Raw genomic sequence first — 144,179 nt, forward strand, 5'->3', positions numbered from 1 at the left:
TTCATTTTAATTAATTTTATGTATTTAATTAGGGAGCTTATTATTATTTATATTCTCTAATATCAATTAATTAATTTTATTTTATGGTATTTTTTATTTTATTTTATTTAATTTTGTTTTATTTAATTAATTTTTATTATATTATATTTTGTATTATATTTTATGTTATTTTAGTTTCTTCTATTTTATTTTATTTTATTTTACTTTATTTTATTTTATTTGATTTTCGTGTTTTATTTTTATATAAATCATCCCAATATTGTTACAACTAGGTCTGAGACTATCCGCATATTCGAATATCCGGATATCCATATGGATATCCGCTGACACGGATAAAATCCGGACGGCATGGATATCCGGTTAATATTCGTTTGTGAGACTATCCGGATATCCGGATTTATGAAGAATAACCGTATTTTTGGATATCCAGTGAAAGCAACAAATTGAAGTACCATATATGTTTATTTAATATTAATAACAATAATTTCGTGGGGCATTTAAATCTATTAACATTGAATACTAAAATGGCTCGTATTGAGAAATATGTAATATGATATTAAACTATTTTCTTAATAATAATTTAATAATCTACAAACATATTTTGTGAATAATTTTTCGATGTTTGTATCGTTCAATTCTGATATGCAGATCCGGACATACGGATACCCGGATTTTCTATTTACGAATCCGGACATCCCGATAGCCGGAATTTTTGCTTAGTTATCCGGTTATTCGAATATCCGGTTTATCCGGATAGTTGAAAAATCCGGATGCAGTTCACAGCCCTAGTTACAACCAACTTAAAACCTACCAATAATCTCAACATAAACAAGAATACTTATCATCATCATATGCTTTGTTTTTTGTAAAAACTTTGTGTATCGCTACGCATTTGCTTATGCTTGCAATCTTCGGCTCCATTGGCTCCATATTTCCAACAAAAAAGCAGAATGTATACATCTCTTGATGGTCTTGCATGTATAAATATTGTAACGAATTTTGGGAAATTCCGCTTATTTGAAACTTTCTGCTAACGTTCGAATCGCTGAACTGTCGAATAAATAACTCCAATATTCTCTATTGCAAAATGGTCTTTATTAGGCTACTTTGGGATTAGTACAATTATACTGAACTTCGCACCTAATAGTGTGTTTAAATCAAACTGATTAGTTATTACTCAGATTACGCTGCTTTTATACTCTCCGTTGCTTCGTTCGCATATTTCTCCTAAGGTCTAGACGTTTCATCTTCTAGAACTTTTGTATCTCCTGCTTGGTTACCATCTATTTACATGTATACTAGAAGACCAGGCAGACGTTGTCCTGCCCTAAATTTGGCCTATCTGGATACATTTTAATAAGCTTTGTCCGTCTGAAGATGCCCTCAGTCCCAGTCCTAGTCCCTAATCCCAGTCCCAGTCCGTCTCTGGATAATATATTACTCTGTACTAAAGCACTCATCAACAGCTTTGATTTGTTATCCATAATCTATAAACACAGTCTATTGTTCCTCGCTTCCGCGTTTCGGCCTATATCTCACTTCACTATAATATTAAAAGAAATGCAGAATTTCGTTGCTTATGAAATTCGGCTCAAAATTTGCACATGGAACAACTAAAGACTCTCCTGAATTAAAAAAAATGTCATAGTACCTATAAATCGCGGGCCCCCTCAGAAACCCCCCACCCTCTCGGCGGACCTGGCGATGTGCTCTACTTGATATCATTCGCTATAATATTTTTTATTGATAAGCAGGTGGTTTAATTAAACACCAAGCAATTACACGGAAGTATATTCGCACCACCTGAAAATATGAGTGACACTGCGTATACGTAACATTTTATTATTACGTATAAACAAATAAAAACAAGTAAGGAAGGTTAAGTTCGGGTGTAACCGAACATTACATACTCAGTTGAGAGCTATGGTGACAACATAAGGGAAAATAACCATGTAGGAAAATGAACCGAGGGAAACCCTGGAAACTGTTTTTATGACATGTGTATCAAATGAAAAGCATTAAAGAGTATTTTATGAAGGAGTGGGCCATAGTTCTATAGGTGGACGCCATTTAGGGATATAGCCATAAAGGTGGATCAGGGTTGACTCTAGAATACGTTTGTATGATATGGGTATCAAATTAAAGGTATTAATGAGGGTTTTAAAAGGGAGTGGTGGTTGTTGTATAGGTGGCCGCCTTTTCGAGATATCGCCATAAAGGTGGACCAGGGGTGATTCTAGAATGCGTCTGTACGATATGGGTATCAAATGAAAGGTGTTCATGAGTATTCTAAAAGGGAGTAATCATTAGTTCCATAGGTGGACGCCGTTTCGAGATATCGCCATAAAGGTGGACCAGGGGTGACCCTAGAATTTGTTTGTATAATATGGGTATCGAAAGAAAGGTGTTAATGAGTATTCTAAAAGGGAGTAATCCTTAGTTCCATAGGTGGACGCTGTTTCGAGATATCGCCATAAAGGTGGGCCAGGGGTGACTCTAGAATTCGCTTGTGCAATATGGGTATCAAACGAAAGGAGTTAATGAGTATTTTAAAAGGGAGTGGGCCTTAGTTCTATAGGTGGACACCTTTTCGAGATATCGCAATAAAGGTGGACCAGGGGTGACTCTAGACTTTGTTTGTACGATATGGGTATCAAATGAAAGGTGTTAATGAGTATTCTAAAAGGGAGTAATCATTAGTTCCATAGGTGGACGCTGTTTCGAGATATCGCCATAAAGGTGGACCAGGGGTAACTTTAGAATATGTTTGTACGATATGGGTATCAAATGAAAGGTGTTAATGAGTATTTTAAAAAGGCGTGGGGCTTAGTTCTATAGGTGGACGCCTTTTCGAGATATCGCCATAATGGTGGACCAGGGGTGACTCTAAAATGAGTTTGTACGATATGGGTATCAAATTAAAGGTATTAATGAGAGTTTTAAAAGGGAGTGGTGGTAGTTGTATATGTGAAGGCGTTTTCCAGATATCGACCAAAATGTGGACCAGGGTGACCCAGAACATAATCTGTTGGATACCGCTAATTTATTTATATATGTAATATCTGCCAAGATTTTAAGGGTTTTTTATTTCGCCCTGCAGAACTTTTTCGTTTTCTTCTACTTAATATGTAGGTGCTACAACCATTTTATAAAGTTTTTTCTAAAGTTATATTTCGCGTCAATAAAACAATCCAATTACCTTACCATGTTTCATACCTTTTTTCGTATTTGGTATAGAATTATGGCATTTTTTTCATTTTTCGTAATTTTCGATATCGATATCATACCAAGATAAAGTGAGTTCAAGTAAGCACGTGAACTAAGTTCATTAAAGATATGTCGATTTTTGCTCAAGTTATCATGTTAACGGCCATGCGGAAGGACAGACGAACGACTGTGTATAAAAACTGGGCGTGGCATCAACCGATTTCGCCCATTTTCACAGAAAACAGTTAACGTCATAAAATCTATGCCCCCACCAAATTTCAAAGGATTGGTTAATTTTTGTTCGACTTATGGTGTTAAAAGTATCCTAGACAAATTAAATGAAAAAGGGCGGAGCCACGCACATTTTGAAATTTTCTTTTATTTTTGTATTTTGTTGCACCATATCATAACTGGAGTTGAATGTTGACATAATTTACTTATATACTGTAAAGATATTAAATTTTTTGTTAAAATTTTACTTTAAAAAATTTTTGTTTAAAAGTGGGCGTGGTCCTTCTCTGATTTTGCTAATTTTTATTAAGCGTACATATAGTAATAGGAGTAACGTTCCTGCCAAATTTCATCATGATATCTTCAACTGCTGCCAAATTACAGCTTGCAAAATTTTAAATTACCTTCTTTTAAAAGTGGGCGGTGCCACGCCCACTGTCCAAAATTTTACTAGTTTTCTATTGTGCGTGATAAGTTCAACCCATCTACCAAGTTTCGTCGCTTTATCTGTCTTTTGTAATGAATTATGGCACTTTTTCGGTTTTTCGAAATTTTCGATATCGAAAAAGTGGGCGTGGTTATAGTCCGATATCGTTCATTTTAGATAGCGATCTGAGATGCGTGCTCAGGAACCTACGTACAAAATTTCATCACGATACCTCAAAATTTACTCAAGTTATCGTGTTAACGGACGGACGGACGGACATGGCTCAATCAAATTCTTTTTTTTTTATCATGATTATTTTGATATATGGAAGTCTATATCTATCTCGATTCCTTTATATATGTGCAACCAACCGTTATCCAATCAAACTTAATACACTCTGTGAGCTCTGCTCAACTGAGTATAAAAATTGCAATAAAATAATATTGCGACTATAGACTGAGATATAACCTATCCTATCTCTCAAGTTAGATCAAACGGGGTGCAAAACAAATTCAAAATCGGTTTAGTAGTTTTGGAGTCCATCGCACCCAAAAAAGTTGTGATTTGCAGTTTATGTTTATCTTATAGCCATATGCGGGTATATGTGCGAGTAACTACTTCGGCTGATGATTACATGTGTTTGTGAGATATCTCTTCGTTGCCTTGTATGTATTTGTGTAAATGATGAATGATTTGTTCATGTACAAAGAGTGGCAGATTGCTTTATTGTTGTTGTGCCTTTATTTACTAACAACATTGTGATGCTAAAATTCGCCACAATATGCATCATGTGCTTAGGAATTTAAAGTTATAGGGAGGGTGTTTGTGTTTACCACTCATCTCTGACTGTTAACTGCTTAGTTCGTTCACCATGCGACTTCGAATAGGATAGAACACCAAACAATCGTCCTGGCATTTTCCTAGTCCGTTGTCTGCTGCTGCTACTTTTGTGGATTTTGGTAAAATTTCTACAGTAAAATTTTCGCTATAATCCCCATATATATGCACAACGACAGGTTATCAATATTTTAATTGTCGGCCGCCGTGGTGTTGTGGTAGCGTGATGCGCCTATTACACCGAAGATCCTGGGTTGAAGTCTCGGGCAAAGCAACATAAAATGTTTAGGAAAAGTTTTTTTAAATTAGAAATAAAAATTGTTAAAGCGGTGTCGCCCCAGTTCAAGTGAACTTCAGCTTCTTAGTGAAATATCTTTGATTTGTACCGCCGTTCGGAGTCGGCATTAAACATCAGCTTTTAAGAAAAATTAAAAAGAAGCACGACGCAGATTGGAAGAGAAGGGCTTAGGCTCATATCTCGTCAGAGGTAAATCGCGTAAAGTATTTGTTATTATTTTTTTTTACCCAGATACCGTGCTGCAGGCCAAATCACCTTTCTTATATCTGCAGTGGCAACTTTTATATAAAAGAACTTTTAAGTCACAGTTATATAAGCTACTGTTAGATTTTATATGCACCGCCTTAATAATTTTTCTTTCCTTCAGTATACCGGAAATGTTTCCATCAACATAAAACAAGAAAATGACAAAATTCGGTGCCCTAAAAGCAAAGAAACTTCAAAAAATTAAAAAAAGAACTTCATGTAAACCTGCACGAAAAAAATTCAAAACGAAACGTAAGAGTCAAGTTTGGTAAAAGGTCAAGACAAATTTTCGGCAAATGTGAAGAGGTACCCACAATCCTCGTACAAACATATGAGGTGAGGCGGTAAGTCTACAAAGGAAGAACAAGGCGAAGACTTATGCTGTGCAACAATGTAAAATTTGAAGTGCGGGGTTGACAATTGTGGTGAAATATTGTGAATGCTGCTGCCGCTGGCTGAATGGCTGGCTCGTGCCACGGAAATGTCACTAAACATTTGAGGAAAACAAAACTAACGGTAATGGAGTGGACTTTATTTTTAAATTTTGCCACAAATTGTTGTTGGTTACATATGAATTGTACGAGTAGTACAAGGCCAACAAGGAAATAAAAAGTATGAGCTTTTCAAGATCTTTTTGTGTTTAGATGTCTTAAACAGCCTTTTTTTCAAGCAAAGATGTAAGTCCTTTGCACACACTCACACAAAGGTGAGTTGTGTAGAATGTATTCATGAAAAATTTTGCGCATTTACTTACTTATTTTATGTTCTTTTATGGTTTTTTGCTCAGCAGTCACACACACACACACTTACACATGTCGAATAAGTTATACATAAAACGGTGGTCCATACACCTTAACGACAACAATTGCTCACTCTTCTACCGGAAGGACATACTTTTAACGACGTGTGCGACGTTTATATTCATTTTTACAGTAACTTATTGGTATTCGATGCACATTCGTCGGACTATGGAAATGCGCTGGCTCACGACTTGAAATTTCTTTAAGGAAAAAGACTTTTGACAATTGCACATTATTCACTCCTTTTGTGGGGGTAAGAATTGAAAAAAAAAGGACATTAGTTACGTTTGTTTTGTCTATCTGTGTTTTGATGACCTGCTGAGTTTGGGGGTATATGTTGATTTCTTTGGCTGGTCTTTGCACGTGATACGAATATGATAGTTTCAGAGTTATTTTTTAAGAAATTTTTTTTAAACATTAGAAAGTAAAACCGGCACCCTTTCTCACAACTTCAAATTATCAAACAGTTATAGGCTTGATATCTCTTATGCAATTCTTGTCTTCTATTAATATCTCCTAAGCGTACTAGGACGTCTACCGGGTCCTGTGCCCTACTTTGCCAACTCATCGAACTTTTGTTACCTTCTATCCTTCTATGACCGACAGCCAAGCATAGATTTATGGTTTGGTCTGAGCAAAATCTATGCAATGCTGCTTTGCATTTCAGTACACTTATTGATGAAGTACTGTCTGATATTATTGTCTTCATGGCCGTCTGACTATCAATATATATATTGACTCGACTGCAGCTCAAGCACGTTTGCTCTAGAATTTCTGCTGCTTTCTCCACGGCTCCAATTACCACCTGAAAGATATTGCAGTGATCTTACAGCCTGTAGAATCTACTTATTTCTGGATCGACAAAGGAAACAGCAGACCGAACCCCTTTCGTTGTAGGGAGAGAAACCCAAAACGTAGGCACGCTGTTGGTTTTGTGGTTAGAAAAACACTTGAACGCCAAAAATGGTGTTGTTGTTGTAGATTTTGTTATAACCATTAAAATACTACTCAAGAGTTGACAAGGTTAATTCAGATGTGGGCAGTTCTTTGCCAAAAATCAATCCAGTACTCTCTGGAATTAACACGTTCTGGTTCCAGCCCAACTTCCCCGGAAACGATTTTTTTACCACTCGAACCTTCGGTTCTGGGGAGTTTACTCTCTTTTTACGACAGACATGGATACCGCCGAATTTTTCTGAGCGCTTTAACCCGTAGTTGTAGGTCTTTCACGGCCGTCGTGGATAACGACTATCTCAATGAGAAACTAGCAAAGACATACGATGCGCGTTTCTCCATGACATCAAAATCAAGAGGTATTTCGTTCCACAGTCGCAAACTTCAGTCTCCACGATATAACATTTACCAACAAATTAAGATTGGTGGATCTCGCCGCTTCCTATATCTGCTCACGAGCCCACTTGGCAGTGTCCTGACCTAAGATCATGAAACCAACATGTCTCTGTGCAGCGAAAAAAGTGCGTGCACAAAAAAAAAAAAAAATTGCTGAATCCACTGGTGCGATGAGAAATGTCGCTCAGTCTAGGCAAAACAATAAACATTGCGAACGAGCCCAGTAACTCACCATAGAGAAACATCTGCCAAGATAAATATAATTTTAGGCTGGATTACGTGTGTATGAAATACCTCAAATGCCAACAAATATCCGCAAATTTCTTCAGAAATGATAATGGCGGTAAACCAAGGTGCCTAAGCTATGAAAGGAACTTTTTCGTCGCTTGTTTCCGGCAAGATAATATGTTCGTGGCACGCCATCAGCTTGGAAATTAAGTATACTCTACCCAATTTAACAGAAGAGTGATCTTGCAAGCCGCAAATATTACTACGGAATCAGTTTATTTAATAGCGGACATAAAGTGCCACCTAGCGTAATATACTGAATGTCAGAGTCGAAGATCTGAGTGGAGTAAACTTTCGACCAAATTTCAACGATACACACGTGTGTGCAGTTGATTTTTATATGATCGGTCGAGTGGTGAATGAGTACAAAATGTTGTGCTTGCTGTTATTTGCTTTAATTAAAGAATAGGTGTAATTGTGCTTTGGCAGCCAACAGTGACACGTTGAGGGTAAAATTTCGACACGGACTTCATATATTTGGGAGCCAGCATTTATTGTGAAAATAATGTCTGCCTAGTAACCGAATGGAGAATTGGGTAGGAAATTGAAAGGTGACGTCTTCTCTCGACGAGTAAAAAACACGCTCTACAAGAATTCCATTATGCTGTATAGCTCAAAATCACGAACGGTGTCGAGGGAATGCCTTTTTCAGTGTTGGAGAGAAAAGTTCTGCTTGAGATTTATGGCCCTGTGCTTGACATAGAAGGTATATGATGATGAGCTGTGTGAGCTTTACGTGGATATGATGATAATGCAATGAATAAATGTTTAGAGAATTTGCTAACGAGTTGATGTTATGCGTTTGCATAGAATCAGGCCAAGGGGAGACCTTTTGTGGGTTAAGAGATGCCGGTGAAACTAGACTTGATCTTACGTGGTACGTCAGTTACCACTACACCGGAATAGCTGACGTGATTTGTAACGTAACGGCCATTACCGCCTATACGTTAATGATGTTGATGATGATGACTTGCCTTTGAAGTACGAGACAAATTGTACTTATTTGGTAATAGTGCAAGTTAACACCCAATACTTTACAGGTCGGGATTTCAGGATAATCCATCGGAAATCAGGGAAATTGAAATATTTGTGAAATAATACAGCGTACAGTCAACTACTTACTAAATTGGCGCTTAACCATTTAAACGGCTATAGCCTTCCAACAAGGCGTAACAATCGCTTCTTCTCTCTGCTAACCGGCGCCAATTGGTCACACCAAGGGAGTTTAAATCGTTTTCCACATGGTCCTTCCAGCGGAGTGGGGGCCGCCCTCTATCCCTGCTTCCATATACGGGTTCCGATAGAAACACTTTCTTGGCCGGAGCGTCATCTATCATTCTCACAACATGGCCTAGCCAGCGCAGCCGCTGCGTTTTAATGCGCTGGACTATGTTGAATTCTGCGTAGACCCCGTACAGTTCATCCTTAAATCTTCTTCGGACTCGCCATCGCCAACGCGTAAAGGTCCATAAATTTTCCGCAGAACTTTTCTCTCGAACACTCACAGAACCGCTTTATCTTATGTTGTCATGATATATGCTTCTGCACCATATAGCAGGACGGGTACGATAAGTGACTTGTAGAGTATGATTTTTGTTTGCCGAAAGAGGACTTTACTTTTCAATTGCCTACCTAGTCCAAAGTAGCATTTATAGGCAAAATTTATTCTCCGCTGGATTTCAGAGCTGATGTTGTTGTTACTGTTGATGCTGGTTTCCAAATAAACGAAGTCTTTTGCTATTTCGAAATTATGGCTGCCAACATTAGCGTGGTTGCCAAAGCGCATATACGCTGACGCTTTGCTCGATGACAGCAGGTACTTCGTTTTGTCCTCATTCACCATCATAACCATTTTTACCGCTTCTTTTTCCCGTTTGGACTAAGCAGAACCAACGCGCGGGTGTTTAGGCCGATGATATCAATGTCATCAGTATATGCCAGTAATTACACGCTTTTATAGGAGATTGTTCCAGAGCGGTTAAGTTCTCCAGCTAGTATAATTTTCTCCAGCATCAAATTAAAGAAATCGCACTATAGGGGATCAGCCTCTCTGAAACCTCGTTTAGTTTCGAATTGCTCGCAGAGGCCCTTCCTAATTCCGACTGAGCTGATGGTGTTGCCCAACGTCATTTAGCACAGCCGTATGAGTTTTGCGGTGAAACCAAATTCAGACATAGCGGCATATACGCAGCTCATTTTCGTGCTCTCGAAGGCGGCTTGAAAATCGGCGAAGAGGTGATGTGTGTCGACTCTTCTTTCGCGTGTTTTTTCCAAGATTTGGCGCATTGTGAAAATCTGGTCGATGGTAGATTTACCAGCTCAGAAGCTGCATAGGTAAGGTCCAAGCAGCCAATTCACGGTGTCCTTCAATCTTTCGCACAATACACTCGCATATAAGGTGATATTAGGAAGGCTGATTCTGCGATAGTTGGCTCAGTTTGAAGTATCCCCTTTGTGGTGGACAGGGCAAATAACACTTAGCCTCCAATCGTTGGGCATGCACTCGTCCAACGATATTTTGCGAAGAAGTTGATGAATGCGCCTTACCAACTCCTCGCTGCCGTATTTGAAAGCTCCGCAGGCAATCCGTCAGCGCCCGCGGCCTTGTTGTTTTTCAGTCTGGTTATTGCTATTCTGATTTCGTCATAATCGGCTGGGGAACATTTATTACATCATCATCGATGGCGGGATCGGGTTCATCATCCCTGTGTGGTAAATCGCTGTATCCGTTTATGAGAGCAGAGAAGTGTTCCGTGTACAGTCAACTACTGTTAATACTTTTCGACCTCAAAAGTATATACGCACACCGATGGACCCTTACATATAAAATCGTTGACTAAATACTTCATTCGGAATTTTAAAGTCTCGCTTTTAATTTAAAATTTAATAAAAGTGATGTAATCTCAGCCGCATACTCCAATCAAATAAATTCAATTATGAAAAGTAAACAAACAACAAAAATGGCAGCAGTAAAAGTTTTGCAACAATTAATGCATAAATTAACCTTCTTAAGAAATATCGTTCAACACGGCTGATGATTAATTCTTAAACCACAGACAACGCGCATTAGAGCAAAATCTTCAAGAATTTGCTGAGCTTGTGCCTGTGAGGCCACAGTAAGTACCTAAATTAAAAACAAAACCAAAAGTTTAAATAAGAATGACTAGAAGTGAAGGTACCTCATGTACAAAAACAAAATGTTTAAAGCATCAAAGTGTAAGTACAAGGCAATTAGACACTCAATAAGACAACCATACAGAAACGAGAAGAAGGCTTACTGACACCCATACAAAATAAACAAACAAACGAAAAGATTGAACTAAAATAAAGAGCATCGGTAATGCCGATAGATACTGGGGATGTACGCAAAGGAAGAGATACTGAATTCCAAATGTGAGTTGCAAGTTTAAAACCACCAAAATAATGTTGATGAAGTTCTTAAGTTAATTATAAATTTGTTGGCAACCGCAAACAGCGAGCAAATGTTTTTATTTTCACAAACGCACGCAATTCCATACGCACTCATATGGATTTTATATGAATGTATGTAAGAATTGTGGAATAGGGGTGAGGCAGTGAAGCACCAAAGCACGGGCCTTGGTCTGGTGCATTAGACAGAGCAGTGAAAAAAGTGAAGGGCTGAAGTATGTCTGTGTGTGTGTACGTGCAACACCGCTACTCCATTCGCATGCATTTGCCGGAATTAAAAGTTTACCCGGCTTTTCGTTAATACCCTTTATTTTATTTTTTCTTCTGCAAAGCCTTGACTTCTGCTGCTGCTAAATTTTTTCGTTTGCACAAATTCTTCTACTTTTTTTTCTTAAGATGGAAATTGAATTAACGTCTTTAGCTAGCGAAACCGGATGTCATTTGCTTCTCATCGCGCAGAGTGTAATGCTAAGTAGTAGCAGGAGTAATTGTGGTTGACAAGCGTACCCATATACAGTCCCTCTCTGTAAAAAAGGAACATCGCAATTTTTTTCTTTTTAGTAACGACAACAGTTTTCGTAATGATGTAGGTGTTACTTCGATGGTTATCGATGTATATCCATTTTTTATCGATAGCAACCGTTATCCGCTTCGGGTTGCTTAAAATCGACAATTTTCGGCGTGTCTTCATTTTGTTGTCGATTTGCTGTCGATTTGATTAAAAAAATTATCAATTTTTTATGGATAAGTTATCGATTTTTTGAAAAACCGATAATTAGTCGATTACCGTTGATATTTAAAATATATCTATATTTCATCGATAACACTCCAAAAAGGAGTCATACTCCCATAATAATACGAGAGCGAATCAATCTTCGATAACTATTTGATAATCAATTCTTCGATAACAATTTGATAACCAGCCGATTAGATAACTACTCGATAACGTTTTTTTCGACAGCCACCTCCATAAAAATCCGATATCACACTGACAACTCGTCAATATCAGCTAGCAACGTTAACAATTTTGTGAAGCTCATTTCGTAATGACATAGATATTTCTTCTCTTGCTAACTAAGTGTTATCTGCCTGTTTTCGTTAGCAACCATTATCTGCTTGTTATCGGTGTATTATTGATCTATATCGACGATTTTTCGTTGAGTTATTGATTTATTATCGGTATGACCATTGATAAACCATAAACTAGTTGATAACAAACCGACAAATCTAGGATAACATGCCGATTAAAAATGAATGAACCGATAATCAACCGATAACAAGCCGACGGTTTCTCAATAACAACTGTTTTTGATAACAAACGGACTGCACTTCTATAAAAAGCAGATAATAAACCGATAATTCGTCAATATCCGTTGCTAGTGGTAACAAGTTTGTGATACTCCTCTAAAAAATTCACGAATTTATATCGAAATGGCCTAAAATCATTCTAACGTGGTTCGGAAAAAGTACAAAATTAGGCCTGATATGACCTTGCAGCTATTCTAACTGGTCCCAATATAGTACCTATATATATTATAAGTAAGAAGTCTAGAGTTAGTTACAGAATGGTATCGAAATTATACCAAAAATATGCCATTTATTATAAGAAGTTGTTTTATGAGCCCCAAAGAAATCAATCTCTAGTCATACTAATTAGGCACACTATTAGGCTAATTCTGACAAGTCTCGAGGTGATGGGAAAAAAGTCGACCTTGTGAAGGCACTGAGCTCATTCAGACCATAAGGTACCGATTGGGTGTAATTAGACCAATCATACATTTGTTATTGCATCGAAACTGACACCCAAGGCTTGCACACCCAGACCATAAGGTTGAGAAAAGATAAATTGTTCATACAGTCTACATAGCTAATTTATGCCAATGTATTACCATCAACAGAATAAGTTTTTGACAATGTGTTAATCTGTGGGGAATACGTGTAGCATGTATTTCTCTTTTAAAAATTAGTAGTCTAACCTGAACGAGGTATGATCTTTGCTTGGAAAAAAGTCGAAACTCTGAAATAGGCCAGGAACATCTTAAGCAGTTTCGACCTGAACCGAGCTACGAATGTCTCACTGTCTCATGTGTGGATGGTATGGAAAAACTACAAAGCTAAACCGCTAAATTTGTCTGGACTGGTTTATATAGAAGAAAATGAAAGCCCTGACCACATGGGATCTTTTAGACTATCCCTTCCCCCATCCCTAGTTCAACGGATCTTGGGGTAGCAAAAGCCTCTGCTGTTAAAAAACATTATTCGCCACGGGTAGGTGATACTGAGAATTGAGTTCGATAAGGTATTAATTGCGCTAGAAACCCATTGAAAAAGTTGCACTTCTCAACCACTTGAATCATTTGGGTATTTTAGTCACCTCATGTTAGCATACCTGCCACGGGTATATTCCTAGCCGCCTTGTTTCATTTTTTTCCTTATATTTTTTACAACATACCTTTTATGGATATCAAAAAAAAAAAAAAAGATTACCAAGTGAATAAGATTTTCAAAAACTAATATCAAAGAAAAATTAAACACAAAATACACCGATGAATTATTTACTTTAAAAAGATTCACTTTTTGTATAATAAAAGGCCTTAAGAACTTTTAGGACCACACTGTTTCATTGCACATGTCAGCCACTGTACAAACTCTAACGAAGACACCAACCCACCTCTATACATATTTAAGCAAACACACTCCCAACTCTGCAAGCAGCATACCTTCAGGTCTCATTAACCATCAACGAGTACTCCACAGTACAGCACATCCTTTCACTCTTTGATTTACTTTTCAATTCTTTTATTTTCAACTTTTGTCGCTTTTATTTACCTTTGCAAATTAAAAATGCAAAAATGTCTTGAGTTATTCTGTTTTTGCATAGATAAGCGGTTTTCCTCAGTTAAGATTCATTCGTGGTTTATGGCATCTTAACAAGGACAAATAAGGTTACGTGGAGACATACAAACTCACGTAGGGATCCTTCGCTAGTAAGTCTTTGGCTATAGTCACCAACTGAAAGTGCTTATTAAATAAATATCGGCTAAGAAGAAGTTAATTAAGAATCAGCAAAGTGACTTTATCTTTTAATTATAGATGCATTTGGTATGACATTTTGCAACAACTATAAATGTCTTTTATTTAAGTGGAGCTTAAGTTTTGGACTAATCCACCTGAATATGCACTGTTTGTCTACGGTTGAAAGGAAATTGTGTACACACTTCTAGAATGCAAGGCTTTCATTAAGTTGGCGTCATAAGATAAATTAGTACGGGGAACATATTTAAGGGAGAATAAAATAATATTTAACAGAAAATATCTATATTATTTCTAAACAGATGAATAAGAACATTATCTTAATGTGGTGAATGTTTCTGTTATTGTTGTTGTATCAACATTCGCCTCGAGTAGATGAGGTTGACAACTGGGTTGCGAAAGCTATGAATTGCACTTATAAACCCCTTGAATCCCTGGTGCATATTCCTGGAATGTGCAAGAATTAGTTGCAAAGACAATAAAATAACATAGGCGTTTTCAGCCAACACACCTATGATAAACCGTTGAGTGAGGGTCTTCTGAAAGCTACGTTGAGTATCTACTCAATAGTTGGGATTTTATCTCAAATTTCTGAACATAAAATTTTTTCGCTGCATTCGCTCAACGTGTTTATTCGGCTTAAGTGGCAGTTCTTTGATACTTCAAGGTGCTGGTTACTATTACAATTTTCCTTATTGATATTATAGCCAGGTTTAAAGGCTTGGTTTCGAAAAAGTGTGCCGCTTTATTACGGGTTGGGCTGGTATCTTAATGGTGCTTTGTTACCGGAACGTACCGGATGTATATCCGGAAAAGGACCGTCGACATCGATAACACTCCCCAGTGCCTTCGCGCTTATCGTTAATCGTTAATACAATAACAACAACAAAATTTCGACTCACTGTCATTACCAGAACCACTTTTTTGTAAAGTTTGAAGAAGCTGGAACCCTATTTCATTAATGACATTTCTACTTATTTACTTCTTTTCCCTCGCGTTTATGTTTTTATTTTTTAATAGATTTTTAAATATAAATTTGAAGTCTGAATTTTTGTTTATTTTTCAGATATTTGACAAAGTGTCCACTGCAATGAAAAAAACGTTGATGAACGAGTCTCTACCGTCATGACGGCCATAATATTTATTGCACTGCCGTTATATAACGTTACCGTGAACTTCATCGTCTTCTTAGTTTCCACATAATTACTTTTACATTGCAATGTCTTTGAAATACTCTACCGCTATGTAACGGCCGGTATAGCGGCACCGCTTTCGAGGAAATCAAGCGTTAAATAAAAATTTAAGAAGTCCTTTTCCATACAATTTACAAATAATTACTATATTTTGCACAACTTGCAGTTCATAGAACAAATTTGCCTGACGGAAACATATTTGCAATGTATCAACATAAATTGAAACGGAGTTTATATCAAGGATTCTAGACGTGGAAATAAAAGAAACAAACATAAGAATAAAAATGTTACTCAAAATTATTGGTCACATCTGCGAATACCTACCGAAAAAGAGAAAGCAACTCCAAAATTCAAACACATATAGATATAAGCTTTGAGAAATTTGGGTTACGTTCGGATGAGGATTGGTTCTTTAACCAAATGAACATTGATATACCAAAGGAGTGCGCCTGGCTATTAACACTGTAGATCAAGTTTGCGTTACCAGTATCAAAGAAATATTTCTTGCCAATAAATTTGACTGCCGATATCGAACAAGGCGTACAAATGATTGAGGATGAAAAGGAAAAAGATACGATTAGGTGCAAAGTTGCAAGTAGAATAAGCAGTTACAAAAACAAAATAAAATGCGGACCTTAAGATAAATTAATTTTGAAAGTTTTTGAAGAAACAAGAAAGATAGTTAACAAGCACATACAATCAATAATTACCACAAATGCAGATAAAAGTAATAAAAGAGTCATAATGTACAAAACCGAATACAATAATAAAACAAATGATATTTTAAGTGACAAACAAACATATAAGACTATGAGAATTGACCCAAAGCAACAATTGTTAAGGAAGAATAATGCACTCGTACACGAAATGTACAGACAAAAAAGTATTGACGCAAAGCTCAAGCACCAACTGACATGCCATGCAGCTACAGCACCAAGACTACACGGACTCCCTAAAATACACAAACAAAATACCCCATCATCACTGAATGTCCCATGTTACAAACCAAATTTATAGGAACACAATTAAAAACCATCGTCTAGGAGGTATGCAACATCAAAAATTCATTACAATTAAAGGTGAAATTCAAGCACATCTCAATAGAAGAGAATGAAATATTAGTATCTTTTGAGGTGGTATCGCTTTTTACCAACATACCCATACACATAGCGATCCGAATTATAATGCAAAAATGGACAATTCTACAAAACCATACAGTCTATCTTCTAGTAAAAAGTGAAAATAATACTAACGTGACAGGATGTTAAAAGAATTGGAGTACCTTTTCTTGACTGAGGCAAGAGGATCATGATATCATTTAGTGATTAGCAAGAAAGAACATTTTCCTCTCCATAACTTAAGCAAGCTCTAAAAATCTGTTTCTAGATCATTGTGTCTTCAAGGAGTTTCTCTCGCCGGCAGTTTGAATTGTGGCCTTTTGTATTGGGCTCAGTTGGACGGACACAGGCACATATTGATAAATCTCTCGTAAGTAAAAATTTCATTTTCGACATATTTTCCGCTGCCGATATCAAATATTGCTAGGTTGTTAATTTGCAAAATTTGGTGCTTCCCATTATGAGGTAAAAATAATTATTTGACCACTGACTAACTTAGTTTCAAACAAATCATTCAAATGCGGGAATAAATGATCGCACGACGTAAATTCGAAGGAAGCGTGGCCTAAAATCTCTTCAGAGCTTTACAATTTTTTAATTTTAAAATACAAGTTTTTACAGAAATAACCCGTTGCTCGTTTTTTTACTCGTCATTCTGTTGGTAGCACTAAAGTATGGTTTTCAGCTTAAAAAATGGGACTTCTGTTCATCAATATATTAAACCGTTCTACCATGCCGCGTTAGTTTTCCGAAGGAAACGCCATATTTCTTATAATGGATATTACCTTTGCTTTGAGCCCGCTATAATCTAATAGTTAGTATCTTCAGTGGCGGTACGAATTAATTGAGATATGCTATGTCGAGTGACGAATTGGTCTGCTAACACGGACCGTGTTTGAAAAACCTAATTATTTTGTTCCGATATTAAAAAGCCAGCCTTAAAAAAGTATGTGAGATGAGTTAACTTAATAAAGAATCAAGCCGAAAAGGAAATAAAAATTTGTTAAATTTAAATAAAAATTTTGCCAAAATTTTACACAACTAGTTTGCTTTTCTACATTCTAATATTCTCATTGTTCCATTTACAAGTTCCTAATCTAACGAAAACTTTAGAATTCACATAATTGTAAATGTATGTATGTAACTGCATGCAATCGAAGTTGCATGTTAAAGTGGCAGACAATGACGTCTGACAATGGGGGCCACAGCGGCCAAGACTGTCAGCCAAGACACAATGTCGTTTAAGGTAACTTTTTTTGCGGCTGCTCGGCAGTCATTTGTTGATTTTTGTGCTTGAGCCGCAAGTGAAAATGTAAAAGTAGACTGTAGCGCCAGCAAAGAAATGTTGACAAAAAAGGCAAACAATCTAAAATTAAATTAAAATGCAAATTAGTTGGAGCAAGTGCAACAATCGATAGCGCGTAGTTAAGGAAGCAATATGCGACAGCTGCCTTTGTTGCAAGGTGGTTATAGGGAACGCATTTTACGTTAACAAAGAAGATGACACAAAGTTTTTACGCTGACAAGCAGCCAGCAGCAATGAAGTAATCTCACCGCAACTTGTTTTGTCCTGGCTTAGAAGGCAATGTTTCACTCTCTACTGCTCATGCAGGTAGGTACCTTAAGTACTTAAGTGCATAAGCACGCAAAAGAAGTGGCAAATTGTTATAAACAAAATGTTTACATTCGGCTTTAGCGACGCAAGTAATATTGAGTGAACCTACAATCACGAGGTGTGAAACATGCCACACCGACTTCTTGGATGTCTTGCAACATGTAGCTGCCAACATTTTCTTTAGTGTTTATCTATGCATACATCAAAGTTAGATTTTTCTGTTGTTATTTTTTTTTTATGCATATTTTACATGCCTTTTTCACATTTTTTTCTCGTTTTCCGACGCTTGGCTTTTGTGCTGCCAGATGGGAGTTTATACCAAGAGCTGAATTTATTAGTGTTCTTCCTCTTAGCGCTCCTCTTGTTGTTGCTATAAATTATGCAAAGAAATTACTTAATACCGTTGTAACCTTAATTTAATCTTGTAATCTGTTTTGTGGCAAGTGCAATAAATAATTCACAAGTACTTCTTCCTATTCAAATTGCTACTGCTCTATGTACTTTGGAAGCTATTCCTTGGCTGGCTGAGTAAGCTTCTCTAGCCTGTAAGCACCTTTTCGCGTGAATTTGATGAATCGCTTTGTTGAAGGCAATAATACATCAAGTTTAACACGCGAGTGTAGGATCTTATGCATATAAGGCAAATATGATTTTTTTTTAACGTATGCTGTATGAAAACCAAAGTTCTTGTAGAAATAAAAAATAAAAAATTTGGAGCAAATACTATTTGAATTCATTTGTTTAGAGCTTCCACTATTAAAATTATATGAGCAGTCCCATTATTTGTACCTGTATGTTTTGTACCTCAGTTTAACGGATATATTTATGACTTTTTCTTTTATTCACTCTTAAAACAAATTCATTTTATACTACCGGTTTTCATACTACTTGGTTTTGCAATTATTCAAAGAAGTTGGGTAAGGTTAGGAGTTAGCTTCTCTAGTAGGGGTCTTTTGTAATACCACATAAAATAAAATAACGGTGACGTAGTTATAGCTACTTAGAGAAGCGTTGCACAGCAACTATAGAGTTTAGAACGAGACCGATCAAAACCTTTGATTAATCCTCCGGAGATCCAAATGAGATGCGACCAAAATACTTTCGCCACGTTCTGGAAAAAGTGGCGCAATGAAGCATAAAGTGATTTCACCTCATCATCTTCCATACAGCTGCATTAGGACGGTGTCCCCAGCATATTGAAACCTTAGTAAGCCACAATTTCAGAGCCTTTTTTTAAATATAGATAGGCAAATATCTCCAAAAGGAGAACATTTTCCGTTTTAATATGAGAAATCTAACCTTAATTATGTATTATGTATACCGCTATCAGTCATATTTTCGTATATGAACCAGAATGCGTATCACAAAAGAGCAATCATTCACCTCTGTGAGTGACAGTAAACCTGATTGCCTTTGTGAAATTTTTGGTATTATACAGTAGTGAATGTGAATACCAATGACTACGGCGCAAATTACCACGGCGTCATACATAATCTGGCCCAAAATACGAGTGAAGGCCGAACATAGTTCGACTCCCAGATAAACAAATGACTACCTCTATTTTATAAAGTGAGATGGCATTGAAGTCACATCTTAATCACTTTTTTAACTCGAAAGTATTTAGAAAAAACAAATGCAAGACGCGATAACCATCGAAGGAATTTTAGGCCGAACTTCTTTCTCTTCCCAATTTTCCTTCAAAACTTTTTCTCTACCTCATTTTACCGCTGTCCATTTTTTAACACTTTTTCTCCCTTCCTTCGCCCTTTTCCATCCACTTTACACTTCTTTTCTCCCATATCCCTCATAACCCCTTTCTATCCAACTTAAATTTCTTATTATACGGCTTATTACCAAATCTTTGATTCCCCCCCTGAAAAGTAGCAGAGATATAGTGACCGACCCATAATTTCTAGGCACTGTACTAATTTATCAGTAATGATACTTAGTACTTTCCTTCCTCTATTCCCAATGATTGCTTTGCTTTTCCGCTCTTAAATCGGTTTTTTTTCTCCCTTTTTTCTTTTCCATACCCCTCTGTATTACAAAAACGAAGATGTTTCCTTCTACCTGCCTTCCAAATACTTATTTTTCTACCATCCTTACTTATATAAACTCGCACTCAATAATCTTAAGAGCTATTTACGTTGATCAAGTTTGTTCCTTTTGTAGTTATTACCGGTCTTAGTATTGTTGCTTATTAAAAACTTTTATTCGAGCTCTATGCCACACAAATATATATATCAAAATTTCAAAACCCGATTTTGATTTTGCATATACAATATTTATTGTTGTCGATATTTCGGCCTTAGTTTGAAATAATATTCAGGAACATATGATTGTTGCTTGTCGATAATCAACAAAAAGCATATTTTCCTTAAGATGACTTCAAACTGGGGCCGAAATATCGACAACAATAAATAAATGTATATGCAAAATCAAAATCAGTTTTTGAAATTTTGATATATATATTTGTGTGGCCTAGAGCTCAAATAAAAGTTTTTAATAAGCGAAAACAGTTTCTGTTAAGGGAGAAATTGCTTCCAAAAATTGTTTCAAAAATTTATTCAAAAGTTGTTTTTGTGTAAAATGTAAGCAATCAAATAGTTGACTGAAAAAAAATTGATCAACTAATATTTGATGCCTACTTACGTTGTTCCAAGTAATTGTGGAACGGCGCGTTTACATTATTCCATTTTCAAACCCAACCAGAAATTTATTTAAAAATTTAGCAATCCGGTGCTTTAAAAAATGAAATTCCAGATTAATAAAATGAAAATCAAGCCACCTGTCAACAGGCAAAAGCAACAAAAAGTCATGTACCTTATCCCAACAACAAATATAAACAAAAAATTCTACAGAAGGAATCAATAAAAAATGCATAAATCACTAAGCATAACCAGTCTTTGAACTTGAGGTGGTAGATAAGACATAAAAGCCCCAAAATCCCAACTCTGTTTTAATATTCAATTGAAAACGGGTAACAAATCGCATTTTACTACACCTTTCGCATGTCCTTGTCACAAATGCACATACATACAAATGAACACACACACAACTGGATTGCTTAAGGTGAGTGTCAGACATTTTCAAATTTGTAACAAGAACAATAACATCAATGGAGAGAAATAACATTGTAAAAGCAACAACAAATAAGCGGAAGCAATCTGCCACGACACGTTGCATATATCCGTTGTAACACAAAAGGTGCAGAGGTCTAGTAGCATATATTTATGTATATTAGAGTGTGTTTGGTTGTTGCATGCAACAACAATGTGTCTATTTTACTACCTTCCGCAGCGGATTCGCTTTCAAACTCAATTGAAAAGCGATAAAAATCGCTATAGCTTTTTCGTGCATGTTTGTGGATTGGTTATTTTATAGTGTATTTGTATGTGTGCAATAATGTATGAATGTGTGTATGTACATATGTATATGTGACTCTATTGCTTTGTATTCTATAGCACGTTTCGGTATCCGTTTGCAGCTTGTTAACGTTCAACGCCTAGCTTGGCTTCGCATACGAATTTTGTATTGTCTCAGTTGGACAGCTGCTGTCGCTTTTACTGCCGGTGCTTTGTTATGGTTTAGTTGCAAAAATTTTATGTTGTTTATTTTGTCATCCGTTTTCAGTTGAGCAGAGCTCACAGAGTATATTAAGTTTGATTGGATAACGGTTGGTTGTACATATATAAAGGAATCGAGATAGATATAGACTTCCATATATCAAAATAATAAGGATCGAAAAAAAAATTTGATTGAGCCATGTCCGTCCGTCCGTCCGTCCGTCCGTTAACACGATAACTTGAGTAAATTTTGAGGTATCATAATGAAATTTGGTACGTAGGTTCTTGAGCTGATTGCTATTTAAAATGAACGATATCGGACTATAACCACGCCCACTTTTTCGATATCGAAAATTTCGAAAAATTGAAAAATTGCGATAATTCATTACAAAAGAGAGAAAAGGGACGAAACTTGGTAGCTGAGTTGAACTTATGGCGCAGAATAGAAAATTAGTAAAATTTTGGACAATGGGCGTGGCACCGCCCACTTTTAAAAGAAGGTAATTTAAATTTTTGCAAGCAGTAATTTGGCAGTCGTTGAAGATATCATGATGAAATTTGGCAGGAACGTTACCCCTATTACTATATGTACGCTTAATAAAAATTAGCAAAATCGGAGAAGGACCACGCCCACTTTAAAAAAAAAAAATTTTAAAGTAAAATTTTAACAAAAAATTTAATATCTTTACAGTATATAAGTAAATTATGTCAAAATTCAACTCCAGTAATGATATAGTACCAGAAAATACAAAAATAAAAGAAAATTTCAAAATGGGCGTGGCTCCGCCCTTTTTCATTTAATTTGTCTAGGATACTTTTAACGCCATAAGTCGAACAAAAATTAACCAATCCTTTTGAAATTTGACAGGGGCATAGATTTTATGACGATAACTCTTTTCCGTGAAAATAGGCGAAATCGGTTGATGCCGCGCCCAGTTTTTATACACAGTCGTCCGTCTGTCCTTCCGCATGGCCGTTAACACGATAACTAGAGCAAAAATCGACATATCTTTACTGAACTTAGTTTACGTACTTATCTGAACGTACTTTATCTTGGTATAAAAAATGAACGAAATCCTACTATGACCACGCCCACTTTTTCGATATCGAAAATTACGAAAAATGAAAAAAATGCCATAATTCTATACCAAATACGAAAAAAGGGATGAAACATGGTAAGGTAATTGGATTGTTTTATTGAAGCGAATATAACTTTAGAAAAAACTTTATAAAATGGTTGTGACACCTACCATATTAAGTAGAAGAAACTGAAAAAGTTCTGCAGGGCGAAATAAAAAACCCTTAAAATCTTGGCAGGTATTACATATATAAATAAATTAGCGGTATCCAACATATGATGTTCTAGGTCACCCTGGTCCACATTTTGGTCGATATCTGGAAAACGCCTTCACATATACAACTACCACCACTCCCTGTTAAAACTCTCACTAATACCTTTAATTTGATACCCATATCGTACAAACAAATTCTAGAGTCACCCCTGGTCCACCTTTATGGCGATATTTCGAAACGGCATCCACCTATAGAACTAAGGCCCACTCCCTTTTAAAATACTCATTAACGCCTTTCATTTGATACCCATATCGTACACAAAAATTCTAGAGTCACCCCTGGCCCACCTTTATGGCGATATCTCGAAAAGGCGTCCACCTATAGAACTATGGCCCACTCCCTCATAAAATGCTCTTTAATGTCTTTCATTTGATAGACATGTCATACAAACACTTTCCAGGGTTTCCCTCGGTTCATTTTCCTACATGGTTATTTTCCCTTATGTTGTCACCATAGCTCTCAACTGAGTATGTAATGTTCGGTTACACCCGAACTTAACCTTCCTTACTTGTTAATATATATTTTTATGTTTTGCATAGTTTCTTTTTATTAAAACACAAAATCTCCGCCAGTTATTGTTTGCAGTTTTAATATATTATTTCTGGATAGGATATATACGATAAATTATTATTTTTTTTTTTTTGGTTGGGGCCACACTGTGAACACTTCTTTATTAATACATATGGGGAAATGGCTTCGTTTGCGAGTTCTTAAAATGATTTTATCAGGGCTTTTTCACAATTCTTGCAGGACTATTTTACGATCTTTGAAGGATTGCGTTCGGAACTTTCTTGGACCGCCTTTTTAGTTGTTTCAAAATAATATCGCATAAACAATCAGATAAATAGCCGATAGACTGGAAGAATCTACTGGCTATTTTTTGCTTTTTTGTTTTTGGAAAAGGCAGAGTACTACGCTCCCGGGAATAGTTTTTTTGGTCAAAACATTTTTTTGAGCGCTTTGTGACTCAATTAGGCTGAACCGCTTTACAGATTTACATGGTAAAATCTACGTTGCAAATTCAAATTAAGTGCTAAACTTTCTCAAAACCTTTCATTTCTTTCAGGGAGCTATACCGTTAGATTCTTTTAAATGTTATTAATTTTAGTTGTTCCCTTCTATCACTGGGAGTACGCTATTTCTTTCACTTCAGCGCTCTCTTTAATGACAAAAAACATCTTAGGTTAGTATATAAAGGCGTACAAAGCTAAGAACACACATACGTACTTATAAACTATGTATATATGCAAGCTAAAATTATTGTAAGGTATTATTATTTACGCGCTACACATGTTGCCACGATTGCCTACTGAACATACGTAGCTATGTATATCAATAATTTTGATAAGCTTTAAAGACATTCTGAAAGGTTGAAAGCCATATCGCCTGAAAATATGTCACTAAATTGCTATTAAACTTATCTTTATGACACGAAGCAACACTCCTTTCAAAAACTCTCCCATATTTGGTTTTAAATTTTCTGCAATCAGGTGAACGGTAATTTTCTTAGCGTTAAGCTCGTAAATTACTTCCGGATCATTACTGCGATTAATAAATGGATTTGAGGCATTGTGAATTTGAACGAAGAAATGTTGAATGTTAAGCAAAAACAAATCTTAATTGCTTAAGAGCAAAAGCTTACGCAGCTCTGAAGCCGTGGTTCTTCTTTTATCGACCTTCCCCCAAATTCCAGCTTTCGCTAACGCTAAAACTTCAGCGCCAAAAATATCTAAAAAAGTACCAAGTGCGCAGAAAAGCATGCAACATGTACAACAATATAGTCTCAAGCATTCTTTTACATAGGACTTAGGCGGTTATTCCTTGTGACCGTATGGTTCTAAATGTAGCACACTTTTCTGCGCACTTGATACTGTTTTAGATATTTTTGGCGATAGAGTTTGAGCGTTACCGAAGGTTGCAATTTGGGGGCTGGATCTAATATAATGTAACGAATTTACTGAAAATCCGCTTATTTGCAACTTTCTACTAACGTTCGAATCACTAAACTGTTGAATAAATAACTCCACTATTCAATAATGAAAATTGGCCTTTATTTAAGTAATTCATAATAACACTTCTACTGCTCGACAGAAAGCGTGCTTAAATCAAGCTGACTCGTCGTACCTCAGCTGCTGTTGTTTTTATACTTTTTGGTTTCCTCGTTGATATATTTCTAGGCGTTTCTATTTCTAGAATTTGCTACCAGCTATAAAATTACCATCTATAACATAACTACAGATGCACGTTATAGCTTCTCATATGCGCGTGTATATGTTGATACTTCCACATAATTGCCTACTTTTGGGAGCATCTCAGATAAGGTATATGCATTTGTTTGTGCGTCTCCCTCCGCTGCGTGTACGTATATATGTATGTGTAGACATAATGATTTATGTAGATACATGTGACTGCCTGCTTTATTGTTGTTGTGGCTTCATTTACTTAGCATCAGACTAGTGATGTGAGTATCACTTAGTGTCATTAGTATTCGTCACACTGCCCTCCACCTAAGTCTGATCGTCCCGATCAGACAAATCTCTCGATCTAACCGCTGCTAGCCTCTCCAAATGAACCACCCTTCTATTTCGTGGTTTCCCAATTGTTTGTATGCGGTAGATGAGATCACTGATCCTCTTCACAACTCTGCACGGGCCTTCCCAACTGCACCAAAATTTGGATGGAACACCTTTCCCCCGGTGAGAGTTGTATAGCAGTACCCAATCTCCCTATCGGAAACCTTCCGAATTATTGTTCTTGTCGTACCTGTGTTTCATCTTACTACTCATTACCCTGGGTCATTCCCTCACACTCTGTTCTTTGGCCAATGAAGAACTACTTCGCAGAGCTTGATCTTGACTAATTGACTTTGGATCATCAGTATCGTCTTGACGTTTCACAACAGTAGTGCGCGCTGGCTTGAAACCACCCTTGCATTCTTTCCGGAAAATTCTTTCGTTCGTTTTACTGCATCCATTAGGGTTTGTCAATGCCAGTGTCTTTCTCGCGGGTACCTTGGATTTTGATTTTTTGGCCCATTCATTCCATCAACCTTTGCTCGCTTTTGTTTTTACTTTTGTGGTCTCTATTGAATCTCCTCCACCATTACTAGCTTACTGATTAACCCTTTCTCGAAACTGAAGTTAATTGGTATATCCTGGTTCTTATAGCGCATAATCCTTCTCTTCATGTCGATTCTTATGTCATGGTCAACTAAGAAGTCCACTCCCAATATGACTTCATCAACAATCTCCGCCACAACGAATTTGTGTAGAACCATGACTTTCCCAATTAAGACTTCACAGATCACTTCTTCCCGGACTTGATATGCTCGCCAGTGACCGTACGCAACCTTGCTCTAGATAATGGCTTTACTCTCTTGTTGGCCAAATCAGATCGGATTAAGGAATGAGATGCGCCCGTATCTACAGTCAATACACGCTCCTTGCCATCCACATTTCCTTTGATCATAAGACTGCTCGAATTTCTCCCAATTTGCGAGATACATACCACAGGACATTCAATAGCTGGGGCTAGTTTTTGATATTTACATCTGACTTGCTCTTGCTTATCTCCTTCAGCTTTACGTTTACGACCAGCCAAGTTGGAACCACCAGGACCGGTGCTGCAATGACGTGCAATGTGCCCTGGCTTTCCACCCTTAAAACATTTGATTGCACCATTATTCTTCTGTTGCGTTCCTTTTAAAGCTTCCAAACTTGCGTCTACCCACTATGACCTCCCACTCTGACCTTTCTACTTTCACACGATGTGATACCGTTTCTGCGAATATAGATTTTGGGGTTACGTATGTCGCTCGCTTCGTTTCGACATCCCGCATTCCATTAATAAAGCTCTGAATTTTTACCTTTTCGGTGTATTCCACACGTGCATCCGCGTTCACTAAATGTGCCGGGTTTTCAAAACCCGACGCAAACTCTTGCAATGTTTCCCCAACCCTCTGGAAGCGGTTCAGTAACCCCGTTTGGTATATCTGTCTTTTATGCTCGGTTCCGTATCGTCTCTCTAGAGCGCCGATCATTGCTTCATAACAGTTCCGTTCGCACTCTGGCATGGTTTGTAGATCTCAGCTGTAGGCCCTTGCAATGCCATGAACAGTGCAGCAACTTTATCATCAGCATTCCAGTTGTTCACTGCTGCGGTCTTCTCGAACTGTAGCTTAAAGACCTGGAAAGGAACATAACCGTCTAAAGATGGAGTTTTTACCTTCGTATTACTCGCCGCGCGATTTAGTTGCAACTCCTGGATACGTCCTCTCAAAGCATCCACCTCGGTTTCGATTTTTTTCCTCAAACTGCGTTATTTTCTTGTCCATACGCGCTTCGAGTTTTGATGATATACGCGCCTCTTGCGCTTCAAGTTGTACTGTTATGCGTGCCTCTTGTTCTTTCGGTTGTGTTTCCATCTTTGATGTACTCTGTGTCGACATTTGTCTTTCCTGGGCTTAAATCTTGGATGTTATACGGTTCTTCTGGGACTCCAATTGTGACGACATTTGTGACGACATTTGGTTCAACACTGCTAGTATCGCGTTAGTCTCAACACTTGCCAATGGATTCGGAGTCTCTATTTTCTCCTCCATTTTAGTCGCTGGCTCTTCCACATCAGGATAAAAGACATACTCGTTTACATTAATTCCTTCCAACTCTAATACCTCTCGTAGCCGTGCTTGAAATTCGATCTTATTGCCGGTTGTATCCAATCCACGGTTCTCAAACTCCTTTTTCAGTTGCTGGATTCTTAATTCACTTAACTTCGTCATGTCCTTGTTGTGTCTGCAACTCTAGAATTTATTCAACAATTCCTCTTTTGACACCAATTGTAACGAACTTACTGAAATTCCTCTTATTTCCAACTTTCTACTAACTTTCGAATCACTAAACTGTTGTATAAATAACTCCACTGCCGCTGCTTTTATACTTTTCGGTTTCCTCGTTGACATATTTCTAGGCGTTTCTATTTCTATAATTTGCTACCAGCTATAATTTTACCATCTATACATAACTACAGATGCTCGTTATAGCTTCTCATATGCGCGTGTACATGTGAGTGATACTTCCACAGATAATTGCCTACTTTTGGGAGCATCTCATATAAGATATATGCATGTGTTTGTGCGTCTCTCTCTGCTGTGTGTACGTAAATACGTATGTGTAGATATGATGATTGATTCGTTTATGTAGATATAAGTGACTGTCTGCTTTATTATTATTTTGGCTTCATTTACTTAGCATCAGACTAGTGAGGTGAGTACCACTTAGTGTCACTAATATGCGTCAAAATAACATTTTCTGAGGAACGAATGGTTAAACGCTCCTCACAAAATGTTCCCGTATATGCTGTACATTCCCCATAAATTTAGGTTGCCTTAAAAGTTAAAAATTTTGCTTGAGAAACGAAAACAATATATCGTAACTAGTTTAATTGCAAATCCTCTTATTTGCCCTTCTGCTAAGTTCGAATCACTAAACTGTGGAATAAATAACTCCAATATTGCATAATGGAAAAATGGCCTTTATTAAAGTACTTCACAATAACACTTATACTTTGCAACTAGCTTGCTTAACAACCAAACTGACTTAAATTAAACTGATCTATTGCCCAACAGATACCGCGTTTAACTGAAATATGCTTGATAGCTAAAATCAAACTGAATTCCAGCGCCTCTACATTTGATGCCTTTTATACTCTCTGATCTCAACGTTCGCACCTTCTAGGCGCTTCCATTTCCAGAATGTACTAGGTGGCCATCAGCTCTCAAATTTCTCAGCTGTAACTACAATTGCACGATTTTATAGCTTCTCTCATTGCATACTTTCAAGAGTATCTCAGATATATGCAGGTGGTTGTGCCTTGCTTCTCAGCTGCGTGTACCTGCATATGTGTAGACATAATGATTGATTCGTTTATGTAGATACAAGTGACTGTCTGCTTATTGTTGTTGTGACTTCATTTACTTAGCATCAGACTATGGATGTGAGTATCACTTAGTGTCACTCATAATCGTCACAATATTTATCGGCTTATACTCTTACATATTCCGTTAAGCTGTCCTGTTGTACATTAACGACCATATCCGCTAAGCGAGTGCTTTCAATGCAACGAATGCCTAAATATATAAAACTCCTGTCAGCGTGTTGATGTTGGTGGGCGAGTGTAAAATTGTTCAGAAGCCAAACTATTAACACGGAAACAATGAGCCAATATTGGCTGGTGGAGCTAAAATGGATTATTACACAAACATAAATTATACCGTTAGTATGAAAGTGGAAGTCGAACACATATTGGTATAAATAAAACTCCAATAAATGTACAAACTTTAGAAAGCAACTGAATTTGTTAGTGCATATGCGAGTGAACTACGACAAACCTGCCCTGCAGGTAACTCAGTTACTAACTTTTGTTTCATAACATGGATTACAAACAAATGAAGTACTAGGTTTAAGTTTTAGTTTTTAAGGGAACTGGCCGTACGACGTTAACTACAAAGCTTAAATAGAAAAGATACTCTCCAACAAGGGTAAGGTAACGGTAAATTAAGAGTACGGTATGGGTAAAATTAAGGGTAAGGTAAGGGCAAGGTAAGGGTAAATAAGGGTAAGGTAAGGCTAAGGTAAGGGTAAGGTAAGGGTAATGTAACGGCAAGGTAAAGGTAAGTTAAAGGTTAGGTAAAGGTAAGGTAAGGGGAAGGTGCGGATAAGATAAGGGTAAGGTAGGTTAAGGGTAAGATAAGAAAAGGGTAAGTGTAAGCGTAATGTTTGGAAACGTTATGCTATATGTTAGGAATAATAAATGGAGTTCGGCATGGAAGAATACAGAATGTAAGTGTTAGCGTAGTCAATACACTGTGGCGTAATATGGGAAAAATGTACGTGGTAGAGTTGACGAAACAAAAATGAGACATTAAATCAGAGAATGGAAAATAACGATGGCAGAAAAGCAAATCGATGATATCTAAAAGAAAGAATTAACTAACAAAAGGAAAGGTCTAAACAAAAAATGTTAAACCACAAGAAGAGGTGCTAAAAAGGGGGAGGAAAATAAATTAAAGGAAGGGAAAGGAAAGGGAAAAGTAAGAAGAAAATAGGGAAGAGGAAAAGAAAAATGAGAAGTCAAAACCAAAGCTTAAACAAAAGCCGAAATGGAAACCGAACGGCGTGTTATCAATTTGTTTTCAAAGTGTCAACGATTTTCTATCGACGAACTTTCAGGTTGTTATCGAAGGGATGTGAACGTGTTGAACATTTCTTGTCGACAAGTTATCAGCTTGATACCGATTACATATATACGTTAAATTTATTTGTTTAGCGAAATGTTATAATCTTGCTATAGCAAGGTTTATCTATGATTTATCGTTTTTATTCTCTAAAAGTTATCGATTTAATACCGGAGGTTTTGCGATTTCAATCGGCGTGTTCTTGATTTGTTATCGAAAAATTATAGATCTGTTTAAAGGAAGTTGTCGATTATTTAATCGAAAATCGGGCCATATGCTTACAAAAACTTATCGATTGCTATGGTTGTTATTTGCTATCAAAACGAAAAAGCTCGAGCTATCCCGAAATTGTTGGTTTCAGGTAAAGTTGCTTCTGTTGTTGTAAAGCTTGCACCCTGGCCGAGCTGTGTTTAATTTAAAAACTTTAGGACTTTTTTATCATGTGTGTGAACTTTAAAATTTATCTGCCCTTCAAAAACAAATACTGTTTGCAAAAAAATGTGCCCTTATGCTGTTCGACGTACATTGTATTGTATTGTATTGTATTGTATTTTATTAAACATTTTCCAGATGCATACTTATTAACCTAAGATTACAATATTACATTAAATAATTTCAAATTACTATGCAGCATAGGAAAAGTATATGGCATTTTTTATATTAAAGTTTAACATAGTTCTAAATGCCAGTCCTAGCTTTGGTATATTGTTTTGTGTGGGGTGTACAAAAATAAAAATTTCATAAAGAGTTTAAGTTATACATTAAATTAAATCATCAAAGATATGAAAGAGAATCAATACTAAATATTTGCAGCTTCCTAAGGTATGTACGGTTTATAGGGTCATCCTCAGCATCGTTTCTAATTCATAGTGATTATAACCAAAAAGATACAGCTTAACTTCTTTTCTAAATAAGTTGACATTTCTTATTACCTGTACAGTGGGAGGAAGGGAGTTGAAAAATTTGCACGACGTGTATGTGTAAAAACTTCTAAAGTGCGACGTCCTAGTATGCGGAATTTGTACCATCGGAAGTAGATTTCTTCGTAAGTTGTAGACTTCCGAAGGAAAGCTTTCCAGGTAGCCACACCGTATAAAGAATGTTTTTAAAACTTTGTAAAGATAGAGATGTCGACACGGAAATATATCTAGTTTCCTAAAATATAGCATAGAGTGAGACCTATAGTTTGCATGTTAATACATCGAATCTCACGAGTATTCGATACTTACGCCCTTTATTCTTCTATCTTCCTTAGATTGTGTTCAACCGGATATGAAATTTTGGCCGCTCTCAGCATGGCTCGTCTTTTTTCTCTTTTTCGCTATGAGTGACTTCGGTTAAAAATCACCCAGTGACAGCATTTATTTTATAATGCAATAACATCTTGCTCCTACTTCTGCCTCCACTCTATGGTTTCTATAACTTGACTTAAAGCTAGCTTAGCCAATGAATTTAAATAGGCCAAACTAAGTTTATGCATTTGTAGAGCTTACAGAGCTCATCATGAAATCTAACACTCCAAAGCGGCCTTTAGCACAGCCGAAATTGTCGAAAGTTTTTGCGCTATATATCAGAATGAGACAATAAGCGACTTATGAGGCTGTAAATTGTTTCACAGAGAGAGAGCTTGACGTTTCAATTCACTTCTGAGTTCAAAGAAAGCTAAAATGAAATAATCGCTCTACAAATCGCTCCTCAAAGTGCCGACCAATGGTAAGATTTGCGGTTCGCCTTGCTTGCAGATCAGCCTATCGAGCCTACACATTCCTCTGTCGTTATCTGTACCTTTATGACTCAAGTTTGGCAAAACCCGCATCATCGTTGTAGAGCGTAACTTCCATAGTGATGTATTGGGTCTGATGTTACTTTACTATTTGGATATGAGAGCAAGTGGTCTCTCCAACTTCAACGTGTTCTGCACGTCGACAAGAATAGCTTTAGTTTGCTGTTGTTATTTATGAATATATATGTTTAAGAATTAAGACCTATACTTGCCAAATGTATCCAAATACCATTAAAAACAAACGTAGGATCGGCCGTAAGCCAGATCAGAGCTTCAGTATTTTAAATCAACTGGCAACAATAGGAAAATTTTCTTTGCAATCCCCGAGTGAAAAGGCCAAGGGAAAAATTTTAAACTAGTGACATTAGCCAATCATATAGTATCGTATAGTACAAGAGCAATCACTCACATTCACTAAGTGAAACTTAGGATCATATTATGTATAACGCAGCCAGTCCTATTTTCTCGCGTGAACCGAAGTTCGTATGATTTAAGAGCATTCTTTCACTTCAGTGAGTGACAGTGAACCTAAATGCCTTTAAGAAATTTGTACTATTATGCACTGATAGCTGTGAATGCGAGTGACTTACTTACTTAACTTAATTGGCGCTTAACCGTTTAAATGGTTATGGCCGCCCAACGAGGGGCGCCAGTCGCTTCTTCTCTCTGCGAACTGGAGCAAATCGGTCACACCAAGGAAGTTTAAATCGTTTTCCTCCTGGTCCTTTCAGTGGAGTGAGGGCCCACCCTCTTCCTCAGCTCCCATAGCCGAGTTCTGATAGAAACACTTTCTTGGGCGGAGCCCAGCGCAGCCACTGCACTTTAATTCGCTGGACTATGTTGATGTCTGCTTAAACAATGTGCACCTTGGTGTTAAATCTTCTTCTGTACTCGCATTCGCCAACTCGTAGAGGTCCATACATCTTTCGAAGAACTTTTCTCTCAAACACTCCCAGAGCCGCTTCATCTGATTTTGTCATGGCCCATGCTTCTGCACCAAATAGGGCGGGTACGATAAGTGCCTCGTAGAGTATGATTTTCCGAGAGAGGACTTTACTTTTCAATTGCCTACATAGTTCAAAGTAGCATTTTTTGGCAAGAGTGATTCTTCGCTGGATTTGAGAGCTGATGTTGTTGTTAGTGTTAATGCGAGTGACTGCGGCGCAAAATTTCTCCCCGACATACATAATCTGGCTCTAAATCTGATAGGCTTGTATTTTTGAATTGTTTGTATTTTTGCTATCGTCACTGATGCCGTAAAAGCTATTAACTGCATCCATTTAAATTTTACAGTAGAAGGTAAAATATATTAAATAGAAACATCATTAAACATTTTAAATTTCAAATTATATGAAAAATTATGAAGTTGGCTGCTTTTCATCATTTTGTTTAGCTATCAGATTTATTTTTAATACGCAGTTTTAATCGATTTTGAACACAAAATGCACACTTTTCATTTATCAACATGTTCGGGAATTGTCATCGTTTCCATCTTTAAAAACAAGTCCTTTTAAAGTAAAAATGGAGTTAGCAGCTATAACCGCGCGATGATATCGTCCTGTTTATTCGTTAAGCACGTAACTAAACTTTTGAGAAGTTGGGGTTTTTATGTGAAATAATTCATGAGACATCGATAAATGCAAAGTGATAGTTAGTATGTCAAAATAAATTACCTTCATGGTTTTAGACTCCCACATTTGCCACGTTTCCACATTCTTTGTCTGCAACATGCAAGTTTTTAAGTTCGTTTTATTCGCTTTATCGAAAATTTTAGATACCTTGTAAACGAATAAATGGAAGTGGAAACTGCAGAAAAAAATGGTTCAGCACGTTCCGTGTTCATGTCGTGCGCTCGCCAGTTCAAAGCTCCAGTTATTAGGGGCGGCAGAACTGCCAGATCCCGAGGCAGCAATTAAGGTAGGTCCTTGAAAACTTTTAATACTTGCCAAGAGGACAGAGTCATTCTATAACATAAGTCTTGGCACCTAATTGGGGTTCTTCGGTTTTACAAATTCCGTCAAACAAAATCTGGTAAAAGAGGGCAGGTTCGGTCTATGTGAAGTCTTTATTGACAATAAACTACAATTATGTTTGTAGTAGTGAATACGAGTTTTAGTGGATGCGATGAAAAATGTGACGGCGCCCAACATACGTAGTACATTAATATCGGAATATTTAGGTGAAGTTGTCATATTTGTCCTACAAGGTACGTAAAGTGACACACGGTATATAGATATCATTGTGCACATCTTTGTATACATGTATGAGTGTGTGAGGTTATGTGTGCATCGCCACAACGGAAGTTCACTCGATTATTTGTATGATCAACGAATTGACCATATCGGCGACCACGACAAGCGGTGAAAGCCGCACAAAAACACATCGATGTAAAGTATTTATATGTATGTATGTTTTCAAATACATAAACACTTTGTAAATATACGTAAATGTGCTGCAAATCGTTGGTCACATTTATTCTAAAGTAGTCAAGCATCGAATGCTCTAATGGCAGTTGCAGCAAATGACCAGTACAGTGCGAAAAAAGGCCTAAAATGAAGGCCATAAGTCTTCGGCATTCAAGTGCAGTCGCATGCACTTGAAACACTTCCGTTGTTGTTGCTGTGACCAACCCACTCACTCCTAAATAAATATCAGTATGTGTTTTTGCATTTATGCAGCATCACCGTTTGTAATGCAGTGTTTTTGTTGTGCTCCGTTGCCTTTTCACTTGACGTATACAACATTGTATTGTTGGTTTTTTAATCAAATAATAATAACAAAATGATATTTAAAAATGTTTTGCTTCAGTTTTCACTTTTTTGCAACACGTTTACACAAACACACATACAAAACTTTCATTGAGCCTTGATAATATACTTTTTGTTTCGTATTGTTTTATTGTCATTGCTTTTTATCTTGCCGTTTGTTTGGTTGTGGTCCACTGCATTCGTTCTTTTAATTTTTCACTTGCTGACTCTGGTGCTATAGAAGTATTTGTGATTGCGCACTTCTGAAAAGTGATTGCGGCTTAAAGCACTGTGCCTATGTTAAATCCCCAAACCCATGTATTCCTCGGCTGGGATGGTTCAACACTCTTTTACACTAGTAGGTTTTTATTATACTCAGCTGAGGATAGCTCACAGAGTATATTAACTTTGTTCGCATAAAGGTAATCGGTAACGGCATAAACTAATCAAGATAGATATATACTTCTATATATCAAAACGATGTGGGCGAAAAAAGAAATTCATTTAGCCATGTCCGTCCGTCCGTCCGTAAACACGATAACTTGAGTAAATTTTGAGGTCCTTGATAAAATTTGGTATGTAGGTTCATGGGCACTTTTTCGATATGGAAAATTTCGAAAAACCGAAAAATTGCGATAATTCATTACCAAAGGCGGCTAAAGCGATGAAACTTGTTAGGTGGGTTGACAATGTGACACAGAGTAGAAAGTTAGTAAAATTTTGGACAATAGGCGTGGCACCGCCCACTTTTAAAAGAAGGTAATTTTAAAGTTTTGCAAGCTGTAATTTGGCAGTCGTTGAAGATATCATAATGAAATTTGGCAGGAACGTTACCCCTATTACTATATGTGTTCTGAGGAAAAATTAGCAAAATTGGATTACGAACACGCCCACTTTTAAAAAAAAATTTTTTGAAAGGCAAATTTTAACAAAAAATTAAAAATCTTTACAGTATAAAAGTAAATTATGTCAACATTCAACGCCAGTAATGATATGGTGCAGCAAAATACAAAACTAAAAGAAAATTTCAAAATGGGCGTGACTCCGCCCTTTTTCATTTAATTCGTCTAGAATACTTTTAATGCCATAAATCGAACAAAAATTTACCAATCCTTTTGAAATTAGGTAGGGGTATAGGTTTTATAACGATAACTGTTTTCTGTGAAAAGGCGCGAAATCGGTTGAAGCCACGCCCAGTTTTTATACACAGTCATCCGTCTATCCTGCCGCTCGGCCGTTAACATGATAACTTGAGCAAAAATCGACATATCTTTACTAAACTTAGTTCACGTACTTATCTGAACTCACTTTATCTTGGTATAAAAACTAAACGAACTCCGACTATGACCACGCCCACTATTTCGATATCGAAAATTACGAAAAATTAAAAAAATGCCATAATTCTATACCAAATATTAAAAAAGAGATGAAACATGGTAATTGGATTGCTTTATAAAATGACAAAAGTTCTGCAGGGCGAAATCAAAAGCCCTTGGAATCTTTATAGGAATACTGTTCCTGGTATTACATATATAAATAAATTAGCGGTACCCGACAGATAATGTTCTGGGCCACCCTGGTCCACATTTTGGTCAATATCTCGAAAACGCCTTCACATATACAACTAAAGGCCACTCCCTTTTAAAACCCTCATTAATACCTTTAAAATGATACCCATATCGTACAAACAAATTCTAGAGTCACCCCTGGTTCACCTTTATGGCGATATCCTGAAATGGCGTCCACTCATAGAACTATGACCCACTCCCTTTTAAAATACTCTTTAATACCTTCCATTTGAAACCCATGTCATACAAACACATTCCAGGGTTACCCTAGGTTAATTTTGCTAAATGGTGATTTTCCCTTATTTTGTCGGCGAAGCTCTCAGCTGAGTATGTAATGTTCGGTTACACCCGAACTTAGCCTTCCTTACTTGTTTTTCTTTTGAGTATGGATAGTGTAAATGTGTATTTATGACTCCCAAATTGTTGTGGTTTTATAACCCAATAAACAAAATTTTAATTTTGCAAACTAGCTATCCAAAATGATGACCAACTTATAATAGAATTGGAAACATTATGGATGCCAGGAAGATAATGCCTTCTCTAAAAAAATTTTACAATATCGCCCCGTAGCAACAATAGATTTATTTCAGAAGGTCATATGCAGGTCATATTTTAGACGGAAGGCCCAGAACAGCAATACTACAAACGACAGAAGTATGTCCTTTGTTCACCATTTTCTAAACTATTATTCAAATTTATGTACTAAGGAAATTAAAACTCCGTTCATCTTTCCCAGTTCGGAAATATTCGATGGCTGTAAGGCAGTAATTGATCATTCGTTAGCCATGGGTTATGATTCGCTATTGGTAGAAAAGTTTCGGCTATCGTATATGCTCCCTAACTTGCCGACTGGCATTGAACTCTATTCAGAAAACTGAATTGGGTAAAAATCAGCCCTAACTATACTCTTACCACTCGCAAGAGAAGGACGAGTTGGTGGATTAACCTTAGCGCGCTCTCACAATGTTTTACAACATATCTAGCCTGTTAGAATCCAAAAGAAAAAAGCTCTTCGTAGAGATTTCATTATGCTGAGATCAAAAGTACGTAAGTTACATATCGAGTGTGTCATTATTAGGCTATGGCGTCCATACAATGAGGCACTCATGAAATACACCAAAGCAATAAGGGAAATACGGCTGGGTCGTGGCATGCTTTCTGCTCGTCGTATATAAAGAGCCAGGTGTCGTCGATACCTAAAAAATGTTACTTTCTCTTTCCGGATATACTTAAAAATCTATAATGCTCTGCTTAACAATGGCTTAGGTCATATTCTTATCTTGACGGCGGCAGTGGTGTGGTGGTAGCGTGCTTTGCATACCACAGCAAAGATGCTGGGTTCATTTTCTTACCTAAATAGGAAAAATTGTATAAAAATGTTAAAGACTACAGATCCATAGCCTTTCTTTATCAAGCTGCTGTCGTCAGCAGGCTTCCCGGTATAATCACACCCCTTGTTGGGTATTGACTAAAGATGCATATAGGAGAAAGGGACGGAGCCCCTCTTTCTAAACAAGGCAGTTTCGCTTCATACCGACGGTTTTCTATGAAATTTATATATTTGTGTGGCCTAGAGCTCGAATAAATCTTAAATAAGTAGAAACTGGGCGTAAGTACATCGGAATCGGATTGCTCACATCTACGAAAGAGACAAAAGTCAGCTTTATTCAGAACTATGTATGTATATCATTAAAATACAAAGATTCTCTGACTAGTTGAAGCTGAAGTCCCCGTTCTTTTATGTGATATAAAATCGAAACTTCTTTGTAGTGGCTTACTTAGCTACTTCTACCCAGATTAGCTACCTCGAAAGCTTTCCTAACTTTTATGTTATTTGGTTAGTTTCAATTTATTTTTATGGAACGCTAATACATTTATACATCCTCAATATACATATATTGAATGTTCTTGCATATTTGTAGGCGCAAAATCATTGAGTACGTAACACCCGTTTGTGCCTTTGTATGTCAGTCGGTGTTGTTGCGGCTGCGCTGCGGTGTGTTCAATGAAGTGTGAACTTTATTTTCAATTGACGTCAATGACACACAGAGCTATAACACCTCGCCCGGCATCATTGTGTGCACCATTTAAAAATACTTTTTCGCGCACTCTCTCTTATTTCGAAAAGCACTAAATAAAATAAAGCTTTGCGTATGTGTGTGTGAACCTGCGGTGCATGGAACTGTTCGATTCCACTCAATTCACCTGCATTGTTTATGATGACTTTATTATATTTTTCATTTCTGCTGCATTTTATTTTTCAATTGTTTCGAGTGTCAATATGCACACACACATACATGCGTATGTATACAAGATATTTTTTTTTCATTGCCATTATCATAAATATTTTTATTGAGCACTGCCATTGTCAATTGGTTGAAATTTTTCAACTTTTTTGATTTTTGTGTCCTTCATTGACAATGAGCGGAAATGAATTATGTTGCCGTGAATGCGGTGCAAAGTAATCACGCCATTGCCGGTGCATTTTCACAGTTTATTTTAGCAGCTATTCGTACTACATAAAATTGGTTACTGAAGGTGGTACTAGATGTGTTAGGGTAACAACGCAGTCAGTGAGTGAGAGACAACATCAGACATATAAATCAATGCGTGCGCGACTTTATTGTTTGTTAAAAAATTGTGGTATACTATTTTCTGATCAGCGGTGATAAATAATAAAGTTTGCGATTGGATAGATAAGTGACTGTGCAATATACAATTTGGCAAGCGCTTATAGTAAGCGTATATAAATATTTTTATGATGCATAATGAACAATGACATAAACACAAACATGCAAACTTTCTCATGCACAGAAATACGTAACATTATACACAAGTATACGGTAGCGAATACGAAAATAGCAGTGAGAATTTTTAGTAAATTTCGGAATTAAAACTCTCTTTTTTTATTTTCTATAATTTGAGAAAACCCTTTTGCGAATTTTGGGACTGAAGCAACGTATACTAAACTCAAAAACGTTTTCGATAAAAATCGAAATTTCGAAAAATTTTTGAAAAATTCCGAGCTTCTTAAATAGGATTTTCGGATTTTTTTTAGTGTGTAGTTTTGCAGTCCAAAAAATTTCAGTCCAGTAGAGCACAAATTTCGAAAAATTGGAAAATTCTAAAACATCGAAAATTTCTAGCTTTTTATATAGACTTTTCCAATTTTTATTTTTTAATATGTCTTTTTGTATCTCAGTCAATTTTAGTCAAATAAAGTACAAATTTTTAAAAAGTCAAAAATTCAACGTTTTCGAAAAATAATCGAAGTTTTGAAAAATTTTACGAAAATTTCGAACTTTTGATTTAGGGTTTACTGATCAAATCAATTGTAGTTGAACACAGTGCAAATTTCGAAAAACTTTACGAAAATTTCGAACTTTGTATTAAGACTTTTTTCATTTTTTTTAGTATGTATTTTTGTATTCCAATAAATTTTAGTCCAACAAAGTACAAATTTCGAAAAAGTCAAAAATTCAAAATGTTAACGAAGATTTCGAACTTTTAATTTAGAGTTTTCTGTTTTTTTTTAGTATTTATTTCGATAAAGTCGAAAATTCTCATCAAAATTTATTTAGAGTTTTCCAGTTTTTATTTTTTTTATTTTGTGTTCTTGTATCCAAATCAATTTTAGCCCAACAAAGTACAAGTTTTGAAAAAAGTCGAAAATTCAAAGAAACGTTTTCGAAAAATAATCGAAGTCTTAAAAACTTACGAAAATTTATAACTTTTGATTCAAGGTTTTCTGATTTTTTTTTTAGTATATAGTTTTGTATCCAAATCAATTTTAGTTCAACGCAGTGCAAATTTCGAAAAAATTTACGAAAATTTCGAACTTTGTTTCAAGAGTTTTCTTTTTTTAATATGCATTTTTTGTATCCCAATAAACTTTAGTCCAACAAATTTTAATCGAAAAAGTCCAAAATTCAAAAACTTAACGAAGATTTCGAACTTTTCATTTAGAGTTTTCTGTTTTTTTAGTATGTATTTTCTTATACCAATCAATTTCGATAAAGTCGAAAATTATTATTAGAGTATTTTGAGTTTTTTAGTATATCTTTTTGTATCCCAAACAATTTTAGTCCAACAGAATGCAAATTTTAAAAAAAGTCAAAAGTTCAAAGCATTGCAATGTTTTCGAAAAGAAGGGAAGTTTTGAAAAATTTCCGAAAATTTCGAACTTCTTATTTTGGATTTTCTGCATTTTGTTTTAGTGCGTAGTTTTGTAGCCAAATCAATTTTAGTTTTACATAGTAAAAATTTCACCTTAACGAAAAACTTTAACTTTTTATTTAAAGTTTTTTGACATTTTCTTTTCAGTATGCCTTTTTTCAGTCCAGTAACATACGAATTTGCAAAAAAAATTCGAAGATTCAAAAACTTCATGAAACAAAAACCTTCGAAATTTTTTTAGAGCTCTGACTTTTTTCAAGTTTGTATTTTCGTATCCCAATCAATTCCGAAAAAATCGAAAATTCTTATCAGATTTTATTTAGAGTTTTCTGATTTTTTGCAGCATTGTATCACAATAAGTTTCACCGCAACAAAGTACAAGTTTCGAAACAAATCGAAAATCTAAAAACTTTGCGAATATTTGGAACTCCTTAATAAGAGTTTCCATGTTTTTTGTACAGATTTTCGTATCCAAATCAATTTCAGTCCAATAAAATACAAATTTGGAAAAAAACGAAAATTCGAAAAATTTTACGAAGATTTCAAACTGTGTTTTGCAGTTTTCCGTATTTCAATGTGTATACAGTTTTGTAGCCGAATCAATGTAATTTCAGCAAACTGCATGTTTAGGTTTTTTTAAAGTCACATTGATTTGGCAACTTTTCGTTTTAAAAGAGCTGGACCCTTCCTATGAAATAAATAAAGGTAAGTTAAAGGTTAGGTAAAGGTAAGGTAAGGGGAAGGTGCGGATAAGATAAGGGTAAGGTAGGTTAAGGGTAAGATAAGAAAAGGGTAAGTGTAAGCGTAATGTTTGGAAACGTTATGCTATATGTTAGGAATAATAAATGGAGTTCGGCATGGAAGAATACAGAATGTAAGTGTTAGCGTAGTCAATACACTGTGGCGTAATATGGGAAAAATGTACGTGGTAGAGTTGACGAAACAAAAATGAGACATTAAATCAGAGAATGGAAAATAACGATGGCAGAAAAGCAAATCGATGATATCTAAAAGAAAGAATTAACTAACAAAAGGAAAGGTCTAAATAAAAAATGTTAAACCACAAGAAGAGGTGCTAAAAAGGGGGAGGAAAATAAATTAAAGGAAGGGAAAGGAAAGGGAAAAGTAAGAAGAAAATAGGGAAGAGGAAAAGAAAAATGAGAAGTCAAAACCAAAGCTTAAACAAAAGCCGAAATGGAAACCGAACGGCGTGTTATCAATTTGTTTTCAAAGTGTCAACGATTTTCTATCGACGAACTTTCAGGTTGTTATCGAAGGGATGTGAACTTGTTGAACATTTCTTGTCGACAAGTTATCAGCTTGATACCGATTACATATATACGTTAAATTTATTTGTTTAGCGAAATGTTATAATCTTACTATAGCAAGGTTTATCTATGAGTTATCGTTTTTATTCTCTAAAAGTTATCGATTTAATACCGGAGGTTTTGCGATTTCAATCGGCGTGTTCTTGATTTGTTATCGAAAAATTATAGATCTGTTTAAAGGAAGTTGTCGATTATTTAATCGAAAATCGGGCCATATGCTTACAAAAACTTATCGATTGCTATGGGAGCTATCCCAAAATTGTTGGTTTCAGGTAAAGTTGCTTCTGTTGTTGTAAAGCTTGCACCCTGGCCGAGCTGTGTTTAATTTAAAAACTTTAGGACTTTCTTCTCATGTGTGTGAACTTTAAAATTTATCTGCCCTTCAAAAACAAATTCTGTTTGCAAAAAAATGTGCCCTTAGGCTGTTCGACGTACATGTTAATACATCGAATCTCACGAGTATTCGATACTTTCGCCCTTTATTCTTCTATCTTCCTTAGATCGTGTTCAAACGGATATGAAATTTTGGCCGCTCTCAGCATGGCTCGTCTTTTTTCTCTTTTTCGCTATGAGTGACTTCGGTTAAAAATCACCCAGTGACAGCATTTATTTTATAATGCAATAACATCTTGCTCGTACTTCTGCCTCCACTCTATGGTTTCTATAACTTGACTTAAAGCTAGCTTAGCCAATGAATTTAAATAGGCCAAACTAAGTTTATGCATTTGTAGAGCTTACAGAGCTCATCATGAAATCTAACCCTCCAAAGCGGCCTTTAGCACAGCCGAAATTGTCGAAAGTTTTTGCGCTATATATCAGAATGAGACAATAAGCGACTTATGAGGCTGTAAATTGTTTCACAGAGAGAGAGCTTGACGTTTCAATTCACTTCTGAGTTCAAAGAAAGCTAAAATGAAATAATCGCTCTACAAATCGCTCCTCAAAGTGCCGACCAATGGTAAGATTTGCGGTTCGCCTTGCTTGCAGATCAGACGTGTATATATTCCTATCGAGCCTACACATTCCTCTGTCGTTATCTGTACCTTTATGACTCAAGTTTGGCAAAACCCGCATCATCGTTGTAGAGCGTAACTTCCATAGTGATGTATTGGGTCTGATGTTACTTTACTATTTGGATATGAGAGCAAATCGTCTCTCCAACTTCAACGTGTTCTGCACGTCGACAAGAATAGCTTTAGTTTGCTGTTGTTATTTATGAATATATATATTTAAGAATTAAGACCTATACTTGCCAAATGTATCCAAATACCATTAAAAACAAACGTAGGATCGGCCGTAAGCCAGATCAGAGCTTCAGTATTTTAAATCAACTGGCAACAATAGGAAAATTTTCTTTGCAATCCCCGAGTGAAAAGGCCAAGGGAAAATTTTTAAACTAGTGACATAGCCAATCATAAAGTATCGTATAGTACAAGAGCAATCACTCACATTCACTAAGTGAAACTTAGGAGCATATTATGTATAACGCAGCCAGTCCTATTTTCTCGCGTGAACCGAAGTTCGTATGATTTAAGAGCATTCTTTCACTTCAGTGAGTGACAGTGAACCTAAATGCCTTTAAGAAATTTGTACTATTATGCACTGATAGCTGTGAATGCGAGTGACTTACTTACTTAACTTAATTGGCGCTTAACCGTTTAAATGGTTATGGCCGCCCAACGAGGGGCGCCAGTCGCTTCTTCTCTCTGCGAACTGGAGCAAATCGGTCACACCAAGGAAGTTTAAATCGTGTTCCTCCTGGTCCTTTCAGTGGAGTGAGGGCCCACCCTCTTCCTCAGCTCCCATAGCCGAGTTCTGATAGAAACACTTTCTTGGGCGGAGCCAAGCGCAGCCACTGCACTTTAATTCGCTGGACTATGTTGATGTCTGCTTAAACAATGTGCACCTTGGTGTTAAATCTTCTTCTGTACTCGCATTCGCCAACTCGTAGAGGTCCATACATCTTTCGAAGAACTTTTCTCTCAAACACTCCCAGAGCCGCTTCATCTGATTTTGTCATGGTCCATGCTTCTGCACCAAATAGGTCGGGTACGATAAGTGCCTCGTAGAGTATGATTTTCCGAGAGAGGACTTTACTTTTCAATTGCCTACATGGTTATTTTCCCTTATGTTGTCACCATAGCTCTCAACTGAGTATGTAATGTTCGGTTACACCCGAACTTAACCTTCCTTACTTGTTAATATATATTTTTATGTTTTGCATAGTTTCTTTTTATTAAAACACAAAATCTCCGCCAGTTATTGTTTGCAGTTTTAATATATTATTTCTGGATAGGATATATACGATAAATTATTATTTTTTTTTTTTTTTGGTTGGGGCCACACTGTGAACACTTCTTTATTAATACATGTGGGGAAATGGCTTCGTTTGCGAGTTCTTAAAATGATTTTATCAGGGCTTTTTCACAATTCTTGCAGGACTATTTTACGATCTTTGAAGGATTGCGTTCGGAACTTTCTTGGACCGCCTTTTTAGTTGTTTCAAAATAATATCGCATAAACAATCAGATAAATAGCCGATAGACTGGAAGAATCTACTGGCTATTTTTTGCTTTTTTGTTTTTGGAAAAGGCAGAGTACTACGCTCCCGGGAATAGTTTTTTTGGTCAAAACATTTTTTTGAGCGCTTTGTGACTCAATTAGGCTGAACCGCTTTACAGATTTACATGGTAAAATCTACGTTGCAAATTCAAATTAAGTGCTAAGCTTTCTCAAAACCTTTCATTTCTTTCAGGGAGCTATACCGTTAGATTCTTTTAAATGTTATTAATTTTAGTTGTTCCCTTCTATCACTGGGAGTACGCTATTTCTTTCACTTCAGCGCTCTCTTTAATGACAAAAAACATCTTAGGTTAGTATATAAAGGCGTACAAGGCTAAGAACACACATACGTACTTATAAACTATGTATATATGCAAGCTAAAATTATTGTAAGGTATTATTATTTACGCGCTACACATGTTGCCACGATTGCCTACTGAACATACGTAGCTATGTATATCAATAATTTTGATAAGCTTTAAAGACATTCTGAAGGGTTGAAAGCCATATCGCCTGAAAATATGTCACTAAATTGCTATTAAACTTATCTTTATGACACGAAGCAACACTCCTTTCAAAAACTCTCCCATATTTGGTTTTAAATTTTCTGCAATCAGGTGAACGGTAATTTTCTTAGCGCTAAGCTCGTAAATTACTTCCGGATCATTACTGCGATTAATAAATGGATTTGAGGCATTGTGAATTTGAACGAAGAAATGTTGAATGTTAAGCAAAAACAAATCTTAATTGCTTAAGAGCAAAAGCTTACGCAGCTCTGAAGCCGTGGTTCTTCTTTTATCGACCTTCCCCCAAATTCCAGCTTTCGCTAACGCTAAAACTTCAGCGCCAAAAATATCTAAAAAAGTACCAAGTGCGCAGAAAAGCATGCAACATGTACAACAATATAGTCTCAAGCATTCTTTTACATAGGACTTAGGCGGTTATTCCTTGTGACCGTATGGTTCTAAATGTAGCACACTTTTCTGCGCACTTGATACTGTTTTAGATATTTTTGGCGATAGAGTTTGAGCGTTACCGAAGGTTGCAATTTGGGGGCTGGATCTAATATAATGTAACGAATTTACTGAAAATCCGCTTATTTGCAACTTTCTACTAACGTTCGAATCACTAAACTGTTGAATAAATAACTCCACTATTCAATAATGAAAATTGGCCTTTATTTACGTAATTCATAATAACACTTCTACTGCTCGACAGAAAGCGTGCTTAAATCAAGCTGACTCGTCGTACCTCAGCTGCTGTTGTTTTTATACTTTTTGGTTTCCTCGTTGATATATTTCTAGGCGTTTCTATTTCTAGAATTTGCTACCAGCTATAAAATTACCATCTATAACATAACTACAGATGCACGTTATAGCTTCTCATATGCGCGTGTATATGTTGATACTTCCACATAATTGCCTACTTTTGGGAGCATCTCAGATAAGGTATATGCATTTGTTTGTGCGTCTCCCTCCGCTGCGTGTACGTATATATGTATGTGTAGACATAATGATTTATGTAGATACATGTGACTGCCTGCTTTATTGTTGTTGTGGCTTCATTTACTTAGCATCAGACTAGTGATGTGAGTATCACTTAGTGTCATTAGTATTCGTCACACTGCCCTCCACCTAAGTCTGATCGTCCCGATCAGACAAATCTCTCGATCTAACCGCTGCTAGCCTCTCCAAATGAACCACCCTTCTATTTCGTGGTTTCCCAATTGTTTGTATGCGGTAGATGAGATCACTGATCCTCTTCACAACTCTGCACGGGCCTTCCCAACTGCACCAAAATTTGGATGGAACACCTTTCCCCCGGTGAGAGTTGTATAGCAGTACCCAATCTCCCTATCGGAAACCTTCCGAATTATTGTTCTTGTCGTACCTGTGTTTCATCTTACTACTCATTACCCTGGGTCATTCCCTCACACTCTGTTCTTTGGCCAATGAAGAACTACTTCGCAGAGCTTGATCTTGACTAATTGACTTTGGATCATCAGTATCGTCTTGACGTTTCACAACAGTAGTGCGCGCTGGCTTGAAACCACCCTTGCATTCTTTCCGGAAAATTCTTTCGTTCGTTTTACTGCATCCATTAGGGTTTGTCAATGCCAGTGTCTTTCTCGCGGGTACCTTGGATTTTGATTTTTTGGCCCATTCATTCCATCAACCTTTGCTCGCTTTTGTTTTTACTTTTGTGGTCTCTATTGAATCTCCTCCACCATTACTAGCTTACTGATTAACCCTTTCTCGAAACTGAAGTTAATTGGTATATCCTGGTTCTTATAGCGCATAATCCTTCTCTTCATGTCGATTCTTATGTCATGGTCAACTAAGAAGTCCACTCCCAATATAACTTCATCAACAATCTCCGCCACAACGAATTTGTGTAGAACCATGACTTTCCCAATTAAGACTTCACAGATCACTTCTTCCCGGACTTGATATGCTCGCCAGTGACCGTACGCAACCTTGCTCTAGATAATGGCTTTACTCTCTTGTTGGCCAAATCAGATCGGATTAAGGAATGAGATGCGCCCGTATCTACAGTCAATACACGCTCCTTGCCATCCACATTTCCTTTGATCATAAGACTGCTCGAATTTCTCCCAATTTGCGAGATACATACCACAGGACATTCAATAGCTGGGGCTAGTTTTTGATATTTACATCTGACTTGCTCTTGCTTATCTCCTTCAGCTTTACGTTTACGACCAGCCAAGTTGGAACCACCAGGACCGGTGCTGCAATGACGTGCAATGTGCCCTGGCTTTCCACCCTTAAAACATTTGATTGCACCATTATTCTTCTGTTGCGTTCCTTTTAAAGCTTCCAAACTTGCGTCTACCCACTATGACCTCCCACTCTGACCTTTCTACTTTCACACGATGTGATACCGTTTCTGCGAATATAGATTTTGGGGTTACGTATGTCGCTCGCTTCGTTTCGACATCCCGCATTCCATTAATAAAGCTCTGAATTTTTACCTTTTCGGTGTATTCCACACGTGCATCCGCGTTCACTAAATGTGCCGGGTTTTCAAAACCCGACGCAAACTCTTGCAATGTTTCCCCAACCCTCTGGAAGCGGTTCAGTAACCCCGTTTGGTATATCTGTCTTTTATGCTCGGTTCCGTATCGTCTCTCTAGAGCGCCGATCATTGCTTCATAACAGTTCCGTTCGCACTCTGGCATGGTTTGTAGATCTCAGCTGTAGGCCCTTGCAATGCCATGAACAGTGCAGCAACTTTATCATCAGCATTCCAGTTGTTCACTGCTGCGGTCTTCTCGAACTGTAGCTTAAAGACCTGGAAAGGAACATAACCGTCTAAAGATGGAGTTTTTACCTTCGTATTACTCGCCGCGCGATTTAGTTGCAACTCCTGGATACGTCCTCTCAAAGCATCCACCTCGGTTTCGATTTTTTTCCTCAAACTGCGTTATTTTCTTGTCCATACGCGCTTCGAGTTTTGATGATATACGCGCCTCTTGCGCTTCAAGTTGTACTGTTATGCGTGCCTCTTGTTCTTTCGGTTGTGTTTCCATCTTTGATGTACTCTGTGTCGACATTTGTCTTTCCTGGGCTTAAATCTTGGATGTTATACGGTTCTTCTGGGACTCCAATTGTGACGACATTTGTGACGACATTTGGTTCAACACTGCTAGTATCGCGTTAGTCTCAACACTTGCCAATGGATTCGGAGTCTCTATTTTCTCCTCCATTTTAGTCGCTGGCTCTTCCACATCAGGATAAAAGACATACTCGTTTACATTAATTCCTTCCAACTCTAATACCTCTCGTAGCCGTGCTTGAAATTCGATCTTATTGCCGGTTGTATCCAATCCACGGTTCTCAAACTCCTTTTTCAGTTGCTGGATCCTTAATTCACTTAACTTCGTCATGTCCTTGTTGTGTCTGCAACTCTAGAATTTATTCAACAATTCCTCTTTTGACACCAATTGTAACGAACTTACTGAAATTCCTCTTATTTCCAACTTTCTACTAACTTTCGAATCACTAAACTGTTGTATAAATAACTCCACTGCCGCTGCTTTTATACTTTTCGGTTTCCTCGTTGACATATTTCTAGGCGTTTCTATTTCTAGAATTTGCTACCAGCTATAATTTTACCATCTATACATAACTACAGATGCTCGTTATAGCTTCTCATATGCGCGTGTACATGTGAGTGATACTTCCACAGATAATTGCCTACTTTTGGGAGCATCTCATATAAGATATATGCATGTGTTTGTGCGTCTCTCTCTGCTGTGTGTACGTAAATACGTATGTGTAGATATAATGATTGATTCGTTTATGTAGATATAAGTGACTGTCTGCTTTATTATTATTTTGGCTTCATTTACTTAGCATCAGACTAGTGAGGTGAGTACCACTTAGTGTCACTAATATGCGTCAAAATAACATTTTCTGAGGAACGAATGGTTAAACGCTCCTCACAAAATGTTCCCGTATATGCTGTACATTCCCCATAAATTTAGGTTGCCTTAAAAGTTAAAAATTTTGCTTGAGAAACGAAAACAATATATCGTAACTAGTTTAATTGCAAATCCTCTTATTTGCCCTTCTGCTAAGTTCGAATCACTAAACTGTGGAATAAATAACTCCAATATTGAATAATGGAAAAATGGCCTTTATTAAAGTACTTCACAATAACACTTATACTTTGCAACTAGCTTGCTTAACAACCAAACTGACTTAAATTAAACTGATCTATTGCCCAACAGATACCGCGTTTAACTGAAATATGCTTGATAGCTAAAATCAAACTGAATTCCAGCGCCTCTACATTTGATGCCTTTTATACTCTCTGATCTCAACGTTCGCACCTTCTAGGCGCTTCCATTTCCAGAATGTACTAGGTGGCCATCAGCTCTCAAATTTTTCAGCTGTAACTACAATTGCACGATTTTATAGCTTCTCTCATTGCATACTTTCAAGAGTATCTCAGATATATGCAGGTGGTTGTGCCTTGCTTCTCAGCTGCGTGTACCTGCATATGTGTAGACATAATGATTGATTCGTTTATGTAGATACAAGTGACTGTCTGCTTATTGTTGTTGTGACTTCATTTACTTAGCATCAGACTATGGATGTGAGTATCACTTAGTGTCACTCATAATCGTCACAATATTTATCGGCTTATACTCTTACATATTCCGTTAAGCTGTCCTGTTGTACATTAACGACCATATCCGCTAAGCGAGTGCTTTCAATGCAACGAATGCCTAAATATATAAAACTCCTGTCAGCGTGTTGATGTTGGTGGGCGAGTGTAAAATTGTTCAGAAGCCAAACTATTAACACGGAAACAATGAGCCAATATTGGCTGGTGGAGCTAAAATGGATTATTACACAAACATAAATTATACCGTTAGTATGAAAGTGGAAGTCGAACACATATTGGTATAAATAAAACTCCAATAAATGTACAAACTTTAGAAAGCAACTGAATTTGTTAGTGCATATGCGAGTGAACTACGACAAACCTGCCCTGCAGGTAACTCAGTTACTAACTTTTGTTTCATAACATGGATTACAAACAAATGAAGTACTAGGTTTAAGTTTTAGTTTTTAAGGGAACTGGCCGTACGACGTTAACTACAAAGCTTAAATAGAAAAGATACTCTCCAACAAGGGTAAGGTAACGGTAAATTAAGAGTACGGTATGGGTAAAATTAAGGGTAAGGTAAGGGCAAGGTAAGGGTAAATAAGGGTAAGGTAAGGCTAAGGTAAGGGTAAGGTAAGGGTAATGTAACGGCAAGGTAAAGGTAAGTTAAAGGTTAGGTAAAGGTAAGGTAAGGGGAAGGTGCGGATAAGATAATGGTAAGGTAGGTTAAGGGTAAGATAAGAAAAGGGTAAGTGTAAGCGTAATGTTTGGAAACGTTATGCTATATGTTAGGAATAATAAATGGAGTTCGGCATGGAAGAATACAGAATGTAAGTGTTAGCGTAGTCAATACACTGTGGCGTAATATGGGAAAAATGTACGTGGTAGAGTTGACGAAACAAAAATGAGACATTAAATCAGAGAATGGAAAATAACGATGGCAGAAAAGCAAATCGATGATATCTAAAAGAAAGAATTAACTAACAAAAGGAAAGGTCTAAATAAAAAATGTTAAACCACAAGAAGAGGTGCTAAAAAGGGGGAGGAAAATAAATTAAAGGAAGGGAAAGGAAAGGGAAAAGTAAGAAGAAAATAGGGAAGAGGAAAAGAAAAATGAGAAGTCAAAACCAAAGCTTAAACAAAAGCCGAAATGGAAACCGAACGGCGTGTTATCAATTTGTTTTCAAAGTGTCAACGATTTTCTATCGACGAACTTTCAGGTTGTTATCGAAGGGATGTGAACGTGTTGAACATTTCTTGTCGACAAGTTATCAGCTTGATACCGATTACATATATACGTTAAATTTATTTGTTTAGCGAAATGTTATAATCTTGCTATAGCAAGGTTTATCTATGATTTATCGTTTTTATTCTCTAAAAGTTATCGATTTAATACCGGAGGTTTTGCGATTTCAATCGGCGTGTTCTTGATTTGTTATCGAAAAATTATAGATCTGTTTAAAGGAAGTTTTCGATTATTTAATCGAAAATCGGGCCATATGCTTACAAAAACTTATCGATTGCTATGGTTGTTATTTGCTATCAAAACGAAAAAGCTCGAGCTATCCCGAAATTGTTGGTTTCAGGTAAAGTTGCTTCTGTTGTTGTAAAGCTTGCACCCTGGCCGAGCTGTGTTTAATTTAAAAACTTTAGGACTTTTTTATCATGTGTGTGAACTTTAAAATTTATCTGCCCTTCAAAAACAAATACTGTTTGCAAAAAAATGTGCCCTTATGCTGTTCGACGTACATGTTAATACATCGAATCTCACGAGTATTCGATACTTACGCCCTTTATTCTTCTATCTTCCTTAGATTGTGTTCAACCGGATATGAAATTTTGGCCGCTCTCAGCATGGCTCGTCTTTTTTCTCTTTTTCGCTATGAGTGACTTCGGTTAAAAATCACCCAGTGACAGCATTTATTTTATAATGCAATAACATCTTGCTCCTACTTCTGCCTCCACTCTATGGTTTCTATAACTTGACTTAAAGCTAGCTTAGCCAATGAATTTAAATAGGCCAAACTAAGTTTATTCATTTGTAGAGCTTACAGAGCTCATCATGAAATCTAACACTCCAAAGCGGCCTTTAGCACAGCCGAAATTGTCGAAAGTTTTTGCGCTATATATCAGAATGAGACAATAAGCGACTTATGAGGCTGTAAATTGTTTCACAGAGAGAGAGCTTGACGTTTCAATTCACTTCTGAGTTCAAAGAAAGCTAAAATGAAATAATCGCTCTACAAATCGCTCCTAAAAGTGCCGACCAATGGTAAGATTTGCGGTTCGCCTTGCTTGCAGATCAGACGTGTATATATTCCTATCGAGCCTACACATTCCTCTGTCGTTATCTGTACCTTTATGACTCAAGTTTGGCAAAACCCGCATCATCGTTGTAGAGCGTAACTTCCATAGTGATGTATTGGGTCTGATGTTACTTTACTATTTGGATATGAGAGCAAGTGGTCTCTCCAACTTCAACGTGTTCTGCACGTCGACAAGAATAGCTTTAGTTTGCTGTTGTTATTTATGAATATATATGTTTAAGAATTAAGACCTATACTTGCCAAATGTATCCAAATACCATTAAAAACAAACGTAGGATCGGCCGTAAGCCAGATCAGAGCTTCAGTATTTTAAATCAACTGGCAACAATAGGAAAATTTTCTTTGCAATCCCCGAGTGAAAAGGCCAAGGGAAAAATTTTAAACTAGTGACTCGCTTCTTCTCTCTGCGAACTGGAGCAAATCGGTCACACCAAGGAAGTTTAAATCGTTTTCCTCCTGGTCCTTTCAGTGGAGTGAGGGCCCACCCTCTTCCTCAGCTCCCATAGCCGAGTTCTGATAGAAACACTTTCTTGGGCGGAGCCCAGCGCAGCCACTGCACTTTAATTCGCTGGACTATGTTGATGTCTGCTTAAACAATGTGCACCTTGGTGTTAAATCTTCTTCTGTACTCGCATTCGCCAACTCGTAGAGGTCCATACATCTTTCGAAGAACTTTTCTCTCAAACACTCCCAGAGCCGCTTCATCTGATTTTGTCATGGCCCATGCTTCTGCACCAAATAGGGCGGGTACGATAAGTGCCTCGTAGAGTATGATTTTCCGAGAGAGGACTTTACTTTTCAATTGCCTACATAGTTCAAAGTAGCATTTTTTGGCAAGAGTGATTCTTCGCTGGATTTGAGAGCTGATGTTGTTGTTAGTGTTAATGCGAGTGACTGCGGCGCAAAATTTCTCCCCGACATACATAATCTGGCTCTAAATCTGATAGGCTTGTATTTTTGAATTGTTTGTATTTTTGCTATCGTCACTGATGCCGTAAAAGCTATTAACTGCATCCATTTAAATTTTACAGTAGAAGGTAAAGTATATTAAATAAAAAAATCATTAAACATTTTAAATTTCAAATTATATGAAAAATTATGAAGTTGGCTGCTTTTCATCATTTTGTTTAGCTATCAGATTTATTTTTAATACGCAGTTTTAATCGATTTTGAACACAAAATGCACACTTTTCATTTATCAACATGTTCGGGAATTGTCATCGTTTCCATCTTTAAAAACAAGTCCTTTTAAAGTAAAAATAGAGTTAGCAGCTATAACCGCGCGATGATATCGTCCTGTTTATTCGTTAAGCACGTAACTAAACTTTTGAGAAGTTGGGGTTTTTATGTGAAATAATTCATGAGACATCGATAAATGCAAAGTGATAGTTAGTATGTCAAAATAAATTACCTTCATGGTTTTAGACTCCCACATTTGCCACGTTTCCACATTCTTTGTCTGCAACATGCAAGTTTTTAAGTTCGTTTTATTCGCTTTATCGAAAATTTTAGATACCTTGTAAACGAATAAATGGAAGTGGAAACTGCAGAAAAAAATGGTTCAGCACGTTCCGTGTTCATGTCGTGCGCTCGCCAGTTCAAAGATCCAGTTATTAGGGGCGGCAGAACTGCCAGATCCCGAGGCAGCAATTAAGGTAGGTCCTTGAAAACTTTTAATACTTGCCAAGAGGACAGAGTCATTCTATAACATAAGTCTTGGCACCTAATTGGGGTTCTTCGGTTTTACAAATTCCGTCAAACAAAATCTGGTAAAATAGGGCAGGTTCGGTCTATGTGAAGTATTTATTGACAATAAACTACAATTATGTTTGTAGTAGTGAATACGAGTTTTAGTGGATGCGATGAAAAATGTGACGGCGCCCAACATACGTAGTACATTAATATCGGAATATTTAGGTGAAGTTGTCATATTTGTCCTACAAGGTACGTAAAGTGACACACGGTATATAGATATCATTGTGCACATCTTTGTATACATGTATGAGTGTGTGAGGTTATGTGTGCATCGCCACAACGGAAGTTCACTCGATTATTTGTATGATCAACGAATTGACCATATCGGCGACCACGACAAGCGGTGAAAGCCGCACAAAAACACATCGATGTAAAGTATTTATATGTATGTATGTTTTCAAATACATAAACACTTTGTAAATATACGTAAATGTGCTGCAAATCGTTGGTCACATTTATTCTAAAGTAGTCAAGCATCGAATGCTCTAATGGCAGTTGCAGCAAATGACCAGTACAGTGCGAAAAAAGGCCTAAAATGAAGGCCATAAGTCTTCGGCATTCAAGTGCAGTCGCATGCACTTGAAACACTTCCGTTGTTGTTGCTGTGACCAACCCACTCACTCCTAAATAAATATCAGTATGTGTTTTTGCATTTATGCAGCATCACCGTTTGTAATGCAGTGTTTTTGTTGTGCTCCGTTGCCTTTTCACTTGACGTATACAACATTGTATTGTTGGTTTTTTAATCAAATAATAATAACAAAATGATATTTAAAAATGTTTTGCTTCAGTTTTCACTTTTTTGCAACACGTTTACACAAACACACATACAAAACTTTCATTGAGCCTTGATAATATACTTTTTGTTTCGTATTGTTTTATTGTCATTGCTTTTTATCTTGCCGTTTGTTTGGTTGTGGTCCACTGCATTCGTTCTTTTAATTTTTCACTTGCTGGCTCTGGTGCTATAGAAGTATTTGTGATTGCGCACTTCTGAAAAGTGATTGCGGCTTAAAGCACTGTGCCTATGTTAAATCCCCAAACCCATGTATTCCTCGGCTGGGATGGTTCAACACTCTTTTACACTAGTAGGTTTTTATTATACTCAGCTGAGGATAGCTCACAGAGTATATTAACTTTGTTCGCATAAAGGTAATCGGTAACGGCATAAACTAATCAAGATAGATATATACTTCTATATATCAAAACGATGTGGGCGAAAAAAGAAATTCATTTAGCCATGTCCGTCCGTCCGTCCGTAAACACGATAACTTGAGTAAATTTTGAGGTCCTTGATAAAATTTGGTATGTAGGTTCATGGGCACTTTTTCGATATGGAAAATTTCGAAAAACCGAAAAATTGCGATAATTCATTACCAAAGGCGGCTAAAGCGATGAAACTTGTTAGGTGGGTTGACAATGTGACACAGAGTAGAAAGTTAGTAAAATTTTGGACAATAGGCGTGGCACCGCCCACTTTTAAAAGAAGGTAATTTTAAAGTTTTGCAAGCTGTAATTTGGCAGTCGTTGAAGATATCATAATGAAATTTGGCAGGAACGTTACCCCTATTACTATATGTGTTCTGAGGAAAAATTAGCAAAATTGGATTACGAACACGCCCACTTTTAAAAAAAAAATTTTTGAAAGGCAAATTTTAACAAAAAATTAAAAATCTTTACAGTATAAAAGTAAATTATGTCAACATTCAACGCCAGTAATGATATGGTGCAGCAAAATACAAAACTAAAAGAAAATTTCAAAATGGGCGTGACTCCGCCCTTTTTCATTTAATTCGTCTAGAATACTTTTAATGCCATAAATCGAACAAAAATTTACCAATCCTTTTGAAATTAGGTAGGGGTATAGGTTTTATAACGATAACTGTTTTCTGTGAAAAGGCGCGAAATCGGTTGAAGCCACGCCCAGTTTTTATACACAGTCATCCGTCTATCCTGCCGCTCGGCCGTTAACATGATAACTTGAGCAAAAATCGACATATCTTTACTAAACTTAGTTCACGTACTTATCTGAACTCACTTTATCTTGGTATAAAAACTAAACGAACTCCGACTATGACCACGCCCACTATTTCGATATCGAAAATTACGAAAAATTAAAAAAATGCCATAATTCTATACCAAATATTAAAAAAGAGATGAAACATGGTAATTGGATTGCTTTATAAAATGACAAAAGTTCTGCAGGGCGAAATCAAAAGCCCTTGGAATCTTTATAGGAATACTGTTCCTGGTATTACATATATAAATAAATTAGCGGTACCCGACAGATAATGTTCTGGGCCACCCTGGTCCACATTTTGGTCAATATCTCGAAAACGCCTTCACATATACAACTAAAGGCCACTCCCTTTTAAAACCCTCATTAATACCTTTAAAATGATACCCATATCGTACAAACAAATTCTAGAGTCACCCCTGGTTCACCTTTATGGCGATATCCTGAAATGGCGTCCACTCATAGAACTATGACCCACTCCCTTTTAAAATACTCTTTAATACCTTCCATTTGAAACCCATGTCATACAAACACATGCCAGGGTTACCCTAGGTTAATTTTGCTAAATGGTGATTTTTCCTTATTTTGTCGGCGAAGCTCTCAGCTGAGTATGTAATGTTCGGTTACACCCGAACTTAGCCTTCCTTACTTGTTTTTCTTTTGAGTATGGATAGTGTAAATGTGTATTTATGACTCCCAAATTGTTGTGGTTTTATAACCCAATAAACAAAATTTTAATTTTGCAAACTAGCTATCCAAAATGATGACCAACTTATAATAGAATTGGAAACATTATGGATGCCAGGAAGATAATGCCTTCTCTAAAAAAATTTTACAATATCGCCCCGTAGCAACAATAGATTTATTTCAGAAGGTCATATGCAGGTCATATTCCGCATACGAATTTTAGACGGAAGGCCCAGAACAGCAATACTACAAACGACAGAAGTATGTCCTTTGTTCACCATTTTCTAAACTATTATTCAAATTTATGTACTAAGGAAATTAAAACTCCGTTCATCTTTCCCAGTTCGGAAATATTCGATGGCTGTAAGGCAGTAATTGATCATTCGTTAGCCATGGGTTATGATTCGCTATTGGTAGAAAAGTTTCGGCTATCGTATATGCTCCCTAACTTGCCGACTGGCATTGAACTCTATTCAGAAAACTGAATTGGGTAAAAATCAGCCCTAACTATACTCTTACCACTCGCAAGAGAAGGACGAGTTGGTGGATTAACCTTAGCGCGCTCTCACAATGTTTTACAACATATCTAGCCTGTTAGAATCCAAAAGAAAAAAGCTCTTCGTAGAGATTTCATTATGCTGAGATCAAAAGTACGTAAGTTACATATCGAGTGTGTCATTATTAGGCTATGGCGTCCATACAATGAGGCACTCATGAAATACACCAAAGCAATAAGGGAAATACGGCTGGGTCGTGGCATGCTTTCTGCTCGTCGTATATAAAGAGCCAGGTGTTGTCGATACCTAAAGAATGTTACTTTCTCTTTCCGGATATACTTAAAAATCTATAATGCTCTGCTTAACAATGGCTTAGGTCATATTCTTATCTTGACGGCGGCAGTGGTGTGGTGGTAGCGTGCTTTGCATACCACAGCAAAGATGCTGGGTTCATTTTCTTACCTAAATAGGAAAAATTGTATAAAAATGTTAAAGACTACAGATCCATAGCCTTTCTTTATCAAGCTGCTGTCGTCAGCAGCTTCCCGGTATAATCACACCCCTTGTTGGGTATTGACTAAAGATGCATATAGGAGAAAGGGACGGAGCCCCTCTTTCTAAACAAGGCAGTTTCGCTTCATACCGACGGTTTTCTATGAAATTTATATATTTGTGTGGCCTAGAGCGCGAATAAATCTTAAATAAGTAGAAACTGGGCGTAAGTACATCGGAATCGGATTGCTCACATCTACGAAAGAGACAAAAGTCAGCTTTATTCAGAACTATGTATGTATATCATTAAAATACAAAGATTCTCTGACTAGTTGAAGCTGAAGTCCCCGTTCTTTTATGTGATATAAAATCGAAACTTCTTTGTAGTGGCTTACTTAGCTACTTCTACCCAGATTAGCTACCTCGAAACCTTTCCTAACTTTTATGTTATTTGGTTAGTTTCAATTTATTTTTATGGAACGCTAATACATTTATACATCCTCAATATACATATATTGAATGTTCTTGCATATTTGTAGGCGCAAAATCATTGAGTACGTAACACCCGTTTGTGCCTTTGTATGTCAGTCGGTGTTGTTGCGGCTGCGCTGCGGTGTGTTCAATGAAGTGTGAACTTTATTTTCAATTGACGTCAATGACACACAGAGCTATAACACCTCGCCCGGCATCATTGTGTCCACCATTTAAAAATACTTTTTCGCTCACTCTCTCTTATTTCGAAAAGCACTAAATAAAATAAAGCTTTGCGTATGTGTGTGTGAACCTGCGGTGCATGGAACTGTTCGATTCCACTCAATTCACCTGCATTGTTTATGATGACTTTATTATATTTTTCATTTCTGCTGCATTTTATTTTTCAATTGTTTCGAGTGTCAATATGCACACACACATACATGCGTATGTATACAAGATATTTTTTTTTCATTGCCATTATCATAAATATTTTTATTGAGCACTGCCATTGTCAATTGGTTGAAATTTTTCAACTTTTTTGATTTTTGTGTCCTTCATTGACAATGAGCGGAAATGAATTATGTTGCCGTGAATGCGGTGCAAAGTAATCACGCCATTGCCGGTGCATTTTCACAGTTTATTTTAGCAGCTATTCGTACTACATAAAATTGGTTACTGAAGGTGGTACTAGATGTGTTAGGGTAACAACGCAGTCAGTGAGTGAGAGACAACATCAGACATATAAATCAATGCGTGCGCGACTTTATTGTTTGTTAAAAAATTGTGGTATACTATTTTCTGATCAGCGGTGATAAATAATAAAGTTTGCGATTGGATAGATAAGTGACTGTGCAATATACAATTTGGCAAGCGCTTATAGTAAGCGTATATAAATATTTTTATGATGCATAATGAACAATGACATAAACACAAACATGCAAACTTTCTCATGCACAGAAATACGTAACATTATACACAAGTATACGGTAGCGAATACGAAAATAGCAGTGAGAATTTTTAGTAAATTTCGGAATTAAAACTCTCTTTTTTTATTTTCTATAATTTGAGAAAACCCTTTTGCGAATTTTGGGACTGAAGCAACGTATACTAAACTCAAAAACGTTTTCGATAAAAATCGAAATTTCGAAAAATTTTTGAAAAATTCCGAGCTTCTTAAATAGGATTTTCGGATTTTTTTTAGTGTGTAGTTTTGCAGTCCAAAAAATTTCAGTCCAGTAGAGCACAAATTTCGAAAAATTGGAAAATTCTAAAACATCGAAAATTTCTAGCTTTTTATATAGACTTTTCCAATTTTTATTTTTTAATATGTCTTTTTGTATCTCAGTCAATTTTAGTCAAATAAAGTACAAATTTTTAAAAAGTCAAAAATTCAACGTTTTCGAAAAATAATCGAAGTTTTGAAAAATTTTACGAAAATTTCGAACTTTTGATTTAGGGTTTACTGATCAAATCAATTGTAGTTGAACACAGTGCAAATTTCGAAAAACTTTACGAAAATTTCGAACTTTGTATTAAGACTTTTTTCATTTTTTTTAGTATGTATTTTTGTATTCCAATAAATTTTAGTCCAACAAAGTACAAATTTCGAAAAAGTCAAAAATTCAAAATGTTAACGAAGATTTCGAACTTTTAATTTAGAGTTTTCTGTTTTTTTTTAGTATTTATTTCGATAAAGTCGAAAATTCTCATCAAAATTTATTTAGAGTTTTCCAGTTTTTATTTTTTTTATTTTGTGTTCTTGTATCCAAATCAATTTTAGCCCAACAAAGTACAAGTTTTGAAAAAAGTCGAAAATTCAAAGAAACGTTTTCGAAAAATAATCGAAGTCTTAAAAACTTACGAAAATTTATAACTTTTGATTCAAGGTTTTCTGATTTTTTTTTTAGTATATAGTTTTGTATCCAAATCAATTTTAGTTCAACGCAGTGCAAATTTCGAAAAAATTTACGAAAATTTCGAACTTTGTTTCAAGAGTTTTCTTTTTTTAATATGCATTTTTTGTATCCCAATAAACTTTAGTCCAACAAATTTTAATCGAAAAAGTCCAAAATTCAAAAACTTAACGAAGATTTCGAACTTTTCATTTAGAGTTTTCTGTTTTTTTAGTATGTATTTTCTTATACCAATCAATTTCGATAAAGTCGAAAATTATTATTAGAGTATTTTGAGTTTTTTAGTATATCTTTTTGTATCCCAAACAATTTTAGTCCAACAGAATGCAAATTTTAAAAAAAGTCAAAAGTTCAAAGCATTGCAATGTTTTCGAAAAGAAGGGAAGTTTTGAAAAATTTCCGAAAATTTCGAACTTCTTATTTTGGATTTTCTGCATTTTGTTTTAGTGCGTAGTTTTGTAGCCAAATCAATTTTAGTTTTACATAGTAAAAATTTCACCTTAACGAAAAACTTTAACTTTTTATTTAAAGTTTTTTGACATTTTCTTTTCAGTATGCCTTTTTTCAGTCCAGTAACATACGAATTTGCAAAAAAAATTCGAAGATTCAAAAACTTCATGAAACAAAAACCTTCGAAATTTTTTTAGAGCTCTGACTTTTTTCAAGTTTGTATTTTCGTATCCCAATCAATTCCGAAAAAATCGAAAATTCTTATCAGATTTTATTTAGAGTTTTCTGATTTTTTGCAGCATTGTATCACAATAAGTTTCACCGCAACAAAGTACAAGTTTCGAAACAAATCGAAAATCTAAAAACTTTGCGAATATTTGGAACTCCTTAATAAGAGTTTCCATGTTTTTTGTACAGATTTTCGTATCCAAATCAATTTCAGTCCAATAAAATACAAATTTGGAAAAAAACGAAAATTCGAAAAATTTTACGAAGATTTCAAACTGTGTTTTGCAGTTTTCCGTATTTCAATGTGTATACAGTTTTGTAGCCGAATCAATGTAATTTCAGCAAACTGCATGTTTAGGTTTTTTTAAAGTCACATTGATTTGGCAACTTTTCGTTTTAAAAGAGCTGGACCCTTCCTATGAAATAAATAAAGGTAAGTTAAAGGTTAGGTAAAGGTAAGGTAAGGGGAAGGTGCGGATAAGATAAGGGTAAGGTAGATTAAGGGTAAGATAAGAAAAGGGTAAGTGTAAGCGTAATGTTTGGAAACGTTATGCTATATTTTAGGAATAATAAATGGAGTTCGGCATGGAAGAATACAGAATGTAAGTGTTAGCGTAGTCAATACACTGTGGCGTAATATGGGAAAAATGTACGTGGTAGAGTTGACGAAACAAAAATGAGACATTAAATCAGAGAATGGAAAATAACGATGGCAGAAAAGCAAATCGATGATATCTAAAAGAAAGAATTAACTAACAAAAGGAAAGGTCTAAATAAAAAATGTTAAACCACAAGAAGAGGTGCTAAAAAGGGGGAGGAAAATAAATTAAAGGAAGGGAAAGGAAAGGGAAAAGTAAGAAGAAAATAGGGAAGAGGAAAAGAAAAATGAGAAGTCAAAACCAAAGCTTAAACAAAAGCCGAAATGGAAACCGAACGGCGTGTTATCAATTTGTTTTCAAAGTGTCAACGATTTTCTATCGACGAACTTTCAGGTTGTTATCGAAGGGATGTGAACGTGTTGAACATTTCTTGTCGACAAGTTATCAGCTTGATACCGATTACATATATACGTTAAATTTATTTGTTTAGCGAAATGTTATAATCTTACTATAGCAAGGTTTATCTATGAGTTATCGTTTTTATTCTCTAAAAGTTATCGATTTAATACCGGAGGTTTTGCGATTTCAATCGGCGTGTTCTTGATTTGTTATCGAAAAATTATAGATCTGTTTAAAGGAAGTTGTCGATTATTTAATCGAAAATCGGGCCATATGCTTACAAAAACTTATCGATTGCTATGGGAGCTATCCCAAAATTGTTGGTTTCAGGTAAAGTTGCTTCTGTTGTTGTAAAGCTTGCACCCTGGCCGAGCTGTGATTAATTTAAAAACTTTAGGACTTTCTTCTCATGTGTGTGAACTTTAAAATTTATCTGCCCTTCAAAAACAAATTCTGTTTGCAAAAAAATGTGCCCTTAGGCTGTTCGACGTACATGTTAATACATCGAATCTCACGAGTATTCGATACTTTCGCCCTTTATTCTTCTATCTTCCTTAGATCGTGTTCAACCGGATATGAAATTTTGGCCGCTCTCAGCATGGCTCGTCTTTTTTCTCTTTTTCGCTATGAGTGACTTCGGTTAAAAATCACCCAGTGACAGCATTTATTTTATAATGCAATAACATCTTGCTCCTACTTCTGCCTCCACTCTATGGTTTCTATAACTTGACTTAAAGCTAGCTTAGCCAATGAATTTAAATAGGCCAAACTAAGTTTATGCATTTGTAGAGCTTACAGAGCTCATCATGAAATCTAACACTCCAAAGCGGCCTTTAGCACAGCCGAAATTGTCGAAAGTTTTTGCGCTATATATCAGAATGAGACAATAAGCGACTTATGAGGCTGTAAATTGTTTCACAGAGAGAGAGCTTGACGTTTCAATTCACTTCTGAGTTCAAAGAAAGCTAAAATGAAATAATCGCTCTACAAATCGCTCCTCAAAGTGCCGACCAATGGTAAGATTTGCGGTTCGCCTTGCTTGCAGATCAGACGTGTATATATTCCTATCGAGCCTACACATTCCTCTGTCGTTATCTGTACCTTTATGACTCAAGTTTGGCAAAACCCGCATCATCGTTGTAGAGCGTAACTTCCATAGTGATGTATTGGGTCTGATGTTACTTTACTATTTGGATATGAGAGCAAATCGTCTCTCCAACTTCAACGTGTTCTGCACGTCGACAAGAATAGCTTTAGTTTGCTGTTGTTATTTATGAATATATATATTTAAGAATTAAGACCTATACTTGCCAAATGTATCCAAATACCATTAAAAACAAACGTAGGATCGGCCGTAAGCCAGATCAGAGCTTCAGTATTTTAAATCAACTGGCAACAATAGGAAAATTTTCTTTGCAATCCCCGAGTGAAAAGGCCAAGGGAAAATTTTTAAACTAGTGACATAGCCAATCATAAAGTATCGTATAGTACAAGAGCAATCACTCACATTCACTAAGTGAAACTTAGGAGCATATTATGTATAACGCAGCCAGTCCTATTTTCTCGCGTGAACCGAAGTTCGTATGATTTAAGAGCATTCTTTCACTTCAGTGAGTGACAGTGAACCTAAATGCCTTTAAGAAATTTGTACTATTATGCACTGATAGCTGTGAATGCGAGTGACTTACTTACTTAACTTAATTGGCGCTTAACCGTTTAAATGGTTATGGCCGCCCAACGAGGGGCGCCAGTCGCTTCTTCTCTCTGCGAACTGGAGCAAATCGGTCACACCAAGGAAGTTTAAATCGTTTTCCTCCTGGTCCTTTCAGTGGAGTGAGGGCCCACCCTCTTCCTCAGCTCCCATAGCCGAGTTCTGATAGAAACACTTTCTTGGGCGGAGCCCAGCGCAGCCACTGCACTTTAATTCGCTGGACTATGTTGATGTCTGCTTAAACAATGTGCACCTTGGTGTTAAATCTTCTTCTGTACACGCATTCGCCAACTCGTAGAGGTCCATACATCTTTCGAAGAACTTTTCTCTCAAACACTCCCAGAGCCGCTTCATCTGATTTTGTCATGGTCCATGCTTCTGCACCAAATAGGGCGGGTACGATAAGTGCCTCGTAGAGTATGATTTTCCGAGAGAGGACTTTACTTTTCAATTGCCTACATAGTTCAAAGTAGCATTTTTTGGCAAGTGTGATTCTTCGCTGGATTTGAGAGCTGATGTTGTTGTTAGTGTTAATGCGAGTGACTGCGGCGCAAAATTTCTCCCCGACATACATAATCTGGCTCTAAATCTGATAGGCTTGTATTTTTGAATTGTTTGTATTTTTGCTATAGTCACTGATGCCGTAAAAACTATTAACTCCATCCATTTAAATTTTACAGTAGAAGGTAAAGTATATTAAATAAAAAAATCATTAAACATTTTAAATTTCAAATTATATGAAAAATTATGAAGTTGGCTGCTTTTCATCATTTTGTTTAGCTATCAGATTTGTTTTTAATATGTAATTTTAATCGATTTTGAACACAAAGTACACACTTTTCATTTATTTCCATGTTCAGGAATTTGCATCGCTTCCATCTTAAAAACAAGTCCTTTTAAGGTAAAAGTGGAGTTAGCAGCTATAACCGCGTATCGTCCCGTTTATTCGTTAAGCACGTAACTAGACTTTTGAGAAGTTGGGGTTTTTATGTGAAATAATTCATGAGATATCGATAAAGGCAAAGTGATAGTCAGTTTGTCAAACTAAATTACCTTCATGGTTTTAGACTCCCACATTTGCCACGTTCCGACATTTTTTGTCTGCAACATGCAAGTTTTTAAATTCGTTTTATTCGCTTTATCGAAAATTTTAGATACCTTGTAAACGAATAAATGGAAGTGGAAACTGCAGAAAGAAATGGTTGAGCACGTTCCGTGTTCATGTCGTGCGCTCGCCAGGTCAAAGCTCCAGTTATTAGGGGCGGCAGAACTGCCAGATCCCGAGGCAGCAATTAAGGTAGGTCCTTGAAAACTTTTAATACTTGCCAAGAGGACAGAGTCATTCTATAACATAAGTCTTGGCACCTAATTGGGGTTCTTCGGTTTTACAAATTCCGTCAAACAAAATCTGGTAAAAAAGGGCAGGTTCGGTCTATGTGAAGTCTTTATTGACAATAAACTACAATTATGTTTGTAGTAGTGAATACGAGTTTTAGTGGATGCGAGGAAAAATGTGACGGCGCCCAACATACGTAGTACATTAATATCGGAATATTTAGGTGAAGTTGTCATATTTGTCCTACAAGGTACGTAAAGTGACACACGGTATATAGATATCATTGTGCACATCTTTGTATACATGTATGAGTGTGTGAGGTTATGTGTGCATCGCCACAACGGAAGTTCACTCGATTATTTGAATGATCAACGAATTGACCATATCGGCGACCACGACAAGCGGTGAAAGCCGCACAAAAACACATCGATGTAAAGTATTTATATGTATGTATGTTTTCAAATACATAAACACTTTGTAAATATACGTAAATGTGCTGCAAATCGTTGGTCACATTTATTCTAAAGTAGTCAAGCATCGAATGCTCTAATGGCAGTTGCAGCAAATGACCAGTACAGTGCGAAAAAAGGCCTAAAATGAAGGCCATAAGTCTTCGGCATTCAAGTGCAGTCGCATGCACTTGAAACACTTCCGTTGTTGTTGCTGTGACCAACCCACTCACTCCTAAATAAATATCAGTATGTGTTTTTGCATTTATGCAGCATCACCGTTTGTAATGCAGTGTTTTTGTTGTGCTTCGTTGCCTTTTCACTTGACGTATACAACATTGTATTGTTGGTTTTTTAATCAAATAATAATAACAAAATGATATTTAAAAATGTTTTGCTTCAGTTTTCACTTTTTTGCAACACGTTTACACAAACACACATACAAAACTTTCATTGAGCCTTGATAATATACTTTTTGTTTCGTATTGTTTTATTGTCATTGCTTTTTATCTTGCCGTTTGTTTGGTTGTGGTCCACTGCATTCGTTCTTTTAATTTTTCACTTGCTGGCTCTGGTGCTATAGAAGTATTTGTGATTGCGCACTTCTGAAAAGTGATTGCGGCTTAAAGCACTGTGCCTATGTTAAATCCCCAAACCCATGTATTCCTCGGCTGGGATGGTTCAACACTCTTTTACACTAGTAGGGTTTTATTATACTCAGCTGAGGATAGCTCACAGAGTATATTAACTTTGTTCGCATAAATGTAATCGGTGACGGCATAAACTAATCAAGATAGATATATACTTCTATATATCAAAATGATGTGGGCGAAAAAAGAAATTCATTTAGCCATGTCCGTCCGTCCGTCCGTAAACACGATAACTTGAGTAAATTTTGAGGTATCTTGATAAAATTTGGTATGTAGGTTCATGGGCACTTTTTCGATATGGAAAATTTCGAAAAACCGAAAAATTGCGATAATTCATTACCAAAGGCGGCTAAAGCGATGAAACTTGTTAGGTGGGTTGACAATGTGACACAGAATAGAAAGTTAGTAAAATTTTGGACAATAGGCGTGGCACCGCCCACTTTTAAAAGAAGGTAATTTTAAAGTTTTGCAAGCTGTAATTTGGCAGTCGTTGAATAAATCATGATGAAATTTGGCAGGCACGTTACCCCTATTACTATATGTGTGCTAAGGAAAAATTAGCAAAATTGGATTACGAACACGCCCACTTTAAAAAAAAATTTTTTTTAAAAGGCAAATTTTAACAAAAAATAAAATATCTTTACAGTATAAAAGTAAATTATGTCAACATTCAACGCCAGTAATGATATGGTGCAGCAAAATACAAAACTAAAAGAAAATTTCAAAATGGGCGCGACTCCGTCTTTTTCATTTAATTCGTCTAGAATAATTTTAATGCCATAAATCGAACAAAAATTTACCAATCCTTTTGAAATTAGGCAGGGGCATAGATTTTATAACGATAACTGTTTTTTGTGAAAATGCGCGAAATCGGTTGAAGCCACGCCCAGTTTTTATACACAGTCATCCGTCTGTCTTGCCGCTCGGCCGTTAACATGATAACTTGAGCATATCGACATATCTTATTAAACTTAGTTCACGTACTTATCTGAACTCACTTTATCTTGGTATAAAAACTGAACGAACTCCGACTATGATCACGCCCACTTTTTCGATATCGAAAATTACGAAAAATTAAAAAAAATGACATAATTCTATACCATATATTAAAAAAGAGATGAAACATGGTAATTGGATTGGTTTATAAAATGACAAAAGTTCTGCAGGGCGAAACCAAAAGCCCTTGGAATCTTGATAGGAATACTGGTATTACATCTAATCTAATATATATTATAAATGGGAAAGTTTGGATGTTAAGATGTTTGGATGTTTGGATGTTTGGATGTTTGGATGTTTGGATGTTTGGATGTTTGTCCAGACGTTTGTCTTTGTGACTCAATAACGCAAGAACGGCTGGACCGATTTGGATGAAATTTTGCACACATATAGCCAATAGTCTAGAAGGATCTACTAGCTATATATTTTTCAAAAGGGGCGTGGTCCCCGCCCCCTAGGAACAGTTATAATTTAATTATTATATTTTTTCGTCTTTGCGACTGAATCACGCCAGAATGGCTACACGGATTTTGATGAAATTTGGGACACAGACAGTAGTCTACTAGCGAAATTTTTTTCGAACATGGAAAGAGGGGTGGGGGTCCCATGACCCCTTCGAGAAATTATTTTTCATAATTTTTACACATTATAACTTTACGTATACTGGCCTTCACCAATATCACAGACTCAAGGGGTCAAATAAGTCGAGGGCTTACAAAGTAAGCAGTGACACCCTCCGCCCGCCCCCCTTTATCACCCCCCCTCTGGTGTAAAATCCATAAATTGTTATAACTAAATCTAAATTTTCTCCTAAATCAATAGTTTTTGGTATCTGGTACATACAGAACGAGATCTAGAAAATTTTGGAGGAACGATCAGTGGTCCTCTCCTCTACTCCCGCCATCCGCCCTCCATCAATTGTTTTTATTAGCACGCTTTTATTAGCTTTACCTGTATGTTTCTATCTAACTTTTTATTCGCTCCAATGCGCCTGTTGCCTTATTAACATGGTTTTATAATTAGCTTCACCTTATTTGCAATCCCGTAAGGGTCATATCCAGACCCTTCCGGGTTCATTTCTGGATGGTTTTCGGGATCGGTCCGGGATTACGCCGGGGTAATTTCGGGACTTTTTCGGGACTATTTCGGGATCATTTTGGGACCCTTCCGGGATCATTTCTGTATAGTTTACGGGATCCGTCCGGGATCCCGTCGGGGTTATTTTGGAACATTTTCGGGACTACTCCGGAATCATTTCGGGACTATTTCGCAATCATTTGGGGACCCTTCCGGCATCATTTCTGGATGGTTTTCGGGATCCGTGCGGGATCTCGTCGGGGTCATATGGGGACTTTTTCGGGATCATTTGGGGGCTCTTCCGGCATCATTTCTTGATGGTTTTCGGGATCCGTCCGGGATATCGTCGGGGTCATTTGGGGACTTTTTCGGGATCATTTGGGGGCTCTTCCGGCATCATTTCTGGATAGTTTTCGGGATCCGTCCGGGATCTCGTCGGGGTCATTTGGGGACTTTTTCGGGATCATTTTGGGGCTCATCCGGCATCATTTCTGGATGGTTTTCGGGATCCGTCCGGGATCCCGTCGGGGTCATTTCGGGATTTTTTCGCGACTAATACGGGATCATTTGGGAACCCTTTCGGCATCATTTCTGGATGGTTTTCGGGATCCGTCCGGGATCCCATTAGGGTAATTTCGGGACTATTAGGGGATCATTTGGGAACCTTTCCGGCATCATTTCTGGATAATTTTCGGGATCCGTCCGGGATGCCGACGAGGTCATTTCGGGACTATTTCGGGATCATTTGGGATACCTACCGGCATCATTTCTGGATGGTTTATGGGATTCGTCCGGGATCCCGTCGTGGTCCTTTCGGGACTTTTTTTCGACTAATACGGGATCATTTGCGGACCCTTTCATTTCTGGATAGTTGTCGGGATCCCGTCACAGTCATTTCGGGACTATTAGGGGATCATTTGAGGACCTTTCCGGCATCATTTCTGTATTGTTTTCGGAATCCTTTAGGGATCCCGTCAGGGTCATTTTGGGACTTTCGGGGCTAATACGGGATCATTTGGGGATCCTCTACGGGTCGTTTCGTGACTTTTTCTGTTTTATTTCGGGATCATTTGGGGACCCTTCCGGCATAATTTCTTGATGGTTTGCCGGATCCATCAGGGTCATTTCGGGACCATTTTGGGATCATTTGGGGACCCTTCCGAGATCATATCTGGATCCGTCCGGGATGCCGTAGGAGCCATTTCTGGATTTTTTGTTACTTTTCCGGGATAGTTTTTGGACCCTTCCGGGATCATTTCTGGATCTGTGCGGGATCCCATCTGGGTCATTTCCGGACTATTTCGGGATCATTTTGGGATCCTTCCGGAATCATTTCTGTATGGTTTTCGCGATCCGTCGTTGATTCCCTCGGAGCCATTTCGGAACCTTTTCTGGAGTATATCGGGGTCATTTGGGGACTTTTTCGGGATCATTTGGGGCTCTTCCGGCATCATTTCTGGATGGTTTTCGGGATCCGTGCGGGATCTCGTCGGGGTCATTTGGGGACTTTTTCGGGATCATTTGCGGGCTCTTCCGGCATCATTTCTGGATGGTTTTCGGGATCCGTCTGGGATATCGTCGGGGTTATTTGGGGACTTTTTCGGGATAATTTGGGGGCTCTTCCGGCATCATTTCTGGATGGTTTTCGGGATCCGTCCGGGATCCCATCAGGGTAATTTCGGGACTATTAGGGGATCATTTGTGGACCTTTCCGGCATCATTTCTGGATAATTTTCGGTATCCGTCCGGGATGCCGACGAGGTCATTTCGGGATTATTTCGGGATCATTTGGGATACCTACCGGCATCATTTGTGGATGTTTTTTGGGATTCGTCCGGGATCCCGTCGGGGTCATTTCGGGACTTTTTCTCGACTAATACGGGATCATTTGCGGACCCTTTCGGCATAATTTCTGGATAGTTGTCGGGATCCGTTCGGGATCCCGTCACGGTCATTTCGGAACTATTAGGTTATCATTTGAAGACCTTTCCGGCATCATTTCTGGATAGTTTTTGGAAACCTTTCGGGATCCCGTCAGGGTCATTTCGGGGCTTTTTCGGGATCATTTAAGGATGGCTTTCAGGATTCGTCCGGGAACCCGTCAGGGTAATTTCTGGACTTTTCCGAGACTATTTCGGGATCATTTTGGGACCTTCCCAAGATCATTTCTGGATGGATTTCGGGATTTGTCCGGGATGCCCTCAGGGTCATTTTGGGACCATTAGGTGAGCATTTGAGGACCGTTCCGGCATCACTTCTGGATGGTTTTCGGTATCCGTTCAGATTCCCGTCGGAATAATTGCGGGACTTTTTCGAGATCATTGGGGTCCCTTCCGACATCATTTCTGGATGGTTTTTGGGATTCGTCCGGCATCCCGTCGGGGTCATTTCGGGAATTTTTCTCGACTAATACGGGATCATTTGCGGGCCCTTTCGGTATCATTTCTGGATAGTTGTCGGGATTCGTTCAGGATCCCATCAGGGTCTTTTCGGAACTATTGGGAGATCATTTGAGGACCTTTCCGGCATCATTTCTGGTTAGTTTTCGGGATCCCTTCCGGGTCCCATCAGGGTCATTTCGGGACTTTTTCGGCATCATTTAAGATTGGTTTTCAGGATTCGTCCGGGTTCCGTCAGGGTAATTTCTGGACTTTTCCCAGACTATTTCGGGATAATTTTGGGACCCTCCCAAGATCATTTCTGTATGGATTTCGGGATCTGTCCGGGATGCCGTCAGGGTCATTTTGGGACTATTAGGTGATCATTTGAGGACCTTTTCGGCATCACTTCTGGATGGTTTTCGGTATCCGCTCAGGATCCCGTCGGAATTATTGCGGGACTTTTTCGGGATCATTTGGTGTCCCTTTCGGCATCATTTCTAGATAGTTCTCGGGATCCGTTCGGGATCCCGTCAGGGTCTTTTCGGAACTATTAGGTGATCATTTGAGGACATTTCCGGCATCATTTCTGGATAGTTTTCGGGATCCTTTCGGGGTCCAGTCAGGGTCATTTCGGGACTTTTTCGGGATCATTTAGAGATGGCTTTCAGGATTCGTCCGGGAACCCGATCATTTGAGGACCTTTTCGGCATCACTTCTGGATGGTTTTCGGTATCCGCTCAGGATCCCGTCGGAATTATTGCGGGACTTTGTCGGGATCATTTGGTGTCCCTTCCGGCATCATTTCTGGATGGTTTTTGGGATTCGTCCGGCATCCCGTCGGGTTCATTTCGGGACTTTTTCTCGACTGATACGGGATCCGTTTGGGATCCCGTCAGGGTCTTTTCGGAACTATTAGGTGATCATTTGAGGACATTTCCGGCATCATTTCTGGATAGTTTTCGGGATCCTTTCGGGGTCCAGTCAGGGTCATTCCGAGACTATTTCGGGATAATTTTGGGACCTTCCCAAGATCATTTCTGGATGGATTTTGGGATCAGTCCGGGATGCCGTCAGGGTCATTTTGCTATTAGGTGCTCATTTGAGGACCCTTCCGGCATCACTTCTGGATGGTTTTCGGTATCCGATCAGGATCCCCTCGGAATCATTGCGGGACTTTTTCGGGATCATTTGGGGTCCCTCCCAAGATCATTTCTGGATGGATTTCGGGATCCCGTCAGGGTCATTTAGGGGTGCGTTCGAGATCCCGTCAGGGTCATTTCGGCACTTCTTCGGGACTATATCGGGATCATTTCTGGATGGTTTATGGGATCCGTCCATGACCCTTAAGGTCATTTCGGGACTATTAGGTGATCATTTGAGGACCTTTCCGGCATCACTTCTGGATGATTTTCGGTATCCGTTCGGGATCCTGTCGGAATCAATGCGGGACTTTTACGGAATCATTTGGGATTCCTTCCGGCATCATTTCTGGATGGTTTTCGGGATTTGTCCGGGATCCCGTCGGGGTTATTTCGGGACCTTTTCGGGGCTAATACGGGATCATTTGGTTTCGTGACTTTTTCTGTATTATTTCGGGATCATTTTGGGACCCTTTCGGCATAATTTCTTGATGGTTTGCCGGATCCATCAGGGTCATTTCGGGACCATTTTGGGATCATTTGGGGACCCTTCCGAGATCATTTCTGGATCCGTCCGGGATGCCGTAGGAGCCATTTCGGGGTTTTTTGTTACTTTTCCGGGATAGTTTTTGCACCCTTCCGGGATCATTTCTGGATCTGTGCGGGATCCCATCTGGGTCAATTCCGGACTATTTCGGGATCATTTTGGAATCCTTCCGGAATCATTTCTGTATGGTTTTCGCGATCCATCGTGGATCCCCTCGGAGCCATTTCGGAACTTTTTCTGGAGTTAGTCGGGATAATTTAGGGACCCTTCCTGGATATTTTCTGGATGGTTTTTGAGATCCGCCCGGGAGCCCGTCAGGGTCATTTCGGAACCTTTTCGGGATCATTTTGGAACACCTTCAGGGATCATTTCTGTGTGGTTCTCTGGATACGTCTAGAATCGTGTCGCTGTCATTTCGGGTTTTTTTGGGACTATTCGGGGAACTTTTGGAGACCCTTTCGGGGCATTTCTGGATGGTTTTCGGGATCCGTCCGCGATAGCGTGGGGGTAATTTCATAGCTTTTTCTGGATAATTTCGGGATCATTTGGGATCCTATCAGGTTATCAGCTCATTTAGTCCTTTTTTTTACTCAATTACAAAAATAAAATGCATTAGACAGAAAACAAAATTTTAAACAGATAATAAGCAGGCTAACGCGAATAGCCCATATATTTAAAATTTTCCTTGCGGACGGGGCCGCGGGTAAAGGCTAGTATATATTATAAATGGCAAAGTTTGGGTGTGAAGATGTTTGGATGTTTGGATGTTTGGATGTTTGGATGTTTGGATGTTTGTCCAGACGTTTGTCTTTGTGACTCAATAACGCAAGAACGGCTGGACCGATTTGGATGAAATTTTGCACACATATAGCCAATAGTCTAGAAGGATCTACTAGCTATATATTTTTCAAATGGGGCGTGGTCCCCGCCCCCTAGGAACAGTTATAATTTAATTATTATATTTTTTCGTCTTTGCGACTGAATCACGCCAGAATGGCTACACGGATTTTGATGAAATTTGGGACACAGACAGTAGTCTACTACCGAAATTTTTTTCGAACATGGAAAGAGGGGTGGGGGTCCCACGACCCCTTCGAGAAATTATTTTTCATAATTTTTACACATTATAACTTTACGTATACTGGCCTTCACCAATATCACAGACTCAAGGGGTTAAATAAGTCGAGGGCTTACAAAGTAAGCAGTGACATCCTCCGCCCGCCCCCCTTTATCACCCCCTCTGGTGTAAAATCAATAAATTGTTATAACTCAATCTAAATTTTCTCCTAAATCAATAGTTTTTGGTATGTGGTACATACAGAACGAGATCTAGACAATTTTGGAGGAACGATCAGTGGTCCTCTCCTCTACTCCCGCCATCCGCCCTCCATCAATTGTTTTTATTAGCACGCTTTTATTAGCTTTACCTGTATGTTTCTATCTAACTTTTTATTCGCTCCAATGCGCCTGCTGCCTTATTAACATGGTTTTATAATTAGCTTCACCTTATTTGTAATCCCGTAAGGGTCATATCGAGACCCTTCCGGGATCATTTCTGGATGGTTTTCGGGATCGGTCCGGGATTACGCCGGGGTAATTTCGGGACTTTTTCGGGACTATTTCGGGATCATTTTGGGACCCTTCCGGGATCATTTCTGTATAGTTTACGGGATCCGTCCGGGATCCCGTCGGGGTTATTTTGGAACATTTTCGGGACTATTCCGGAATCATTTCGGGACTATTTCGCGATCATTTGGGGACCCTTCCGGCATCATTTCTGGATGGTTTTCGGGATCCGTGCGGGATCTCGTCGGGGTCATATGGGGACTTTTTCGGGATCATTTGGGGGCTCTTCAGGCATCATTTCTGGATGGTTTTCGGGATCCGTCCGGGATATCGTCGGGGTCATTTGGGGACTTTTTCGGGATCATTTTGGGGCTCATCCGGCATCATTTCTGGATGGTTTTCGGGATCCGTCCGGGATCCCGTCGGGGTCATTTCGGGACTTTTTCGCGACTAATACGGGATCATTTGGGGACCCTTTCGGCATCATTTCTGGATAGTTGTCGGGATCCCGTCACGGTCATTTCGGGACTATTAGGGGATCATTTGAGGACCTTTCCGGCATCATTTCTGTATTGTTTTCGGAATCCTTTTCGGGATCATTTGGGGTTCTTCCGGCATCATTTCTGGATGGTTTTCGGGATCCGTGCGGGATCTCGTCGGGATCATTTGGGGACTTTTTCGGGATCATTTGGGGGCTCTTCCGGCATCATTTCTGGATGGTTTTCGGGATCCGTCCGGGATATCGTCGGGGTCATTTGGGGACTTTTTCGGGATCATTTGGGGGCTCTTCCGGCATCATTTCTGGATGGTTTTCGGGATCCGTCCGGGATCCCATCAGGGTAATTTCGGGACTATTAGGGGATCATATGTGGACCTTTCCGGCATCATTTCTGGATAATTTTCGGTATCCGTCCGGGATGCCCACGAGGTCATTTCGGGATTATTTCGGGATCATTTGGGATACCTACCGGCATCATTTCTGGATGGTTTTTGGGATTCGTCCGGGATCCCGTCGGGGTCATTTCGGGACTTTTTCTCGACTAATACGGTATCATTTGCGGACCCTTTCGGCATAATTTCTGGATAGTTTTCGGGATCCGTTCAGGATCCCGTCACGGTCATTTCGTAACTATTAGGGGATCATTTGAGGAACTTTCCGGCATCATTTATGGATAGTTTTTGGAATCCTTTCGGGATCCCGTCAGGGTCATTTCGGGGCTTTTTCGGGATCATTTCAGGATGGCTTTCAGGATTCGTCCGGGAACCCGTCAGGGTAATTTCTGGACTTTTCCGAGACTATTTCGGGATCATTTTGGAACCTTCCCAAGATCATTTCTGGATGGATTTCGGGATTTGTCCGGGATGCCCTCAGGGTCATTTTGGGACTATTAGGTGAGCATTTGAGGACCGTTCCGGCATCACTTCTGGATGGTTTTCGGTATCGGTTCAGATTCCCGTCGGAATAATTGCGGGACTTTTTCGGGATCATTGGGGTCCCTTCCGACATCATTTCTGGATGGTTTTTGGGATTCGTCCGGCATCCCGTCGGGGTCATTTCGGGACTTTTTCTCGACTAATACGGGATCATTTGCGGGCCCTTTCGGTATCATTTCTGGATAGTTGTCGGGATCCGTTCGGGATCCCGTCAGGGTCTTTTCGGAACTATTGGGAGATCATTTGAGGACCTTTCCGGCATCATTTCTGGTTAGTTTTCGGGATCCTTTCCGGGTCCCATCAGGGTCATTTCGGGACTTTTTCGGCATCATTTAAGATTGGTTTTCAGGATTCGTCCGGGATCCGTCAGGGTAATTTCTGCACTTTTCCCAGACTGTTTCGGGATAATTTTGGGACCCTCCCAAGATCATTTCTGGATGGATTTCGGGATCTGTCCGGGATGCCGTCAGGGTCATTTTGGGACTATTAGGTGATCATTTGAGGACCTTTTCGGCATCACTTCTGGATGGTTTTCGGTATCCGCTCAGGATCCCGTCGGAATTATTGCGGGACTTTTTCGGGATCATTTGGTGTCCCTTCCGGCATCATTTCTGGATGGTTTTTGGGATTCGTCCGGCATCCCGTCGGGTTCATTTCGGGACTTTTTCTCCACTAATACGGGATCATTTGCGCGCCCTTTCGGTATCATTTCTGGATAGTTGTCGGGATCCGTTCGGGATCCCGTCAGGGTCTTTTCGGAACTATTGGGAGATCATTTGAGGACCTTTCCGGCATCATTTCTGGTTAGTTTTCGGGATCCTTTCCGGGTCCCATCAGGGTCATTTCGGGACTTTTTCGGCATTATTTAAGATTGGTTTTCAGGATTCGTCCGGGATCCGTCAGGGTAATTTCTGCACTTTTCCCAGACTGTTTCGGGATAATTTTGGGACCCTCCCAAGATCATTTCTGGATGGATTTCGGGATCTGTCCGGGATGCCGTCAGGGTCATTTTGGGACTATTAGGTGATCATTTGAGGACCTTTTCGGCATCATTTCTGGATAATTTTCGGGATCCGTCCGGGATGCCGACGAGGTCATTTCAGGACTATTTCGGGATCATTTGGGATACCTACCGGCATCATTTCTGGATGGTTTTTGGGATTCGTCCGGCATCCCGTCGGGGTCATTTCGGGACTTTTTCTCGACTAATACGGGATCATTTGCGGGCCCTTTCGGCATCATTTCTAGATAGTTGTCGGGATCCGTTCGGGATCCCGTCAGACTCTTTTCGGAACTATTAGGTGATCATTTGAGGACATTTCCGGCATCATTTCTGGATAGTTTTCGGGATCCTTTCGGGGTCCAGTCAGGGTCATTTCGGGACTTTTTCGGGATCATTTAGAGATGGCTTTCAGGATTCGTCCGGGAACCCGTCAGGGTAATTTCTGAACTTTTCCGAGACTATTTCGGGATAATTTTGGGACCTTCCCAAGATCATTTCTGGATGGATTGTGGGATCAGTCCGGGATGCCGTCAGGGTCATTTTGGTATTAGGTGATCATTTGAGGACCTTTCCGGCATCACTTCTGGATGGTTTTCGGTATCCGATCAGGATCCCCTCGGAATCATTGCGGGACTTTTTCGGGATCATTTGGGGTCCCTCCCAAGATAATTTCTGGATGGATTTCGGGATCTGTCCGAGATCCCGTCATGGTCATTTAGGGGTGCGTTCGAGATCCCGTCAGCGTCATTTCGGGACTTCTTCGGGAGTATATTGGGATCATTTCTGGATGGTTTATGGGATCCGTCCATGACCCCTTAAGGGTCATTTCGGGACTATTAGGTGATCATTTGAGGACCTTTCCGGCATCACTTCTGTATGATTTTCGGTATCCGTTCGGGATCCCCTCGGAATCAATGCGGGACTTTTACGGAATCATTTGGGATTCCTTCCGGCATCATTTCTGGATGGTTTTCGGGATTTGTCCGTGATCCCGTCGGGGTTATTTCGGGACCTTTTCGGGGCTAATACGGGATCATTTGGGGATCCTCTAGGGGTCGCTTCGTGACTTTTTCTGTATTATTTCGGGATCATTTTGGGACCCTTTCGGCATAATTTCATGATGGTTTGCCGGATCCATCAGGGTCATTTCGGGACCATTTTGGGATCATTTGGGGACCCTTCCGAGATCATTTCTGGATCCGTCCGGGATGCCGTAGGAGCCATTTCGGGATTTTTTGTTACTTTTCCGGGATAGTTTTTGCACCCTTCCGGGATCATTTCTGGATCTGTGCGGGATCCCATCTGGGTCAATTCCGGACTATTTCGGGATCATTTTGGAATCCTTCCGGAATCATTTCTGTATGGTTTTCGCGATTCATTGTGGATCCCCTCGGAGCCATTTCGGAACTTTTTCTGGAGTTAATCGGGATAATTTAGGGACCCTTCCTGGATATTTTCTGGATGGTTTTTGAGATCCGCCCGGGAGCCCGTCAGGGTCATTTCGGAACCTTTTCGGGATCATTTTGGAACACCTTCATGGATCATTTCTGTGTGGTTCTCTGGATACGTCTAGAATCGTGTCGCTCTCATTTCGGGTTTTTTTGGGACTATTCGGGGAACTTTTGGAGACCCTTTCGGGGCATTTCTGGATGGTTTTCGGGATCCGTCCGCGATAGCGTTGGGGTCATTTCGTAGCTTTTGCTGGATAATTTCGGAATCATTTGGGATCCTATCAGGTTATCAGCTCATTTAGTTCTTTTTTTTACTCAATTACAAAAATAAAATGCATTAGACAGAAAACAAAATTTTAAACAGATAATAAGCAGGCTAACGCGAATAGCCCATATATTTAAAATTTTCCTTGCGGACGGGGCCGCGGGTAAAGGCTAGTATATAAATAAATTAGCGGTACCCGACAGATAATGTTCTGGGTTACCCTGGTCCACATTTTGGTCAATATCTCGAAAACGCCTTCACATATACAACTAAGGGCCACTCCCTTTTAAAACCCTCATTAATACCTTTAATTTGATACCCATATCGTACAAACAAATTCTAGAGTCACCCCAGGTCCACCTTTATGGCGATATCCTGAAATGGCGTCCACTCATAGAACTATGGCCCACTCCCTTTTAAAATACTCTTTAATACCTTCCATTTGAAACCCAGGTCATACAAACACATTCCAGGGTTACCCTAGGTTAATTTTGCTAAATGGTGATTTTCCCTTATTTTGTCGCCGAAGCTCTCAGCTGAGTATGTAATGTTCGGTTACACCCGAACTTAGCCTTCCTTACTTGTTTTTCTTTTGGGTCTGGATAGTGTAAATGTGTATTTATGACTCCCAAATGGTTGTGGTTTTATAACCCAATAAACAAAATTTTAATTTTGCAAACTAACTATCCAAAATGATGACCAACTTATAATAGAATTGGAAACATTATGGATGCCAGGAAGATAATGCCTTCTCTAAAAAAATTTCACAATATCGCCCCGTAGCAACAATAAATTTATTTAAGAAGGTCATATGCAGGTCATATTCCGCATACGAATTCTAGACAGAAGGCCCAGAACAGCAGTACTACAAATGACAGAAGTATGTCCTTTGTTCACCATTTTCTAAACTATTATTCAAATTTATGTACTAAGGAAATTAAAACTCCCTTCATCTTTCCCAATTCGGAAATATTCGATGGCTGTAAGGCAGTAATTGATCATTCGTTAGCCATGGGTTATTATTCGCTATTGGTAGAAAAGTTTCGACTATCGTATATGCTCCCTAACTTGCCGACTGGCATTGAACTCTATTCAGAAAACTGAATTGGGTAAAAATCAGCCCTAACTATACTCTTACCACCCGCAAGAGAAGGATGAGTTGGTGGATTAACCCGAGCGCACTCTCACAATGTTTTGCAACATATCTAGCCTGTTAGAATCCAAAAGAAAAAAGCTCTTCGTAGAGATTTCATTATGCTGAGATCAAAAGTACGTAAGTTACATATTGAGTGTTTCATTATTAGGCTATGGCGTCCATACAATGAGGCACTCATGAAATACACCAAAGCAATAAGGGAAATACGGCTGGGTCGTGGCATGCTTTCTGCTCGTCGTATATAAAGAGCCAGGTGTCGTCGATACCTAAAGAATGTTACTTTATCTATCCGGCTATACTTAAAAATCTTTAATGCTCTGCTTAACAATGGCTTAGGCCATACTCTTATCTTGACGGCGGCAGTGGTGTGGTGGTAGCGTGCTTTGCCTACCACAGCAAAGATGCTGGGTTCATTTTCTTACCTAAATATGAAAAATTGTATAAAAATGTTAAAGACTACAGATCCATAGCCTTTCTTTGTCAAGCTGCTGTCGTCAGCAGGCTTCCCGGTATAATCACACCCCCTTGTTGGGTATTGACTAAAGTTGCATATAGGAGAAAGGGACGGAACCCCTCTTTCTAAACAAGGCAGTTTCGCTTTATACCGACGGTTTTCTATGAAATTTATATATTTGTGTGGCCTAGAGCTCGAATAAATCTTAAATAAGTATAAACTGGGCATAAGTACATCGGAATCGGATTGCTCACAATAACGAAAGAGACAAAACTCAGCTTTATTCAGAACTATGTATGTATATCATTAAAATGCAACGATTCTCTGACTAGTTGAAGCTGAAGTCCCCGTTCTTTTATGTGATATAAAAACGAAACTTCTTTGTGTCTAAGTAAGCTACTTCTACCCAGATTAGCTACCTCGAAACCTTTCCTAACTTTTATGTTATTTGGTTAGTTTCAATTTATTTTTATGGAACGCTAATACATTTATACATCCTCAATATACATATATTGAATGTTCTTGCATATTTGTAGGCGCAAAAGCATTGAGTACGTAACACCCGTTTGTGCCTTTGTATGTCAGTCGGTGTTGTTGCGGCTGCGCTGCGGTGTGTTCAATGAATTGTGAACTTTATTTTCAATTGACGTCAATTTGATATTTTTTCCTTCATTTCAACTGAATCATAACAAACACACAGAGCTATAACACCTCGCCCGGCATCATTGTGTGCACCACTTAAAAATACTTTTTCGCTCACTCTCTCTTATTTCGAAAAGCACTAAATAAAATAAAGCTTTGTGTATGTGTGTGTGAACCTGCGGTGCATGGAACTGTTCGATTCCACTCAATTCACCTGCATTGTTTATGATGACTTTATTATATTTTTCATTTCTGCTGCATTTTATTTTTCTATTGTTTCGAGTGTCAATATGCACACACACATACATGCGTATGTATACAAGATATTTTTTTTTTTTTCAATGCCATTATCATAAATATTTTTATTGAGTACTGCCATTGTCAATTGGTTGAAATTTTTCAACTTTTTTGATTTTTGTGTCCTTCATTGACAATGAGCGGAAATGAATTATGTTGCCGTGAATGCGGTGCAAAGTAATCACGCCATTGCCGGTGCATTTTCACAGTTTATTTTAGCAGCTATTCGTACTACATAAAATTGGTTACTGAAGGTGGTACTAGATGTGTTAGGGTAACAACGCAACTGGGGGTAGTTGCTGCTGCGCTTTTGGTCAGTGAGTGAGAGACAACATCAGACATATAAATCAATGCGTGCGCGACTTTATTGTTTGTTAAAATATTGTGGTATAATATTTTCTGATCAGCGGTGATAAATAATAAAGTTTGCGATTGGATAGATAAGTGACTGTGCAATATACAATTTGGCAAGCGCTTATAGTAAGCGAATATAAAATATTTTATGATGCACAATGAACAATGACATAAACACAAACATGCAAACTTTAACATGCACAGAAATACCTAAAATTAAACATATGTATACAGTAGCAAATACGAAAATAACCGTGAGAATTTTTATTAAATTTTGGAAATTAAATTCTCCTTTTTTATTTTCTATAACTTGAGAAAACCCTTTTGCCAATTTTCGGACTGAAACAATGTAAACTAAACTGAAAAACGTTTTCGATAAAAATCGAGATTTCGAAAAATGATTCAAGGTTCGATTCGAGCTCAAGGCCAGAACAATAATTATTTTTCTCTAATGATAATTATTGTTATTTTTTAATTTTTCTAAATTTGAAAAATTGTATTTTGTTTTTGAAATAGTATGTAGAAAATTTTTCAGACAACCTGCCATAGCTGCGCAGATAGATACATTGCGAAGGGTGCTAAGCCTTCATCATCAGTACGCTTTAGGCACGCTGCGCTAACCATTTAGCTATACAGCGGTGGTTTGTTTGCCTGGCAAATTTGCTACTTCTATTCCTTTTACCAACTATATTTATTCGGTGTTGCGCCATCTGGTGCAAATCACTGATAATGCTGGATTTTTGTTTATTGTCAATTACTTTGTTTGACATTCCCAAGTGCTCATGGTTTATTAAAAATTGTTTTTGTTTTTATCGGCCTATTGATAAATCATTCAAGGTTCGAATCGAGCTCAAGGCCAGAACAATAATTTTTTTTCTGTAATGATAAATTTTAGAAAAATTTCAAGCTTCTTACATTGGATTTTCGGATTTTTCTAGTATGTACTTTTGCAGTCCAAAAAATTTTAGTCCAGCAGAGCACAAACTTCGAAAAAATTGAAAATTCGAAAATTTATAGAAAATTTCGAGCTTTTTATATAGACTTTTCCAATTTTTATTTTTTTAATATGTCTTTTTGTATCCCAGTCAATTTTAGTCCAATAAAGTACAAATTTTAAAAAGTCAAAAATTCAACGTTTTCGAAAAATAAACGATGTTTTGAAGAATTTTACGAAAATTTCGAACTTTTGATTTAGGGTTTACTGATCAAATCAATTTTAGTTGAACACAATGCAAATTTCGAAAAACTATTAAAAGTTTTCTCATTTTAATTTTAGTCCAACAAAATACAAATTTCGAAAAAGTTAAAAATTCAAAAACTTAACGAAGATTTCGAACTTTTCATTTATAGTTTTCTGCTTTTTTAGTATGTATTTTCATATGCCAATCAATTTCGATAAAGTCGAAAATTATTATTAGAGTATTTTGAGTTTTTTAGTATGTCTTTTTGTATCCCAATCAATTTTAGTCAAACAGAATACAAACTTAAAAAAAGTCAAAAGTTCAAAGCATTGAAATGTTTTCGAAAAGAAGGAAAGTTTTGAAAAAATTTCCGAAAATTTCGAACTTCTTATTTTGGGTTTTCTGCATTTTGTTTTAGTACGTTGTTTTGTAGCCAAATCAATTTTAGTTTAACATGTGAAAATTTCGAAAAACATTACGAAAATTTCGAACTTTTATTTAAAGTTTTTTGACATTTTCTTTTTAGTATGCCTTTTTTCATTCCAGTAACATACGAATTTGCAAAAAAAAATTCGAAGATTCAAAAATTTCACGAAATTTTTTTTAGAGCTCTAACTTTTTTCAAGTTTGTTTTTTCGTATCCCAATCAATTCCGAAAAAATCGAAAATTCTTATCAGATTTTATTTAGAGTTTTCTGATTTTTTGCAGCTTTGTATCACAATACGTTTTACCGCAACAAAGTACAAATTTCGAAACAAATCGAAAATTCAAAAACTTTACGAATATTTGGAACTCCTTAATAAGAGTTTCCAGGTTTTTTGTACAGATTTTCGTATCCAAATCAATTTCAGTCCAATAAAATACAAATTTGGAAAAAAATGAAAATTCGAAAAATTTTAGGAAGATTTCGAACTATGTTTTGCAGTTTTCCGTATTTCATTGAGTATACAGTTTTGTAGCCGAATCAATGTAATTTCAGCAAACTGCATGTTTATGTTTTTTTAAAGTCACATTGATTTGGCAACTTTTCGTTTTAAAAGAGTTGGACCCTTCCTATGAAAAAAACAGCCTTCGTGAAATAAGTTAGCAAAAATTAATCACAATTTTGAGAAGCCTAAGCTTGTACTTTTTTAGACTAAAATTTATAGGGGTACAAAACTGCATACCTAAAAAATTAAAAACCCTACAAAAAATTCGAAATTTTTTTCTCGAATTTTTAAATTGTTCAAAACTGTTTTTGAAATTGGTTTGCCTTGTGTCAGTTTCAAGGCTTACAAAGGTTTTATCTGAAAATATCAAAAATAAAAAAGTGGCCTTTACGAAATTTGATGAAGATCGCCACTGCTATTTTCGTACTCGCTGCTGTAGATAATTATATATGTAAATATGTGTTGAAATACTGCATTTTTGTTATTCGTTTACGCGCAGTCACAAGACAACAAATTTTGTAACAAAGATTTTGATTTATTAGAAAGTTTTTGGAAATAAAATTCTATGGCATAGCATATGATTAGGCCCGCTTGTACATTAGAGACCTTAAATAAAGGCAATCAGAAAAATCACACAACAAATTGTATAGCGAAATGGACCTCTTTTGCGCCATTTTTACTATTATTTTGGTATAATAAATTTCCCCGTTCTTCTGTAGCAACCACTCGAATTTTGAACAGTGATAGGTAGAAGGTTTTTTTTTTTCCTACAAGGCCAAAGTAAAGAAACTATTTATCAGACAATTATATTGCAAAATAGATTTATCTAAGTAAATAATGAGTTCATTCGAGTTCCCTTGACTTCGTGGATTTGCATTACAGGAGTTGCGCTTTGACTTAAGTAGAAATAAATAAGTAGGTTATGTAGTTATTTCATCTGTCTTGCAGCTGCCGTTCGGAAAGGGCATAAAACATTTAGGTACCGTCCCGCCTCCGAGGTAAATCGCGCTAAGTATTTCTTATTATTATTATTATTTTTTTTTTGTTAAGGGAGAAGAAGAGACATCGTAGCTGATAGTTGAACCTATGCCCGAGCATCGCATCGTAGGCAGGCATAGCTCCATCATCCTACATGTACGCACTTTACAAGGTCCAAACATAGATTTTGCCCTTGTCATCACCAAGAAAGGTACACGCCTCTGCACAGCGTAATAAATGCATTTGTTTGCATAAGGAATGTTTAGCATAGAAAATCTGCTCACGAAACCGAGAGCTAATGATTACTCTTATAGGCTGTACCACCTGCTCACTGAGGCCAATCTTCCACGAGATGACTAGGCGGACCAAAAGGGCACATTTCATGTTTTCTTGCTCTGGGAAGAACTGTTACGATGAGTAATGTTTTGCTTTAGAACAAAATCTCGCTGCAGGGCCAGCAACATGAGGTGAATGGGACCACTATCTTGACGCGAAGAATGAAAAGAGCCGTCTACTTAGGAGAAAGAAGCGTGAAGCTGAACAGTGGAAGTGTGCGGAGTTTCAAATTATGGAAGGAATTCCTACAGAAAATAAGGCTTGCAGTTTTTATTTTATCGTAAATTTATGGAGATGTAGTTATAGATTTTTTATAAAATTTCTATCGATTTAGTACCGACGGCTCTTAGGTTTGTTTGGAAACAGATACCGATAAAACATCAATATAGAGTTGATGACATATCTGTAGCACGTTAATAGTAAGCCGATTAAGACCAAAAACACACCGATTATCCATGAGATATTGGCTTCTACTTTTCGGGATATGAGCGCGGCATCCATTTCCAGATCGATTTATTATTGAAAAGTTATAAGGTTGCTATCGTTAATATAAACTATCGACAAGTTATCGATTTCCTAACGACTATTCATCGGTTGGTTATCGAAAAGTTATCGATTTACCATCGAAAAGTTAGGGGTTTCCTAAAGAAGACTCACCGAAAAAGTTAACGACTTACCATTGACAGGTTAGCGATTACTTATCGAAACCTTACCGACTTGTTTTCAAATTGCTTTGTTTACAGACATTTTTTGATTTGCTATTTGAAAAATCATTGACCCATTTTTGAAAAGTATCGATTTCATATTGGTAGTTTATCAGTTTAGCGATATGTTGTCGGAGTGGTACCAAAAAGTTAGTGATTGGTTGATTATTGAAAATTTCTCGATTTTTCATGAAAAATTTATCGAAATGTTAGCAAAAAGTTATCTATTTGCTACCAAAACACTATCGATATGGTAATGAAAAGTTAGGGGCGTGTTACCGATTTGTTATCGATGACTTATCGGGCTGTTAAGAAGCAATCACCGATATATAAAAGCCTATAACAAACCGATGGTTAAGCGATACTTTTCCTTTCGATTATAAACTGATTATAAAGCAATAGCGTTTAGGTAACTGCTGCTAGCGGTAAGAAGCCGTCGAAGCTTTTTCAAATAGCCCGACGATATTTTTTTCTGGTAAAGTTACCTCAGCTATGGTTTAACTTCAACCATTAGGCGAGCTCTACTGGCGGCCGCCTTTTTGTGGTGGTTGCGTGCTCCGTCTACCACACCGGAGATCCTAGGTTCACGCCCCAAATTTAAATTCAAAACTTTGGAAACTAGTTTATCATAAAAGAAAACAATTTTTTAAAAGCTTCTGAGTAAACACTCATCTATCTAGCAGATGCCTTTCGGACTGGGCATAACACACGTAGGTCCCGTAGCGCCAATTCGTAGGAAATATTCAAAGGAGCACTACGCAGATTGGAAGATAAGTTCGGCCTAAAATCTCTTCGGAGACTGTCGCCTTTACAAATATTTTATTTACTAGGCGAGCTCTCTTTAATATAAAAACATTATTTTGCTTAACTTGTTTGTCTACACAACGAACTTCGTAAAACATCGATCTCAGCTCCTGCGACCATCTACTGATAGTCTTCAAATATAATTGCGGTTGTACAGGTTAAATTTAACTCGAAACGAAGCTGTAGCCAATATTTGTGTGACTTACCTTAAACAATTGTTAGGCCAATATTGAAGTTTCTGTCCGTTAACTTAAACATTCCCCACCGCTCACAAGCGCTCCATACACTAAACCGCAAATCCGTTCATTTGCAGTCAAAGTAACACATATTTGTCAAAGATTGCCTAGATTGAAAACGTAGCAATTTAAAGCGATAAAAATAAAATAGGATTAAGCAAATAGATTTTCACTTTGATGCCCTTTTTCGAAGCATTTCAATATAAACAAACTACCAGATTGAAATCGAAATGCCGAAGAAGTGAAATGCCAGAGAGAGTTTTATCAAATCCAACAAATGCCTTTTGCAAAAAAAGTTACTATAAAAAAAACAACAATTTTCTACAATTTCCATCACATAACACTGAAAGTGCTATCATAGCGTGCAACGAAAAACAACAACACATTTGTACTTTTCCTGTTCCCAAAGGAGCAAAAGTGACTGCGAGTACCGAGTATAGACTATCGTGAAAATTGCGAAAAATTGCCAGAGCTTACAATGCGACACTAAAAACACCTTCAACCCTTCTTTGATTTGCTACTAATATTTTAAATTTTTTTAAACTTTTTATATATTATTTGCTATTGACCACGTCACAACACTCAGCAGCAGTAAGCAGCATGCAGTGAACGTAAACGACGCGCAATGAGAAAGGATTATCCTGGCAATGGAAATTTACACAAACGCCACAGTGACAACATTTTCCTTTTATTGGCCATTAAAGAGACTTAGCGCTTTGGCTTGATTTGCGTGTGTTCTGCATCCTTGCGTCGCTGCGTTGTCTCGCTCATTGTAGTTGTCCACAGCCAGTGGTAGCAGTAGCAAAGTAATCGATGTGCTTTTATGCGCCTGCAAGTATGCAATAATGTTGGCAATAAGACGACGATGGTGGAGCAGCAGCAGCAGCAGTATCGATGAGACGCTAGTCACGAGGTGTTTATTGAATTGGCTACACTTTCAATTTATTGCATAATTCTTTGCCATTTCACGGCTTTTCTCACTTTGTTTTTTGGCAATAGCCTTATTTGTCTGTTTTTTTCAAGTTTTTTTTTTTCGTAATTTGATGTGATGGTATGTGTGCCCGCTTTAAATTTGTATGCGAATTCGTACAAAGTTCAAAAATCCTTTGACAAACAAGTCGAGAAAATAATAATTTGTTTTCGATTTTATGGGGATTAGCTGAAATTATTTGGTCTTATGGTCTATGTGGGTAGCAAAACTAAACACACGTATATACTCTCAACTAACTTTATTTGATTTCCCGTTGTGATATTTATTTCCTAAAGTGTTTATTGCTCTATTTACAGTATTTAAATAAATTCTTATTTATGATTGCAACGGATAAAATGGTATAATTAAGTATAGAGGAATATGTTGAAGATTTCCACAGGTTTCCGTAAAATGAAATTTTTTTATTTATAAGGCTTTTGGCGTTTTCTATTCTAAAAATAATGTTACCCTGTTATCTTTTCTCGGTTCTCTCAGAAGTATGTGGGCTCATTTATCGAAACATTTTCATCTGAAAAAGAAAAATAAAACTATTACCTACAATCTCAACGATATCGAAGAGCACCAGGTAACCCAATTCGAAAGTGAGGGTATCAAAATTGCAAAACTTGCATAGCGTTTTTGAGGTCAATTTTCCTTTATAGCTGGAATGGAAAATGCTATGAATATAGGGAAGAGATGGGCGTGCTCTAAAGAGGCAGTTTTGTCATTAAGGCTCTTTGCTTGCGTATTACCAGATTCATTGTTAACAAAGTTAGCACAACCATATGTGAGGAAAAGAGACATAAAGTCAGCTACCATAACGTCAATTGATCGTATAACCACTTCAAATTGACACAAAGTTAATTAAAGTTATAAACATATTAAATGACCCCAACTTCAAATCTCAAATGGTTATAAGATATTGAAATTATGACCATCTATTATTTTCCAAAATTGTCAATTATTTTGTTTCAAACCTCCATATAAAATATAAAAATGTTAAAAATTTTTGAATTACAGTTAGTATTTCGCTTTATTTTTGTTTAGTCGAGTGAAAAGAGAAATTTTTTTTTATTTCAAATTTTTGGATACGACACTTGTTTTCCTATTATTTTGTTCTCATTAAAAAACTGATAAAAAACACTGGACCAACGAGGTCGTGTCGGAGAACTTATATAAAATTTGGTATAAAAGATCGCTCGACTTAACAACTGTTACAGTGGTTATAGGGCCAATTGAAATTAGAGCTATTTGAAGTGGCCACAATATCAATTTACCTACATATTCAGTCAGGCTTGTACCTTAAAGGTGCTTGTGCCCAAATCTTTATTTGGCAAAATAACATCAACATCGATAACACTCCCCAAAACCTTGGGGTAAGGTTTTTATCGCTACAAAAACAACAACAACAGTGGTGTTAAGAGAAAACAAAAAACTGGTGGCTTATTATCGTACCTGTTGACGTCTTGCTAAAACCGCTACGGGCATCTAGACACGTCTCGTGTCGCCATTAAGTTGTTGGTGCGGTACGTTTAAAATTTCCCAAGCTATGCGTCTTACTTTTCTATAAGTTCAAAACTCATACAGGTCGTTCATAAACCCTCGTGTAGCGAATATTATGAGTTAAACAAGCGCCAGCAAAAAAGTCTTTTCTATAGAAGCTTGCAACTGCCAGAGTTGCTCTACTTGCACCTCCGGAGAACACATTGACGCTCAGCGAAATTACTAAACGTGTGAACTTTCTAACCTTTTGAGTTCTCGGCAAAACGGAAGAAAGTGGCTAACATCGCCGAAGAAGCGTGGTGGCGACTGTGAAGTACCTGAAAAAGAGGCAAGTAACTGGGACGTGTATTGCAGAAAGTTGAAGGCATCATTTCTTGCATCGCCTGTCGTGAGTTCAGTCAATCTGATGGTGAGCTTAAACTTGAAAAGTAATAGTTCCTTTCTACAGTCCTGTGGTAATAAATATTTATAGAAAGAACTGCAAAATCCCAAGGCGGAGGCCAAATATAATGCGGACCTTAGAGATAATAGCATACAAGGCGGATTTAATGATTCACAAATGTAATTTAAAGGAAGTAAGGAAGTCTAAGTTCGGGTGAAACCGAACATTACATACCCAGCTGTACACTTGAAATGCTGGTGTTTTTTTTTTTTTGTGTTCTTAATAGTGTTTAAAGGCTGCGTAATAATACATATACATACGGTTTTATTCTGAACTAATTTTTCTTCGAGTTGTGGCTCCCGAAACATAGAAAAGTGCTAAGTCATAAAAGGGTCGGTGCCACGCCCATTTTTAAAATTTAAAGTTTTTCCAATTTATTATTATAAATCTACTTGTTAAATGAAATACCATTGATATAAAGCTATGTTTTGCAAGGATATAGCTTATTTTATTCGTCCACGACCCTTTTAAAAATCTTTTATATAAAAGTGAGCGTGGTCTTAACCGATTTCGTTAATTTTTCTTCACATCATTCCTTATAGTAAAGGCAACCCCTCTGTCGAATTTTGTTACGATAAGTTAAACGATTTTTGATTTATTATTAATAATATTTTTAAATTGATTTTATCACAAGTCGGCGGTGCCACGCTCATTCTAAAAATTGTTATAAAATTTTTATTAAGAGTCTCAGTATCAGTCCACACGTCAAATTTCAACATTCTAGGTGTATTATTTACTAAATAATCAAAAACCTGATTGTTTACCAAAATGTTATATATATACTAGCAGACCCGGCAGACGTTGTTCTGCCCTAAATTTGGCCTATCTGCATACATTTTAATAAGCTTTTTCCGTCTAAATCTGCCCTACCCCTCTAAACTTTTGCCTAATCTTTTTATTCACTCCACCCTTCGTCTTTTTCGCTTCATCTCCATCTTCGTCTCATTCTATCTCTTTCTCAGTTTCTTTCTGTTCTCTCAAGTTTTTCTCCTTCTTGTTCGTCTCTTATTGCCAGTCCCAGAGGGTGGTATGTGTTTTGTTCCAGTCCCATTCCGAGTCCCAGTCCCAGTCCCACTCCGAGTCTCAGTCTCAGTCCCAGTCCTAGTCCTAATCCCAGTCCCAGCCCGTCTCTGGTATACTTCCCGGAAAAAAGCATCGTAAATACTAATATAGACAAATTTATATACCAAGTTTCAGGCAAATCGAATAGGACGTATGTAAATAGGTATGTTGGTATTAATTATTCTTGTTTTTATTTCGGCTTCGCATGCATATTTATCAGTTTTGCCAGGTTGGTGCAACTAAATCGAATATCACAATGAACTTTAGAGCTCTCACCAACAGCTTTCATTTGTTATCCATAATACACACATATTCTAGGGGTATCCGGGTCCATGTTTTGGCCTATATCTCGAGACCCTAGTCACTCAGCGGTGTAAAACTTACTCTGTATTATAACACACATCAACAGCTTCAATTTGATACCCATAATGTAAAAATACATTCTAGGTATATCTGGATCCACGTTTTGGGCTATATCTCGAGACCCTAGCCTCCCAGTTGTATGAAAATTATTCTGTACTATAGCACTCATCAACACCGTTCATTTGATATCCATATTGTATAAACATATTCTAGGGTACCCGAGTCCACGTTTTTATCTCAAGACCCTAGGCACGTAGCGAAAAAAAGGGTAGACGTTGGCCGATTCTCAGACCAACATGATATGCTTACAAAATTTCATGAGAATCGGTTCAGCCGTTTCGGAGGAGTTAAGCCTAAAATACCGTGATAGAAGAATTTTATATATTAGAAAAAGTGGGCGTGGTTATCACCCGATTTCGCTCATTTTCAACGCCAATCTATTCTGGGTCCAGGTAAGCTCGTGTGCGAAATTTGGTTAAGATATCTCCATATTTACTCAAGTTATCGTGTTAACGGGCAGACGGACGGACATGATTTTGATTTGAATTGGCGGCGTGAGAATGATAAAATAAGAAAAGACCGTAATATATGTAGGTAATGTAATAGTAAACCAGGCGACGGATTGGAGACAAGGCCTCTTCAATCGTTCGAATACTACCCCAGGTGAAGGAATAAAGCACGGATTGGAGACGCGGCCTCTTCAACCGTGCGACCAAAAGCAGTCAACATGCACACAACGACAAAGCTGCGGATTAGAGACAAGGCCTCTCCAGCTGTAAAAATAACGAGTATGAGTGTAAACGTCTCACATGTAAACAGGGTTTATACACGGATTGGAGACAAGGCCTCTCCAGCCGGTGGAAGTACGAGAAAAGCCCCGTAACTTATTGTGGGGGAAAAAAACAAAAAAACCTATCAAAATTAAATGAAAACAGAAAAAATTAAACAAAAAAAAAAACAAGTAAGGAAGGTTAAGTTCGGGTGTAACCGAACATTACATACTCAGTTGAGAGCTATGGTGACAACATAAAGGAAAATAACCATGTAGGAAAATGAACCGAGGGAAACCCTGGAATGTGTTTGTATGACTTGTGTATCAAATGAAAGGCATTAAAGAGTATTTTATGAGGGAGTGGGCCATAGTTCTATAGGTGGACGCCATTTACGGATATCGCCATAAAGGTGGATCAGGGTTGACTCTAGAATTTGTTTGTACGATATGGGTATCAAATGAAAGGTGTTAATAAGTATTTTAAAAGGGAGTAATCCTTAGATCCATAGGTGGACGCCGTTTCGAGATATCTCCATAAAGGTGGACCAGGGGTGACTCTAGAATAAGTTTGTATAATATGGGTATCAAACGAAAGGTGTTAATGAGTATTTTAAAAGGGAGTGGACTTTAGTTCTATAGGTGGACGCCTTTTCGAGGTGTCGAAATAAAGGTGGACCAGGGCTGATTCTAGACTTTGTTTGTACGATATTGGTATCAAATTAAAGGTATTAATGAGAGCTGTAAAAGTGAGTGGTGGTAGTTGTATATGTGAAAGCGTTTTCCAGATATCGACCAAAATGTGGACCAGAGTGACCCAGAACATCATCTGTTGGATACCGCTAATTTATTTATATATGTAATACCTGCCAAGATTGCAAGGGTTCTTTATTTCGCCCTGCATAACTTTTTCATTTTCTTCTACTTAATATGGTAGGTGTCACAACCATTTTATAAAGTTTTTTCTAAAGTTATATTTCGCGTCAATAAAACAATTATATTCCCTTACCATGTTTCATCCCTCTTTTCGTACTTGGTATAGACTTATGGCATTTTTTTCATTTTTCGTAATTTTCGATATCGAAAAAGTAGGCGTGGTTACGGTCCGATTTCGTTAATTTTAAATAGCGATCTGAGATGAGTGCCCAGTAACCTACATACCAAATTTCAAGTTATCGTGTTAACGGCCATGCGGAAGGACAGACCGACGACTGTGTATAAAAACTGGGCGTGGCTTGAACCGATTTCGCCCATTTTCACGGAAAACAGTTAGTGTCATAATATCTATACCCCTACCAAATTTCAAAAGGATTGGTAAATTTTTGTTCGACTTATGGCATTAAAAGTATCCTAGACAAATTAAATGAAAAAGGGCGGAGCCACGCCCATTTTGAAATTTTCTTTTATTTTTGTATTTTGTTGCACCATATCATAACTGGAGTTGAATGTTGACATAATTTACTTATATACTGTAAAGATATTAAATTTTTTGTTAAAATTTTACTTTAGAAAAAATTTTTTTTTAAAGTGGGCGTGGTCCTTCTCCGATTTTGCTAATTTTTATTAAGCGTACATATAGTAATAGGAGTAACGTTCCTGCCAAATTTCATCATGATATCTTCAACGACTGCCAAATTACAGCTTGCAAAATTTTAAATTACCTTCTTTTAAAAGTGGGCGGTGCCACACCCATTGTCCAAAGTTTTAATAGTTTTCTATTCTGTGTAACAAGGTCAACCCATCTACCAAGCTTCATCGTTTTAACTTTCTTTGGTAATGAATTATCGCACTTTTTCGGTTTTTCGAAATTTCCGATATCGAAAAAGTGGGCGTGGTTATGGTCCGATTTCGTTCATTTTAAATAGCGATCTGAGATGAGTGCTCAGGAACCTACCTACCAAGTTTCATCAATTTACCTCAAAATTTACTCAAGTTATCGTGCCAACGGGTGGACGGACCGACGGACGGACAGACGGACATGGCTCAATCAAATTTTTTTTCGATTCTGATTATTTTGTTATATGGAAGTCTATATCTATCTCGATTCCTTTATACATGTACAACCAACCGTTATCCAATCAAACTTAATATACTCTGTGAGCTCTGCTCAACTGAGTATAAAAACAAACAAAAACAAGTAAGGAAGGCTAAGTTCGGGTGTAACCGAACATTACATACTCAGTTGAGAGCTGTGGAGACAAAGTAAGGGAAATCACCATGTTGTAAAAGGAACCTAGGGTAACCCTGGAATGTGTTTGTATGATATGTCTATCAAATGAAAGGCACTAAAGAGTATTTTATGAGGGAGTGTGCCATAGATCTATAGATGGACGCCATTTAGGGATATCGCCATAAAGGTGGACCAGGCCTGACTCGAGAATTTGTTTGTACGATATGGGTATCAAATGAAATGTGTTAATGATAATTTTAAAAGGGAGTGGGCCTAAGTTCTATAGGTGGACCAGGGGTTACTATAGAATTTATTTTGTACGATATGGGTATCAAATAAAAGGTATTAATGAGTATTTTAAGAGGGCGTGGGCCTTAGTTCTATATGTGGACGCCTTTTCGAGATATCGCCATAAACGTGGACCAGGGGTGACTCTAGAATGTGTTTGTAGGATATGGGTATCAAATTAAAGGTATTAATGAGGGTTTTAAAAGGGAGTGGCCCTTAGTTGTATATGTGAAGGCGTTTTCGAGATATCTACCAAAATGTGGACCAGGGTGATCCAGAACATCATCTGTCGGGTACCGCTAATTTATTTATATACGTAATACCACGTACAGTATTCCTTCCAAAATTCCAAGGGCTTTTGATTTCGCCCTGCAAAACTTTTTCATTTTCTTCTACTTAATATGGTAGGTGTCACACCCATTTTACCAAGTTTTTTTCTAAAGTTATATTTTGCGTCAATAGACCAATACAATTACCATGTTTCATTCCTTTTTTCGAATTTGGTATATAATTATGGCATTTTTTTCATTTTTCCTAATTTTCGATATCGAAAAAGTGGGCGTGGTCATAGTCGGATTTCGGCCATTTTTTACACCAATACAAAGTAAGTTCAGATAAGTACGTGAACTGAGTTTAGTAAAGATATATCGATTTTTGCTCAAGTTATTGTGTTAACGGCCGAGCGGAAGGACAAACGGTCGAATGTGTATAAAAACTCGGCGTGGCTTCAACCGATTTCGCCTATTTTCACAGAAAACAGTTAACGTCATATTATCTATGCCCCTACCAAATTTCAAAAGGATTGGTAAATTTTTGTTCGACTTATGGCATTAAAAGTATCCTAGACAAATTAAATGAAAAAGGGCGGAGCCACGCCCATTTTGAAATTTTCTTTTATTTTTGTATTTTGTTGCACCATATCATTACTGGAGTTGAATGTTGGCATAATTTACTTATATGCTGTAAAGATATTAACTTTTCTTTTAAAATTTGAATTTAAAAAAAAGTTTTTAAAAAGTGGGCGTGGTCGTTCTCCGATTTTGCTAATTTTTATTAAGCAGACATAAAGGAATAAGAGTAACGTTTCTGCCAAATTTCATCATGATATCTTAAACGACTGCTAAATTACAGCGTGCAAGACTTTTAAATTACCTTCATTTAAAAGTGGGCGGTGCCACGCCCATTGTCCAAAATTTTACTAGTTTTCTATTCTGCGTCGTCGGCTCAACTCACCTACCATGTTTCATCGCTTAATGAGTATTTGGTAATGAATTATCGCACTTTTTCGATTTTTCGAAATTTTCGATATCGAAAAAGTGGGCGTGGTTATTGTCCGATATCGTTCATTTTAAATAGCGATCTGAGATGAGTGCCCAGGAATCTACATACCAAATTTCATCAAGATACCTCAAAATTTACTCAAGTTATCGTGTTAACGGACAGACGGACGGACGGACGGACGGACATGGCTCAATCGAATTTTTTTTCGATACTGATGATTTTGATATATGGAAGTCTATATCTATCTCGATTCCTTTATACCTGTACAACCAACTGTTATGCAATCAAAGTTGATATACTCTGTGAAGTCTGCTCAACTGAGTATAAAAAAAATAATAATAATAAAAAAACCCTACAATACAAGTAGTCGAACGCACAAGCATGCCAGTAGCACTATATGCACAGTGTTTAAGGTACGCTTGGAAATCTTCGTAGAAGTGGTATGTGTCAAGCACATTAAGATAGCAAGCAGGGCGTGCCAGTCCCAGCGTTAACTACACCGCGGGACTATCTAAGTACAGCAACGTGACCCGGACAGACGTAGAGCTTATTTCTCAACCTACCTCCCGACGGAATACTTGACGGTAGTACCGGGGGGTAAATGGTACTCAGACGGTAGGAGGTTTAGTGCGGTTAAAGTCCCACACTGACTATGAGGCTTTCGATGCTTCCTCCTCGTAAAAATAACAAAAAAAACAAGTAAGGAAGGCTAAGTTCGGGTGTAACCGAACATTACATACTCAGTTGAGAGCTATGGAGACAAAATAAGGAAAATCACCATGTAGGAAAATGAACCTAGAGTAACCCTGGAATGTGGTTATATGACATGTGTATCAAATGGAAGGTATTAAAGAGTATTTTAAGAGAGAGTAGGCCATAGTTCTATGGATGGACGCCATTTAGGGATATCGCCATAAATGTGGACCAGGGCTGACTCTAGAATTTGTTTGTACGATATGGGTATCAAATGAAAGGTGTTACTGAGCATTTTAAGAGGGAGTGGGCCTTAGGTCTATCGGTGGACGCCTTTTCGAGATATCGCCATTAAGGTGGACCAGGGGTGACTCTAGAATGTGTTTGTACGATATGGGTATCAAATGAAAGGTGGTAATGAGTATTTTAAAAGGGAATGGGCTTTAGTTCTATAGGTGAACGCCTTTTCGAGAAATCGTCATAAAGGTGGACCAGGGGTGACTCTAGAATATGTTTGTACGATATGGGTATCAAATGAAAGCTGTTAATGAGTATTTTGAAAAGGAGTGATCCTTAGTTCCATAGGTGGACGCCGTTTCGAGATATCGCCATAAAGGTGGACCAGGGGTGTCTCTAGAATGTGTTTGTACGATATGGGAATCAAATGAAAGGTGTTACTGAGCATTTTAAGAGGGAGTGGGCATTAGGTCTATAAGTGGACGCCTTTTCGAGATATCGTCATTAGGGTGGGCCAGGGGTGACTCTAGAATGTGTTTGTACGATATGGGTATCAAACGAAAGGTGTTACTGAGCATTTTAAGAGGGAGTGGGCATTAGGTCTATAAGTGGACGCCTTTTCGAGATATCGTCATTAGGGTGGGCCAGGGGTGACTCTAGAATGTGTTTGTACGATATGGGTATCAAACGAAAGGTGTTACTGAGCATTTTAAGAGGGAGTGGGCATTAGGTCTATAGGTGGACGTCTTTTCGAGATATCGCCATTAGTGTGGGCCAGGGGTGACTCTATAATGTTTGTACGATATGGGTATCAAACGAAAGGTGTTACTGAGCATTTTAAGAGGGAGTGGGCCTTAGGTCTATAGGTGGACGCCTTTTCGAGATATCGCCATTAGGGTGGGCCAGGGTGACGCTAGAATGTGTTTGTACGATATGGGTATCAAACGAAAGGTGTTACTGAGCATTTTAAGAGGGAGTGGGCATTAGATCTATAGGTGGACGCCTTTTCGAGATATCGCCATTAGGCTGGGCCAGGGGTGACGCTAGAATGTGTTTGTATGATATGGGTATCAAACGAAAGGTGTTACTGAGCATTTTAAGAGGGAGTGGGCATTAGGTCTATAGGTGGACGCCTTTTCGAGATATCGTCATTAGGGTCGGCCAGGGATGACTCTAGAATGTTTGTACGATATGGGTATCAAACGACATGTGTTTCTGAGCATTTTAAGAGGGAGTGGGCATTAGGTCTATAGGTGGACGCCTTTTCGAGATATCGCCATTAGGGTGGGACAGGGGTGACTCTAGAATGTGTTTGTACGATATGGATATCAAATTAAAGGTATTAATGAGGCTTTTAAAAGCGAGTGGCCCTTAGATGTATATGTGAAGGTGTTCTCGCGATATCGACCAAAATGTGGACCAGGTGATCCAGAAAATCATCTGTCGGGTACTGCTAATTTATTTATATATGCAATACCACTAACAGTATTCCTGCCAAGATTCCAAGGGCTGTTGATTTCGCCTTGTAGAACTTTTTGATTTTCTTCTACTTAATATGGTAGGTGTCACACCCATTTTACAAAGTTTTTTCCAAAGTTATATTTTGCGTCAATAAACCAATCCAGTTACCATGTTTCATCCCTTTTTTCGTATTTGGTATAGAATTATGGCATTTTTTTCATTTTTCGTAATTTTCGATATCGATAAAGTGGGCGTGGTTATGGTCGGATTTCGGCCATTTTTTATACCATGATAAAGTGAGTTCAGATAAGTAGGTGGGCTAAGTTTAGTAAAGATATATGGGTTTTTGCCCAAGTTATTGTGTTAACGGCCGAGCGGAAGGACAGACGGTGGACTGTGTATAAAAACTGGGCGTGGCTTCCACCGATTTCGTCCATTTTCACAGAGAACAGTTACCGTCATAGAGTCTATGTCCGTACCAAATTTGAGAAGGATTGGTAAATTTTTGTTCGACTTATGGCATTAAAAGTATTCTAGACAAACTAAATGAAAATGGGCGGAGCCACGCCCATTTTGAAATTTTCTTTAATTTTTGTATTTTGTTGCATCATATCATTACAGGAGTTGAATTTTGACTTAATTTACTTATATACAGTAAAGATATTAAATTTTTTGTTAAAATTTGAATTTAAAAAAAATTTTTTTTAAAAAGTGGGCGTGTTCTTCATCCAATTTTGATAATTTTTATTTAGCACATATATAGTAATAGTAGTAGCGTTCCTGCCAAATTTCATGATGATATCTTCAACGACTGCCAAATTACAGCTTGCAAAACTTTTAAATTACCTTCTTGTAAAAGTGGGCGGTGCCACGCCCATTGTCCAAAATCTGACTAATTTTCTATTCTGCGTCATAACTTCAACCCATCTGCCAAGTTTCATCGCTTTAACCGCCTTTGGCAATGAATTATCGCATTTTTTCGGTTTTTCGAAATTTTCGATATCGAAAAAGTGGACGTGGTTATAGTCCGATATCGTTCATTTTAAATAGCGATCTGAGATGAGTGCCCAGGAATCCACATACCAAATTTCATCAAGATACCTCAAAATTTACTCAAGTTATCGTGTTAACGGACGGACGGACGGACGGACGGACGGACATGGCTCAATCAAATTTTTTTTCGATCCTGATTATTTTGATATATGGAAGTCTATATCTATCTCGATTCCTTTATATATGTACAACCAACCGTTATCCAATCAAACTTAATATACTCTGTGAGCTCTGCTCAACTGAGTATAAAAACGTGATTTTGATATATGGAACAGCATATAGATATAGATTCCTTTATACCTGTACAACCAACCGTTATCCAATCAAAGTTATAATATCCTATGTACAAGTACAACTGGGTATAAAAAAGCATGTTGGACTCGCGCAAAAGCTTCTGAGAAAACTTGGAAGGCTACTGTGAGGCGCCTGCATCTTTGGAGTACTTAAGTGGCCCGAATAGTGGCTGGACAATGATGACCGCTGAATCGCTGAAGCTGTTGTTGGACAATGTATTTCTTAATGTTCCTGTTACAGAGGAACACCTACCTTCACCTTCGGCGTTGGTAGACTCTGCAAGAAAACCACCAAGTTTGGGCTCCTAAATCTGTCAATCCAACAGTTTATTGACATTATTTATGCGTAAATTCAGTCATGCTTGGGTATTTACTGTCGCTGGTAGCCCATCATTCAAAAGTCCATTAAGCCCTCTAAAGTATTCCTTAAGTGTTTCAGACCAATTATTATTACATCGTTACATCCGCTGAGAAGATCTGACTCGATTTTTTAAAGCGCCTGACAAAAATTTCGCTTTTATTAGCACAACCTTTTTATGGAAAGTATATCAAAGTTGCTTTGAGTTGTTGAATTCTCTTGATTGTGGGGCCAAGCTACATTCGTTTATCAAGGAAAGCTTATCACTCTAGCGCCTTACAAGTAGGGGCTGGATGCTATCCAGGCTTACTACAGATACAATATTAAACATCTATTTCAAAAGCAAACCAATCAAGAGTGGTTGGAAATTGCTTGTCCATACTTGCGATTAAATGGAAGCTAGAAAAATATATGTAACTCGGAGTGTCACTGGTCACTCCAGTCATGCTAGTATGCTCTGATACAACACTGGAAACGGCAGTAGAGTAGCAAGCGCGCTCTGGTCGGTAGTGGATAAGATGCGGAATGTTCAGTTATTGCAGTCACCAAGTCCCTTCTATCGTAATTGAATGGAATTCGGACGGATCACTGTGCAATGCGGTTCGTCTAAGTATACTGCAAATCGCTTTCTGCTGCAGCTGCATGCATAGTTATGAGGTGGGAACGTGTTTCGATATATCGTACGTACCTGATAATTTCGGAAAGTCGTTATAAGTTTGCGTTGGCTCAAAAGCTTTCGGAAACTAGTCCTCGGAAAAATTAAATCGGGTTACATTGAAATGATAGCACTTGGTCGGGAAAAATCCCGGGTCGCTCCGCCATATAGTACCGGCTGCCTTGGAAGCGGCCCGTCGGACTAATCCTTAGTCTTGAGGAAGACTTATCTATATTACGAGCAGGAAGGTGTGTAAAAGTTCTTCCTTTGCTTCTCCGTTAAGTCCTATGGTGAAAAAAATATATGCATTTCTCTCAATTTAAGTGCATTTATTTTCTCTTTTACTTTATCCAAAACACAATAAAATTGTCATACATTTGGCGAAAGATTCCACCATTCCTTATGGCCAACAAGTGACAACACATTGCGTTAATATATGTGTCTCACACTCATACACACACACATAGGCATACAAATATAAAATGCATGCACTTGCGATTTTATAAAATCTGTTCATGACCACGCGGCCAATATGCAACAACTCCACCCAAACAATAATCACAAAAAAATATTTTATACGGAAAATGTAGGTGCTATAAGAGTAGAAAGGGTCACAGCATGTAAAGTAAGCGACATAGAGTAGGTGGCAAAGCAAACGTAAATTACGGAGACTCATTTGAATACAGCGGTGGGGTCTGTTGTTGCCTGCTGGTGCAACTCTGCTGCAATGCAAATTACGGCTAATAATGTAATTGCAACTCATTATGGGCATGAAAATGCAAAAGCAAATGCTGATAACACAAACGTACTACCCACATTATATTAAAAATATTTATGTACACATATGTGGCATGTATATATATGTATACTTACGGTTGTATATGGGGTATTCCATCCCATTTCGACCAATTTTGAACCCGACCCCTTTAGAATTGGCTGAAAGTTTTTCTTCTTTTTCTAGCTTACGAAAGACGTTTTTCAGAATTTTTTAAAATTTTATAACTTTTTCAAAAATTGACCGTTTGGGATCTTTTTTTTTTTTTTTAAATATGTTTTTGGTAATTTTTATAGCCTTATGCGTTTACGTTATGTTAATAATAATGAGCTTAAAAGCCGCGGTTAAATAAAACACAATGTTTAAAATTTCATTGGTTTTTTTAATTTGTCAATATTTCGGCTTCAGTCTGAAGCCATCTTCAGGACTGTAAGTAAACACAAATGTATAAAAAGGGGACATTTATTTCAGATACGTGGTCATTAAAATTTACGTTATGCAACTAGATATACATATAAACGAGACACAACTTACACTTGTGGTGATTCTTTATAGACTGATCATATGTTCGGAAAACAAAAGTAAAATAAACATCAAAAATGTATACAATTTTAAAGTACAGTAAGTGTAAACCAAAATATGCACAAACAAATATATAGGGATACAAACAATAGAACAACGAATATGTCGTCATCCAACACTATGATTTGTTGATCCCAAATATGCTGCTAGCGGAATAATTTCTGTACGCTGCTTTTTTTCATGTGCGCCGTGAGACTTGCATTTTGTGTTGCTGCTTAAGCAATAAATTGCGATATGCATATGCGCATTGGTCTGTGTCACTTTTAAAATTAATTCTCTTATCATTAGGAGTGTTCATAATGTGGAGCATTTCCATGGTGAAGCGCTTATTATATTCTTTCTCTATGTCCAATATAGTAACATTCTGGAAATCGGGATAGTGGCCCGTATCCTTACAGTCAGCCGTTAAGGCCGTTTTATTTTCCGAAGCGTTGTTCCTAAGTTTAATATTGGACTTATGGCCGGAAATCCTTGTCTTTAATTTTATTTTTGTTGTCCCCACATATACCTTCTCGCATAAGTGAGACCCGTCACCGCTGCATTGGATTCTGTATATTACGTTGGATTTCTCATCCTTTGGAATTCTTTCCTTTGTATTAATGTAAATTTGTTTCAATGTATTGTTGTATGTGAACGCTATTTTGACCTTTTCTTTGTCATATCCTCTCTGCTATTCTTGGGACATATGTTATCGCTTTGTATATTTCGTTATTTGCTTCTTCGGGTTTACGTTCATTACGTGCTCTGGTATAGAAATTTCGGACCAGTTTATTGACCAAGCTACTTCGAAACTCATTATCCTCTAGAGTTTTTTGGATAATCGTGATATTCTTCTTGTGGTACATTTTGTTGCTTATTGTAAGTACCCGTCTTATGAAGCTTTTGGCGGTATTTATTATTGTACTTTTTTCGTGTTTTGAATAATAGTTAATTAGTCTTCCCGACGCTGTGGGTTTTCTGCACCAGCTAATATATAATTTGTTGTTTCTCCTATTGGTTAACGTGTCCAAGTACGATAGTTGACCATCTTTCTCAAACTCTATTGTAAATTTAATGCTTCTGCTGTAGCTGTTGAGTTCAGTGAGAATGTTTCCAATTTCTTCAGTTTTTACAATGGCAAATAAGTCATCTACATACTTTGTAAGTAGGCGTGGTTTGCTAGTAGTTTCATTTTCGAATCTTGTTAGCAGCTCCTCCATGACAATGTCAGCTTTGACTGGGGAGGCTGGTGAGCCCATGGGCATTCCTGTACGTTGTTCGTATATTTCTTCATTGTATTTAAAATACCGATTCTCTGTTATGAAAAAATTTCATCATTGTGATAAATAGTTCCCTTGTTAAGGATGTATATTCTTTTATGTTTTCCCATTTTGCGGATATGATTTCAATGGCTAAATCAACCGGAATGCTTGGGAACAAGGAGACTACGTCGAAGGAAACAAGGCTTTCGTCATCATAAATATATGTGCCATTGATCTTACTTTTAAAATCTTTTGAGTCATCGACATTTTATTTAGAAGAACAAGTGATATTTTTGAGTATTCATAAAAAACTTCAATCAATTCTGTAATCATCCCTACTAATCCCGGAGTGGGCCGTTAATTTTTTTTTTTATTTAATTGAAAAAAAAAACTTGAAAATTTTTTTTGTATTTTTTCCGAAAAGTACATTTAAAAACATATTTAAAAAAAAAAAGATCCCAAACGGCCAATTTTTGAAAAAGTTATAGCATTTTGAAAACAAAAACGGTGTTTTTTTAAAAATTTATAACTTTTTTTGAGTTGGATGAAAAAATTTTTAAAAATTCTGAAAAACGTCTTTCGTAAGCTAGAGAAAGAAAAAAAACTTTCAGCCAATTCTAAAGGGGTCGAGTTCAAAATTGCTCGAAATGGGATGGAATACCCCGTACGTATTTAAGCACACGATATGATTGTAAGCCTGTTTTTTGCACTCGAATGCAGATGGTGTTGCAATTTCCCTTATAATTTTGGGCATAAAAGTACTTTAGCGTATGCGATTGTTGTTGTTGCTTGGGTTTTTTTTTTTGTTGCCGTAATCACTACCAAATTGCATTTTGCATTTAATGTAAATCGCAATTTCGCGGTCGCAAAAGGAGCAAATTTTTTTGTGCGTGCACTTGTTTAAGTATAGGAGAAGGTACGACTTTGTAAGTGTGTGCGTGCGTATGTGTGTTTGTTCTAATGATGAGGAGGTGTTGAAAAATGCTTTCAAAATGTTGGTGCTACATGCCACAAAGTATGCCTTTTGTATCATTGATTGCATCTGCAAGCACTATTTTACCAGCTATAATTCACTTTTATGCGATTTCAATGAGCTGCAAATGCCAGGCAGGTGCTCTGTGCCATCAGAACATTAAGCGCATGCACGTTTCATATAAAAAGAATAAGAATATCTATGGCCATATTAGCTTCATATTGCCGCTTTTGCTTTGACATTTTTTCAACTTTAATTACATTCATTTTATCTTGTTTTTGAATGTGTTATCGACAAAGTATATATTGGTTATCGATTTGTCATCGAAGTTCTATTAATTTCCTATCGATAACAAAGATTATTAATGTGTCACCTATTTAACCGTTTATTATATATCAAAAATTTATCGATACGTTATCAAAGAGCTATCTATATGACATTGAAAAGTTGCATATGATCCATCAAGGAGAAGGCGTGGGCAGAACGGCGCAAACTTTCTTAGATCAAGTGCAAATCCTGCGACCTCACAAAGTGGCGCATATCTCAGAAGGGAGAAGACTTAAGGCTCACGATGGGTATACTAACTGGACACTGCCTTCTGGCGTCACATGCTTTTAAGTTAAGCCTCGTCAGTAACAGCAGATGTAGGAAGTACGAGCTGCGGGAGAAATGGTTGAGCACGTACTATGTTCATGAGCTCCCTTGGTCAAGGCTTCAGCTATTCGGGGCGGCAGAGTTGCAAGATCTCGCGGCAGCAATTAAGCTAAGTCGTAGAAGAATTTTAGTATTTTGCAAGAGATCACAGTTATTCTATAACATAAGTCCTGGCACCTAATTGGCGTTCTTACGCTTGGTCGTCAAACAAATTCTGGTAGCACTATGGGCACATTCAGTCTATATGAGCTCTTTATTGGCTGACCAGTTTAACCACCATCGAAAAGATATGGATTTGTTGTTGAGAACTTATTGATCTGTTATAAAAAAGTGTATCAATTCGTTATCAAAATTGTATCGAAAATGTATCAAGCTTTTAGCGATTTGATATAGAAATGTTACTGATTTCCTATCGGAGTTTTACTAGCTTGTTATCGGAATTTAATCGATTTATTATCGACTACGCATCGGTTTGCTGTAGTTTAGCTTCAACCTACATACATATATGTTGACACATTGAACTTCACGAATACTTGGTACTTACGTCCCTTTTTTAGTTATAGAACAAGAGCAATAAACAAAACTCAGAATGGAAGCCCCAAGCTTTGCTTTCCTTTGATCAAATTTCTCTTAAATTTGTAAATATTTCATCTGAATTGTTTCATAAGAAGTGGAAATGACTTAAATACACATCGGATCGGAAAACGTATTTCGAGTATATTTAGATAATAAAACCTTACGAGGACCCATTTTGTGGAATATTTTAACCCGTTACCCCTTTAAAGAAATTCTTTTTTTGCTAATATTTTAAAAACTCCATAAACTAACGTTTAGGAGTTAGGTAAGGCTTTGAAATGTCCTAGGCCTACTATGTTTGGCACCACAATCCCGAAAGTGTTTCTGAAACAATCCCGAAATTATTCCAAACTAGTCTCGATCCCAGAACGATTTCAAACCCTGAACTGGTTTTTGAAGTTGTAGCCCGCAGTAGCCATGAAAATTATCTCATAAAGATCCCTCATTCCTAAAAAATTCCATAATAATCCCAAAATCGTTCCGAAAACAATGCCGTAGATATCTATGAATAGTTTTAAATGATCCCAAAATAGCGTCGAAAATAATTCCGAAACTATTTCGAAGCAGTTCGTAAATGATTTCAATTGATAGTCTTATATAAAACCAACCGAACCTTAATCAGGTTATTCTGCGCCTCACATTTTTAGAAATTTCACGCGCCCAACGCTTTTATTTACTTGTCTGACGAACGCCGTAGATTGATGAGGAGTATGATGACTAGTACCTAGGACCTACCTAATTATTTTTTAGCTTTTAGTATTATTATTACTTCATGTAAGTATTGTTTTCAATAAAACCGGTTAACGTAAACTTTTTTTTTAAATTATTTTATTTGGTTTCAATTTTAACAACTAATTATTATGTGAAGACCCATAATGTTAAGTTTATATTTTGTTTTTGTGAAGCCAACATCATTTTAAGTCTAAGAAATGAGATGAGATATGTTCCGTTCCCGACACTTATTTTTTCCGAAGCGAATGTGAGAAAAAATGTTACCATAAAACATGTCGCGTTAAGAAAGCCGTTTTTCTTTGATGTTGTTGTTGTAGCGACAAGGACACTCCCGAAGGCCTTGGGGAGTGTTATCGATGTTGATGGTCCTTTGCCGGATGCTGATCTGGAACACAGCACCATAAAGGTACTAGCCCGACCATCTCGGGAACGATTTGGTATGACCACATGAAACCTTCTAGGCCATACCGCACTCCCACCCCCTAAATACATCAGGAGTTCGGGGCCGCCAGAGCCAAAGCTGTTAATGAAATACGATCCGCCACGTGTAGGTGAGGCTGGCAACCCCTTGAGAGGGGTGCGCTACACAAGCCCTTTTTCGTGCTTGCTATTGGTTGGTATACTTGAATAACCGAACTTCCTTTTCCAGTAAACCGTGTCCAAACCTCTGCTTCTCTTATCATTTTTATAGCTTTTACGAGAGTTTCGAAAAGCAACGCCCAGAATTTATAGCCTCGCCTATTAAATATATGTATGGCCATTTATGAAAACTATACATTGCGCAGGCTACCTTCCCCTTATATGCCCAACACCTTTCCTATCTATTAGCCGCCGTCCTCATATTTATCTATCTTTTCGATGCGCTGTGCTTAGTTGCCATCTTACACGTTCAATACTTTTCCTTCAGAAAACGTCCAATATTCAATACCATTTTTAAATCAAACGAAAAAGAGTCATAGCAGACTGCCTATTATAACCGATGTAAATATCTCTAACCACAGATCCAAGGAAGCATTAGAATAAACTTTTGGTCGAAGTGTAGACCATATGCAACGGTCTTAGAACCCGCTTTACCTTATAACTATTAACAAAGATATTTACAAACCCGAGTATTCTTCTCTATCACTCTTTACCAGTGTTTTATGATAGTAACCATTTTATTACAAATACTTTCGAACCGCCCCCCGAATTTCAACTCTCGCTAACGCTAAATGTCCTTCGCCAAAAATATCTAAAACAGTGTCAAGTGCGCAGGAATGTATGCAAAATTTAGAACCATAGGGTCGCAAGGAATAACATCCCAACTGCTATAATTTTGCATAGGACTTAGGTAGTTATTACTTATGACCATACATTAGTTAATGTTGCATACTTTTCTGCGCACTTGTTGCTGTTTTGGAGATTCTTGACGAAGGAGCTTTAGCGTTGGAGTTCGTGGGCAGAGTCTTTAAAGTATATCTTTATATAGTCAGGCTATATATTAAGTCTCTTTGATATTGCTCAGGTATGCAACATTGATTCTATTGGTCGCCAATTCATATTTAATTGTATTTCTTGCACCTAAAAGCATGCAACATTTAGTTACGTTTCTTAAAAAATATATATGAATTAACTCCTACAACATAATAGCTCAGAGGGAAGTGTAAAAAAGGTGTTATATCCTCTTAACCGCGTGTGTAGAAAATAGACTATTTGGTTGCCATGGCTTTAGTTAAATCTAAAACAGCAATATCTTTACAAGCAGTTTCAGCATACTGCACTGATTATATTTTCAAATTTCATATAAAATCCATGTCAATAAATAATGTGTTACATATGTTAGTCAAAAAACAAAGAGCCGCAGCCAAGAAGTTCAATTTCAACAGACATAAAAACCTTCCGAAAGGTAAGTAACTCCACGGAGATGCACACGTCGCAAGACAAACAATCAAATTCGTAAAGAATGAAATCCTTGCTATTTTTAGAAGTTTAATTAAAAGCCTTTAACTTTACTTTTTGAATTTGCATATTTGCACAAGACAAAACAAAACAATTCGCGGCAAGACTGAACTGAACAAGAAATGAAACAGACATTACATGCCTTATGAAAATATACAACAACAACTCATACCAAACTTAACCGTAGCAAAAAGCAACTTATTGCATACAACTTAATTCTGCACAAATTCAAAATACTGGAAAATCCAATAGAAACCAAACCTTGGAAGAAGCGCTGCCAACCGCCAAAGCAGCAACTCAAATAAACCGAACAAACGTAACAATTAAAATATTCACAAAACAAGTAAACACATTTTCTAGGAGTAAATATCCTTAAGGACAAATTCACAAGAACATGAAATATATCTAAAATAAGGCGATGACGGCGCGCCAATTACAATAACAACAACAATAACGAACAATAAATACTACGAAAGCCGATTGCTGCAAAAGAGAGCAAATATTACAAATAAACAAAAAAAAAGAGGAATCAAAAAGTAAGCAAAGTAGAGCAGACAGTTTTGCAATGGAACGTAAGTAAGTTGAAGCGTACATTTAGGCGAAATGAAGCAACGTAGCTACTAGGAAGCGGGGCACTATGCTGCAGAAACACGTCGTACAAAGGCACAAGGTAAACAATTTTCAAAAATATTTTCAATTTGGCAACTTAAAAGTGCATGCGATCTATGTACATACAAGTAAATAAGTAAGAAATAAGCAGATTTAATAGATGCCTTCGCATGTCAGAGGCAAGTACCCAATAATAGGTAGCAACAGCTAGTGGAAGGGCGTTTGACGTATACAGAGACTTCATGCCTCATACTCATACTAAATAACGCCGTGTAGCTATCGATGCATGAATGCCTAGAAACGTGCAGCAATGGAGCAATCGCTTGAGTTAAGTTGCTTACAAAGATTAAAGAGTCACTTAAGTTAACTGGCGAAAAGATGTTTGTTTAAGTATTTTGTAAATGTATTTATGATTGTGCATTGGGAATGGTATTTCTTCGAGGAAGTGGTGCGTGAAAGCAGATTTTTTTAAATAAGTTATTTGGGAATAGGTGTAAGCGGCAAAAAAGAAATATGATGTGGATTCTGAGAGGAAGTTGCTTTTTTTAATTCGAAAGGCAATGGAGAGTTCAGTGTTAGATTTTGAAGAAAGATAAAAGAATTATTTGAGCTTGTGATTTAAACCGCAAATTTCACTTAAGATGAGTTATGAAAGTAATAGAGTGTGTAAAGTAAATAGTTTTAAAAATTTCCTAGCAATTTTCCATTGCCATCTTCGAAAATTACTTTATTTGATATGAGTTTATATATACCGATTCAATAAACTGAAACCGACATCCTGCTGCGGCTGTTTGGAGGATGATGAGATGGAGTCTTCGAGTCACTTTATGCTCGATTGTCTTTGCGAGCGCTAGGTGAAAGTATTTCAGTCGCGACTCACTTGGATCTCCGAAGGTTTTATCGAAGGTTGAGATCGGTCGCATTAGACTCGTTATCGTTGCTACGCAACCGATTTTTTACCTGCTGAAACTTCATGCTCTCCAAGTGAGCTTCCTCTAACACGGCAGCTACTATGCTACCGTCTAACCTATATCTACTGATTTCAATTATAAAATGAGAAGTCTTTATAAAAGAAAACTAACAAATAAGGCACGCGTTCGCAATTCATATTTTACCTAGATCTTAAAAAGGCTAAAGTATTTTATTTAGAGTCCAAATTCTGGAAATTTCTTTAATTTAATTTTGATCAAGGGACATGAGCGTAAAGACTGCGTTCGACAAAATTTCCATCTATATTTTAAATTATATTTTCCTTTAAATTGGTTTAACTTGGAAAGTTTTTTTCAGATTTCAATTGGAAATACCTGTTTGAAATTTGCCATTGCACATGAGAAGTTTTTATGACCACCCTAATTTTGTAAAATGAAAATTTGCTTGGGAACTACAGCAGGCCCAAAATTCACTGCAGGGTACATCAGAAAATTAATAGGTCGTTACTAGAAAGTTTGGTTTGGGCAAAACAAAAACGCTATCAGTGACTCAAATAAGAACTGAAAAATCTTAACCATTTTTCAGATGAAACCTAATTATTAGAGAAAAAAGCTAAATCGGAAAGTGATATTTTCCGAATTTTTTTGAAGCAGACTATGCGATGAAGGTAATGTCAATACATTCAAGATGAATCTTTCGCTAACTGTGCTGAATTGAAGCAATGAATCTGAAACTAATCATAAGGCTTTTACATTGAAAATTTCCGCGGTAATATAGGCGAAAATTTTATGTAAAAAATACAGTTAAAATTAGAAACCACAGGAATCAAAAACACCCAAAAATAACGAACAATTGCTTGAGAATGGTATGAATCCTTTTTCAGATAGTCCAAAATTTCCAATCTTTTCTGACTGGGCTCATTTCCCAGCTTCTACAAAAATTAGGCTTCGAAGGCGCTGGCAAATTGAAGAACAGAGGTTTGAAAAGTATCAGAAAATATTATTATGTCCTTAATATAGGAGGTGCGAGAACTGTTCCCCTTTTTTGAAGAGTAAATATTATGGAACAAATGTGAAGATATTATGATAACCATAATAAAAAAAGAAGAGTAATTACTATTTAAAAAAAAAAGTTCTACTACTCTACGATGCATCTCGACTATATCTCGTATTTGTTTCGAACACAGTCCCTAGAACGCTTAGTAAAAAATTGTTGTTGCTGTTGAAATTGTTACAATCTATTAGGGTGACGACCACGGTATCGGTGAATCGGTAAAAAATCGGGACGGGGAAAAGCATACATCTAGATTGGGTCCCACGGCATATGGGAATGAAAAAGCGGATGAATTAGTTAAAAAGGGCGCATTGCTTGAAGCTCGCTCCTAGATTAGGAGATGGTGAGGGGCGCACATGATCGACTAAGCGGGAAAGGCGTGGGCCAAGCGCGGGACTGTAAAGTGTTAAAGATTGTGGGTCTTACAACTTTAGACAAACAAAGTTGCTCCTATCATTAAAAAGAGAGGACTTTAGACCCCTGACGGGTATTATGACTGAGCTCTGCGTTCTGGCGTCAGTGATAGCAGATGTAGGAATTGCGGGTTGGAGGTATAAACGACCGAGCACGTTTTGTGCTCGTGCCCTGCGCTTGCCAGGCTAAGACTCCAGCTATAAGGAGTGATACAGCTGTTAGATCTAGAAGCAGCAAGTGGCAAGTATTTGCCAAGAGGAAGGAGTTATTTTATAACATAGGTCCTGCTTTTTGATAGAATTTTTCAGTTTGATCGTTATATAAACTTCTGGTGACACTACGGACTAATTCAGTCTATGTGAGGTCCTCATGGACGGGCCAATTCAACCTAACCTAACACTATGTAGCATTTCACTATCAAATCCAGGTGGTTGCCGGATTACGAACGATGTGCTTCTTCCCGTTAGTATTAGTGCACGATAGTATGAGTGACACGAAAAATTTATATATGCACTAGAAGACCCGGCAGACGTTGTACTGCCCTAAATTTGGCCAATCTGCATACATTTGATATCCATATTCTATACACATATTCTAAGGGTACCCAGGTCCACGTTTTGGCCTATATCTCGAGACCCTAGTCATCCAGGGGTATGAAGATTACTCTCTACTAAACACTCATCAACAGCTTTCATTTGATATCCATATTCTATAAACACACTCTAGGGGTACCCGGGTCCACGTTTTGGCCTATATCTCGAGACCCTAGTCACCCAGGGGTATGAAAATTACCCTATACTAAAGCACTCATCAACAGCTTTCATTTGATATCCATATTCTTTAAACACACTCTAGGGTTATCCGGGTCCACGTTTTGGCTTATAACTCGAGACCCTAGTCACCCAGGGGTATGAAAATTACTCTATACTAAAGCACTCATCAACAGCTTTCATTTGATATCCATATTCTATAAGCACACTCAAGGGGTACCCGGATCCACGTTTTGGCCTATATCTCGAGACCCTAGTCACCCAGGGGTATGAAGATTACTCTCTGCTAAACACTCATCAACAGCTTTCATTTGATATCCATATTCTATAAACTCACTCTATGGGTACCCGGGTCCACGTTTTGGCCTATATCTCGAGACCCTACAGACTTATCCTATATTTCAATTTAGACCAAACTGCACACGGGGTGCAAAACAAATTCAAAATCGGTTCAGTAGTTTAGGAGTCCATTGGCCTCAATTGTGTGACACGTGTTTTTTATAAATTAAGATGTATAATACACCTAACTTAGTGTTGATAAAAAATTTTAAACCTTCACAAAAAATTATGCAATCCCGTGTCTGAATATTTCTATGACATAATTAAATCCTTGCACTAATTAAATTCTCAATTCCAGGATAAAAATTCCAAACTGGCCTAAGCAAAGCAACCCAGAGTAGAGTTCTGTTAATGAGCATAAAAACATACTCACATACAGATTGGACATATATACACATGATCACATTTCCGTAAGCTCTCATATGTTTTCACATGTGAGACCATGAGTTAAGTAAGTAAATACCACAGCGCAGCTTTTCACATTTAATTTTTCAACTACCTTAATTGCAGGCAAAAAACTTTTTCACAACATTTAATTGCAGAAAAGTTCATTTGATAATCCCAAGATAAGACTGAATAAATGGACAAACGCACGAAAGGTAAAAGCAAAGAGCAAAGTACTACGGAAGCAAGTGGAGTGAGTGGATATGCCACATATGAATGAGCCAATCTAAAACAAATGTACACAATCATTAAGTAAGCAGACTGTGGCACAAAAACAACTTGTGAACTCAACTTACTGCCTCACTTTTACCCGTGTCGTAGTGTCCATTCTGCGAATTCACATACTCTCCTATCTCAGCTTGAGTAAATCTGCGTCCTTTGGCCGGACACAGGAATTATGTTTTTCGCATCTGTACCTTTTTTATACCTTTCATGAACATGAAATGGTATATTACCTTTGGTCCGATGTTTGTAACGTTGAGAAATATAGAAGGTAGACTCACCATTAAGTATACCGAATTGATCAGGGCGACGAATTGAGTTGATATAGCCATGTCCGTCTGCCCGTCCGTCTGTCTGTTTGAACGCAAACTAGTTCCTCAAATTTTGAGATATCTCAATGAAATTGGCACAAGGATGCATTTTTGTAATATAATAGACGTTTGTCGGATCCGGTAGGATCGGACCACTATAACATATATCTCCCATACAACCGGTCGTTCAGATAGAAAGATTTTTGGCGATTTCTCCTTTAATTTCCAATATAAAAACGTTAAACTTGGTGATATTTATTCTAATATATCATAGAAGGTTTCCTGAAAAAATCAGTTTGATCGGAGCTATATGTATATAGTATATACTTATCCCATACAACCGATCGTTCAGATCGAAAAATTTTTGGCCATTTCTCCCTTAGTTTCCAATATAAAAACGTGAACCTTGGTGATATATATTCTAATATATCATAGAAAATTTCCGGTAAAAATCATTTCGGTCGGAGCTATATATAATATACATCCAATACAACCGATCGTTCAGATAAGGGGGTTTTTGCAATTTTTTATTTTATATTTATCCTAAAAATCGTTTAAGTATGTACATCAGTTCACTATATATTTCTTATCTTATACATCCTATTATTTGGAGATTACGAAAGGGATAAGATTATTGTTGAGCCCCATTCATGAAAGGTATGAAGTCTTCGGCACAGGCGAAGACAGTCCCGTCCTTACTTGTTTTGTATTAGTTTGCTGTTGTGAGCATCGCGCTGCTAGCCTAAGTTGATAAACCAACATAATGCGCTCTTATTTGAAATAATAATGTTGAGACCGAGCAACGCTGTCACTGCCAATAAGGATGACTACCGGCAAAGGACAAGGAGCTTCCGTACCAGGGCATCACAGAGTGTGAGTGATACAGGCGACAATGGTGTGAGCCATAATGCTGCTGCAAACACCATTAAGCATTTTTGAGGTCACATTCTCTAACTCAGTTTTGTGAGGGAAGGGGTTGGATAGGAGGCCGACCGGTAAGTAAATTGCCGATGGTTCATGCACAATTGGTTATTACTTTTTTACCAAAAATAGTGTGTAAATGAGCTGGCGCACTTTTGATATATTTTTATGTAAAATGGAGTAGGTATTTGTGCTAAACATGATTAAATACAGGGTGCAGAAAAAGTATGAAATGATATTTTTAGCTATGAAATTAGATTTTCATATATTTTCTATTGGGATTCAGAGAAAATCGCGCCATTTGCGACTTCAAGTCAAAGTATGAAATTCGTTTTCGTTTACGCTAAATACGAAATTTTTCCTCAATCTTTCCAAGGGTGTTTAAGTTTTCGAGACATTCGTGCCTGAAACCTTTCACTACATTTGGTCCTGGATTTCATTCCTCACGAGAATTGGTCTCTGTAAGCAGTGAGGAATTCTTGTTCTATGAAGTGGGGAAGTAAGCTCACTTAGTTAGGTTACACATATATGTTTGTTTGCGTCTAATTCTTCTATACCAAATAACAATAAAAATATTTCTTATACGCAATGGTATCTTTCAATTAAGGTGGATATGTTTGCGTGTAATTGGTTTCCTTTGAATGAATAATAGTAGTAGCCCCGTTACAGCTAAAATAAATAAATCTAAGCTTGGATAGCCTTCGAAGAGATTTCAGGCCCAGGATCTCTTCCAATTTGAGTCGTGCTCCTTTTAATTTTTTCCTACAAATTGGCGAGACAGGACCTACTTGTTTTATGCGGACTCCGAACGGCGTCTGCAAGACAAATGAGTTTCACTAAGAAGCCTTTCATAGCAAAAATACACTCGGAGTGCTTACCAAATTACTGCCGAGGGGAGACCCCACTTAGAAGGAACCTTCTTCTAATTCAAAAAATTGTTGTTGAACCCACGAGTTTCGGTGTGGTAGGCGGAGCACGCTACCAACACACCACTGCGGCCGCCCGTTCCAATTATCCTCTGGATATGCACTTAAATCAAAGTACATCTTTACTTGAAAAATATTCGAAAATATTCACAGGGGCTCAGATATGTACCTCTAGTACGAGCCATACATGTATTTGTATTGTTAAATGCCACTTATAAGTTGAGAAAGGCTACATAACTCCCAAGTCAGAACTAAGAGTACTCTGAATCTCATTTGCAAGTTGTAGAAGCGCTATGCTAGTGGATCTCCCAGTTCTATATGTATACTCTACTTGTTACTGCAAAATTTCCTTCAGAATATTTTATGTAGTCCCTTCTCACAATTATTATCCTATTTCTTTTAATACAAAGACGATTTTTTTGATTTGCCTGAAAAACATAACTATAGGCTACCTAGTTTAGATATAAAGACCACCTTCGCTTTTCCCCACGTTGTAGAAATGTAGTACAGTGCTTGTCTCTCCGTTGGTTAAATGCTGGGCTTCCGTCGTCCACCCCTAGATCCCAATGTACCGCATCTGCTAGTCTCCGAAATACACACCTTGCCCGAAACCAAAATGAAATTTGAAATAAACCAAGTCGAAATTCAAACAGCGACTGAATCGCAACCGAAACCAGAAATAATCCCACACCACTCCCTAAGTCAGACGGTAAAGTGAACCGAAAGTGGAATAAAAACCGATGGCGATTGTTAATGAAATCATAGCTAAAACCCATCATCAAAAAGGACATGAGGCGCGGACCTAAACCAGAAGCTTATCAAACACCGGATCCTATACTAGACGGAAAAGAAAACCGACACAGAAAAAAAAACCGAAAGTGCAACCGGAACCTCAATACAAAACCAGATCGTAATCAAAACCACAAATAAAACCGGTAAGCAAAAGGATACTAAGCTCTGAGCAACACCTGAACAGAAACCTATAGCGAAACAGCAACTTGTTCATATACTAGATCGAAATATAAATGGCGACTGAAAACGGGACCTTACGGGATACTGAACCTGCACTGAAACCAGAACCAAAACTGGAAACCGAAACAAAAGTTAGACCGAACCGAAGCCGGCGGAACCAAAAACGGAACCACTATCTGAATCGAGACTGAATCCAAAATCCGACGGAAAACGAAAGCTGGACCAAATTGGATCTTAAACTGGAAGGTAATTGAAATCAGAATGGAAACCGAAACCGAACTTGAAACCAAAACAAGAAACGAAAATGCAACCAAAAGCAGAATCAAAACCGGAACCAAACCGAAACTAAGACTTCAACCGAAACTGGAAAGAGGCAAAAGCTTTAACCAGAACCAATTCAATTTGGAACTCTAATACGGAGGTGCGCAATCGTAGCAGATCTTCGAATGCAAACGCAACTTTTGTGTAGTAACACGTCTGGTACGATTTAAAAAAAGACAAGATCGCAGATGACCACAGCGTACAAATCTTCACAGGCGGCTAGATGATGGACTAGGGTGTAAGGCCATTAATCTACTTGTAGTCTTTAAAGATTTCTGCGTCGTTCAAATTTCCGTCATATACAAATCACTGTAAGATAGGAATGTAACTGGCAAGGTAACTTCTATAAAAGCTCTAGCTGCGCCTGATATTTGCTCCAAACTAGTAGATGAATGCAAGTAAGTTTTAACTGAGTTAACTGAAACTGTAGAAATATCCATTGTCTGGGTTCCGTATCATATAATAATCGAAGGAAATGAGATGGCTGATGAGTCCACACGCTGTGCAGTACCAGAAGGTAATTAGAGAATAACCAGGTTTTAAGTAGATATAGCCTTAAGTGTCGCCAAGAGAAAAATTCGAAACATTTGTGTGAGCAGAGCAATGAAATCTGGTTAGTTTACCAAAAAAAAGTGATTCCAAAATGTATGACATCACATCGGACTCTAGGATGCTACTTGGGGACCTGTGTAATAGTCATGATACCAACCTAGCCATGATTGTATTCTGATATTGTTTAACGAGTCAGAAGCTTTTAGGGATCTTATCCTAAACTTCTGTAAAAAATATTCTTGTTTAAGATATGAAACGAACCCAGTATTTTTTGTGTATCCATTACACAAACAAAACCCACATGAAATATTTCCAGCAAAAGTACCTTCAATAAAATTATTTAAAAGCAAAAAAATGTGAAACCGAATGCCCGAACATTACTCATTGTCGACCGCAAAATTGTTGCGTGAGGTGTTAAAGGTCTATAAACTTGCGCCCACACATATCTAAATAAGCATTTAAATATTTACTCCAACATACAACGTTCCTTTTTCATTAGGCTTACAATTGTGTATGTATGTACGACTATGTGCATACATGTCCTAATATTTGCCGTCATTTGAATTCATAAAGAAATTAATTCCAACTGTCCGGCTGGACGACACGGCGCATATGTGAATTTTATTATGTCTTTGCACGAAAAACATTTCATCTCAGATTAATTGCAAAATTTTCCAGGAAATTAATTTTGTATCTTACACACACACACACATATATAAGGGAGTGTATTAAGTGTGATCGTATAATACAATAAAATGTGCAAAGGGTTTAAATTATGTATTTATGGTTGCTGCGTTTAAGACTTTTGGTTTGAAATTCCTTAAAATTTTAATATTTTTGAATTTGTAAATTATAACATTAAGCTTTAAAATTAAATTCCTTTAAATCAATCGTTTACACAAATAAGAAATTAAAGTTTATTGCTTACACACATACATTCTCATTAAGTTTGCTATCTTAACTTGTCTCAGCGTCTGCTTTTTTATCCTCCTCCACGTTTTGTTGCCGTTTTTCCACGCATCATTTACATAACTCAAATTTGAAATGTCTTTGCGGTAAATTGAAAATTAATATTAATGTCTGCTTCATATTTTGTTGGGAATCTGATAATAATGGCAAGTGCCAAGAATTCTCTCATACACACACAAACTGTCGTGGTAAATTAGGGATATGTAGAATACACTTGTGATCATACGTCTACCTTGAAAGTGATAACCCAGCAAACATGACACTACAAACCCACTCAGCATTTGGGTGATTAAATTTTGAATTTCCCTACATATCAATACAATTTGATTACTCTTTTTGACTAAATAATGAGTTATCATAAAATTGAACAAAAGAAATTATCAAATATGAATACTTTTGATGATCAACAACTGAATATAGGTTTTCAATCACATTTTGGAATCATATTTGAATCAATTGTGTTTACTTTAGGTGATCAAAAATTTTAACCATTTTTCATTCAGCTTTCTTCTCTGACAATCTTCGTTAACTGAATAATGAATTTTCTCCACCATCGGCTTCCCAGAAAATACAAATTATACCATTAGGCAATACAAAGGTTGACTATTTGAACTCCAGGTAAGTGAAACTCTCTTGACATATGTATGTACCTGGATATGGCTTCAACATCCCGTACCATATCGTATTTTAAGATGTTGACGATCATAGCTGATGCTGGATGTTGTAGTCGCAGGTGTATATTGGTCTAGTTTGTTTGCGAATTACCATTTGTTCCATAGCTCACTTCCGCATGCGTTCTTCCCCTGATGAAATAAGATTACTAGTATATTATTTTGTATGAGATATGAAGAATAAATGTATGATAAACGCATTCAAAAATGATTCAAAAATCCCAATCAAAACGATTGAAATATGTTCACGAATATGATCAAAAAATGACTGTGAAAAGTATTCATATATTACTCTAAAACAATTAAAGCCCAATTTTACAATGATATCCAATATGAACAAAAAGCGTTTCGAAATATGAATCATAAATGATTATTCAAGAATAATCACATTTATGGTACATTTTTCTCCCGACGTTACGTTAATTTTCGAACAGAAATGCTTTTAAATTTGAACGTTTTTAATCATCTTGGGGTATGATTTTTCAATATTTTTTGATGGCTGGGAAATGGCTTGGTAGAGTATTCCGCTCTGATAAAGAAACGCATATCACTCCTATAAGGACATTTTGAAGGGGAATGCAATACTACACGCACGCCCTTTATCTAACGATTTTTTGAAAAATCGTGTAGTCGAGTTTAATAAGGCTTTCGGATTACAGACGAAGGAATGCAGTGTTTTTCCTAATGTATGTTGTTTTTACCCGCTCTGAACCTTAGACCGAAAGGTATCGTCAGGAACAGTTTTCTTGATACAAGTTAGGTAAGGTTGAACTGGCTGATCCATGAGGACCACACATAGACCGAATGAGTCCTTAGCGCTACCAGAAGTGTGCTTAATGACCAAACTGAAGACTCTTATCGAAACCCAGGACCTACGTTATAAAGCAAGTCCGTCCTCTTGGAAAATACTTGAAGCTTGGTAAGACCATTTCCAGTTGCTGCTTCTAGATCTGATAAATGTACCACACCTAATAGCTGGAGTCTTAGCCCGTCAAGCGCAAAGCACAAGCACAGAACGTGCTAGATCGCTTCCTCTTCCCACCCGTACTTTCTACATCTGCTATCACTGACCAAGCCTAATTTAAAAGCATGTGACCCAGAAGGCAGATTCCAGTTAGAATACCCGTCATGAGTCTAAATTCCACTCTTTTCAATGATAGAAGCAACTTTGTTAGTCTAAGCTAGCAACACCTAGACATAATTTTCGACAATTTACAGCCCCGCACTGGACCCACGCCTTTATCGCTTGGTCGATCATGTGCACCTCTCGCTTTTCTCTTAATCTCGCCCAATTTAATTGAGATGTCTACGGAGCAAGCTTCAAGGAATGCGCCTTTTTTAGCTTATTCATCCGATTTTTCATTCCCATATTACCTGGGACCCAATACAGATTTATACTTTTCCCTGTCCCGATTCTTTCTAGGGATTCCTTACACCCTAACATAATTTTAGATGCTGTGCTATGCGAAATTATTGCTTGATTTGCTGCTTGGTTATGAAAGCAGAGGCAGAGGGCGGCCCCCACTTTGCTGAAAGAACCAGGTGGAAAACCACTTCAATTCATTTGGTGGGACCAATTAGTGTCATTTGCCCCTCAGAAGAAGCAGCTATCGCGCCTTGTTGGACGGCCATAACCGTTCAAACGGTTAAGCGCCAATTTAGTAAAGTAAGTAAGGCTTCTATTTTGGAACCGCTTTGACCCCAACCCTATTTTTCAGAATTCGTTACTTCTGAGAAGGAGGTTATTTTTTGTTATATATAACGTTCTTGGATTTGGGAACGTTTTCGAGACCCGCTTCATTTTCACAACTTTAATGTTACCAGTGTTTTTTCTTGGACTCTTTTTTTCAACCAGCGACTTCCCTCATACCAAGATGTTTTTGTAGCCATACTGTCTTTCAGACTCCTATATTTTTTCTATCCAGTTTTTTTCCGAAACAGTCCCATAATCATCACAGAAGGAATCTCGAAACTATTAAAAAATATTCCACAAATTTCCCCTGAAACGCTATGAAAAAGCTTCCGGATTGGTCTAAAAACTAACCCAGAAGCATATGCAAAATGGACAGGAATTCGTCTGAAAACCATACCCAATACAGATTTGAAATAAGCTCAAAATGATCATTCCAATATATTCCAAAGACTCTAGAGGGGGCATAACTGGTAAGGACTTAATTTATTCATAGTGTTGTCAAAATTGGTTTGATCTCGAAACTGAGGAAACCAGACAAATACAATGACGTATGACATGGAATGTCTCCCTGCCTTTAGCGAGTGTAAGAAGTTTCCACTACCCAGATTATTTTATTCGTTTATATCTGATTATTTTCCAGTCACAAAATTTGCACAACCATTTCTTCCTTCCGCCCAGAATTTCCTGTGCCTACTTCAAATGATGAGGCCTTCCAAAACAAGAGCTCGGTTACTGAAGCGATCTTGAAGCGGTTCGTCCTTTATTTTTATCTATTGCGTTCACCCTTTCTGCTTATACTATATGTGGAAGCTTTCAATGAATTAAAGAACATCCTCAGGCTTTTCACTCCAAATCACGAGGGGTTTGAGGGTGGAGTCTCGGCCTTGCCAGAGAAATGCATTAGTGCAGAAAGTGAACCGGCGATTCATCCCACAGTTCACAAAAGCGAAAGCTTTTTGTATTGGATAAGTTTTTCTTATTTAGATGATATCTTAGAGCACAGTGTTTGGTAGGTCCTCTCTAACACTCTCGTTGTTGGGAATATAAAGACTTTGCCCTTTCTTTGCCATGAGTAATCTCTCCTGTGTTGTCTGAACTGATTTGTTACACAGTTAAATATGACTTCCCTAGCGTGTGCCATTCTGAGCCCACAAAACGGTTATTAACCATAGAGTTGTACTCTAGCACCCTTCTTGGCCACGTAATCTGCCTGCTCATTACAGTTTATGTCCTGATGTCCAATAAATCATTCTCACAAATTCTCGTTTTTGGCTTCCAGATTATTTAGGACTCCAACACAATCACTCATCAGCCTAATAATCTTAATATATAAAAAACACGTGTCACAACATTTTTGGCCGCGATGTAATCCTAAACTACTGAACCGATTTTGAATTCGTTTTGCACCCCGTGTGTAGTTTGATCCAACTTGAGAGATAGGATAGGTTGTAAATCAGTTTATAGTCGCAATATTATTTTTTGCAAATTAATTTAATTGTTTTATACGTAATAATAAAATCTTACGTATACGCAGTGGTACTCATATTTTCAGGTGGTGCGGATATACTTCCGTGTAATTGCTTGGTGTTTAATTAAACAACCTGCTTATCAATAAAAAATATTATAGCGAATGATATCATGTGTAGCATATCACCAGGCCCGCGAGAGGGTGGGGGGTTCTGAGGGAACCCGCCATTTAGAGGTACTATGAAATATGTTTTAATTCAGGAGAGTCTTTAGTAGTGTAGGGGGTAATTTTCATACCCCTGGGTGACTAGGGTCTCGACATATAGGACAAAACGTGGGCCAGTGAATGCCTAGACAGTGTTTATACAATATGGATATCAAATGAAAGCTGTTGATGAGTGCTTTAGTACAGAGTAATATATTATCCAGAGACGGACTGGGACTGGGATTAGGACTAGGACTGGGACTGAGACCCGGAGTGTGACTGGGACTGAGACTCGGAGTGGGACTGGAACTGGGACTGGGACTGGAATAAAATACATACCACCCGCTGGGACAGGAAATAAAGGATGCAGAAGAATGAGAAGAGATTGAAAGAAGAGAAAAGAGAGAAGGAGATTGAGAAAGAGATAGAATGAGTCGAAGATGGAGATAGATGAAGCGAAAAAGACGGAGGGAGGAGTGAATAAAAGGATGAGGAAAAAGTGAAGAGGGGGAGGAGGGCAGAGTCAGACGGAAAAAGCTTATTAAAATGTATGCAGATAGGCCAAATTTAGGGCAGGACAACTTCTACCGGGTCTTCTAGCAGTTCTATAAGACTGCAAGACATGCAAGATTGCCTGTGTTTCTGAAATAATAAGGATAAGCCTCTCCATAGATATTCTCTACAGCAAATTTCTATAGCATGAATTTCTGCTCAAAAAACAGTGCGGTTGTTGATGTTGCATTAACGAAAAGACACTCCAAAAATGTTTTGGGGAGTGTTATCGATATTTTTTGCCGGATGCAGATCCGGTACGAACCGGTAACAGTCTTCATTATTTTAGCTCCAAACGGATTTGGATATTTACCGTAACTGTAACCTCTACCCTGATGAATTGCTATCTAAAAAAATAAATGTAAGGTGCGATAATCTCCGAAGAGATCTAGGGCCGAGCTTTTTCTTCCAATTTGCGTCGTGCTCCTCTTGATTTTCCCTAAAAATTGGCCGGACGGGACCTACATGTTTTATGCCGACTCCGAACGGCATCTGCTAGGCAGATGAGTTTCCACTGAGAGCTTTTCATGGCAGAAATACACCCGGAGCGCTTGCCAAACACTTCCGAGGGGCGACCCCACTTAGAAAAATTTTCTTCTAATTGAAAAACCTTATTTCTAAAATTTTGATGTTACTTTGCCCGGGGTGCGAACCCAGGGCATACGGTGTGATAGGCGGAGCACGCTACCATCACACCACGGTGGCCGCCCTGCTATCTACTGTAGGATATTTCTTTATTTAGTGCTACGTAGAATTATTGCCTTAATGGCAGCCTGGCATAACTTTCTTTGGGGGTTTTCTTCGTACGCTCCAACACATGGAGTTTAGATATTTTGTGGTGTGATGTGATTCTCTCAGCTTAGACCTTGATAAAGTCGAGACCCTTTTTTTATAGTTAATAAAATTAGATCCATCTTTTGTGCCTGCGGTTAACCTAACTTAAGATGCTCAGGTCAGGTATGTGGATTTCCAAGCGCCTTACCCACCTGTAAGCTAATTGTTGACGGTCATTCATAACCTTTGGTGACTGATAAAGAATGCTAATGCATAGAATGGTATGATCTGAAGCACTTTGATATTAGAACCAAGGAAATTCTTATTCTTGTTGCTCACTGTGATATAATAACATACCTTTAAGTATACGCAAATACACAAGCGTTGTTAACACAAAAACCTTGCCGTAAAAGACATTTATCATCTTCAAGCAGATCAAGCGAAAATGAATAACGATTCAAAGCATACTTTAGTGTTGCCACATTTTCATTTCCCCCACACTTGATTTCACCTTATTTGAAATGTAAGTAATTCAAAGAATGCGGGTAAACGCTTACATAGCATACACATGCACCTAGTTACACACATACACGCGCACTCACTCGCGCATATTTCATCTCACCGGCTGCACTAGAATTTCAACAATCTTGTTGTCACTGCCTTTTCTGTCGCGCTGCTCCGATGTGTCGGTTAACCGGATTCTACAATAAATCTCATGAAAAACGTTTGACATTTTCTTAAAACCATTCAGCGGTTAACTATCACTGAACACTTGTATGCATATGCGAATACATACATACATGCAAACATACTTACACACCGACGCAAATATGCCTCTTTCCGGCTACGTATGACTTAGAGGCGGCTGGTTTAGCTGTGGCACTCATACCGCCAACATGCCTAGAATGTTGCAAAAATAATTTATCATTTTGTTAGAATTTCGCAAAATTTACAAGTGGGACCTTTACAGACGCTAACAGTTGCCTGATTTTTACTTTTGTTGTTGTTATTGTTGGTTGAGTGCTGGCATATGCAAAACGACACCGGTGACTATCACTAGTTCCTAATGTTTGTTGCTATTGTTTTTGGTGTAGTTTGTTTTATCTGAGTCACCTTTTTGTACGCATTCTTTGTTCGCTATCATCACCATTTTGTGGTTGCTTCTGGTTGTTTTGGTAGATGAGTTCTTTGATAGTGTTGGCTGTTGTTGGTGACATTTATAATGATAATGGTTTGAAATGGGGGTGAGAGGGTGCAGGTATGCGTTGTTTAAACCAAAAAAAAACTTTAATTTCATTGAACTTAATCAATTTAGTTCTAGTTTCCGTAAATTCCATCAACATTTGAGTTGTGCTCTGTTATGCTAAGTTGTGTAGTGTTAAGTCTCAATATCGCCTTACATTACATATTAAGTTTTATGGGATCTTTAGAGATAGGGGCAATTCTTTTGTGAATGTGAATCCATTGTGGTCCAGTACTAGCATTTTCAAACTCCAGTACACCGCCGCTGTACCGGTAATTGTTTGGGGGTTTACTACTATCTCTTTTCTAAAGGCGTCTTTCTTTTATTTCTCAGCTGTTAAGCAGTCCTTGCCAAGTACCTCTTACTTTATGCGTTTCTAGAGCTGTTCGGCTGTACCACTCTTTCATACTGCCCTACCTATCGATCCTTTAAAGATAGGCTGGTCGCTTTAGCGCACTGCTTCTATAAGTGCATAACCAGCAGGCCACTTATAGCCCTAGGACTTGGGTGTAGTTTTTGCCCTGTTCCCGTAAATCCGCGAATTGTGCAGCTTTGCTACTCTTTTTGAGGATTTCTATGCCCTAGGGAGTTGTTTCTTAGCTGGTTGAGACCGCTGTTTCGGCTTGCAATATGATGACTGAGACCAAGGCCCATTTTTCGGATATTACTTTCTTCTATGTCTCTTTTTTGGTCTTCAAGTCTGGAAATCAGGACTTATTCTTAATCTCTTCTTTTTTCGCCACTCTCACTATGTTTGGCCTATAAAGAGCTTATATAGCACAAAAATTCTTCAAGAAGTGTCATGCAGTTTCTTATTCGCTTGGACACGGTGTTGTGATTGAGAGCGGTTTCCTGCGTTTCGCAGGTTTTGCATATTCTAGCAGCTCGGCCTCATTTTTGCTTTCGAAGCTTATGTGTGGCCGTACGTCCCTTAGGAGAATCATCCGTTTGTCATAAGGGTTCCAGCGGGTGCTGCCCTACTGCTATCAGTAGTGGTTGGCCGGCTAGAAGTTTCACCAAGAGTTGGTATCCATCCTTAAAATCCGTTGATTTATGTAGGCACTAGCGACAGATCCGCTTTCGTGGAGTTTTCGAAACTGGTGATCTCACCTAATTGGGTCTACGCTTAAAACCGCTATCTGGGCACGATATGAAGTTGGCGCCGTAAACTCCCATGCTTGCCTAAGAATACGCAGGGAGAAAATGCAAGTGGTGACACAGATTCCTATGAGAGTCTATGTACAGAGTCAGACAGTAAATGTTTCAATCGATCCTGCACCACCAACGTAATTGGGACGTACTTCGGAAATCTGTCGATCCTGTGTATGCTTGATGAGGTACTGCCTAGCGGCATCCTATCGCTCTTCCATCAGAACGTACTACATTTAGAGCCAAACAGTTTTATTTTTCCACTGGATGTCTCTTTTTGGTTCGCCCTGAGAACTTTATTTCCTCAGTATTTTTCGTCTTTTAGTATGTAATAGGGAAGCAGCTACTCGGGCTGACATGACTGTACCTTACTTAACTTGACTTGACTTGACTCGACTTGACTCTAATTGACTTGACTTGACTCGACTCGCCTTTATATGAGTTGACATGAATTGACTTGACTTGATTTTTCTTCATTTTGCTTCACTTGCCTTCATTCGGCTTGATTTGTCTTACCTTCATTTAACTTCACTTTACTTGACTTCAATTTACTGGGCTTGACTTCACATGACTTGATTTGAGTCGATTTGACTTAATTTCGCTTGATTTGTCCCTATTTGACTTGATTTTACTTGACTTGCCTTGGCTTGATTTATTGACTAAATCACAGAGAGGGTTGAGATATCGAAATCAGGGTTACTCTATATCAAGTCCTACATTACCAGCTTTCATTTTGAACTAACATTTAACAAGCATATTCCGTTAAATCAGTTCAACATTTGGTTCATTCTCTTATCACACGAGTTATATTATATTTGAGGAGAAAATACGACAATAAAGTCGGTCCCTAATCTTTTTTAAATTTTTGTAAATTTACTGAATTATTTTATAGATATTGCTCCCCAAGTCTTCTTCACCTTCTCTCTTACTCAAGAAATAATTTTTGATTCTGACTTGGCATCTACTTGAAATTTACGATTACATTTATGATCACACTTTCAAATCATTACAAATTTAGCACTGTCATTAATTGTATGGTTTTTCACATCCTACCAATGCCTTGGTATATACAAGTCGTTTCGAAATCTAACTAAACCTGTGGGCTATCACTGTCCTTCGGTAGCCATAACAAAATCATAAACACTTAAGTCGCACGGAAAATGGAAGTTGAAGGACAAATGTTGGCTTTAATACAATTCATAATTTTCATTTCACACTAAAGTTTTCACTTGACTTGCTCACAATTGCAACAATGGCATATAAAACGATGTATATTGGAACGATTTTCCGTCATCCCTTGTCAAATTTGGTTTTGAGACAAACCGGTTTCGGCGTTGTGGCATCATCAGTGTCGATTTTCGTTCTGATCTGTTGTTGTCATTTGTCCTGTATTTATAGTTCGTAGGTATATGAGCAGGTATTGTCAAATTGATGCTTGTGTATATTTAGTTATGTGTATGTGCTGTGTGTTCGTTCAGAACCGAGGGTGGTTTACTAATCGATTTGCGTGGCTGACTGGGGTAGGTAGAAATCTGTGATTTTAGTCGTTTGACCTTCTTTGTCGGTTTTTTGTTTTGGTGTGTTAATTGTTTTGTGTTTATTTGTCGTTGTGTGTTTGTCTGTTGTACCTGTGTGATTAAGTCGTTTCCTGTAAACAAGTTTTAAAGGCTCGAATATTGTGTCAGAAATTGTGTTTATCTGTTCGTTTATTATTCTACCGTCGAATGTTTTCTGTTTGTAGATTTCCATGTTTTCGAGTACGTTGAGACGTCGGCCCTTTTCTTATATGTGAAGAACCCTAACTGTTTTATTGATGTTTGCTGGGGAACATTCATTCTCGACCATGTGATTTGCGAAGTTAGACTCGGGTATAATGTTTGGATTCCGTATTTTTTTGTTGTAATCTCTAATATGTTCTCTGAACCTCGTTCTTATTTGCCGTCCTGTTTGTCCTATGTAACTATGCTGGCATCCGCAGGTAAGCTTGTATACGCCGTGGCTGCTAAACGGATACTCTGAGTTAATGTTAGTTCTTAGTTTTCGCCCTAGATTGTTCGATGTTTTGAATGCTGTGTTAATGTTGTATTTTTTAAAGAAGTTTGCCAATTTATATGTTGCTTTTCCAGTATATGTCATAGTCGTCCAGCTATTATTTTCCTTTTCATTATTTCTTTTTGGTTCTCCATTTGTCCTTCTGAGCTTATCTACTAGTGCTTTTCTATATCCGTTGTTTGCAGCGATATTATATATGACCTCAAGTTCTCTCTTATATGCCTCTTGTGTAAGAGGTGTTCTTTCAAGTCTATGTAACAAGTGCCTTAATGCTGCATTTTTATGATGTTGAGGGTGATTTGAGGTATTGTGTATTATTGTGTCGGTGGCCGTTGACTTTCTATATATGTCATAGTTAAATCTTTTGGCTTCTTTATCAATATTTATCGTGAGGTCTAGACAGTTGTTTCCTCCGTATTTTTCGGTTTCCATTGTAAATATTATAATGCCGTGCTGTTTGTTGAGGTACTCCAGTACGAGCTCTTCGTTATTAGTAGTTAAAACGCATATTATGTCATCCACGTATCTAGCATAAAATGACACGCCTAATTTGGACTTCAGCTCCTGTATGTACTTTTCTTCCAGATTTTGCATGAACACTTCCATAAGAATTGCTGATGTGGGGCTTCCCATTCCAAGACCGTTTGTTTGTCTATATATTTTATTGTTGAATTTAAAATAGTTTTGACGTAAAGTGGTTCTTAACGTATTTGTGATTTGCATACTTTTCACTTTGTTTTTTGTGTTATGAACTATTGTTGAGCTAACTATGTCCAAAGTCTCCGATAGTGGTATAGATGGGTATAAATCTTTTATGTCAAAAGATACCAATTTGCTGTTTCTTGTTAGCTCTACGGTCACGAGTATCTCTATTAGTTCTGTTGTGTTAGCTATTGCATATTCGTTCCTTAGCTCCAGAGTATCTATCAATATCGTTTTTAAATATTTGGACAGTTTGTAACATGGTACCGATTTGTAACATGGTGCCGATTTGAAATTAATGATGGGCCTCATTGGCGTGGCCGGCTTGTGGATTTTTGGTAGCGCAACCAGTGGAGGAGCCGAAGGGTTCATTTGGACCAATCTATGTGCCATGTTGCCACACTTTCAAATCATTACAAATTTAGCACTGTCATTAATTGTATGGTTTTTTACATCCTACCATTGCCTTGGTATATACAAGCCGTTTCGAAATCTAACTAAACCTGTGGGCTATCACTGTCCTTCGGTAGCCATAACAAAATCATAAACACTTAAGTCGCACGGAAAATGGAAGTTGAAGGACAAATGTTGGCTTTAATACAATTCATAATTTTCATTTCACACTAAAGTTTTCACTTGACTTGCTCACAATTGCAACAATGCCAACAATGGCATATAAAACGCTTTTTTTCAAATCGTCAAAGAAGTAATAAAAATTTTACTCAAGTCGTTACCCAACAAGAACACTTAGAACTTTAACGGTAAAGGGTTACGGTTACTACACAATTCAGTTGTAATATTCATGATTGGTTTGTTATGATTGCGTTGTATTTCTATGCTAGCAGTTTTTGTAACTATGATGTTGAAATAGAAGTGTAGGAATATATGTAAACTGTTAAGAGTTTACACAAGTATTCTCGGAAGATGTTAAATATTATTAAAGTTACTTGTATAACTTAAATGTTTTCAGTGTTTTTTCCACCTTAAACTCCTTGACCCAGAATACAACTGTAAAATTTGGTAGCGAAGAATACCCTTCTGTTTCCACTAAGCCGCTGTGCACGTCAATTTAAGACATTTTTTGTTTGTTTAAGAAGGCACATCTGGTCACAGCTCTAACTTTAATTTTGATGTCCACTCTTAGGTAGTTCATTTTAGTTCATTAATACACACAGCTTTCGGAAATCGTAGCATAGGTATGGTTAGATAGAGAGGGCCTGCAACAGAACTTTCCACACTTCTACTCGCAGACATTTTTGTCCATTGTAAATGCCCTCATTGAGTGCCGGGAGGCGGCACATTCGTCCAACCAGATGAAAAATAAATAAAAACAAGTAAGGAAGGCTAAGTTCGGGTGTAACCGAACATTACATACTCAGTTGAGAGCTATGGAGACAAAATAAGGAAAATCACCATCTAGGAAAATGATCCTAGGGTAACCCTGGAATGTGGTTGTATGACATGTGTATCAAATGGAAGGTATTAAAGAGTATTTTAAGAGAGAGTAGGCCATAGTTCTATGGACGGACGCCATTTAGGGATATCGACATAAAGGTGGACCAGGGCTGACTCTAGAATTTGTTTGTACGATATGGGTATAAAACGAAAGGTGTTACTGAGCATTTTAAGAGGGAGTGGGCCTTAGGTCTATCGGTTGACACCTTTTCGAGATATCGCCATTAAGGTGGACCAGGGGTGACTCTTTTTTTATACTCAGTTGAGCAGAGCTCACAGAGTATATTAAGTTTGATTGGATAACGGTTGGTTGTACATATATAAAGGAATCGAGATAGATATAGACTTCCATATATCAAAATAATCAGGATCCAGAAAAAATTTGATTGAGCCATGTCCGTCCGTCCGTCCGTCCGTCCGTCCGTCCGTACGTTAACACGATAACTTGAGTAAATTTTGAGGTATCTTGATGAAATTTGGTATGTAGGTTCCTGAGCACTCATCTCAGATCGCTATTTAAAATGAACGATATCGGACTATAACCACGCCCACTTTTTCGATATCGAAAATTTCGAAAAACCGAAAAAAGCGATAATTCATTGCCAAAGGCGGTTAAAGCAATGAAACTTGGTAAATGGGTTGACGTTATGACGCAGAATAGAAAATTAGTAAGATTTTGGACAATGGGCGTGGCACCACCCACTTTTACAAGAAGGTAATTTAAAAGTTTTGCAAGCTGTAATTTGGCAGTCGTTGAAGATATCATGATGAAATTTGGCAGGAACGTTACTACTCTTACTGTATATGTGCTAAATACAAATTAGCAAAATTGGATAAAGAACACGCCCACTTTTTAAAAAAAAATTTTTTTTAATTCAAATTTTAACAAAAAATTTAATATCTGTATATAAGTAAATTAAGTCAAAATTCAACTCCAGTAATGATATGATGCAACAAAACACAAAAATAAAAGAAAATTTCAAAATGGGCGTGGCTCCGCCCATTTTCATTTAGTGTGTCTAGAATAACTTTAATGCCATAAGTCGAACAAAAATTTACCAATCCTTTTGAAATTTGGTAGGAGGATAGATTCTATGACGCTAACTGTTCTCTGTGAAAATGGGCGAAATCGGTGGAAGCCGCGCCCAGTTTTTATACACAGTCCACCGTCTGTCCTTCCGCTCGGCCGGTTACACTATGACTTGAGCAAAAACCGATATATCTTTACTAAACTTAGCCCACGTACTTATCTGAACTCACTTTATCTTGGTATAAAAAATGGCCGAAATCCGACCATAACCACGCCCACTTTATCGATATCGAAAATTACGAAAAATTAAAAAAATTCCATAATTCTATACCAAATACGAAAAAAGGGATGAAACATGGTAACTGGATTGGTTTATTGACGCAAAATATAACTTTGGAAAAAACTTTGTAAAATGGGTGTGACACCTACCATATTAAGTAGAAGAAAATGAAAAAGTTCTACAAGGCGAAATCAACAGCCCTTGGAATCTTGGCAGGAATACTGTTAGTGTTATTCAATATATAAATAAATTAGCAGTACCCGACAGATGATTTTCTGGATCACCTGATCCACATTTGATCGATATCGCGAGAACGCCTTCACATATACATCTAAGGGCCACTCGCTTTTAAAACCCTCATCAATACCTTTAATTTGATATCCATATCGTACAAACACATTCTAGAGTCAACCCTGGTCCACCCTAATGGCGATATCTCGAAAAGGCGTGCACCTATAGACCTAATGCCCACTCCCTCTTAAAATGCTCAGTAACACCTTTCGTTTGATACCCATATCGTAAAAACATTCTAGAGTCACCCCTGGCCCACCCTAATGGCGATATCTCGAAAAGGCGTCCACCTATAGTCCTAATGTCCACTCCCTCTTAAAATGCTCAGTAACACCTTTCCTTTGATACCCATATCGTACAAACATTCTAGAGTCACCCCTTGCCCACCCTAATGGCGATATCTCGAAAAGGCGTCCACCTATAGACCTAATGCCCACTCCCTCTTAAAATGCTCAGTAACACCTTTCGTTTGATACCCATATCGTACAAACATTCTAGAGTCACCCCTGGCCCACCCTAATGGCGATATCTCGAAAAGGCGTCCACCTATAAACCTAATGCCCACTCCCTCTTAAAATGCTCAGTAACACCTTTCGTTTGATACCCATATCGTACAAACATTCTAGAGTCACCCTTGGTCAACCTTTATGGCGATATCTCGAAAAGGCGTCCACCTATAGAACTGAGGATTACTCCCTTTTAAAATACTCATTACCACCTTTCATTTGATACCCATATCGTACAAACACATTCTAGAGTCACCCTGGCCCACCCTAATGGCGATATCTCGAAAAGGCGCCCACCTATAGACGTAATGCCCACTTTCTCTTAAAATGCTCAGTAACACCTTTCGTTTGATACCCATATCGTACAAACAATCTAGCGTCACCCCTGGCCCACCCTAATGGCGATATCTCGAAAAGGCGTCCACCTGTAGACCTAGTGCCCACTCCCTCTTAAAATGCTCAGTAACACCTTTCGTTTGATACCCATATCGTAAAAACATTCTAGAGTCACCCTTGGTCCACCTTTATGGCGATATCTCGAAAAGGCGTCCACCTATAGAACTATGGATTGCTCCCTTTTAAAATACTCATTACCACCTTTCATTTGATACCCATATCGTACAAACACATTCCAGAGTCACCCCTGGCCCACCATAATGGCGATATCTCGAAAAGGCGTCCACCTATGGACCTAATGCCCACTCCCTCTTAAAATGCTCAGTAACACCTTTCGTTTGATACCCATATCGTACAAACACATTCTAGAGTCACCCCTGGCCCACCCTAATGGCGACATTTCGAAAAGGCGTCCACCTATAGACCTAATGCCCACTCCCTCTTAAAACGCTCAGTAACACCTTTCATTTGATTCCCATATCGTACAACTAGAGACACCTCTGGTCCACGTTTATGGCGATATCTCGAAACGGCGTCCACCTAGGGAACTAAGGATCACTCCTTTTCAAAATACTCATTAAAAGCTTTCATTTGATACCCATATCGTACAAACATATTCTAGAGTCACCCCTGGTCCACCTTTATGGGGATTTCTCGAAAAGGCGTTCACCTATAGAACTAAAGCCCATTCCCTTTTAAAATACTCATTATCACCTTTCATTTGATACCCATATCGTACAAACACATTCTAGAGTCAGCCCTGGTCCACCTTTATGGCGATATCCCTAAATGGCGTCCATCCATAGAACTATGGCCTACTCTCTCTTAAAATACTCTTTAATACCTTCCATTTGATACACATGTCATACAACCACATTCCAGGGTTACCCTAGGTTCATTTTCCTACATGGTGATTTTCCTTATTTTGTCTCTATAGCTCCCAACTGAGTATGTAATGTTCGGTTACACCCGAACTTAGCCTTCCTTACTTGTTTTTTTTTTTTTTTTTTTGCGGGGAGGCTGAAAAATGCCTAATGCACCATAATTGCTGCCGTCGCAGCAACCGTGTGTCCGTAGACTAAGAAACAGCTCCGTTCTGGAACCGTCGCCCACCCCGGCACCACTTTCGCATTACTTCAGGGTGGCGTTCCATATTTCTCATTTTTTAAGAGCCTACTGTTGTCCCTGCGTCCAGGTTCCCGCTATTTGCTCTGAGTGTCCATTTAATCGCCACTGCTTCGCATGCGCATTTCTCTGCGCTCCCTCTCAGCATCCATCAGGCGTGTCATTACTATAAATGCCATTTTGCTCACTGCAGTCCAGCATTCTTTCCTGCTGCACATATGTGAAACTAAATTTCTCGTGGTAGGTTCCTCCCCAAAGACTCCATGCAAGGTGAGTCTTTCTTCGTGGAATCGGGGGCAATAGAAAATGACGTGTTCTGCGTTTTCTAACTCTGTGGTACACATTGGGAAATGAGGATCTTCCTCTATCCTACGCTTCCATAAATACTCTTTGAAACAGCCATGTCCACTCATTATCTGCGTGAGATGGTAGTTCAATTCGCCGTGCTTCCGCTCATTCCATTGAGCTACGTTCCATACTAGTGTGAAAGTCCAACGCCCTTTACTCGAGGCCTCCCACCGTTCTTGCCACTTAGCTATTGTTTGTGTCCTTGCTCTTTTCTTGTCTTCTTCAGATGGTTGCTCGATATTAGTGTTATACAGATCGGCCATTTCGCTTGCCAGTAAGTCCACTGGGATTTTCCGGGTTAGAACCAGGATCGCGTCGTTGGACACCGTCCGATAAGCACTTGCTATTCTTAAAGAACCAAGTCGGTACGCTGCTAATATATATTTTTGATGGGTCTGTTTAGATACATACCACACTGCTGCTGCGTATAGTATTATTGAGCTGGTTACTGTGGACAATAGCTGACGTATAGCTTCGCTCGCACCACCAATGTTAGGCATTATTCGCATAAGTGATCCATTAACTTTGGCAATTTTCTCCCCCACCGCTCTGAAGTGCTCTTTGAAAGTTAACTTACAGTCAATGTGCACTCCTAAGTATTTTAAGGAATCCTTTGAGGTGATTTGATGATCCCCGACAGTTAAGACTAACTCGTTCGCCGACCGTTTGGAGCTTACTAATACCACTTCCGTCTTTTGGCTAGCCAACTCCAGTCCTGTATTGGTCAGCCATTCCTTTATTCTTACTACGGCGTCATTACATAATGCTTGAAGCAGGTCCAGTTTCTTGGCCACTACTACCACTGCAATATTATCGGCATATCCCACAATTTGCGTGTTTTCTGGTAGATCAATCTTTAACACCCCGTCATACATTACATTCCAAAGCGTTGGACCGAGAACAGATCCCTGTGGGACGCCTCCTGTGATTTTGTACTCTTTAGCTCCTTGATCCGTGTCAAAAAGAAGTACTCTGTCTTTAAGATAGCTACCTATAACTCTGCGTAAGTAAGCTGGAGTGCCGAAGCTTTGCAGCGCTGCCATTATCTGCATCCAGTTCGCAGTGTTAAAAGCATTCTTGATGTCCAACATAATCAGTGCACAGAACTTCCTTTCATTTTGGCCTCCAGAGATAGCTTCTCTAGCATTTTTAAGTGCCTTTCTTTGTGCGACATAGCTGCTGTGTAGCTCTGCATATCGTGGTGATGAGCGTGCCCTCTGCGCTATTCTTCGTGCTTTGTGGCATTTTCTACGCTCTTCCGCAATTTCGTCATTCCACCAATATACCGAAGTGCGCTGTGCTTTTCCCCGACTTCTGGGCATGGCAGCATCACATGCCATACATAGCAACTTAGTGATTTGAACCGACTGGTCTTCCGCATGCGATTCTCGTACTATGGCATCCTTCCCGATAATGTCAAATATTTGTGGGTCGAAAAGGTGCTGTTTCCATTTCCTACTTTGTCGATGTCTTGCTGCTACCGTTCGTGGAGTTTCGAGCAGCTCTACGCTAATAGCTTTATGGTCGCTGTGTGTGTAGACGTTGCTTATGGACCATTTTGCTCGTCTTGCTATTTCGCTGCTAGCGAAGGTGAGATCTATAATGGATCGTCTGGTACCTGTATCGAAGGTATATATCCCTGGTTCATTTAGGAGTTCTAGCCTCAAAGAAGTAAGACTTTCGAGGAGAACTCTCCCTCTTTCGTTGGTTCGTCTACTTCCCCACACAGATGACCATGTATTGAAGTCTCTACACACTAAAAGCGGGTGTTTACCTCGTGCTTCAATGGTGATCCCGTATATCATGTCTTCGAACTCGGCGATGGTCATGCTCGGAGGGGCATAGCAACTCAAGACGTATATACAGTTGATTTTTGCCCACGTGAATCCTGCTACCGTTGGCGTCATAATTTCCTGTGGGAGAAATTTCCCTGGTGCCCAAATTGAGGCTTTCCCTGCTGAATCTGAGAGCCAACCCTGCTCCTGGCGATTTTTGTATTGTTCAGAGAGTACCACTATGTCATATCCTCCTTCATAGACTGTTTGGGATAATAGCTCTTGGGCTGCCTCGCAATGGTTTAAATTGAGCTGCAATACCCTCATGAGACAGTCATTTTGCTGCCCTCTCGTTGTGGGCATTTAAAACTGCCTGCTGAATGTTGTCCCCCCCCAGGGGTGACTCTAGAATGTGTTTGTACGATATGGCTATCAAATGAAAGGTGGTAATGAGTATTTTAAAAGGGAATGGGCTTTAGTTCTATAGGTGAACGCTTTTTCGAGAAATCGCCATAAAGGTGGACCAGGGCTGACTCTAGAATATGTTTGTACGATATGGGTATCAAATGAAAGGTGTTACTGAGCATTTTAAGAGGGAGTGGGCATGAGGTCTATAGGTGGACGCCTTTTCGAGATATCGTCATTAGGGTGGGCCAGGGGTGACTCTAGAATGTGTTTGTACGATATGGGTATCAAACGAAAGGTGTTACTGAGCATTTTAAGAGGGAGTGGGCATTAGGTCTATAGGTGGACGCTTTTTCGAGATATCGCCATTAGGGTGGGCCAGGGGTGACTCTAGAATGTTTACAGGATATGGGTATCAAACGAAAGGTGTTACTGAGCATTTTAAGAGGGAGTGGACATTAGGTCTATAGGTGGACGCCTTTTCGAGATATCGCCATTAGGGTGGGCCAGGGGTGACTCTAGAATGTTTGTACGATAAGGGTATCAAACGAAAGGTGTTACTGAGCATTTTAAGAGGGAGTGGGCATTAGGTCTATAGATTCCCGCCTTTTCGAGATATCGCCATTAGGGTGGGCCAGGGGTGACTCTAGAATGATACGATATGGATATCAAATTAAAGGTATTAATGAGGGTTTTAAAAGCGAGTGGCCCTTAGATGTATATGTGAAGGCGTTCTCGCGATATCGACCAAAATGTGGACCAGGTGATCCAGAAAATCATCTGTCTGGTACTGCTAATTTATTTATATATGCAATACCACTAACAGTATTCCTGCCAAGATTCCAAGGGCTGTTGATTTCGCCTTGTAGAACTTTTTCATTTTCTTCTACTTAATATGGTAGGTGTCACACCCATTTTACAAAGTTTTTTCCAAAGTTATATTTTGCTTCAATAAACCAATCCAGTTACTATGTTTCATCCCTTTTTTCGTATTTGGTATAGAATTATGGCGTTTCTTTTTCATTTTTCGTAATTTTCGATATCGATAAAGTGGACGTGGTTATGGTCGGATTTCGGCCATTTTTTATACCAAGATAAAGTGAGTTCAGATAAGTACATGGGCTAAGTTTATTAAAGATATATCGGTTTTTGCTCAATGTATTGTGTTAACGGCCGAGCGGAAGGACAGACGGTGGTCTGTGTATAAAAACTGGGCGTGGCTTTCACCGATTTCGGCCATTTTACAGAGAACAGTTACCGTCATAGAATCTATGCGCCTACCAAATTTGAGAAGGATTGGTAAATTTTTGTTCGACTTATGGCATTAAAAGTATTCTAGACAAACTAAATGAAAATGGGCGGAGCCACGCCCATTTTGAATTTTTCTTTTATTTTTGTATTTTGTTGCATCATATCATTACTGGAGTGGAATTTTGACATAATTTACTTATATACAGTAAAGATATTAAAATTTTTGTTAAAATTTGAATTTAAAAAACAATTTTTTTAAAAAGTGGGCGTGTTCTTCATCCAATTTTGGTAGTTTTTATTTAGCACATATATAGTAATAGTAGTAACGTTCCTGCCAAATTTCATCATGATATCTTCAACGACTGCCAAATTACAGCTTGCAAAACTATTAAATTACCTTTTTGTAAAAGTGGGCGGTGCCACGCCCATTGTCCAAAATCTTACTAATTTTCTATTCTGCGTCATAACGCTAACCCATCTACCAAGTTTCATCACTTTAACCGCCTTTGGCAATGAATTATCGCATTTTTTCGGTTTTTCAAAATTTTCGATATCGAAAAAGTGGGCGTGGTTATAGTCCGATATCGTTCATTTTAAATAGCGATCTGAGATGTGTGCCCAGGAATCTACGTACCAAATTTCAACAAGATACCTCAAAATTTACTGAAGTTATCGTGTTAACAGACAGACAGACGGACGGACGGACGGACGGACGGGCATGGCTCAATCAAATTTTTTTTCGATACTGATGATTTTGATATATGGAAGTCTATATCTATCTCGATTCCTTTATACCTGTACAACCAACCGTTATCCAATCAAAGTTAATATACTCTGTGAGCTCTGCTCAACTGAGTATAAAAAGTGCAACGCAAGTGACATAAAAAATCGGAAACCGATATCCTTAAAGGGCACGGCACCAGGGCCTTTGGGCTCAGCTATAATGCAGAAAAATGCGCAAAGCTCTACATATCGGTGGGTGTACACGACGCGAAAGCTACGCTTTTGCTACTTCAGGCACATACTGTCTGGGAATTGGAACCCGGAAAGCATTATGACCACCTAGGAGTACCTACTGATTTCCAAATGAGGAAGACTCTGCTAAGTACCATAACTGGATTGCTGAGTGATATGTGAGCCACGAACCGCCCGAGCCGAACCCCATAGTAGAAGGTAGACGCTACGGCAGTCTCTTATTTTCAAAGTTAGCCGTTATCCTAAAAGGGGCAGACAGGTATAATGTCTAAACGAAGCTCGTAAAGTCATAAGAAAATAGCTAAGTCACGGATAAACCTCAAAGTGCTAGCCCAAAGATTGTTAGTGCAGCGCCATACAAGAGTTGGGGGCTTCATACTTCATGCCGACATGATGGGCCCGACCACCGTGGCCCATGCATTTAAGATTCTGGGTTCAAGGGACCAGGCCGGGGGCAGAATGACGGAATCATTGTTTAAACAAGAATGCCACATAGATATGGTGAGGTGTATGTCCCCCCAGTCAGGCCTTTCCCGTTAAAACAGACTCGCCAACTATTGGTCGAAAGTGCGGTCACCGTCGGCCAATATTAAGAGCAAGGTCAAATTACTCTGGGTATGGTCCTCATTGGAGATGGAGTTCCGGATCGCGTGTGGCCTGCCTACCGTATTTGATACGATTGTTGTCGAGCCGAGGGGGACCAAAAGAAAGTCCTCAAAGCAGTGAGGAAAACCTCGGTATCCAACCATATTCATCCGCCTCTGCGATTGGCCCTTTGTATACCAGACACGCGGAAAAGCGCTGTCGTAAGGACGGAAACTACCTTGAAACCCTGCCCTATATACTCAGCCATTACGCTCCTCGCTCCTAGGTTCGACAGCGACGCCACAATAGTATTCAAGATAGATTGGCCCGAGCATGGAAATGTCCCAGAAACATTAAGCTAATTAGAACAGTAGAGGGCTCCAACGGTACAGCTGATGCTTTGATACTTGACATGGTTATATATGACGAAGTTTGCCGGCATATCACAATAGTTAATGTGGCCAACCAATGTAAAGAAAAAACTATAGTCTTAGAGGCGGATTATGTATAATGCAACGAGTAATTTTTTCTCGGGTGAACCACAATTCCTATCATATGAGAGCATTCATTCACTTCAGTGAGTGACAGTCAACTTGAATGCTTTTATGAAATTTTTGGTTGTTGTTGTTGTAGCGATAAGGACACTTCCCGAAAGTTTTGGGCAGTATTTTCGATGTTGATGGTCCTTTGCTGAGATGCAGATCCGGTACGTTCCTGTACCAAGCCTGACCATCTCGGAAACGATTTGGTTTGACCACATGCGACCTTTTAGGCCATTCCCACCCTTCCATCCCCCGATACATGAGGAGTTCAGGGTCGCCAGAGACTCGGCTGTTAATGAAACAGGATTCGCCACAGATAGGTGAGGTTGACAATTGGGTTGCAGAAACTATATACTGCGCTGGCAACCCCTTGAAAGGGTTGCGCTACACAACCCCTTTAATATATTTGGTATTTTATTCGCCTCTTACGACAGGCATACCTACCACGGGTATATTCTAATCCCCTAACCCGCTGCGGGTGAAATTTTTGGTATAATATATTGGTGACTGTGATGAATGTGAGTGACTGCGGTGCAAAGTATCACGGCGTCATACATAATCTGGCCATTAGTACAAAGATATTTTGTTAATGGAACTTTTAGGAAGGCAACACCATTTATCCTTATACATATTTTTACGAACTATCGTGTACTAAATGTTAAAAATGAAAACATGGTGAAGCCAGAGATCGAGCTCAACCTGTGTACTTATGGGGGTCTACTGTATATATGTATATATATAAGTACCTATTTATTGCCGAAATTATTATTGCGTATCGCCCAAAAGTAGCTGAGTAAAGTGTCGTGTCAACGACATCAATAACCAGCTAAAAATGTTCAAATTTCATTGAAATTAATTGTTTATTTTAACAATTTCCGAAGTTTTCGGCCTGCAGGCATTCGAAAGTGATTATGAATTCCCCCTTTGAAATACAGACTCAAGTGTTGATGTATTTAACTTGTAGTATATTCATATGAGGGGGTATGTATATGTTATAATGTATTACAAAAACATGCCACATGGTTTCAAGCACAGACACAAGTGTGAAATTATACACGTATTATGTGACAGAGAAGCTGACAGAGGTTAATCACCAAGATGAAGCAATGAATCTTGAACGAGCTCTCTAAAGTCCGCGGCACAATGAAAATTTTCATATAGATGCATTTAACACAAGCTCAGGCATTCCAGTAACATCGCCACAATCAACCAATATGTAGAATTTATAAATATGAAGGAGCTTCAGACTTAGTAATTGAAGTTTATTTCGCCTTGCCCATTCACATATGAAATTTCGCAAAGCACTTTTATAAATATTCTCCCTATAGAATAAGAATACTTGCTAACTTGCTGCAGTTGTAAATGCGAAAAATGTTAGAAAAGTTACCAACGGGTGGGAAAAATAATTTCACTTGCAAAGTGTGTTAGCACCCCTAGCCAAAGAAAATTTCAAATTCTTCTTCTTATGGTTTGCTTGCAACAAAAGTTGCAAATTGGCTACTTTTTCATGTCAGATGGCGGCAGTGTCGCTTAATCTACCGTTCTGCATAAAAAACGTGCAATCTCCCCATAATGCATAAGATTGAGTAAAACGCATCTATGTGAAAAGCTGCTTATGAGCTCCATCACAATAAGTTGCTAGGAACTGTCATAAGATCATAACATATTGTAACGAATTTTGCGAAATTCCTCATATTTGCAACCTTCTACTTACGCTCGAATCACTAAACTGTTGAATAAATAACTTCACTATTCAATAATGCAAAATGGCCTCTTTTAAAGTACTTCACAATAACACTTCTACTGCTCAACAGATAGCGTGCTTAAATCAAACTGATTCGTCGTGCCTCAGCTGGTGCTGCTTTTATACTTTTTGGTTTGCCCCTTGACATATTTCTAGGCGTTTCTATTTCTAGGATTTACTACCAGCTAAAAATTTCTCAGCTATAACTACAGATGCACGATTGTTATAGCTTCTCGCATAGCCCATGCGCGTGTATATGAGAGTGATGCTTCCAAAGATGATTGCCTACTTTTGGGAGCATCTCAGATAAGATATATGCATGTGTTTGTGCGTCTCGCTCCGCTGCGTGTACGTACATATATGTAGGCATAATGATTGATTCATTTATGTAGATGCCTGCTTTATTGTTGTTATGGCTTCATTTACTTAGCATCAGACTAGTGATGTGAGTATCACTTAGTGTCATTAATATTCGTCACAATATTGAAGCGGCTTTGTTGAATTGAAAGCAATTACCGAATTGGGAAAAAGCAGGTCGAGGATTGTTTGGACTATACTGGTGTTGCCAATTGGTGCGGTTTGTTTTGAGATGTTCAAAATTTCCTACAAATGTAAAAATTCCGTTCTCCAAACTTTTATTTCATAACTAAAGGCACAATCGAAAATGGCGGTTTGTAGCTTAAAGATCCAATCAATATTTAAAAAAATGAACAAATTGCCCCCAATTATCATGATACGTAGCCACAACGAGAACTAAGAACAAAGTGAAAAACTGCGACTTAAGTAAATAAAACACCGGCATGCCAGCTCGAAAAATAAAAAAAATATATTCTTACAAAATATTATTGTTACCCAAGTTATGGGCACTTCAAGATATGGAAATCAACAACTCGAACTGTAAGTCTCCCCAATTAGTTACATACATACATATGTATATAGAAAGTCATATCTGTATGAGTATTATGGATACATACTTGTAAATACATAAGTGAAATGTATGAAAAAAACAAGTAAGGAAGGCTAAGTTCGGGTGTAACCGAACATTACATACTCAGTTGAGAGCTGTGGAGACAAAGTAAGGGAAATCACCATGTTGTAAAAGGAACCTAGGGTAACCCTGGAATGTGTTTGTATGACATGTGTATCAAATGGAAGGTATTAAAGAGTATTTTAAGAGGAAGTGGGCCATAGATCTATAGATGGACGCCATTTAGGGATATCGCCATAAAGGTGGACCAGGCCTGACTCGAGAATTTGTTTGTACGATATGGGTATCAAATGAAATGTGTTAATGATAATTTTAAAAGGGAGTGGGCCTAAGTTCTATAGGTGGACGCATTTCGGAATATCGTTATAAAAGTGGACCTGGGTTGACTCGAGAATGCGTTTGAACAATATGGGTGTCAAACGAAAAGTGTAATAAGTGTTTTAAAAGGGAGTGGGCCTTTGTTCTATGGGTGGACGCCTTTTCGGGATATCGCCATAAACGTGACTCTAGAATGCGTTTGTACAATATGAGTATCAAATGCAAGGTGCTAATGAGTATTTTAAAAGGGCGTGGATCTTAGTTCTATAGGTGGACGCCTTTTCGAGATATCGCCATAAAGGTGGACCAGGGGTGACCCTAGAATTTGTTTGTACGATATGGGTATCAAATGAAAGGTGTTAATGAGTATTTTAAAAGGGCGTGGGCCTTAGTTCTATAAGTGGACGCCTTTTCGAGATATCGACATAAAGGTGGACCAGGGGTGACTCTAGAATGTTGTTGTACGATATGAGTATCAAATGAAAGGTGTTAATGAGTATTTTAAAAGGGTGTGGGCCTTAGTTCTATAGGTGGACGCCTTTTCGAGATATCGCCATAAAGGTGGGCCAGGGGTGACTCTAGAATGTTTTTGTACGATATGAGTATCAAATGAAAGGTGTTAATGGGTATTTTAAAAGGGTGTGGGCCTTAGTTCTATAGGTGGACGCCTTTTCGATATATCGCCATAAAGGTGGACCAGAGGTGACCCTAGAATTTGTTTGTACGATATGGGTATCAAATGAAAGGTGTTAATGAGTATTTTAAAAGGGCGTGGGCCTTAGTTCTATAAGTGGACGCCTTTTCGAGATATCGACATAAAGGTGGACCAGGGGTGACTCTAGAATGTTTTTGTACGATATGAGTATCAAATGAAAGGTGTTAATGAGTATTTTAAAAGGGTGTGGGCCTTAGTTCTATAGGTGGACGCCTTTTCGAGATATCGCCATAAAGGTGGGCCAGGGGTGACTCTAGAATGTTTTTGTACGATATGAGTATCAAATGAAAGGTGTTAATGGGTATTTAAAAGGGTGTGGGCCTTAGTTCTATAGGTGGACGCCTTTTCGATATATCGCCATAAAGGTGGACCAGGGGTGACCCTAGAATTTGTTTGTACGATATGGGTATCAGATGAAAGGTGTTAATGAGTATTTTAAAAGGGCGTGGGCCTTAGTTCTATAGGTGGACGCCTTTTCGAGATATCGACATAAAGGTGGACCAGGGGTGACTCTAGAATTTGTTTATACGATATGGGTATCAAATGAAAGGTGTTAATGAGTATTTTAAAAGGGCGTGGGCCTTAGTTCTATAGGTGGACGCCTTTTAGAGATATCGCCATAAAGGTGGGCCAGGGGTGACTCTAGAATATTTTTGTACGATATGGGTATCAAATGAAAGGTGTTAATGAGTATTTTAAAAAGGCGTGGGCCTTAGTTCTATAGGTAAACGCCTCTTCGAGATATCGCCATAAAGGTGGACCAGGGGTTACCCTAGAATTTGTTTGTACGATATGGGTATCAAATTAAAGGTATTAAGGAGGGTTTTAAAAGGGAGTAGTGGTAGTTGTACAGGTGGTCGCCTTTTCGATATATCGCCATAAAGGTGGACCAGGGGTGACTCTAGAATGCGTTTGTACGATATGGGTATCAAATGAAAGGTGTTAATGAGTATTTTAAAAGGGAGCGATGCTTAGTTCCACAGGTAGACGCCGTTTCGAGATATCGCCACAAAGGTGGACCAGGTGTTACCCTAGAATTTGTTTGTACAATATTGGTATCAAAAGAAAGGTGTTAATGAGTATTTTAAAAGGGAGTGATGCTTAGTTCCAGAGGTGGACACCGTTTCGAGATATCGCCATAAAGGTGGACCAGGTGTGACCCTAGAATTTGTTTGTACGATATGGGTATCAAAATAAAGGTATTAATGAGGGTTTTAAAAGGGAGAGGTGGTAGTTGTATAGGTGGTCGCCTTTTCGAGATATCGCCATAAAGGTGGACCAGGTGTGACCCTAGAATTTGTTTGTACGATATGGGTATCAAAATAAAGGTATTAATGAGAGTTTTAAAAGGGAGTGGTGGTAGTTGTATATGTGAAGGCGTTTTCCAGATCGCGACCAAAATGTGGACCAGGGTGACACAGAACATCATCTGTTGGATACCGCTAATTTATTTATATATGTAATACCTGCCAAGATTTTAAGGGTTTTTTATTTCGCCCTGCGGAACTTTTTCATTTTCTTCTACTTAATATGGTAGGTGTCACAACCATTTTATAAAGTTTTTTCTAAAGTTATATTTCGTGTCAATAAACCAATCCAATTTTTTTTTTTTAATTATCTTCTTTTAAAAGTGGGCGGTGCCACGCCCATTGTCCAAAATTTTACTAATTTTCTATTCTGCGTCATAAATTCAACTCAACTACCAAGTTTCGTCTCTTTATCTGTGCTCAGGAACCTACATACCAAATTTCATCAAGTTACCTCAAAATTTACTCAAGTTATCGTGTTAACGGCCATGCGGAAGGACAGACGGACGACTGTGTATAAAAACTGGGCGTGGCATCAACCGATTTCGCCCGTTTTCACAGAAAACAGTTAGCATCATAAAATCTATGCCCCTACCAAATTTCAAAAGGATTGGTAAATTTTTGTTCGACTTATGGTGTTAAAAGTATCCTAAACAAATTAAATGAAAAAGGGCGGAGCCACGCCCATTTTGGAATTTTCTTTTATTTTTGTATTTGGTTGCACCATGTCATTACTGGAGTTGAATGTTGACAAAATTTAATTATATACTGTAAAGATATTAAATTTTTTGTTAAAATTTTACTTAAAAAAAAAATTTTTTTTAAAAGTTGGCGTGGTCCTTCTCCGATTTTGCTAATTTTTATTAGGCGTACATATAGTAATAGGAGTAACGTCCCTGCCAAGTTTCATCATGATATCTTCAACGACTGACAAATTACAGCTTGCAAAAATTATAAATTACCTTCTTTTAAACGTGGGCGGTGCCACGCCCATTGTCCAAAATTTTACTAATTTTCTATTCTGCGTCATAAATTCAACTCATCTACCAAGTTTCGTCGCTTTATCTGTCTTTGGTAATGAATTATCGCACTTTTTCGGTTTTACGAAATTTTCGATATCGAAAAAGTGGGCGTGGTTATAGTCCGATATCGTTCATTTTAAATAGCGATCTGAGATGAGTGCTCAGGAACCTACGTACCAAATTTCATCAAGTTACCTCAAAATTTACTCAAGTTATCGTGTTAACGGACGGACGGACGGACGGACGGACATGGCTCAATCAAATTTTTTTTCGATCCTGATTATTTTGATATATGGAAGTCTATATCTATCTCGATTCCTTTATATATGTACAACCAACCGTTATCCAATC

The sequence above is a fragment of the Eurosta solidaginis genome, unplaced genomic scaffold (assembly GCF_040869045.1).
Source record: "Eurosta solidaginis isolate ZX-2024a unplaced genomic scaffold, ASM4086904v1 ctg00000120.1, whole genome shotgun sequence".
NCBI lineage: Eukaryota > Metazoa > Arthropoda > Insecta > Diptera > Tephritidae > Eurosta > Eurosta solidaginis.